The 141953-nt window shown below is 36.4% G+C and overlaps 4 protein-coding genes and 1 pseudogene across 4 annotated transcripts; all 5 read right to left on the bottom strand.

The window, feature by feature from the left end:
- Positions 1–970: 970 nt before the first annotated feature.
- Positions 971–1915, bottom strand: LOC127689980 (olfactory receptor 1537-like). Its single transcript, XM_052189551.1, has one exon. It carries the CDS (start codon positions 1913–1915, stop codon positions 971–973), a length of 945 nt encoding a protein of 314 aa, XP_052045511.1.
- Positions 1916–31653: 29738 nt separating this feature from the next.
- LOC127689978 (olfactory receptor 1537-like) lies at positions 31654–32598 on the bottom strand. Its single transcript, XM_052189550.1, has one exon. The coding sequence runs from the start codon at positions 32596–32598 to the stop codon at positions 31654–31656; it is 945 nt and encodes a 314-aa protein (XP_052045510.1).
- A 10943-nt stretch (positions 32599–43541) lies between these two features.
- On the bottom strand, positions 43542–44486 carry LOC127689977 (olfactory receptor 1537-like). Its single transcript, XM_052189549.1, has one exon. The coding sequence runs from the start codon at positions 44484–44486 to the stop codon at positions 43542–43544; it is 945 nt and encodes a 314-aa protein (XP_052045509.1).
- Positions 44487–71622: 27136 nt separating this feature from the next.
- On the bottom strand, positions 71623–72568 carry LOC127689976 (olfactory receptor 1537-like; annotated as a pseudogene).
- A 30325-nt stretch (positions 72569–102893) lies between these two features.
- On the bottom strand, positions 102894–103838 carry LOC127689975 (olfactory receptor 1537-like). Its single transcript, XM_052189548.1, has one exon. The coding sequence runs from the start codon at positions 103836–103838 to the stop codon at positions 102894–102896; it is 945 nt and encodes a 314-aa protein (XP_052045508.1).
- Positions 103839–141953: the final 38115 nt, after the last annotated feature.

Here is a 141953-nt window from a genome sequence, read left to right as displayed (position 1 = left end):
TCTAAACACAGAGTCATTTCTGTGTTTCTGTTGAGAATATGAAACCTAGAAGAGACTCTAATAGTGACAACTAACAAACTAGTATAATCTCTAATTGCATACTTAGTATCTATTGTGTCATCCACAGAAATGTAACTCTCTTTACATCAGATGAAGACAATTTCAGAACTCCATAACTGTCTAAATAGAGGCACAACTAATGGTGGCATAATGGCCACAATTCATCCATCTATAATACAACCTTCCTGCTTAAAGCTCAGAGAATATTTTGGAAAAGAATAAAAGAATATTTTAATAAGCAGAGTACAAAGAAGGCTGTGTTAGTCTTGTAATTTTGAAGCATGACAAGAAAGAGGGATTGTATACCTAAACAGTATAGTTATCTAAAAACAAAGCAAAAATGTTACCATATAAAATAACAATGTACAACAGAAAAATCACAGGGACTACATTACTAGATGGAGAAAGAACAAAATTAATGATAACTGAGAACAGTAACAGACCTCTTATGGATATGTATGAGTGAAAGGTAAAGAGGATATTAATTTCAAAGAGAGCAGGGGAATCATGGGAGTGTATTGTAGAGAGATGAGGGAAATGATGAAATTACAGCCATTACATATAAAGTTGTCTAAAATGAAATGAAAATTATCTTTTGTCACACTTAAAAATGTTTATCACTTTAAAAGTAGTTTTATGAAATGTGCAGTATATATCTATGATGGACTATCAAATATGGCCATAAATAGCCATGTCTTGTTTGCTACTTATTTACATTTCTGATTCTGAGAAGATATGAGATATTGGGTGCTTAACAGTTAAAGCTAAAATTTGCAATACTAAATCATAGGAAACATTCCTACCAACTGACTAATAACAATGTAAGTTAGAATAAAATATATATTATCAATTCAACATTGGTTTTTTTTAAACACTTCAGTGTAATAAATAATGATCACACAATTTCTGCTTACATAAATTCTTTTCTTTCAAGTATCTTCTTCAGTGCAACACTGACATCCTTATTCCTCAGGCTGTAGATCAAGGGGTTCAACATGGGTACAACAGTAGTGTAAAACACAGAGGACACTTTCCCTTGGTCCATCGAATTCACTGATGATGGCTGTAAGTACATGAATGCAACAGAACCATAGAAGATAGCAACAGCAGAGATGTGGGAACTGCAAGTTCTGAAGGCTTTGGACCTGCCTTCTGTGGATCGAATACGGAGGATGCTGGCAATGATGAAGACATAGGAAGTAATAACAGTCAGCATTGGGACACAAATATTCAGTGTGCCAAAAAATAGAATCAACATTTCATTCATATAGGTATTAGAGCATGCAAGATTCAAGAGGGGAAGAAGATCACAGAAATAGTGATTGATCACATCTAATTTACAGAACTGAATCCTAAACATGAAGCCCGTGTTTACTGATGCACAGAATAGAGAATACATATATACCCCTGAAATCAAAGAACAGTAAATCTGATAGGACATGGTTACATTGTAAAGCAATGGGTTTCCAATGGCAACATAGCGGTCATATGCCATTGCAGCTAATGTGTAACACTCTGCAGTTCCAAAACTGATGGCAAAGTAGAGCTGAGACAAGCATTCAGTGTAGGTGATGAGATTCTTCTCTGTCAGAAAGCTAGTCAGCATTTTAGGGGTTACAACTGTGGATTGACATAAGTCAATGAAGGACAGACTGCTGAGGAAATAGTACATGGGTGTGTGCAGGTATGAACTGAGCCCAATCACTATAATCATGCCCAGGTTCCCTGCCACAGTGAACAGATAGATGACTGTGAAGAGGACAAATAGGGGCAGCTGGAGTTCTGGCTTCTCTGAGAGCCCAGCCAAGAAGAACTCAGTCACTGTGCAGTGGTTTCCTGCTGCCATGTCCACCATTCTTATCCTGCAGGAGTAAAACAATCATAAGCCTGTTAGAGTGAGTTCACTACTCCTTCCCATGTATACAACATACTGTATAAGTGATTTCCACATTAGAATACCTTTGTCATATATGTAATTACCTTAAATAGATAATTTTAGATAAATAAAATTTCTCTTATTATTTTTAAAGATATAATTAAAAATTAAGATTGCATGTCTTATAAAATACTAATACTGAATTAATGCTTTAAAATTTATAGTCATTCCAAATGCAAAATCTCAAAATTAATATTTAGCCTGTGTATTCGTGAGCAAAATTGAAAGACTCTGTTGAGAAAATAAGATTTCCAAAAAACTAGTGAATGATTATCTAAAATCCAATGTCACTAGGGTATCTCCAGAGCTCTTATATTTAGACATTCAGGTTTTTAATGAAACGCAATGAAACATTATATAAAACATAATGTCTTCAAATATCTAATTTGAAAATGAATTGATATATGGAGTATTCCTTTATTAAATTCTGAACATATGATACTACTATGATAAGTACAATTTACATGGTGGCACTAGGAACAGGCGCTTGACTCATGTTGTGACACTAGGATTAAGTACTAGACACATGGTGCTACTTGGAAGGGGACTCTTCTGAATTATTGAATGGAACATTGTCAGTCAGTTGTGGTTGCTTAGAGTGGCCATAAAAAAAAGTGTCCATATTCACTCCCATTATTACCAATGACAATGTCTGCTAATGCAATATATTTTTATCATTTGCACTGTAAAAGAATAAGTATTGCTAGCATCTTATCTCTAAGAAATCTGTAATATGATTTTGTTTTTAGGTTATATTGACATTCTCTAACAGGGAAATCTGAATATTCCTACATGTTAAAATTATAGAAACAGACTCAACTTAGTTTTCCTTAACCATTTAGATGTTGAGAACTAAGAACTAATGCAATGCAGAAACACATTAACTAAGGAAATGTATAATTATTATCCTCTATTCTTTTGAACTGTGAACCAATATTTTAAAGGTAAATGCCTAACTGAATTAGACTTTAATCATTAGAAAATAAGATGTTGAAATGTTCTTAAAGTGAAAATATTTGTGTTGCTTAGATAACACGAAGCCTTAGAAAGTTCACTGATTTTAGACACTAACATAGAAAAGATTGTAGACAGCATTGAGTCAATTACTGGCAGCTTTGGAAAAATTCAATGTCAAGATTTCTTAGAAATTCACATTGAAATAAAGAAAAGTCAAAACATACCAGGATTCTAATCACTGAGTGAGAGTGACCAGAAAGACAGACAGTAGGAGCCATAAAATAATGTGGATATCTGTGAAAAAAACTCTGTTCTCACAATGGCCCAGTCACTGCAATCATGATTTCACAGCAGCAGTGGCTGCCTGCATGGCCCACATTATATTGGGAATGCAAATAATTCATCATGATTCAGTTTGATGGAGGCAAACCTGAAAATTACTCTCCCCACTGAGCTATATGACATTGTTCCCTTGTAGTAGTCAGTCATCCACCATCTTGGGTGAACCTCTTTTGGTGTGGCTGGCCAGTGAGATCTCATAAACCCAAGCAAAAACCACAGGCTCTTCTCATTACTATTGGTAATACTCTAGAGCTCAATGGTCTGACTTATTGCTGAAGGCATCCTGTACTTGAAACACAGAGCATGACAATATCAAGTTCCTTGACTTGGACTGCAAGTTTCATCCCTATTTACTAGCTTTCATGGTGGTGCATGTTACTTTGGACACTAGTGAAGGAAGAAACTTTTCAAAAATTTTATTTAAATCTAACACCTGTGACCTATATTAACATCTGGGGTGGAGACCTCCACAGTGGTTTCATGACATCTTGGGAATATTGAACTGTTTTCTCTCCATAAGTTTGAACTTATTCCTGACACAATTGTTAGAACAACTTAAACATTTTAGAAATAATATGAAAAATGTGTTAAAGATTATACTATCCCAAACGAACAGTGACTATTTTAAACCATTACATGTACATGCATGGTTGTTTATTTTTTAATTATATTGTTTATTTATTTATGTGCACAATAACATGATAAACAGTAACCTAAGTATTGAACAAAACACAGTAAAACCTGCACTAAAAGTTTTTATTATATTTTGCTTACTTTAATTTTTCAAATTTTAGTCATAGCTGTTTTCATTAACAAATATTTTCTTTTTGCTGTAATGATTTGTCTTATCCCTGTCTGTTAAATAATATATTCTGCATTTCAACTATTTGCTTATGTTCATTATATAAAACATTTCAACATAGTTTATAAAAATAATGAAAATAGAAATGCAATAAAATATGTACAAACTTGCAGAATATATTTAGAAGTCAATCAATTAAAAAGCAAACAATCCACATATACTGGGTCTTTCAAGTATCCCTGAGAGAAGTAAATATCTCCAGAAGAGCTCTTGTTTAAAACTCAATAGCTGTAATAAGTAGTTCCTATTTTATATCTAGTCTCACTGATTTTTAATAGCAATCAACTAACTGTTTTCTGTATTCAGTTACATAAAGCTGGTGTCAATAACTTGCCCATTAATATATCTGGAATTTATATTTATTGTAGATAGACTGGTAGCTTCTATAATGGTTGAAATATTCTTAAAATTATTTATTAATCTCTTAAAATGTATTTAACAACTTTAAGCTAACTTCTATGAATATAAATGACTTCTGGTAGCATGTGGAGGTCTTAAATACCTAATACCTAAAAAAGTAAGAGCAAAACTAAAAGTATGAAACATATTCAAATAAAAAGCCTTTACATTGAATAAAATCATTTTAAAACCACGCTTAAAAGACAGGATCCAGCAACTTTCTCCCCGTCCAAATATCCTCCTATATTTCTCTGTTTCTCTTAATCCCTATTAACCTCTAAATATTGCTGTATTACACAGGAAATTACTATGAACTAGTCACTACAGTAGTATAAACCAATGTGACATCTGCACTGCTTTAAAGAATCCAAAATGAAATCTGTCTTGCTAGCATCTATTAATAACCAGAGAACAAACTTGTGATATAATTTACAGACTAAATAAAACTAAGAGGAAGAGGCAATAAAAGTTGTAATTGAATTGATTATTATTTCTCTGAAAATTCATTTTTGTCCCCAATCGTTATGAGAATAAAATTTCAAAAACTGCCATACTTAAGTATAGCAGGTTCAACTAATGTACATTACCAAAAAACATTTTTAATTGGGCTATAAATTCTGCAGTATAGAACAGGATGTCTAATCTTGTAATTGAGATTAATTATGTGAATTACAATCATTAGAGAAAAATCATGGATGAAAAAATGTTTTACATAGTCTAAACCTACGAATAATTTTTTTGACTTAAATTTAACAGAGCATCACCCATTTTTTGTGGTAAGGAGTATATCTTGTGGCCAGTATGCCTCCAAGTTTTTCACCACATCATCCATACGAGAGAAAAATAATTTGAAATTATTACATATTATAAAAAAGTTCAATACCAAATCAGCGATTCATTACATAAAAATCAATGGATGTAAACAAGGACACATTTTTTACCTGTATATTGTTTTTAAATGACTGCTAATATACAACATATATACATTATTATAACTTATATGTAAAACTAAAGCTATACTTTTAATTAAGTGAAACAAATTCAGAGAATAAGTAAATGAATAATGCAGAAAATTTTATGAAAACATATCCTGGAATAGAGCAAATCATAATGTATTATTTTCGATTATCCTAATACATTATTACACAGTGATTTCTGAAAGATGTCCTATGTGGCTTGGAGCTGTTGAACTGATGAACCCCAGAAGGTGACAATGTTGCTTGATGATTGAACATCTAAGCCTCTTAATGCTGAGCATTTACCACAGCTGTATGCTCTCACAAGACCTTGCTAAGGCTTGCATTTCTTCTGTGTTCAATGAAATTAGGAAGCACTAATAAAAAGCTATTATACTAAAGTTCAGGCAGTGACATACACTGTGTATATTATAGCTAAGAAGAGGATATTGAAAAGATGAAACACAGATGGTAATGGATGCATGGAAAACATTTAAAGGTGATATAATTCAGGGTGCATGTTCTAAGACAGTTTGTGATGTTTGAAAGCATAAAAGGTACACTTTAGCAAACATACAGGAATACTATGTAAATTGCTTATTTTAAAAAGGGGAAGTGACTTATGTGATCACATGTACTATACTGCACCCTAAGTCGCTTTCGAAGATCTAGAGAAATGATTCCTTTCCCATTAATTTGTAAATCCACAAGTGCTCACTTTCTTGATCCTCCTAAATTCTTCACTCATACAACCCTCTCTCTCTGTGATGGACACACTTGGCTACTTAGTGGTCCTAAACTATATTAATTCAATTAATTCATTGTACACCTTTTAGAACTCTGTACGTTCTACTAGAAGGAGTGTCACTAAACACTCTTTGTTACCTGGTAAGTATGTATATCATTTTATATACTGTCTATATCTGTTGCTATTATTGTGTGATTCTTCAACTTCTTGAAATGGATTCATACTTCCACAATGTACTTAAGATGTTGTAATTTTTGAACCATCTCATTCTTTGTGAAATAAACTACGCTACTAGCCAGATGAATATTTGGACTTATTTCTCAGTCACCTCAGTAATACATGTCTGCCTCATTACTGTTTTTGTGGTTCTTTTAAGAATAAATGAATAATTAGAAAAAAGATTGAGAATATTCAGCTATTTCTTCCTGACTTCTGACAGTGATTGTTCCAGTCCTTATAGTCTAAATAAGAAGTGTGAATATGTAAGAATACGACATTACTTAACTTTTCCTGAAATGCTAAATATCAACTTTTAATTGCTGCATCAAACGGTATTAATTCTGGAATTGAGAGAAGCAGGATCCCAACATTGTACAGCTAATATTTAGAACTCAAGGCCTAGTTCTCAATTGCAACTGTACCTTTGTGTTTGCCCTGCATCACCATTCATTGTCTTCCAGAACTCACTTAGTTTCTTAGTTTGTGCCTCTTAATTTCAATTGCTCTGTCCTGAGTTTATTTTCTTCAAGAATCTATATCAGTATTCCCTAAAGACTACCGCTATTCTAAAAAAATATGCTAATGAGAAAAATTAGCAATTATCAACGTTAATTCCCAATTGTGGTATTACTTTTCAAATAATGTCCTGCCATGTATTAACTTTCAAGTATTAATAAATATTTTAATCTTAATAAAAATTTTCAAAAAAAGGAATAGAAGAGGTATTTCTAAATTTAACATAATATACAATGTAATAAAAATAGATTTTAAAAATGAAGGCTATTTAAAAATATACTTCACTAATATAAGAATCTGTTCATATTAAATAAGTTTTATCTTAGTAACAGTCAAGTGACAGATATGTAGTTGATGCAACAAGAAATCCATATATATGAATCATTATATGCCATCTTTTGTTTCCATTTATATTCAAGATTTAATTTTAGAATGTATACATGTTTATCCATCTGTAAATTACCTTGACCTATTTTAAATAATTTGTTCAATTAAAAAAACAGCAACCAGTATAAAAAATGCATTGTTCTAGATCATGTACCACAACACTTTGTGAGAACAGAAAGTTCTGCTTGGATATGTCACTCTCAATAATTTTGGCTAAAATGGAGAAGTACCAAACTAAAGAATCAACAGATAAAACATGGGAATACTGGATCAGACACAGGCTCAAAATATAAAATTGTCTATAACATAGACTTCAAATAACAGTAGAGTATCTGAAGTAATGTATTAAGGAAGGAAGGCAAATATCCAATAAAGATGGCCAGGAAAGGATTTTTCTGGATCATTTTCAAACTAATAATCACAGGAACCATTGTTTTAAGGCCAGTGTTTTTTCAAATACATTGACAGTATTGGCAAAGCTTTTTAAAATATGTTCTTACATTGATAATAGGCTAAAGAGATTTTTTTAATCAACTGTACAGTCAAAGAGATATTAAGTTGATGGGGTTTGCAAAAAAAAAAATAGGGAGGTTTTCTCCCCAACAGTTTCCTTTAACTCTATGATTTGTGACCAATTTTATGTAGAAAATAGTAATGGACAATAAAAAAAAATAAGTTATAGCAAAATATCTGAATAAATGATTAGATAATGACTAATTGGTTAAAATGAATAATAGCAATTGAAACAATAAATCAGTTGATGACTATATTCTAATAAATAAATCTTATATTACTCTAGTTTACATAAATTGTTTTTATTCTGGTCTTTCCTTCAAATTATTACTGACATCTGTATTCTTTAGGTTGTAGATCAAGAGTCTCAGCATGAGCACAGCAATGGCATCAACCATGAAGCAGATTTTTCCCTTGGTCTGTGGAGCTGACTGATGATGGTTGGAACTACATAAATGCATCAGTCTCAAAGAACACAGAAAGAGCAAAGGAGAAGGAGCACAGAGAGTGAAGGTTTTGGACTCACATTCAGTAAAATAAATAACGATCTTGGCACTGATGACATTAGATGTAAAAATAGCCAAGTCCAGGGCAATATTGTACCAAAACATTGAATCAAAAATTCTTAATATGACAATGTGAACTTAAGTGGGGAAGCATTGTGGGGGAAATGAGATTATAGAAATGATGGTTGATCACATCTATGTTACAGAACTGAACACTGATGATGAAATCTCTAGATACTGAAATACACAACCACCACAATAACATATACTGTTAAAATCAGGGAAATGTAAATCTGAAAGCTGCTGTGAGAATGTGGCCATATATATATATGCATAATATATGCATATATATATGGCCACATAAATGCAGTGTGTGTGTGTGTGTGTGTGTGTGTGTGTGTGTGTGTTTTACATAACATGTCATACTCTTCAATGCCAAACTATGGAAAAATTAGTTCAGATTCATGTATGACATGTATTGAGTATAAGAGATGGGGTTGTATTTTGTCAAATTTTTCACAAATATATTTTGGTTAATGATCATAGAATGGTCGAGATCCATGAAGTACAGATTGCTGTGGGAAAAGTACATGTGCACATAGGACCTTTACTGTATGAGTGTCATCTTGCCCAAATATTCCACCATAGTGAGCATATAGATTCTTGTAAAAAAAAGAGAGAGGTAGTTCAGTTTCTAGTTTCTCCAAGAATGCAGACAGGATGTACTCATGCCGTCTGCAGTTTATTTCTGTGTCATATCCTCTTTTAAAATTCTGAAGAGACAAATAAATATCAGCTACAGTGATGTTATTATTTTAAATTTAAAATAGAATTCTGCATTCATATGACTTTGATCTATGCATGATTTTAATCTCATTATGATTATTAATCCTACAAGCTACTTATGATTGTAATTTCATTATACTTATTAAAATTACAGAAACTTATGTGATCCATCTTTATTTATTTAATATTTAATCAACATTATTTTAAAAACAAATTCAGAATGCATGCTGTGTACAATACTGCCCATGAGCATTTCGATTTTTTTTGTGTGTTTGGCTTCCCAGGAAGCTCGCATCAACTCTGAGGACTACAACTAACATATTCTAAGATGCTATGGAATCTTCCAAGAGAAAAAAGTAATCAATAGTTCTGGCCAGTTACTGATCCTACAATTCTACACAATTGCAAGAATAGCAAAATGTTCTTAAGTACGCAGTAGTGGCACTGAAATTATGGTGGTAACCATATATTATGCAATTACACTTAAGACAAGCTCCATACCAAGTATGAGAGTATAAATCTAACCCACTACTCATGCCCCCTGAAGTCATAGCCCATAGATGAGAACTTACTACTGCCAATTTGCTCAGCTGCTGTAATTTTAAATGTATTTGAAATAGTTATTCTTGCACCTTCAGGTAGGATTACTTCTTCATTCTCATCACATAAGATTATTTTCTGAGCGGATGGACACCATTATGGAAAGTCACAACAGGGAAAAATCCAGTAAATTAGCAATGAGTTCTCCAGCCCCAAATCATGCATCTATAACGGGACATCTGCACCTGAGAACCAGGGAATATTACAAAATAAGCTTGGAATGACTATAATAAACAGAGGACCAAGAAAGATGCTGTGAGATAGCATCTTAGTCCGTGGTGATCTGATAGGATGCCTGGGATTATTTCAGTCTCATTGTATCTGTGGAGACCTGTTTTGTGACTGATTATAACGTCAGTTTTGGAGAAGGTACCATGAGGTGCTGAGAAGAAAGTATATTCTTTTGCTTTATTTATTTATTTATTTATTTATTTATTTATTTATTTATTTATTTATGGTTTTTCAAGACAGGGTTTTTCTGTGTAGCCCTGGCTGTTCTGGAACTCATTCTGTAGACCAGGCTGGCCTTGAACTCAGAAATCTGCCTGCCTCTGCCTCCCAAGTGCTGGGACTAAAGGCATGTGCCACCACCACCTGACTTCTTTTGTTTTATGATGAAATGTTCTATAGACATCTGTTAAATCCATTTGGCTCATAATTTCTGTTAGTTTAACTGTGTCTCTGCTTTGTTTCTGTTTCCATGATCTGTCCATTGATGAGAGTGGGGTGTTGAAGTCTCCCACTATTATTGTGTGAAGTGCAATGTGTGCTTTGAGCTTTAGTAATGTTTTATTGTTTTTATGAATGTCGGTGCTCTTACATTTGGGTCACAGGTGTTAATAATTGAGAGTTCAATTTGATAGATTTTTTCCTTTGATGAGTATGAAGTGTCTTCCTTATCTTTTAGATAACTTTAGTTTGAAAGTCAATTTTACTCAATATTAAAATTGTTACTCCAGCTTGTTGCTTAGGGCTATTTGCTGGGAAAAAAATTTCCAGCCTTTTAGTCCTTTTTTTTTATTCGATATATATACTGAATTAAAAAATGTGAATATATATATTCACATTTCAAATGATTTCCCCGTTCCTGGCTCCCTACTTCCTGAAAGTCCCATAAGCCCTCTTGCCTCCCCCTGTTCCCCCATCCAACCCTTCCCACTTCCCTATTCTGGTTTTGCCTTATACTGCTGCACAGAGCCTTTCCAGAACCAGAGGCCACTCCTCCATTCTTCTTGGACATTTGATATGTGGATTATATCTTGGATATTCCAAGTTTCTAGGCTAATATCTGCTTATCAGTGAGTGCACACCATGATTGATCTTTTGAAACTGGGTTACCTCAGTATGATATTCTCCAGCTCCATCCATTTGTCCAAGAATTTCATGAATTCAATGTTTCTAATGGTTGAATAGTACTCCACATTTTTATGTATCCATTCCTTCACTGAGGGACATCTGGGTTCTTTCCAGCTTCTGGCTATTATAAATAGGGCTGCTATGAACATAGTGGATTGTGTATCCTTATTACATACTGGGAAATCCTCTGGGTATATGCTCAGGACAAATCGGCAACCAACAAATTGGGAAAAGATCTTTACCAACCCTAAATCCGACAGAGGGCTAATATCCAATATATACAAAGAATTCAAGAAGTTAAACCCCCAAGAAAACCAAATAACCCTATTAAAATGGGGTACAGAGTTAAACTAAGAATTTTCACCTGAAGAACTTTGGATGGCTGAGAAGCATCTTAAAAAATGTTCAACATCATTAGTCATTAGGGAAATGCAAATCAAAACAACACTGAGATTTCACCTCACACCAGTCAGAATGGTTAAGATTAAAATCTTAGGAGACAGCAGTCTTGGCAAGGATGTGGAAAAAGAGGAACACTCTACTGCTGGTGGGGTTGGAAGCTGGTACAACCACTGTGGAAATCTGTCTGGCAGTTCCTCTGAAAACTGGGCACATCACTTCTGGAGGACCCTGTTATATGATTCTTGGGCATATACCCAGCCTTTTATTCTGAGGTAGTGTCTGTCTTTGTTACTGATATGTATTACATGTATGCAGCAAAATTCTAGTTCCTGCATAGATATCCAGTCTGTTAGTCTATGTCTTTTTATTGGAGATTTGAGTCCATTGATGTTAAGATATATTGAGGAATAGTGATTGTTGCTTTTTGTTCTTTTTGTTGTTAGAGTTGGAATTAAGTTTGTATGGGTATCTTCTTTCAGATTTGTTGAAGGAATATTACTTTTGCTTTTTCTAGGGCATAGCTTCCCATCTTGTGTTGGATTTTTTCATCTATTATCCTTCGTAGGTCTGTATTTCTGGAAAGATATTGTGTAAATTTGGTTTTGTCAGGTAATAGTTTTTGGTTTGTCCATCTAGGGGAATTGTGAGTTTGCTGGGTATAGTAGCCTGGACTGGCATTTGTGTTCTCTTAGGGTCTCTATGGCATTTCCCCAGGATCTTCAAGCTTTTATAATTTCTGGTGTAAAGTCCTGTGTAATTCTGATAGGTCTGTCTTTATATCTTATTTGACCTTTTTCCCTTACTTCTTTTAATATTCTTTCTTTATTTTGTGCATTTGGTGTTTCAACTATTATGTGATAGGAGGAATTTCTTTTGTGGTCCAATTTATTTGAAGTTCTGTAGGTTTCTTGTATGTTTATGGTTATCTCTTTCTTAAGGTTAGGGAATTTTTCTTCTATAACATTGTTGAAGACATTTACTTGCCCTTTAGGTTGGGAATCTTTATTCTCATTTATACCTGTTTCCCTTAGGTTTGGTCTTCTCATTATGTCATGGATTTCCTGTATATTTTGGGTTTAGAGCTTTTTGAATTTTCCATTTTCTTTGACTGTTATGTTGATGTTTTTATGTTATCTTTTACACCTGAGATTCTCTCTTCTATCTCTTGTATTCTGTTGGTGATGCTTGCATCTATAACTTCTGATCTCTTTCCTATGTTTTCTATCTCCAGGTTTGTCTCTTGTGATTTCTTTATTGTTCTTTTTTTATTTTTCTTTTCTTTTCTATTTATTTATTTATTTATTTATTTATTTATTTATTTATTCATTCATTCATTCATTCATTTATTTTTAGATCCTGGATGGTTTTGTTCAATTCCTTCCCCTGTTTGGTTGTATTTTCCTGTAATTCTTTTAGGGATTTTTGTGTTTCTTCCTTAACCTGTTTACCTGTATTCTCCTGTATTTCTTTAAGGGAGTTATTTATGTGCTTCTTAAAGTCCTCATTATGAGATGCGATTTTTAAATCAGTCTTGCTTTTCCAGTGTGCTGGGGTGTCTAGGGCTTGCTGTGGTGGGAGAATGAGGTCCTGATTATACAAAGTAGCCTTGGTTTCTGTTGTTTATGTTCTTGCCTTTGCCTCTAGCCACCTAGTTATTTCTGTTATCAGATGGTCTGACTGTCTCTGACTGTGACTTATCCCTCTTGCAAGCCTATGTGTCAGCACTCCTGGGAGACCAGTTCTCTCTGGGAGGAATTTGCCTGTGAAGAGCTGTGGCACAAGTTTGGTTCTGGGGTGCAAATAGAAACTGGAAGGACCCTTTCCCAGGTTGCTCCTTGGGTCCTGCCTCCTAATGGATCTGGATGGGTTTCTCTTGCACCAGGAATTTGAGCAGAAGTGGTGGTCCCACCTGTGCTCTCTACTGTTGTCAGCACTCCTGAAAAGACCAGCTGTCTCCTAGCAGGATTTGTGTACTGACAGTAAACATTTTTTAATTAAAAATTATTCTTTTTATTCATTTTTATTTCATTTTTGAGAATTTTATTTGTAAGATCTATAATTATATCATTTCCCCCATCTTGCTCTCACCATTCCCATAATCCTTCTCTTCTCTCAAAAGTTAATGGCTCTTTTTCTTTCATTCATACACACACATATGAAGTCTGATTCTGTTCTCAGTAATCTTTAATTTCCCTAAGAATGGGGTTCCTTTGATTTTCCTGTCTTATATTGGTAGTTCATTTTTGTCTCCTTTTTGGAAAATTATTGTTGAGGTTTACAATGCCTCTTTTGTGTCATGTGTAGAAATTAAAATACTACCACAGCCTTCCTTGTATTCTGGTTATTAGAATATTCCTTTAATATTTTCAAAAATGTTCCCTGAGCAGGGAGGTTGTATTGTAGTTGGATTAATTGTGTCTGTTAACCCAATAGCAGTTGTTCCCTCTATTTAGACAGTTATGGAGCTGTGCAATCGTCTTTATCAGCATTAAAAAAAAAGTTACATTTCATTGTACCAATACGATGCAGTTTTTATAACTATTGCTCTGTAGAACATCTTGACGTCAGGGAAGGTGACTTCCCAAGAAGTTCTTTTAAATCAATGGAAGAGAAGTGAAGACTCAGAAATGAACCCACATACCTATGGAACCTGAATCTTTGCCAAAGGAGCTAAAACCATCCAGTGGTAAAAAGAAAGCATTTTCAACAAATGGTGCTGGTTCAACTGGTGGTCAACATGTAGAAGAATGCATATTGATCCATTCTGATGTCCATGCACAAAGCTCAATTCCAAGTAGAACAAGGACCTCCATATAAAACTAAATACACTGACTCTAATAGGAAAAAGAGTTGGGAAAAGCCTCAAACACGTGGGCACAGGGGAAAATTTCCGGAACAGAACACCAATGACTTATGCTATAATATCAACAATCGACAAATAGGACCTCATGAAATTGCAAAGCTTCTGTAAGGTAAAGGACACTCTCAATAGGACAAAAGGACAACCAACAGATTGGGAAAAGATCATTACCTTACATCTGATAGAGGGCTTATATCCAATATATACAATTACTTTATGATATTCCAGGCAAATGAATGGAACATGAAAATATCATTCTGAGGGAGGTAACCCCTTCACAAAAGGACACACATGGTATGGACTCACCGATAAGTAAATATTAGCTCAAAAGTTTGGAATACCCAAGTTACAACTGATAGACCATATGAAGCTCAAGAATAAGGAAGACCAAAGTGTCAATGCATCTGTCCTTTCTTAGAAGGCGAAACAAAGTACAGGAACATATATGGAGGTAAAGTGTGGAGCAGATACTGAAGCAAAGGCCAGTCAGAGACTGATCCACCTGGGGATTCATCCCATATACAGTCACCAAATATAGACACTATTGTGGATAACAAGAAGTGCATGCTGACAGGAGGCTGATATGGCTGTATTCTAAGAGGCTCTGCTAGAGCCTCACAAATACATAGGTGGGTGCTTACAGCCAACCATTGAACTGAGCAGACAGTCCCCAATGGAGGACTTAGAGAGGGGACTGAAGGAGCTGAAGGGGTTTGTAACCCCATAGAAAGAACAACAATATCAACCTAACAAGAACCTGCCCCAGGGCTCCCAGGGATTAAACCATCAACCAAAAATTACACATGGAGGGACACATGGCTCCAGCCATATATGTAACAGAAGGTGGCCTTGTTGGGTATCCATGGGCAAAGAGGCTGTTGGGCTTGAGGAGGACTGATGTCCCAGTGTAGGGGAATGCCAGGGCTAGAAGTCTGGAGGAGGGTGGGTGGGTGGCAGAGAGGCAAGAGGAGTGTGGATAGGATAGGGTGTTCTGGTGGTAAGACCTGGAAAGAGGATAACATTTGAAAAGTATAACGGAAATATCAAGTAAGAGAAAGAAAAAGAGATTAAGAAAACAAAGTGTTACATTTCTGTGGAAGTCATGATAAATACTAGGTATGCATTGAGAGATTATATTGGTTTGTGTAGTTGTCTCTCTAACTTTCTCTTGTGGATTTCATATTCTCAACATAAACACATAGTTGGCTATGTTTGTAGAACCAGGCATGAATTTGCCATATTGATTGAGATTTTAGAACTCTTTAGTAGTTATTGGTTATTGTCCAAATCAAGTCCTTTGGACACAGACGAGAGTGAAATTGCAGGACATTATGGTACAAAATTTGTTTGTTTATTTATTTATTTACTTACTCATTTACATATGTATTTCCTTTCCTAGTTACTTATTTAACTCACCACACTGAATTCAAAAGCAGATGCCAGTTTACAATTCCATCTACAGTGAATAAGTGTTTGGTTCCATGGCCACATATCCTCTGCAGATTAGATATCTTTTGTATTCTTGATTATTCCTGCTGTGGTAATTTGAAATCTTAGAGTTTCATTTTTGGCTTGTTTATTGGTTTATTGATTTATTTTCCTAATTTGAAGTTTCTGTGAAAATAGGATGTTCCTAATAACATTCAGAAGTATAGTGGTATTCTTGCTCCTCTCTTAATTCTTTCAAAAAGACAGGCTCATATGTAAAAGTAACTTTTATGTGCTGGAAGTAATATTTGTATCTAAGGCTTACTGCCTCCATATTCTAACCTAGGCTTAGACCTGCAAGATTATAGATTCAGTACAATGATACCTATGCCTAGAAAATTTTGGTCTCTGAGACTTAAGACTAAATAAATTCATGCTTTCTAGATCCCAGAACTCTGGCTACTGGGTTTAACTAAGTTATCTGGCTAAAAACTCCTCTCCAAACTTACTAATTCAATCGGCCTTTTTTTCAGTGATTGAAATTTTTCTTCTTTTACTTCTGACTGAATTTTTACATTTGTCCTCAAACTATCTAGCAATCTATTATAATCTGGATACTTTTTAATAAGAGGCCAGTTCTGTCTTCACCTGTGTTTATCTTGTTATACTTTCAATCTGCATCTGTAAAACTCCTCTACTCAAATTGCCTTCTCTCTCTCTCTCTCTCTCTCTCTCTCTCTCTCTCTCCTCCCCTCCCCACCCCTTCCCCTCCCTCTCCCTTTTCCTCCCTCCCTCCCGTGTTTGTATGTGTGTGTGTGTGTGTGTGTGTGTATGTGTACGTGTGTGTGTGTGTGTGTGTGTGTGTGTGTACTATTCTCGCTTAAGTCACCTTCTTTCTTTCCTCTCAGGTCCTGAGAGAGTTGGTTGTATCCTATTCAGCCAATTCTTTCTCTGAGTTGTCACTTAATATGCCACTTAATTAGACATTGCTTTCCGAAATGGGTGCTTCTTTTTTCAAACTAGCTTAACTGTTTTAGATGAAAGGTGTGTAACACTAGTGTATCTTTTTTTATTCAATGTACAATGTACAATTCAATGTACAATGTACAATGGGTTCAACAACCCATGTTGTTGCCTGGAATCTCTCTACACACATAGACACTACTAAAAGTATATTTCCATTGAGATTCTGAATGAAGTAGCAGGAGAGTAAATATTGTTCATACCAAAGATGGTTGCAAATGAGACTTACTATAAGTTTTCAGCACTTCGATTCTATTAAGACTTGTGCATCTATAGTTATCCTGGGATGATTTTCTTCTGAGTATTTTTATCTTCTTGCATTTCCATGGATTTTTATGTTTCTTTTATCTCTCTATTTGGAGGTTCACCAATACTTTGAGTTAGAATTTCAGTACTAATTCCCAATAACAATAATAACAGGGCTTAATCCCGTGTCAAGTCTATAAGGTCTGACCAATTAGAGAGGTTATAAGAAATGGGGTCAGGTATCATTGCAGGATTTTATAAGGCAGTTTCACTTCACAATACTTTTTTTTACTGTGATGTTCTGTTTTCCTTTTTTTTTTTTATATATTTTTCCCACTACCCTGAAAATCACTTTGTAAATTTCTAATACTTATTGTATCTTGTCTATCTTTGAACATAGATTCTTACATCTCATAAGACTCCTCATCCCTGCATCTTGCAAAGTCAGCTTCTAATTTACCATTTGAACTGGAAGTAGTTCATCACCTTTACACTCACTCTCCTGCAAAATTTCCGGATAGAAAAATAATTGGAGTCTAATGATTATAAAATGAATGTCTTGTAGTTCAGTGGAATGATTATGTTCATCTGAGGCTTCAGCAGAATGTTTACTCTCCTTGTTTCCACTGCCATTCTGGTAATATGAGCACATATAATAATTGCACATTGTCTTCATATAGCAAGTCTTCTCTAGCCCACACATTCACCCTTTCATTTTGTCTCCAAAACCAGCTGCAAAGCTGTGAGAATCACCAGATGCTGTAGGTACAATGATCACAGCATTAAATATGAATACGGTACTTACCTTAGGAGCTAGGCAGAATTTATCCATCATGACAACAACACCCATGAGAATACAAATAAGAAATACTGTTTTGTTTTGTTTTTTGCTTTTGGGTTTTGTTTGTTTTTATTACAAGACATAGAATTCAGCATATTAAGCTGGCTCCATATATAGCTAAATTCATAATACTTGCTGATTTTACAGGAAAAATGTCTGGTAATGGTAAACTACTTTTTAATAGTTGTACCCCACATCATACATGTTTCTTCCTCTCCCAAAAGGAGGACACAGCGTCAGAACCAGAACTGATCATGTGGCTTTGTAAGGGACTGAACCTGCCTGCAGATTCTCAAAGAGGTTCCTGAGGGGTGGAGTGAGGACCTAGGGACAAGAGATGCGAGAAATGGAGACAAGACAGGATTCTAATCAAGTCTAGTTAATTGAGGGTTCACCTAGCTGTTATATGGTAAAGCATTTGGCAGCAAAAACAAAACAGGATGGGGTAAGCAACCACAAAAGAAAAACAACTTGACTTTTATAGAGAATCTAATCTAAAATATAAGTCAGAACACCATGTCTCATCAAGAGTCCAGGGTACAGTCAGCAGGAACAGTTTCAGACTGACCAGACCACTTCCTATGACTAATGCCCTCACCTTGACCCCACTCAGGTCTGATAAAGACATGTCTGACTCCAGCAATCTCCTACATGTCTCCCTTCTGTAAAATAAAATAAAAGCCAAAGGATGAGTGCCTGTCTTAGGTTCCTCTGTGCAAGTAACTTCAGGTCATGTTTACAATCATCTCTGAATAAACATCCAGCAAAGCTCAAAAATATGATGTCCGCTGTAAAACCGTTACCATGAGGGTTACCCATCATTGACTACACACCAGCTAAGGCTAGATGCTGATAATGAACTTATATAGGTTAGATTGAATGTGATCACTCTGTTGTTTTAGAAAGTTCATGAGCTTATTGAATAAAACTGGACCAAGGGACAATAGGATGAGCAGACCTAACAAGGGCCCAAGCAGAGAAGGTAGAAGAGTAGTCAACCACAGGAAAATGCCGAACCAAGTCTAAAACCATCCTGCATCCTTTTCCCTCAACTTCTTACAAGCCTCTAACACTTGTTAGTAAATGAAATACCTGAGATGGGATAGACAGTGTTGCTTCCTTTACAAGAATAGAGATTATGCATGAACACATAATGCTTATGTATCATTAGGATGCCAGAATCTTGTCCCCTTAGATACACAGTAATCAATTCTCCACCCTTAGCCTTCCAGTAGATGTGCCCAGACGTTTCACAACGCTAAGATGCACAATAAAAGGGATCACTAGAATCACAAGATTTTTCATCAGAATCATGAGCAGGACACATGTAAAAATGTCCCTGGGGTCATTGCGTCCAAGTGTCACCAACTGTCCAAGTAGCACAGTTAAACAAGCCCTTCCCAGAGAGAGTGATTTTTGAGACCAGGTTCCAGGAGTTGCTGTTCTTGTCACTAATGTAAGTTTTTCCCTCTCCATCTTCTATGATCCATGTCAGCTCCATTGGTTCATGCAGTGCAGGTATGCAGGCAGACTCCACAAACATCTGTATCAGGACCATAAGCATGATGCTCTTCATCTGAAACTCATAAAAATACTTTCTCAGGGACTCAGTTCTGGATCAATCATTAATTTGTTTCACCAATCTTTCTGGTAGTTATCTTGCAGAGTTAGCTTGATGATCAAAAATACAAGCAGATCCTCAACCCCATATGAGGACAGGGGTGAGTCCATTTCAAACTCCAGACAATGACAACTGGTCCTTCCGTATGACCTTTGCATATGTGGATTTGGAATCTGCATGCCAAAACTGATCCGCTGCAGATTTACCATCCCCATCCTCATTTAAAAAATTTAAAATGAAAAAATAATGGTGAAGTATGTTTTGAGATCTTTTTCGGTTGGACCATTCTCCCTCTTTTGATATAATAAAAAGACACTCTAGAATTCCATTGGCTCTTTCTACAATACCTTGGCCTTGTGGGTTATAGGATATGCCTGATTTTAAAGTAATCTGTAATTTACTACAAATGTTTCTTAAACTACAAGAGCAATAAACAGGTGCATTATCAGTTTTAATACAAGAAGATATACCTATTATGGAAAAACAATATAAGAGATGGGCTATGACATTATTCACTGCTTCTCCTATATGTAGGGAGGCTAAAACAAATCCACTAAAAGTATCTACACAAACACACACACACACACACACACACAGACAGACACACACATACACACACACACACACAGAGAGAGAGAGAGAGAGAGAGAGAGAGAGAGAGAGAGAGAGAGAGAATATTAATTGTCCAAATTGAGTAACATTCACTTGCCATAAAGCATTGAGTACTAATACTCGAGGGTTGACACCTAAATGAGGGACAGGAAACAATTTAGCACAATTTGTGCATAGTTTAACAATTTGACGACTCTGACCTCAAGTTAACCCAAATCAAAGCCATAATGTTCTAGAATTTAAATGATGTAATTTATGAGCTTCTTGAACTTCCTGTAAATTAACAAGGAAAGCATTTCTAGTGGCAGCATCAGCTTTGGCAATACCAAGATATAAGACACCTAGGAGATTAGGGTAGGCTTTAAGATGTTCCAAGAAAACGTTTTTGCTACATGCTCTAATAGCATCCACACACACACACACAAATATAGGAGCAGCTGGATTATCTGATTTAAAATTGCTTAAAGTCTCCAAAAAGGGAACAGAATGAACTACATAATGAGAATCAGAGTAGATATAAAGAGTGGTATCAGCAAACTGTCTCAATACCTCCTACACTGCATAAATCTCAGTTATTTGAGCAGAAGATGTAGGAACATCTAAAATAAGAGTATTATCTTTATAATGATATATAGCTTTACCATTAGCAGAGCCATCAGTAAATATTGTCAAAGCATTTTCCAAAGAAGAAAAAGAAGTGATAAGAGGAAATAAAAAGGAATACTCATTTGCAAACTGAATTAATTAATCTGGAGGGTAATGAATATCAATATCATCATTAAAATTAATACAAGATAACAACCATTGCTGATCATTAACTATAAGCCATTGTACTTGTTCTTTATTAAAGGGCACAATGATTTTTGCTGGTTCTTTACCAAAGTATTTTATATTCTCAGTTCTGTCCATAATAATAAGGTCAGCAACTGATAAACAATGAAGATAAATGACTCTCTAAGGTGAGGAAGCCATAATAAAGGTCCTTGCTGCTATAAAAGTCCTGTGGGTTAGATTTCTATCATGCAAATAATTAATATGATGAGAAAATCATAATTAACATATTTGACTCCTTGATTTTGAACAGCTTGATTTACTAACTCTAAAGCCTGCTTAGCTTCTGTAGTCAGGGTTCTAAGAGATAAAGGATCAGAATCACCTTTTAAAATGTCAAATAAAGACTGTAACTGTCCTGCCCATAATTTTAAGTAAGGTCTCGACCAATTAATGTCTCCTAACAACTTTTGAAAGTCATTTCGATGATGTAAAGGCCCAGTTATAATCTTAATTTCAAAAGAAAGTATATTTTGGGGAAAAAGCTGAAAGCCTAAATATGAATAAGATATTATAATTGAATTTTATCTTGAGTGACTACTAACCTAAATTCGACTAAATAAACTTTCAGGTCCTTAAAACATGTTCATATATCATCATAATTAGGATGAGCTAGCAATATGTCATGCATATAATGAATTATATATGCATCTATTCCTTTTGTCATGAACTGATTGACTAGCAGCAGCAACAAATTTTTGACAGAGGGTGAGACTGTTAGCCATCCCTTGAAGCAATACTTTCCATTGAAATCTATGCATAGGTTCTTTAAAATTTATAGCAGGTTAAGAAAAGGCAAATCTCTTCTTATGCTCTCCAATGAGAGGAATAGTAAAGAAGCAATCTTTTAAATCTATAATGATTTTGTGAAAATTTTCAGGAACTGCAACAAGTGTGGGTAACCTAGCTGCAAAGCACCCATGAGAACCATGTTGCCATTCACAGCTCTGAGATCCTGAAGCAATCTTCATTTACCAGACATTTTCTTAATGACAAAATTTGGTGTATTCTATGAGGGAATTACTGACTTCAAGGTGACCTGCTGCCACTTATTCCTGCACTAACATATGAACAACTTCTAGTTTCTCTTTAGTTAGGGGCCACTGATCAATCCACACTGCATTCTAACTTTTCCAGGTAATAGGATTGGCATGGAGTACAGGAATGTCAGTGATCCCTAGAATGAATATCTAAGTCCTTTGGTATCAATTTGACTTGAGGAGAAAAAAAATGGGCTCAGTAATCCCTATCTGGTCCTTGCTAAGTCCTTTTCTAGGAACAATTCCTGTTTTAAGCATCTGAGCTATAACTACATCATTGAGACTTTTCATAATACCCAGTTGAGATAAAAGTGCTCTTTCCCAAAGATTAATTGGCACTTCATTCAGCAGTTGAATACATCCCTGATTTCTGTCAGCATCCCTCCATACTAATAACTCTGCACTCTGATGAGGATTTTGATTCTGACCAATATCTTTAAGGTGAGTAATAGTCAGTGTTAAAGGCCCAGAAGGGGGCCATTTAGATCTCTTTATTACTGTAACATCAGCTCCAGTGTCAATGAGCCAAGAAAATCTTTTCCCATTAATCTTGATATTTAATAAATGCTTTTCCAATACAATTTGCATAACCCAATAAATATCTGAGGATCCAAATCCTCCACAGCCTCAAGTGGGATTAGCATGTTTATGTTCTGAGGGTAGTAATAACAGTAATAACTGTGCAAACCCCTGACTAGCATTAATGGTTATTGTGTCTTTAGTAACAGTGGCCATAATTTTAATTTCCCCTTTATAGTCTTGGTCAATGACTCCAGGAAGTACCTGCAATCCCTTCATGTGGAGCTACTTCTACCTAAAAAGGCAAAAAAAAAATCTTCTTTTAAAGGGTCAAAGACTCCTGTAGACAAAGCCTGAGGGCCCATTTCTGGGGTTAGTACTGTGTAGGAGGAGGCACAGAGGTCCAATCCTGTGCTTCCTCGTGTTGCCCTTTAGAGGCCACAAATGGATTCTTGTTCAGAGTGGTCACCCATTATTAGCCTGCATGTTATGTTTAGTTGTTTGTTTTTACATGCACCACAATATTCCAATTTTCAAAGAAGAAAATCATCCCCACTCAAGACAACCTTAGCCAAAGAATAACAATCTCGAGGTGTGAGCCATTCAGCTGTGTTACTCTCTAAAAGGGACATATTGAGAAACTGCAGTATTTAATTCCTTTATGAATTTAAAATTGACTCCATAAACCTCTCGGAATGCTGTGCCATCTGACTGAAGAGTCTCCACAACAGGGAAGACTAGCTGATTCTGATGTCTATTCTTAGCAGTTTGACTCCAGTAGTCTCCTACAAGGGACATATTATATTCAATATAGAATAATATATATAATTAATGTTTTGTGTAGATATACTAATTGGAATATTGCTTATGTATGTTGCAGAATGTTTTTGTAGGCTTATGTAGATAAACTTTTAGTCATATCACTTAATAAAATGAAGTAAAGCTTTTCTCATAATGAATGATAATAGGCATAAAATACTCTATAAAATTGTTACCATTGTACTGCTTATATATACACAAAAACTGTTAAGAAGTATTTGCAGGAGTATACAAGTCATCTTGTTATTTTCTTATTAAAGTAAGCAAAGAAAGATAGCATGAAAATATGAACATAAACATTACATTCATTCTGAAGTAGTGTATTGTGACACAGAATATAAACAAGTGACACTAAGGAAGGAGTAGCATTCTAAAGAAACAACAAATTATATATAGGAGTTTTGAAATACTACTATAAAAAACAAATAGTTCATCAAATGTTTTAATAATTCACAATATAATTCAGATTCCTCCCTAAGGACTATTATTATTAACAGTGAGGTTTATGATTTGGTTTTGGTGCTATATATGGCTTTCATCTTGTGAGGTGGACCTTAAGTCCAGTAAGTAAGTGGGTGCTTTTTTCTGACATATTCATGCTGTTATTGAACCAAAGAATATATCAGTCTAGTTTAGTCATTATTGTTGTTATTGTATCTTACAGAGTTCACAACAAGATAAAATGTTACAGCATGCACAAGATTTTTGCAAACTCACCCTAGGTTTATCTCTACATGGTATATTAATTCTTAACATCAACCAGCTGGGATGTAGCGATAAGTGGCTTTGGGAGGAAAAAGAGAAATAGTTCACCCTGAGAAAGAGGATAATGTTTGAATAGAAATTCTTATCTCTTCCAATCTGAGACTCCCCAACTCTGCGTTCGCATCTGATTTCAAAAGAAACATATCGGTATTTATTTGTCTATACTCACTTTCATTTTAGGATCTATATGCATATATTTTCACGGCTTCTGTGTAACTTGCTCTTTATCTCAGTAGTATAGCAAAAAATAAATTTCTATATTTATTTGTTTTAGGTTAAGCCATGGTGGTTTATAGTCATTTTGAAGTTGTTGACTACTCATGAAGTATTTTTAGTGAATTATGAAATGCACTGTGCATCCTTTTTAGTGTAAGAATTATTACATGATTTATAACCATACACATATAAGTAATATATAGCAAAATGTAAATTTAAACTTAGATGGTAATGAAATTTATAAGCATGTTAAAATAGTGTACAACGATAAAGGTTAAAGAAAGAATATAAATAACGATGATGGTTCTTTTAAGGTACTTTTCTATAAAAGCCACGTTTTTGCGTGGAACAGTTTTTTCAACTCCAAGTGGATCAACAACTTCCACATAAAGCCAGATATGCTGAATCTAGTAGAAGAGAAAGTGGAAAAGAGACTGGACACATTGGACAAAGGGAAAGTTTCCAGAAAAGAACACCAATGTGAGGCAGGCTCAAAGATTAGCAACTGAAAAATGGGATCTCATAAAACTGAAAAGCTTCTATAAGGCAAAGGACACTGTCAAAAGGACAAAATAGCAACCTACATCTTTGGAAAAGATCTTTACCACCCCTACACCTGATAGAGTGCGTCAATCTATGTCTGCTCTGATGCTGAAGTTTGACTGCACTTACCACAAGCTGCTGCTTGTCAGGGCTGGTTGGGGCCATGAGGTGGAGATCACAATCTAATATGGTAAAAACCTGCCACTGCTTCAGGGGCTTTCTGGCCAGATGAGATTGGGGCCATGGAGTTTTCTGACTCTTGGATATCCAGGTGCCACTGCTAGTAGCTGAAGTGCAGAGAATAAAGTAGGGGCTCCACTGGCTGGGGGGACAGCCTCTAGCCAGGTCTGAGGACAGTCATGAATGCATGCTCTGGCTGATTCTAGTTGGTGATTTTTGACAGGGCCTAACAGGGGCTGACAGGGATTTCTTTCTTGTCAGTTCTTCTTGAGGCAGTAGAGAGGGAAGAGCTTCCAAGGATGGTAAGAGTGCCTTAATTGATATTTAAGGTTTCTTTATGATAATAATAGTTTACTTTTCTAAGTCTAAGTTACTTTGCTACTATAGGTGACCTGTGTTTCTGTGTTTCTCTGAGGCTAGAAACTGACATCTCTGGCACATAGCACCTCATCCTATAACAGAAGGAGATTAAGTAAACGATTAATTGATAGATCCTTTTCTCTTTTGTCCAGATGCCTCTTGCTTCTTGGGCTAGGGGGAAGGTTAGAGCAATAAACTTCTATTGATCCAGGAGATGAGAATAACACAGGATAAGCTTTTACATATGCATAAATTCACATAAATTCATATACATTTCAATTCAAATCAGTTGGGCTCAGCTTGCACACATTCTCACAATTACATACTTACACACACATCCATACTTACATATGTATTTGTCCCAAAAGACCAAGCACCAGTGCAGAAAGAACTCACTCATTTTGGATGAAAAGTGAGCTCTAATATTTATTGCATAGAGAAAGAATAAGCTTATACACTTTTAATGCTAAATGAATTAAACCCAAGTCTGTAAGAAGAAATGTTTGTTCTCTTTCATGAGACTAAGTCTTTCTTATTATGAAAAGACCTGGTCTGTCCCATGGTAAGGAGAAGCCTGCCTGCTCCTTCTGCTCTCTGCAGATTCTTCTTTCCCTCTGATTTCTGCACATTGCTCTCTTATTTTTTTCTTTTCTTTATGCTGCCTATAGTTTCAAGGTATTTTCATTCTGCATTCTTCTCCATCTAATCTTACTCTCTCCTCCTACTTTGATATCATGTTAATGCTCTTACTCTCAATGCCTTTTCTCCCAAGCTCTGCCTATACTTCTAAGTTCTTGAGTTCAGTTCTGTCTAAAAAGTGTTCTTTCTAAAAATTTCTCCTTAGCTCACTAATGACACCTCTTTATCCCCAGCACTTATATATCTTTCAGAATACATGATTCTATGTTAAAGAGTTCATCACAAATTTATACAAATTCAGATCATAAATCAAATAAGTTTACAACAGTGAATATTTGCATGCATATCCATAGGAGTAAATACCTGGTTCAACATTAATCATCTGTCATAGTTCCACAGGTTCATTCAAAGTTAAGAAACATAACTAAGTTTTTAGTGAAATTATGTAAAGATATCTTCTTTCCTAGTGCCTATAATAAATCATTAATTCCCTTTTATGACCTTTGATTTTACAACCTCATGGAATCTGCTCTGAGTAGTAGAAAGTCTGGTTACTATCTAGAAGCAATTAACTGGAACATGGGAGACTGGCCGTGTTCTCATTGCAGGTTCAACTATCATGCAACCCCATAGGAAGAACAACAGCATCAAATTAGACACCTCAGAGATCCCAGGGACTAAACCACCAACCAAAGAGTACACACGGAGGGACTCATAGCTCCAGCTGCTTTTGTAGTAGAGGATGGCATTGTCTGGCATCAATGGGAGTAGAGGCCTTTGATTCTGTGAAGGCTCAATTCCCCAGAATAGGGGAATATCAGGGCTATGATGTGGGATTGAATGGGTCGGTGGGTAGGTGGGTGGGGCACACCTTCAGAGAAGCAGGGAATTAGGATGAGACAAGTGGGTTCCAGAGGGGAAACTAGGAAAGGGGAATAACATTTGAAATGTAAACACAAAAAATATCCAATAAAAATATGTCATCAAAAAGAGTAAATGTATAAAAATCTAGAAAGAAAGAAAGAAAGAAAGAAAGAAAGAAAGAAAGAAAGAAAGAAAGAAAGAAAGAAAGAAAGAAAGAAAGAAAAGAAGGAAGAAAGGAAGAAAGAAAAGAAGGAAGAAAGGAAGGAAGGAAGGAAGGAAGAAGTGTCCCCTAATAGCAATTTCACTATAAATGACCTTACTAAATACTGATATAATTTGAGGAATTCTTATAGGATCAACATTAAGAATTAAGAAATTTTTCTCAGTGTGTTTATCAAGAAATGTATTATTTTTTCTTTTAGTTAATTTTATATCCAGCCACTTTGCTGAAGTTGTTTAACTGTTATAGGAGTTTGATCATGGACTTTTTGGGTTCGCTTATGTATACTATAATATCAACTGCAAATAGTGATATCTTGGTTTCATCTTTTCCAATTTGTATGCATTTTATCTCCTTTTTGTTGCCTAATTGCTCAGTCTAGAATTTTGAGTACTATATTGTATAGATAGGGTGAGATGTGGACAGCCTTGCCTTATCCCTGATTTTAGTGGGATTGCTTCAAGTTTCTCTCCATTTAGTTTGATGTTGGATATTGAATTGCTGTTTATTGCTTTTATTAGTTAGGTTTGCATGAATTTATTGAAATTTGTTTCATTGATATTCATAAGTGAGATTGGTCTGAAGTTCTCTTTTTTGGTTGGGTCCTTGTGTGTAGTTTAGGTATCGGAGTAATTGTGGCTTCGTAGGACGAGTTAGGTAGTGTTCCTTCTCTTTCAATTTTTTGGAGTAGTATGAGGAAAATTGGTAACAGATCTTCTTTGAAAGTCTGGGAGAATTCTAAACTAAATCCTTCTGGTCCTGGGCTTTTTTGAGTTGGGAGATTTTTAGTGATGTTTATGTCTTGTGCGACTTGGGTCTCTTTATTTAGTTTACCTGCTCCTAATTTAACTTTTATATGTGGTATCTGACTTAAAAATCATCCATTTTATGTAGATTTTTCAGTTTAGTTGAGTATAGGTTTTTATAGTAGGATTTGATGATTTTTTTAATTTTTCTCCATTTCTGTTTTTATGTCTCCCTTTTTCATTTCTGATTTTGTTAATTTAGATACTATGTCATAGCCTTTTTCATTAGATTTGCTTGGGTTTATCTACCTTATTGATTCTCTCAAAGAACCAGCTTCTGATTTTGTTGATTCTTTGTATTACTTATTTATTTCTATTTGGTTGATTTTGGTCCTGAATTAGGCTATTTCCTGCCTTCTACTCTCTTGGGTAAGTTTGCTTCTTTTTGATCTAGAGCTTTCAAATGTGCTGTTAAATTGTTAGTATAAGATCTCTCCAGTTTCTTTACCAGGGCACTTAGTGCTATGAACTTTCCTCTTAGCAATGCTTCCATTATGTGCCATAAGTTTGGATATGATGTATCAATATTTTCATTAAATTTCAGAAAGTCTTTAGTTTCTTTCCCTGACCAAGTTATTATTGAGTAAAGGGTTGTTCCGTTTCCATGTGTATGTGGGCTTTCTGTAGTTTTTACTGTTGTTGAAGACCAGCCTTAGCCCATGGTGCACTGATAAGATGCATGGTATTATTTCATTCTTCTTGTATTGGTTGAGGGTTAGTTGGGTTTTTTGTTTGTTTGTTTGTTTGTTTTTATTCTTTCTTTTTTATTTCTATTTTTTTATTTTCAATATTCTTTGTTTACATTCAAAATGATTTTCCCTTTCCTGGTTACCCCCTCCCCATAAGTTCCCTAAACTCTCTTCCCTCTGCCCATTCTCCTATCATCCCCCTCCTACTTCTCTGTCCTGGTATTCCCCTACAATGCTGGAACAAGCATTTCAAGACCAGGGACCTCTCTTTCCTCCTTCTTGGGAGTCATTTGATATGTGATTTGTGTCCTGGGTATTCAGAGTTTCTGAGCTAATATCAATTTATCAGTGATTGTATTCCATGTGTGTTCTTTTGTGATTGGGTTACCTCACTTAGAATGATATTTTCCAGATCCAACCATTTGCCTAATAATTCATTAATTCATTGATTTTAATTGCTGAGTAGTATTCCATTGTGTAAATATACCACATTTTCTGTATCCATTCTTCCATTCAGAGACATCTGGGTTCTTTCCAGCTTCTGGCTATTATAAATAGGGCTGCTATGAACATAGTGGAGCATATGACCTTATTGCATGCCAGGGGATCCTCTGGGTATATGCCCAGAAGTGGTGTTGCAGGGTCCTCCGGAAGTGTTATGCCCAGTTTTCTGAGGAACAGCCAAACTAATTTCCAGAGTGGTTGTACCAGCTTGCATTCCCACCAGCAGTGGAGGAGTGTTCTTCTTTCTCCACATCTTCACCAACACCTTAGTAGCCTTCCTATACACAAAGGATAAGCAGGCTGAGAAAGAAATTAGGGAAACTACACCATTCACAATAGCCACAAACAAAATAAAGTATCTTGCTGTAACTCTAACCAAACAAGGGAAAGATCTGTATGACAAGAACTTCAGATCTCTGAAGAAGGAAATCAAAGAAGGCCTCAGAAAATGGAAAAGCCTTCCATGCTCATGGATTGGCAGGATGAATATAGTAAAAATGGCCATCTTGCCAAAAGCAATCTACAGATTCAATGCAATCCCCATCAAACTCCCAACTCCGTTCTTCATAGAGTTAGAAAGAGCAATTCTCAAGTTCATCTGAAATAACAAGAAACCCAGGATAGTTAAAAGTATTCTCAAAAGTAAAAGAACTTCTGGGGGAATCAGTATCCTGGACCTCAAGCAGTACTGCAGAGCAATAGTGTTAAAAACTGCATGATACTGGTACAATAACAGCCAGGTAGATCAGTTTCAATAGGATTGAAGACTCAGAAATGAACTCACACACCTATGGTCACGTGATCTTTGACAAAGGAGCTGAAACAATTCAGTGGAAAAAAGATAGCCTTTTCAACAATTGGTGCTGGCTCAACTGGAGGTCATCTTAAAGAAGAATACAAATTGAACCATACCTATATCCTTGTACTAAGCTCAACTCCAAGTGGATCAAGGACCTCCACATAAAACCAGACACACTGAAACTAATAGAAAAGAAACTGGGGAAGATCCTTTAGGACATGGGCACAGGGGAAAAGTTCCTGAATAAAACACCAATAGCTTATGCTCTATGATCAAGAATCAGCAAATGGGACCTCATAAAATTGCAAAGTTTTTGTAAGGCAAAGGACACTGTCAAGTGGACAAAATGGCAACCAACAAATTGGGAAAGGATCTTTACCAACCCTACATCCAACAGAGGGCTAATACCCAACATATACAAAAAAGTCAAGAAGTTAGACTCCAGAGAACCAAATAACCCTATTAGAAAATGGGATTCAGAGCTAAGCAAAGAATTTTCACCTGAAGAACTTTGGATGGCTGAGAAGCACTTTAAAAAAAGGTTGAGGGTTGTTTTGTGACCAGTTTTATGGTTCATTTTGAGAAGGTACCATAAGGTGCTGAGAAGGTGTATTCTTTGGTTTTACGGTGAAATGTTGTGTAAATATCTGTTAAATCCATTTTGTCCATAACCTCTCTTAGTTTCACTATGTCTCTGTTTAGTTGCTGTTTCAATGACCTGGCCATTGGTGAGAGTTGGGTGTTGAAGTCTCCCACTCTTATTGTGTGGAGTTCAATGTGTGTTTTGATCTTTAGTAAAGTTTTTTTTTATAAATATGGGTTCTCTTGCATTTAGGGCATAGATGTTCAGAATTGAGACTTTCTCTAGGTGGATTTTCCTCTTGATGACTGTGAAGTGTCCTTCTTCATCATTCTTGACAACTTTTGGTTGAAAGTCTGTTTTATTCGATTTTACGGTGACAACTCCTGCTTGTTTCCTAGTACCATTTTCTTGGAAGTCTTTTTCCAAGTCCATTTACTCTGAGATAGCGTCTAAATGTCCCTTTATCATCCTGTGACTTCTGAATAGTAGGCTAAAAGTTAGAGCAGAGCAAGTCCTGCTGAGATAGCACAAAGGCTATTTACTTAATCCTTTGCTGTTTGAAGAGGAGGTTCTAAGTGCCAGAAACTGCAGTTTCTGATCTCAATGGATCACAGAAGTGAGTTTAGCTACAGTATAGCAACTAAGACTTAGATAAGAAAACTAATTATACAGCAACCCTTACATCTCATAAAATATAGTCATACCCTCAGAAAATGCTCTTCCCCTTCCACTGCCTGAAGAAGTACCCATAAGCAAGAAGACACCCACTGGAGCCAGCTCTTGCAGTTTATCATTTAAAAGTGATTTGTATGAAATATGCAGAATATATATATGCACATATATTCATATGTGTGTGTGTGTGTGTTTGTGTGTGTCTATGACTATTAACTATGGGCATGAAAATCCATGTCTTCCTTACCTTATTGTTTCTTTGTATTGCTGATTCTGAGAAGCATATGAGATATTAGGTTCTTAAAACTAAGGTTGAAATTTGTTATAGTAAAACATCTAAAGTAAAGTAGGATAAAATAGATATTATCAATCTAATATATGTGTTTTAAATACTTTGTTCTAATAAATAATCTTCACATGATTTCTGCTTACATGAATTTCTTTCTTTCAAGTATTTTCTTCAATGCAATACTAACATCCTTATTCCTCAGGCTGTAGATCAAGGGGTTCAGCATGGGTACAACAGTAGTATAAAACACAGAGGACACTTTCCCTTCGTCCATAGAATTCACAGAGGATGGTTGTAGGTACATGAATGCTAAAGATCCAAAGAAGACAGCAACAGCCAAGATGTGGGAACTGCAAGTACTGAAGGCTTTGGACCTACCCTCAGTGGATCGAATGCCAAGAATGCTAGCAATGATGAAGATGTAGGAAGTAATAACAATCATCACTGGGACAAAGATATTCAACGTACCAAAAAATAGAATCAACATTTCATTAATATAGGTATTAGAGCATGCAAGCTGAAAGAGGGGAAGAATATCACAATAATAGTGGTTAATCACATCTAATTTGAAGAACTGAATCCTAAACATGAAGCCTATGTTTACTGATGCACAGAACACAGCAAAAATATACACCCCTGAAATCAGAGAACAGTAAATCTGATAGGACATAGTTGTACTGTAAAGCAATGGGTTACAGATGGCAACATAACGGTCATATGCCATCACAGCTAATGTGTAACACTCTCCAGTTCCAAAAATGATAGCAAAGTAGAACTGAGCCAAGCATTGATGGTAGGTGATGAGGTTCTTCTCTGTCAGAAAGTTCACCAGCATTTTAGGGGTAACAACTGTGGATTGACATAAGTCAATGAAGGACAGACTGCTGAGGAAAAAGTACATGGGTGTGTGCAGGTTGGAACTGAGCCCTATCAATATGATCATGCCCAGGTTCCCTGCCACAGTGATCAGATAGATTCCAAGGAAGAGGAGGAAGAGGGGAAGCTGAAGTTCTGGCTTCTCTGAGAGCCCAGCCAAGAAGAACTCAGTCACTGTGCAGTGGTTTCCTACTGCCATGTCCTCCATTCTGATCCTGTAGAAGTGAAACAGTCACAAGCCTCCTTAAGTGACTTTATTATGTAGCATGCAATAAAGCAAACAGACAAACAAAATAGAACAAACAAAAAACCACAGGCTTTCTCTGGCTAGGTGCCAGCAATGGTGGCCTTGCTCAGCCCTCATGACTAGTTCCAAGCAGCTGTCTGGCCCAGGTTTCTGCAGCTGACTTGCTTTGCCAACCAAACCAGATTTTCCTGAAAACCCCTGGAGAAAATATATCCAGGTCCTCATGCCATCCTCCCCCCATGCCTGGTCTGCAGAATACCAATGACCTCTTTTTTTCTAGCTCAGCTAAATTTAGCCCTGTGAAAGGAAACACTAGAGGTTTTTATATTTATACCAGCCAGATTTGTAAGTAAATCTCCAATTCTAATGTGTCCGTGCAAAGAACACACAACTCAGTTCATATACCTAGAAAATATACTCTTAGATTGGGCAGATATACCACTACCCTACTCTATTGCACAGCTATAAGATCCATAACTACTTGCTGCTCCTCCAGACCATGTGTGTCTTCTCCATCTTCTACCTCTTCTTCCTCTATATCTTCTTCTCCCTCTGTCCTCCATTTCGTTTTCTCTTCTTTCTCTCCTTTGTCTAATACTTTCAGCCATGCTTTTCCCTTCTACTCCTCAACCACAGACTCTAGCCTTTATTTAATCCTGTTAAATTGGGTAGCAGGTTGACACAGAATCACCTGAGTACATGATCTACTCCTATTTGGGGCAGAATTAGCATCAAAATACAAACAGCAACAAGGTAATCCACAACACTATTATAATTTTCCATGTATGCAACATGCCTATAGAATTATTTCTGCTTTAGTATACCTTTTTCATGTATTCAATTACCTTAACTAGATCATCTTAGATAAATAAAATTTATCTCCTATTCTTATTTATAAAGATATAGCTAGAAGTTAAAATTGCACTTCACATGAAATACTATCACTGAATTCAAGTTTTAAAATATTTCATCATTATATAGCAAGATCTCAAAATTAAGATTTAGAGTGTGTAATAGTGAGCAAAATTATAAGACTGTGATGAGGAAGCAAAACCAGTCAAAGAGTAGCCAAATTTTATTATCCTAGGGGATCTACAGAGCTTTTTTTTTTTTAAACATTCCCTTTTTTTTTCTAATTCCTAACTTATGTAAAGACTTTATATACCCAAATGTGAAAATTGATTTTCATCTCCAGGAACCATTGCATTATGTTCTGCAAACAGATGTCTAGTTTTTAACCCTAGTAGTACCATGTAACTAGAGCTTAAGTCTAGAAGCATCATGTGCCCAGTACTTAATTATAGTAACACCATGTTTACAGTTTTTAATGCACTATAAAGCATAAATCAGTAATACTTAAATCTTAACATTCTAAAAATCTGATATATTATTTTTGTGTTGTTAGGTTATATTAACTTTCTCTCAAATAGAAAAAAAGGGCATTTCTATATATTAAAATTACATAAACAGACTCAGCTCACTTCTTCCTTTTCCATTTATATTTTATGAACTAAGAAGGGTTGCAGTGCAGAAATACATTAATTAGAGGAAAATATAGCTATTATTCTCCTTCTTATTGAATTGTGAATTAATTGCACACACAAAAGAAATTTCAAACTGAATTAGAGTTTAGTCACTAAAATGTAAAAATGTAAGATGTTTTTGAAAGAAACATTTAACCCTTGCATAGATAAAACATAAATATCAAGAAAGTTCATAAATTTGAGTAGACAGAGTATGATAGAAAAACTTGAAGACAGCATTGAATAAACTATAGGCAGCTCTGGAAGAGTTCAACTTAAAAATTATTTAGAAACTCTAACACAAATAAAAACAATACAAACATATACCTGGACATGGCACAGCACAGCACAGCAGATGCTTAGGGCTCACAGTGATTGTGACAGCATGCACAGGAACAGTGTAAGTCAAAGCCATATCATATGCCAGCATAGAAAGGTGAGTTCCACACAGAGTGTTCACTCCAGCTGAGGATCTATTGGCACTCTATGATTGCTGAGAGAAGGCGAATCAATTTTCTCTCAAACTGGAATACCAGAGAAGTTGACTATGTAAAAGAGGAAAATCATATATCCATGAATATATGAAAAGAACAAATTGCCTATTGTGGGAAAATGTAACCACAGGACACAGAGCTACATGGGAAGGGAAGGAGGTGGACCCAGGAAGAGTTGGGGAAGAAGAGTTAATATGATCAAAGCATGTGTATGAAAGAAGGAGATAAGTAAAGTGTTTTAAAGCTTAAAGGGATGAAAATGAGGAGACACGCCCACAATGGTTTAATAAACCTGCTATAGGACTTAATTTAAAATGCCCTATATATTTGCAATAGTGATACAATGAACACAACAATGTTTAAAGTAAAATGAGAGTGTTAAAGAAAACTAAACCTTATAGATCAGATACTTACAAGGTCAGTATGGGATAAATATGTATACAAGCATAGACTTATTTTGATTTCAAAGAAATCAAAATGAGACACCTTCATGCAAGTACATAAGAATGAGTTTTGTAAAGTTGTGGCAATATCATATGTAGATGAGGAGTATCTAGACTTATCACAGAGAATGCATTAGTGGAGTAAAATGTAAAACCTTGAAAATTTGTAAAACTGGCTTGAACTCAATTATAACTAAGAGGTCAAAATGATGAATAATGGTTTAACCAGCAGGCCTCTTAGCATTCCTGATTTACCATAGCTGTAATCTCGTCCAAGGTGTGCTGAGGCTTCTAGTTCTATTGTGTTCCATGAAGTTAGGAAGCACTAACAGAACTGTTATGTTAAGCTTCAGGCTGTGAAATTCACTGTGAACATTCTAGGTAAGGAAAGAACATTGGCAAGATGAAACACAGAAAGTGACTGAAGTGTGGAAAATATTGAAAGGTGATATAATTGTCATGCAAGTAACATGTTGGAAAAAAGTTTTTGATGTTTGAAAGCATAAAATTACAGTCTAACAATCATACAAAAATATTATACCTGCTGCTTATTTTTAAAATTGAAAAAGTTACTGATTAGAGAACATGGGCTATATTGTACCCAGTCTGTGAATAATTCACTATCAAATGCCTAGAGAAACAATTTCTTTCCAGTTTATTTGTAGAACTGCAACTGTTCACTTTCTTGTTCCTCATAAATTCTTCATTCATAAAACCCTCTTGTGATGGACACATTTGACTACTTACAGTTCCTAAAATATATTAATTCACTGTCCAGATTTTAGATGCTTTTTAGTCTACTTGAAAGACTGTCACTAAATACTGTTTTGTTTTTTGTTTTTTGTTTTTTTTTTTTTAATTATCTGGCAAGTACATATATCCTTTTAGGTTCTGTATGAAACTGTTGCTGACAGGGTGTGATCCTCCAAAATCTTTAAATGTATTCACCCTTTCTACAATGTTCTTAGGATGCTGCAAATTCTGAATCCTGCAATTCCTTGTGAAATAAAGTACACTACTAACCAGATCACTAGTTATTTCTCAGTCTCATCAGTAATTCATGATGATGATATCATTACATGATAATGTCTGCCTCATTACTGTTTTTAGGGTTCTTTTAAGAATAAAGAAATAATTAGAAGAATGATTGAGGATATTCAGTTACTTCTACATGATTTCTGACAGTGATTGTTCCAGTTCTACAGTCCTAAATAACACATTTGAGACAAACATACTATGTTACTTTTCTTGAAATTCTAAATATTAAGTTTAAATAGCTGCTTGCCAATAGTACCAATCCTGGAATTGGGAGAAGCAAGCATTCTACAGTAAGTATTTTTAGGAGACAAACTTTGTCCTCAATGGCTACATTACCTTGGAGCCTGGTTTGCATCTCCAGTCATCTTCCACCAGGAATATGTGCCTCTGCAGATTCAATTTCAAATACAGAGTCAACTGAGCAGTTGTGAAGCTCTATCCTGATTTTAAGTACTCCAGATGCTGTGTGTCAGGAAATTAACTTTCCCCAAGGACTCTTGTTTTTTCTAAAGATATGCTAATGAGAAAATAAGCAATTATCAGTGCTATGTCCCAATTGTCAAGTTATTTTTCAAATAATTACATATCATGTCTAAACTTTCAGATCCTAATAAAAGTTTTGAAAAGTTGTATGAAATGCTTACTCTGATCCAGCAGGTGTGAGTGGATGTGAGATTCTACATATTTCTTTTTTTTAAAGAAGTAATAATTTATTTTTCAGTATAATATAAGCTTATGAAACATAACCATAGGGAAGTAATATAAATGGAAGTTTGTGGCAGTCACATGAGAAATTGCCCAAAAGGGGAGGGGGGGTTATAGATAAATATATCACAAAGAAGAAATTTTATAAAGACCAGAAAACTGAATGCTTATAAACACATAAAAGACATATTTCCAATTTTGCAATATACTTCCATAAAATGTGCACAACATGTGATGAATTATTACAGTTTACCTCATTTTTAGTCACACTTTCCAAGATTGTATCATTCTTTACCTTTGGGGGAAAATTTAATGGAATACAAACCTCCACTTTTTTTATTGATATATTTTTTATTTACATTTCAAATGATTTCCCCTTTTCTGGGTCCCCACTCCCCGCAAGTCCATTAAGCCCTCTTCCCTCCCCCTGTTCCTCCATCTACCACTTTCCGATTCCTTGTTCTGGAATTCCCCTATACTCTTGCACTGAGTCTTTCCAGAACCAGGGGCCACTCCTCCATTCTGTTTGGACATCATTTAATATGTGGATTATGTCTTGGGTATTCAAAGTTTCTAGGCTAATATCCACTTATCAGTGAGTGCATACCATGATTGATCTTTTGAGACTGGGTTACCTCACTTAGTATGATGTTCTCCAGCTCCATCCATTTGTCTAAGAATTTCATGAATTCATTGTTTCTAATGGCTGAATAGTTCTCTATTGTGTAAATATACCACATTTTTTGTATCCATTCCTCCGTTGAAGGACACCTGGGTTCTTTCCAGCTTCTGGCTACTACAAATAGGGCTGCTATGAACATAGTGGAGCATGTGTCCTTATTGCATGCTGAAGAATCCTCTGGATATATGCCCAGGAGTGGTATAACCGGGTCCTAAGGAAGTGTCATGCCCAGTTTTCTGAGGAACTGCCAGACTGATTTCCAAAGTGGTTGCACCATCTTGCAATCTCACCAGCAGTGGAGGAGTGTTCCTCTTTCTCCACATCCTAGAAACCTTTGCCCGCACAACAGAGAGAGACCCCAGTGGTTTCACCAGTTTCTCCAAGTATCAAAATTGCCTTGCTTCCTTCCCAATTTAAGAGAACAATAAATGGTCAAAATGAAAAGGATGGGTGTACCATTGTGACTAGAGAATTAGGTTTGTTCTATCAGGACTAAATAGTTAGAAAACAGAAAAATCTAAAATCTGAAACTATTAAAATGATTTGTAAGACTAAAGTAAGGGTCTTAAATTCTCACCAATTTACTTTGCTTTCTATTCTTTTTTCTTCTGTAAACTTTAAAAAGAGTAAACATGGAAGTTAGTACAGAGCATATAACACAAATAAAACTTTATGACATTCAAAAATACAGCATTTTAATAATCTAATGGAATTCAAAATATCTTTGATGCTAATTTTCGTAGAAAAGAATTACAAGAAATAGGCATACATTCACAGGATAGGTTGTTTGTGGGGGGGGTCAGGAAATGAACCTTTATCATGTTTCAGTTGTGGACAGCTTTTATTATTATTATTATTATTATTATTATTAATCATTCCACTCATTTACATCTTAATTGATATCCCACTTCCCTGTTACCCTTCCTCCAATCCCCTATCCCACATCTGCCCTCCCCCTCTCCTTTGTCTGTATGAGGGTGCCCCACCCATACTCTCATGCCCCACCCATACTCTCATGCCCCACCACCTATGCTGGGGCATCAAACCTCCCCAGGGACCAAGGATCCCCATTCCCACTGCTGTCAGGCAAGGCCATCCTCTACTACATATTTAACTGGAGCTCCTCCAGTCCTTTTGCCAGTGCCTGCACCAGGTTCTCTGAGCTCAGTCTGATGGTTGGTTCCAAGCACCCACATCTGCATTGGTCAATTGCTGGCTGGAAAAACCACCTAAGGACTCTCCACACCAGGTTTCTGTCAGCAAGCACCTCTTGACCATGGCAACAGTGTTGGGATTGGTGTCTAAAGACATAAACGATCTCCAGGTGGGGCAGTCCCCAGTTGGCCCTTCCTTCAGTCTCTATTCCAGTTTTTTGTCCCTATTTTTCCCTTGGACAGGAACATTTCTGGGTTAAAAACATTGTGATGGGTGGGTGGCACCATCCCTCTACTGGGGCCATGCCTATCTAACTGGAGATCATCTCAACAAGTTCTATCTCCCCCATCTCTGCACATTTTGTTGTCATCTCATTAGGTTCTGGGAGCCTCATGCTTCCCTGGAGTCTAGGATTCTCCAGTGGCTATCCTCAGTTCCTCATTGCCCCTGCTACCTATTTTTGTTGCATTTCCTGACACCTTGCACATTTCTCACATCTCTAGTTTCTTATTTTGCCCCTTATTTTCTTCTACCCTTCTAGGTTCCCCTCTCCCTCCACCTCCCACAACCATCCTCTTCTCCCCTCAATGCAAGACTGAAGCATTCTCACCCTGGTCTTTTTTCCTTCTAAGCTCCATATGGTCTGTGGGTTGTATCATGGGCATTGTGAGCTTTTGGGCTAATATCCACTTATCAGTGAATATGTACCATGTGTGTTCTTTGGTGTCTGGGTTATTTCACCAAGGATGATATTTTCTAGTTCCATCAATTGGTCTGCATATTTCATGAAGTCACTGTTTTTAAAGCCAAATAGTACTCCACTGTGTAAATGTATCACATTTTCTTTATCCATTCTTCTGTTGAGGACATCTGGGTTGTTCCCAGATTCTGACTATTATAAATAAGGCTGCTATGAACATAGTGGATCATGTGTCCTTGTTATATGTTGGAGCACTTTTTGGGGTATAATGACTAGTAGTCGTATAACTGGGTCTTCAGGTAAACCTATTTCTAATTTTCTCAAAAAATGCTGGAATTGCCGGGATCCAGCCTTGACACAGGGTCGGGATTCTCAACTGGAAGCAAGGATATCTGGAAAGTGAATAATAAATATACACAGACTACTTTTTGGGTACAAGCTGACAGGCAATTTTTCAAGGCTTCAAGTTTCTCTTCTCTCTCACTCTCTGCTCTCTTTCTCTCTTGCTCATTCACTCGCAGCTAAAGGCTGCATACACTCACTGCATTCTCCTGCATACTCTGCTTTTCTCCTGTGCGCTTTTCTTTTCATGCACTCTCTCGCCCATACACACTTCTTTGTGTTCCGCTTTCACTCACAAACTCACTCTTCACAAACATCTCACACACACACACACCACATGCACTCTCCTTTCTCTCACACACCTGCTCTTCAGACACACCTCACATTCTCTCTTCACTCACTCTTCACAAGCTCTTCTCATGCTCACTCGCCTTCTTCTTGCCCCAGTCTTTTATTAATACTCCAAAAGCAGATAAAAAAGACATTGTATATCGTTGCCAAATCAAATTCAAACGAATAACCAAGTCCCACAAAAAAATCTAGAATTACAATTGTTCCCCAAAGTTTCAAGCTTCCCAATTCCCAGGTCTATAGCCAAAATAATAATAATTGCAAGTTTATCATTATTTAAACTTTAACTATTATACCTCAGAACTCAGAGCTCTGAAGCAAGCTACTTGCATTTACTTGTGAAGCTCTAATGATAAATGACATGGACAAAGCTGACAGGCAGTGACCAGAAAGAATCAAGTTAACCCTTAACTCCACAGTTACCCTAGTTTTCTGCTTCTACACATTGCACACAATGACTGTCTTAAGAGTCCCAGTGTTTTGACTTAGTTTTACTACTCTAAGATTTAACAGATTCTATACTTGCTTGTCCAGGAACCAGTCTCAAATGTTGTGTAGAACTTATTTCATAACATTACTAGTTTTTTCTTTCTTTGGGGTTCCAATGTTGGCTCTAATTCATTTTCTAATAATTTTGTCAAACTTTCTTTGCAAGTCAAACATTAATCTGGAACTACCATTGTGCAGTTATTGCATTGTTTCTAAGATGAGAACACATGGCATTCACCTGGGCCATTAGAACTGTGCTGTGCTGTGCTGTGCCCATGCCTCAATTTTTAATTGTTTAAGAATTATTACATTAGGGAAGATCTACTTTCACAGAATTCACCAGTACAGAAGGAGAAGAAAGTAAGAAAGTCAGATATAATAGAATAATTATGCACACCAAGGCCAACTGAAAAACAGTCATACACAAATGAAATCTATACAGCCATTTTCGAGGGCAAAGGTTAGGAGAAATGGGAAGAACTGTTGAGAGCTGCCATGGGCTACTGAAGATGTCTCCATCCAGGCCTACTGCAGGCAGTCCCTTATTTCAGATAATGGGTCCCCTGAAGGGATTTGTGTCCTGCTTCTCAGAGTCCCAAACACCATCCTTTTCTACAAGGAGCTGTGGGCTTCTGAGATGTCTCCATCCTGGACTATTGCAGGCAGTTCCTGTCATTGTTTGCTGTCCCCAGCACAGAATAATTTCCAAAGTGGTTTTAACAGCTTGCTGTCTCACCAGCAATGGAGGAGTGTTTCTCTTTCTCTACATCCTGGCTAACATCTGCTGTCATCTGAGTTTCTGATTTTATCCATTCTAATTGGTGTAAAGTGGTATCTCAGCGTTTTTGTTTTTTTGTTTGTTTGGTTTTTTTGATTTGCATTTCCCTGTTGACTAAGAATATTGAACATTTCTTTTTTTATTAGATATTTGGTTTAGTTACATTTCAAATGGCATCCAGTTTACGAGATGCCCCTCTAAAAACGCCCTATCCCATCCTCCCTCCCCCTGCTCACCCTCCACCCCATTTCCTGAATTACATTCCCCTATTATGAGGAATTGAACCTTCAAATGACCAATGGCCTCTTCTCCCATTGATGTCTGAAAGGGTCATCTTCTGCTACATATGTAGCTGGAGCCATGGGTCCCTTCATGTGTACTCTTTTGTTGGTGGTTTATTCCCTGAGCTCTCTGGGGGTACTGGTTGGTACATATTAGTGTTCCTTCTGCACAGTTACAAACCTCTTCAGCTCCTGAGGTCCTTTCTCTAGCTGCTCCATTGGGGATCCTATGCTCATTCTATTGGCTGGCTGTGAGCCATGGGTATTTTGAACTACTTTCTGATAAGGATCAAAGTATTCCCATTTTGGCCTTTGTTCTACTTGAGTTTCATGTGGTCTGTGAGTTGTGTCTAGGGTATTCTGAGCTTTGGGGCTAATATCCACTTATCAGGGAATGCATACCTTGTGTGTTCTTGTTCTTTTGTGATTGAGTTACCTCACTCAGGATGATATTTTCTAGCTCCATCCATTTACCTAAAAATTTCCTGAATTCATTGTTTTTAATAGCTGAGTAGTATTACATTGTATAAATGTACCACATCTTCCACATCTGGGTTATTTCCAGCATCTGTCTATTATAAATAAGGCTGCTATGAATATAGTGGAGCATGTGTCCTTATTATACATTGGAGAATCATCTGGGTATATGCCCAGGAGTGATACAGTGGGTCATCAGGTAGTGCTATGTCCAATTTTCTGAGGAAATGCCAGACAGATTTCCAGAGACCACCAGAGTAGTTTTACCAGCTTGCAATCTCACCATCAATGGAGGAGTGATCCTTTTTCTCAACATCCTCTCCAGCACTTACTGTCCCCCCCCCCCCCAGTTTCTGCTCTTGGCCATTCTGACTGGCTTCAGGTGGAATCTCAGGGTTATTCTGGTTTACATTTCCCTGTTAATTAAGGATATTGTATGTTGAACATTTCTTTAGATGTTTTTCAGTCATCTGGTATTCCTCAGGTGAGAATTCCTTACTTATCTCTGGACTCCATTTTTTTTGTTTTATTTTTTGTTGTTGTTGTTGTTTTTTGTTTTTTGAGACAGGGTTTCTCTGTGTAATTCTGGCTGTCCTAGAACTCACTCTGTAGAATAGGGTGGCCTCGAACTCAGAAATCCACCTGCCTCTGCCTACCAAGTTCTGGGATTAAAGGCATGTATCACCACCACATGTCTAGACTCCATTTTTTAATAGGGTTATTTGGTTCTCTGGAATCTAACTTCTTGAGTTCTTTGTATATATTAAATATTAGCCCTCTATTTGATGTAGGATAGGTAAAGATCTTTTCCCAATCTGTTGGTTGCCATTTTGTCCTATTGACAGTGTACTTTGCCTTACAGAACCTTTGCAATTTTATGAGGTCCCATTTATCAATTCTTGATCTTAGAGCATAAGCTATAGTTATTCTATTCAGGAAAATTTCCCCTGTGCCCATGTGCTCCAGGAACTTCCCAACTTTCTCTTCTATTAGATTCAGTGTATCTGGTTTTATGTGGAGGTCCTTTATACATTTGGCCTTGAGCTTTATACAAGGAGAAGAGAATCGATCAATTTGTGTCCTTCTAGATGTTGCCTGCCAGTTGACTCAGCACCATTTGTTGAAAATGCTGTCTTGTTTCCACTGAATGATTTTACCTCATTGGTCAAAGATCAAGAGACCATAAGTGTGAGGGTTCATATCTGGGTCTTCAATTCTATTTCATTGATCTATCTGCCTGTCACTGTACAAATACCATGCAGTTTTTATCACTGTTGGTCTGTAGTGTAGCTTAAGTTCAGGGATGGTGATTCTGCCAGAAGTTCTATTGTTGAGAGTAATTGATCCTAGCAAATATGGAATAATAATGACAGGTAGAGTCAAATAAATATTTCTATGTATTTATAATTACTTTGCTATGAAAAATAATCTTCATATGATTTCTCCTTACATGAAATTTTTTCTTTCAATTATTTTCTTCAGTGCAACACTGACATCCTTATTCCTTAGGCTGTAGATCAAGGGGTTCAGCATGGGTACAACAGTAGTATAAAACACAGAGAACACTTTCCCTTGGTTCATCGAACTCACTGATGATGGCTGTAAGTACATGAATGCAGCAGAACCATAGAAGATAGCAACAGCAGAGATGGGGGAACTGCAAGTACTGAAGGCTTTGGATCTGCCATCAGTGGATTGAATACGGAGGATGCTTGCCATAATGGAGATGTAGGAAGTAATAATGGTCAGGATTGGAACAAAGATGTTCACTGTACCCAAAAATAAAATCAGTATTTCATTGATATGGGTATTGGAAGATACAAGTTTCAAGAGAGGAAGAAGATCACAGAAATAGTGGTTAATCACATCAAATTTGCAGAACTGGACTCTAAACATGAAGCCAATGTGTAAGGATACACAGAACACAGCAAAAATATATACCCCTGAAACAAGAGAATAGTACAACTGACAGGACATGACTACATTGTAAAGCAAGGGGTTACAGATGGCAACATAGCGATCATATGCCATTACAGCTAATGTGTAGCACTCTGCAATACCAAAAGTGATGAAGAAGTAGAGCTGAGTCATGCATCTAGGGAAGGAGATGAGGTTCTTCTCTTTCACAAAGCTCACCAGCATTTTAGGGGTAACCACAGTGGATTGACAGAAGTCAATGAAGGACAGACTGCTGAGGAAAAAGTACATGGGTGTGTGCAAGTGTGAACTGAGCCCAATCAATGTGATCATGCCCAGGTTCCCTGCTACAGTAATGAGATAGATTCCTATGAAGAGGAAGAAGAGGGGAAGCTGAAGTTCTTGCTTCTCTGAAAGCCCAGCCAAGAAGAACTCAGACACCATGCAATGGTTTCGATTGGCCATGTCCTCCATTCAGATCTAAAGGAGAAAAAGGTTTGTAAGCCAATTAAAAGGTAAAAGTTTATTTTTCTTTTACATGTACAAAAGTCCCCATGTAAATTATTTCCGCTTTATTATTTATTTATTATTTGCCCTCAATATAATTACCTTAAGTGAATTAACTTATATACATTGTATTTATATACAATTAACTTTTTATTATTAATCTTAAAAATATATTTAAAATTAAAAATGTATTTCATATAAAATACTAACACTGAATTAAAGCTTTAAAAATTCATCAGTTCAAAACTATGCCTCAAATTCAAGATGTAGAGTGGCATTAGTGTGAAAAGAATGTACCACTGTGTTAATGAAGTAAGTTTTCCCTCATAGTTGAATAATAAAATACTGAATTATTATCCAAAATCTAATTTCAAATGGCGTCTCCAGAGCCCTGCTTTTAGACATTGCCATTTCTCTAATCATTGCATTACATAAAGTCTTTAAATAACCAAGAATGAAAATTAATTGACCTCTGTAGCAGCCATTGCTTTAAATACTTAAAACTTGGTGCTACTAAGATTAAGTAGTGAATACTTGGTACTACTGGCAGGGGATTCTGTTTTGGGAACAATTTCTGGAAGAGAATCAGTCAGTAATAGTTAACTAAGAAACCCATAAAGAGACAAAGTGCCCATATTCACTACTATTACATACCAGTAAAACTGATAGCTAATACAATGTATTTTTAAAATTTTTACAGCGTAAAGAATTAAATATTACTGACATATTATCACTCAAAATATCTGCAGTATAATTTTTCATTATAAGTTCATATTAACAACTTCTGAAGTGAAAAATAGGGTTTTTCTACATATTAAAATTAGAGAGACTCAACTCAGTTCTTCCTTTTCCATTTATATGCTGTGAAATAAGAAGGATTGCAATGCAGAAAACCAATAACTAGGGGAAAATATAATTACTGTCTTCTATCCTTTTAAACTGTCACTCAGTTATTGATTTTGTACACAAGGTATATTCCTAAATGAATTAGAATTTTGTCATTATAATGTAAGAAGTTACTTTCTTCCACTCTACACCTCTACTCAGAGAATATGGGCTTTCCCTCTCTAACACCGCACAGCCTTCCTGTGTTTCAAGGGACCAGGGACACAGCTGAGACCTCTGCTCAGTACCCAAGGCATCTGAAACACCACAGAGCAGTAAGTGGATCTATCCCCTCTGCCATAGCCCATTCAATCATCCTTTAGATATGCACTTCCTCTGGGGCAGATCTGCTGCCCATCTTCTCTCCTACACCCTACAGCATCCCTGTCTCCAAGGAGGTCTGCCATAACTTGGGACACAGGTATGCCCCTGCCCTAATACCCATGCAAACTGGGACCTTCATAGAGCCCAGCAGCTATGGGATCTATCCCCTCTCCAGGAACCCATCTTCCTTCTGATCTGTACCTTCACCCTGTTCAGATCAGTGTGACTGCCCCTCTTCCACACCACATAGACTGCCTGTCTCACAGGAGGTCAGCCTTAACCAGGGTCACAGGAGAAACCCTTGACCCAATAATCACACCAGCTTGGACCCTGTCATCTCACAGAGCCCAGAAGAGTTGAGATGTACCCTGACTTATGTGAGCCCCATAGTCCTTCTAGTATGTACCCCCATCCGGAACTGAGGAAGATCCTACCCTTGAGCCCCAAAATTTGATTGTCCCCTGGGATGTTCACCCTAACCAGGGATACAGGATGTCTGTCCTAATCATCAACATAGGAGTACTGCTCTAACCAGGGACACATGAGGCCTGCTCTAATGAGGGACATAAGAGCCCCACCCCCACCATAAACAGCATTTCCTGCCTCCTAGGAGGCCTGACCCAACCCAGACCACAAAGCTCTCCTGCCTCCAAACAGAGAGGCTTTAGTAACAGACTTCCAGGACAATTAACACCAGAGGTAACCATATAGCAAGAGGCAAGCACAAAACATAAGCAACAGAAACAATGTAATCTAGCACCATTAGAACCCACTTTTCTCACCATGCAATGCCCAGATACCCTAACATACCTGAAGAGTAATATTCTCACCTAAAATCCCATTTCATGAAGCTAATAGAAGCCTTTTAAGGAGGATATAAATAACTCCCTTAGAGGAATACAGGAAGCACAGGCAAACAGGTAGAAGCACTTAAAGAGGTAATGAATAAATCCCTTAAAGGAATATTGAAAAACAAAATCAAGTAGGTGAAAGAAATGAGCAAAACAGTCAATGACCTAAAACTGGAAACAGAAGAATAAAGAAATTACAAACCATGGAGAGAGAAAACCTAAGACAAAGATCAGGAGCTTCAAACGCAAGCAACACCAACAGAATACAAGAGATAGAAGAAAAAAATCTCTGGCATAAAAGATACCATAGAAGATATTGAAACATCAGTCAAAGAAAACACAAAGTATAATAACCCAAAACACACAGGAAATCCAGGAAACAACAAAAAGGTCAAAACCAAGAAAAATATGGATAGAAGAGGGTGGAGATTCCCAGTCAAAAATCCAGAAAACACGTGCAACAAAATCATCCAAGAAAACTTCCCTAACCTAAAGAAAGAAATGACCAAAATGAAGAAGTCTATAAAATACCTAATAGATTAGACAAAAAAAAATATCCTTCCATCACATAATAATCAAAACACTAAATTCACAGAACAAAGAAGGAATAGTAAAGGTTGTAAAGGAAAAAGGCTGACCTATCAGAATTACACCAAACTTCTTAACAGAGATTCCAAATGTAAATAAAAAATATATCGAATAAAAATAAAAATATGAATATATTATATCTTCATAAAAAAAAAGCCAGAAGAGCCAGGACAGATGCCATGTGGACCCTGAGAGAACAGAAATCCTAGCCTAGGCTACTTTACCCAGCAAAATACTCAATCACGATCAATGGAGAAACCAAGATATTCCATGACAAAACCAAAATAACATCGTTCTATTAACCCAGTCCTACACAGGATACTAGAAGGAAAACAACAACACAAGAAGGGTAACTACACCCAAGAAAACACAAGAAATTAATCATCTCACAACAAACACAAAAGAAGAGAACTACACACACATAATACCATGTCCAACAACAATAATACCAGGAAATAGCAATCACTGCTCTTTAAGAGCTCTCAACATCAGTGATCTCAATTCCCCAATAAGAAGACAAAAGCTAACAGATTGCACAGATAAACAGGATCAAAAATTTTGCTGCATACAAGACACATATGTCAGTGACCAGGACATATACTACCTCAGAGAAAAAGGCTGAAAAAAAATCCAATCAAATGCTTCTAAGAAACAAACTTGAGTAAGTATTATAATATCCAATATATTATTTTTTCAACTGAAAGATAACAAAAGAGATGGGGAAGGACAATTCATACTCATCAAAGGAAAAATCTACGAAGAAGATCTCCTAGTTCTATACACCTATGTCCCAAATGCAAAAGATGCACACATTATAAAAGAAACTTTATTAAAGCTCAAAACATAACTGACCCTCACATAATGATAGTGGGATATTTCAACATCCCACTCTTACCAAAGGACAGATCATGGAAACTGAAATTACATAGAAACAGATTGAAACTAACAGAAGTTATGAATCAAATGGATTTATGAGACGCCTTCAGGACATTTTACTCTAAAAAACGGTATATATATATATATATACCTTCTTCTCAACACCTCATGGAACCTGTTCCAAAATGGACAATAAAATCAGACACAAAACAAGCGTAAACACATACAAGATCATTAAAATAATTTCATGCATTCTCTCCCACAGACAGACTGGACTTCAATACTACACAAACAAGAGAACGTCCACATAATCATGGAAACTGAATAACTCTCTACTCAATGACAAATTGATCAGGGAATAAATAACCAACAAAATTAAAGATTTTCCAGAATTCAATGAAAATTAAGGTAGAACATAACCAAACTTATGGGACACAATGAAAACGGTGCTAAGAGGAAAATTCATAGTACTAAGTGCCTTCATAAAGAAATTTGAGAGGTCCTACACTAGCAAATTAACCACACATCTGAAACGTCTAGAAGAAAAAAAAAAAAGGAAACATACCCAAGAGGAGTAGAATGGAAGAAATAATCAAACTCAGGTCTGAATACAACCAATTAGAAACAAAGAGAACTGTACAAAGAATCAAGAAAATTAAGAGCTGGTTCCTTGAGAAAAACAAGAAGATAGATAAACCCTTACTCAAATTGACTAAAGAAAACAGAGACATGATCCATATTAACAAAATCAGAAAGGAAAAGGGAGACCTAACAAAAGAAGCTCTAGAAATTAAAAAAATTATCAGATGTTACTGCAAAAGACAGTACTCAACAAAAGTGGAAAATGTAAATAAAGTAGATAATTGTTTAGACAGATACCATTTATCTAAGTTAAATCAAGATCATGTAAACCATCTAAACACCCCTGTAACCACTAAGGAAATGGAAGAAATCATTCAAAACCTCCCAACCATAAAAAAAGGCCAGTGCCAGATATTTTTATTTCAAAATTCTACCACATGTTCAAAGAAGAGCTAATACCAAGATTCCTTAAACTATTTCATAAAATAGAACCATAAGAAAATCTATCTAATTTATTGTATGAAGCCACAATTACTTAATACTTAAAACACACAAAGGCACACAAAGTAAGTATGTCAAACGAAATATTCTTATGAATATCAATGCAGAAATACTCAATAAAATTGTTACAAACCAAATCCGAGAATATATCAACACCATCATTCCCCATGATCTAGTATGCTTAATCCCAGGCATGCAGAGATGTTTCAATATATGAAAATCCATCAACATAATCCACCATATAAACAAACTCAAAAAATCATATGATTACCTTTAATATTCTGTAAATTCCTTTGAAAAATTACAACTTGCCTTCATGCTAATGAGATTAGGAATTTATGGCACACACTTAAATGTAATTAAAGCAGTATATAGCAAACCAACAGCCAGCATCAAATTAAATGGAGAGAATCTACAAGCAATTCCCTGAAAATCAGGGACAAGAAAAGACTGCCCCACTCTCTCCCTATTGTATAGTACTCAATATAGTACTCAAAGTTCTAGATAGGGATATTAGACAACAAAGAACGTCAAAGGGGATACAGATTAGGAAGGAATAACATGGTATAAATAGTATACATAAAGGATACCAAAAATTCTACCATAGAACTCTTACAGCTGAGAAACAACTTCAGCAATGTGGCTAGATTTCAAATTGACTCAGACAAATCATTAGGCTTCCTTGATACAAATGATAAATGAGATGAAAAATAAATAATGGAAACAAACCCTTCTCAATAGCCACAATTAATATGAAATATCTTAGTCTAACTCTAAGCAGGCGAGTAAAGGTCTGTATATCAAAGACCACAGAAGATGGTAAAGTCTCCCAAGCTAATGCAATGGCAAGATTAGCATAGTAAATATTGTTTTCTTATCAAAAGCAATCTACAGATTTTTTATACAAATACACACCAAACACAAACACACAAACACATGGATTAATATCACCCTCATCATCTTCTGTCCAATTTTCTTTATTACAATCCATCCTATCTACAAGTGTCTTTTCAGCATTGATGAATTTTTGATTTGTTTTCTGACCAATTTACTTTAATTATGAATTATTCATTCATTATTAAAGCTTTAGTAAGAAAGGACCCAAATAATCTGTTGCATTTTTTTGGATACAATATAATTCTAGTTAATATTTATTAATGAAGAAATTAGTCAGTCAATAACATATAATTCAAAAGCATGGTATTATTGGAATAGCCATGAAGTACACTTCTCAAATCAGGTTGAGCTTGCACAGGAATTATGTATATTGTTACAATCACTGTCAGTTCATATGTGCAGCTCTCCCCTTATGACTGGATGACATCGATCCCTTATATTCATCCACCATCTTGGTTTAATAGGTTTCCTCTTTTGAAGTTGTTGGCTAGAGAGATTCCATCAGCCCCTGCAAAAGTCACAGATTCTTCTCATTACCATTGGTTATACACCATAGCTCAATGGTATGACCTTGTTGCTGAGGGAACCCTGTATTTGAATCATAGAACATAAACTTATGAAGATATCTGGCTTGGCCTTGAACATTCATCTCTATTAACTAGCTTTCACAATGCTGAAAGCTACTATGAACACTACTGGAGGAAACAGCTGCTCAAAAAATTTTTTTCATAGGTGAACCTGTAAGCTATATTAACATCTGGAGTAGAAGACATTCTCATTGTTACAGTGATGTCATGAATATCATGAGGATATTGAAGCATTTTCCCTCTACAAAATAAAACACACCTGACATTACTATCAAACCAAAGACATGTTGCATTTTAAATATTTTAAGAATATTATCAAAGCATATTAAAGACTATCCCAGTATTGCAAGTATGTATTGTGTTTATTTATTTTTTTTATTTCATTGCTTACTTATTCCTGGGTGTACAATAACTTTGTAAATGCTTTTATTGTTTTGGTTTTGTTGTTGTTGTTGCTGTTTGAGACAAGGTTTCTCTGTGTAGCCCTGGCTGTCCCAGAACTCACACTGTAGACTAGGCTGGCCTCAAACTCAGAAATCCACCTGCCTCTGCCTCCCAAGTGCTGGGACCACAGGCGTGCGCCACCCCGCCAGATGCAAATGCTTTTATAACAACTATTGAGCACAGCACAGTTATCCATGCACTAAAAATACTTATGTTGTTCTTACCTTAGTTTTTTTCAATATACTATAACATATTTTCTTTTTGCTCCTGTAGCATTTTAAGCCTGCTTTTTCACCTGTTAATACCCCATTACTGGCTTTGTGTTTGTTAGTCCTGAAAATTCAAACAATATATTCTATATTTATACTTCATTATTGTGTGTCCTTACATTAAAAATTATTTCAATGGTATCAATAAAATTAAAAAATGAAATAGTAATGACATAAAATATCAAATGTCCAACAAATATCCGAAAGTCATTCTAATAAAATTACAAACAATGCACATATACTGAGTCTTTCATGTAGCCCTAATGGAAGTTGAAGAAAAGTTTAATGAGAGAACAGTATATGATAGCAGCATGTTCAGTATGGTATCCATAAGCCTCAAAACTTATGGATAGGTTTTTCATAATCCAATCAGTAGATCTCATATATAAAGTCATAGCCTTTAAAATACCAGTGAAGTACTTGAAGCAACTGTTTTCTCTTTTAGGTCATTTCAGAATTTACAGTAAAAATCAGTAGAGCTGGGTGCTAAATAAAAATACATCTTAAATTATTAGAAATAATAGAATTAGAAAAAAATATATATGGCTCGATACAAAGCTTTCTTCTTTAAGTCTTTATATAATATGCACATACACTATTAGGGAGGTTTTAATTTCCTTTTTAATATACTCTATTATTGCTATTATTATGTGTTTTTTATATGAAGTATGTGTGCAGATGTGTATGGTGTATTGTCATCCATATTATAATGCAAGTTGTTAAGTTTGGACAGCATGTTTTCTTCTTCTAACTTGCAGGATCAGAGGCTAAATCTCAGGTTATCAAAATTGTTTTGCAAGAGCATTTACCCTTGTAGTGATCTTGTCTGCCGAATTAGTGCATTAATTTCTAAGATAGTAATGTATGCTTTTCACTCAGATGTAAACCACATATTAATATGATTTATATATTAATTTATTTGCTAACATTCTGATTCTTATAGGTCATATAAGATGGCTACAACACTGATAAAATTTTCCAGTACAAAAATATAAACATGCTTATGAACAAAAGCAAAAAATATTGCATTTTGGGTTTCAGTCTTAATCTTATCATCAAGAGAAAACAATCTCTGAAAAATAGCACCTCTTTAATCTCTCTCCCTTCTCAACATCAACCCAATAGCTATAAGTAATTCATATTCAATATGCAGGCAAGCTAACTTTTAATATTATATCACCTGTCCACATTCTATACTTAGTTATCATAAGCCAGTACTATTCTTTAATTGTTCATTATTGTATTTGGAAGTTATCTTTAATTGTAAATAGGCAGGTAGCTTATACAAACATTAAATATTCTTAAGATTATTTATTCACCCCTAAAAATTTATTTAATATAGAACTCTTAACTCTATGTCAAATTTCATGAATATAAATCTTTTCTGGTAGCATGTGGAGATCTGAACCATATAAAAATAGCAATAAAAATTGTAAAACCATAAAAATATTGAATGAGTTATGCACACGGGATCTATTATGTTGAGTAAACTTATTTTAATACCATGCTTCAAAGACAGAATTGGGCAACTTTTTCCACATGCCCACATTTTATTCCTCCCAATTCTTTTGTTGTCTCTTACTCCCATTCTCTTTCTAAATATTGCTGAATTACAACGGAAATAACTCTGACTTTTGGTCACTGCAGCAGTATAAATTAAGGTGACATCTGCTCTGCTTAAAGGAAGTCACAACCTAAATCTTCCCTATTAGCATATATTAATTAGAGTTGGATTCTAAATTTGAGATAACATTTACAGACAAAATAAAATTAGGAGAAAGATGCATTACAAGTTGTAACTGAATTGGTTATTATTACATAGTCATGGGCTTACACTAAATACAGAAATATACCAATATTCACATTATTGATGCATAATAAACAAAAATTTGACTAAATTCATAACCATAAAATCAATACTATCCAATATATTAAATACTCAAAGTTTTGATTTTAACATTTTAGTATTTTTGCCATTCATAAACATGTTTTGTTATGCAATTATTACAGTATCTACAGATTTAAAATTTTTCTCTGAGAATTCATGTGGTTCTCCAATAATTATCATAATAAAATAAAAATTTGAAATATGTTATATACAAGCGTAGTTGTTCAAATTATGTATGAAACTAAAATTTAGTTCAGTGGTCTATTTCTATAAAATAAAAGGGAAGGTCTAATCTTGATACTGAGATTAATTACATCAATTATAGTCATAATTGTAGGAATCACCATTAAGAGGTTGTTATACCATCTAATAATATGAAAGTATTTTCCTTTTTAAATTAAATTGAATGAGAGATCACACATATCTCATGGCGAGGAGTATATCATATAGCCAGCATGCCTTCAAATTACTAAAACCTCATTCATAAAAGAAAAAGGTAATTTGAACTCATTACATAATAAAATAAAGGTAAACTACCAAATGAGTTCTAATGATTTGTTACATATAAAATAGGTGAAAATAAATTAAACATGTCATATTAACCACTATATTGTATTTAAATGACAAAATCCTATGTGTGTGTTTCCAATTCATATGTAAAAATATAGATAAGTATTCAATAAATGAACCAGTAAAATTCATAGAATAAGTGAAAATGATTAGAAATGCATAACTGGTCATGGAAATGAAATCTTAAAATGCATCAAGTTATACTATATTATTTTAGATTATCCTAATACATTATTTCACAGTGATTGTTGAAAGATCTCTGATGTGGCTTCTCAACTCAGTAGCTATTGAAATGGAATATAGCCAAGATGTCACAACGATGACTGATAGTTAAACCAATAAGCCTGTTACTGCTCACCATTTACCACAGTTTTACTCTCTCCCAAGGCCTTGCTAAGGCTTCTGTTTCTTCTGTGTTCTGTGAAATTAGGAAGCACTAATATAAAGCTATTATACTAAAGTTCAGCAGTGACATTCTCTGTGGATGTTCTAGCCAAGAAAAGATATTGGCAACATGAAGCACAGATGTTGACAGGGGTGATATATTTACTATGCAGCAAATATGTTGTAAGATAGTTTGTGATGTTTGGAAGCATAAACTATGCAAACAATAATTATATACAAACACTAATAATGATATATTGTTATTTGAAAAAGGGAAAATTATTTATTTGTGTTCATAGGCTGACTATACTGCATAAATGTGATGATAATTTATACTTATAAACCTAGAGAAGCAAGTCCCTTAAATTTAATTGTAAAGCCACCACTGTCAACTGTTGAGTTTGGTCTTTTGCTGTGTATTGTAATGCTAAGTGTAGGCCCTTAAGACCTGGTTTGCCTTGGAAAGAGGGTCCGCACATAGACCCAATTGAAGCTATGTGACCTTTCTCCAGAGTTTCTTTGATTGGTAAATAAAGATGTCAACAGGCAATACCTAGCCAGAAGAGACATAAGCAGGGTTTAGGATTCCTAAGCTTGAGGTCAAAGGAGACCACAAGTTGGAGAGAATGGAGGATAAAGCTGCAATGGGGTAAGAAGCTTAAAATAGTGACCATGTGGGTTGGATAACTGGAATTAATAGCAGACCAGATGAAACATGGCAATTTTTTTATTAGAATTATTGGCAAATAGACATAATAGCATTGAAGATAAATATCTGCCCAGCTCTCATGCTGATTTAGGCTTGTTATAAATGTAAAAGGTTTGTTTTGCACATGTGAATGTGTGTGTGTGTGTGTGTGTGTGTGTGTGTGTGTGTGTGTGTTATCTGGGAACTAAATGGCTTAAGGCAGGTAAGAAAACCTCAGATATGGATGAACAATTTCTTCAACAGTCCACTCACTTGATCCTGTTAAATTCTTCATGCATACAATCTCTCCCTTTGTGATATAGATAATCGTCTGCTTACAATACCTAGAGTATATTATAGTTGTTTGACATCAACATTTTAGAAGGCTCTTCCTTCTATTTGAAAGAAAATCACTATGCACTTTTTCTTTGCTATCTGGTAAATATATAATTCCTTCTATATCTCATTTAAAAGTATTGCTGACATGATATGGTTCTCCAAAATCTTGTAAAGGATTTATATTTTCTACGTTTTAAATTCTGAACCTCATGTTTCCATGGTGAAAAAAATATACTACTGGCCAGATTACCTTTTGGACACATTTGCCAGTCTCCTCTGTCTGACACATTACATGTTTTTATTTTACTTTTAAGAGTAAAGGAGTAATTACATGAAGGAATGGGAATATTGAACCTGTTTGCTTGACTTCTTACAGTTATTGCTCCAGTCCTTACAGTCGAAAATAAAAAGTATGATAATGTGAGAAATACACCCTACCTTATTTCTCCTGAAATGTTCAATATAAAATTTTACTTGCTACTTGTCAAGGGCATTAATACTGGGGAGAAACAGGCACCAAGCATTCTGCAGTTAGCATTTAAAATACAAGACCTAGTCCTAGTCATCAATACCTGCAGTACCTTTGAGCCTGGTCTGAATTTGAGGTTACCTTCTCCCAGGACTTGTCTAGTCTATGTCTCTGCAGCTTCAATTTTCATACCCACAGTAAACTAAGCTCTGCAAAATGAAATGCACAGTAAAATGAAGCTCTGCCCTGAGTTTAACTTCTCCAAGAACTGTGTGCTGCAAAACAAATATTCCCTATGTGCATTCATTAATCTAGAAATGTTCTAATGAGAAAAGTAAACCATTATCTGTGCTAATTTCCCAATTGCCAAAATAGTCTACAAATGATTTCCTGTAACTTCTAAACTTTTAACTCCTAAAAAATATTTTGTATGTAGATCACTGAAGAGCTGTGTTAAAATGATCCAGCCTGTATTGCTGGGTGTGAGATTCTGTAGACTTCAGCAACATTTGGATGCCATAAGAGACAAATCCCACAGTGAGGTAACCAGGTTTTAAAGAAACCATGACTTTTCTGATGAGTTATATGATATTTTAAGTTTAACATTATTTAAATATCAAGCCTATTGACAGGATTATTATTAAGTTTCCCCAAGAACAAAAACTGCCTTGATTTCTTCTTCATTTAAGGAACCAGGAAACAAAAGAAATGTCTAAATGAGATAAGGGCACCATTGTAACAATAGGAGGAAATGAGTTATTTTAAGATTAAATATGTCAAAACCAGAATAATCTAAATTCTTAAACTATTATGGTAGTATGTAAGACTAATGTGTCTTCTATTCAAACCAGTTTAATATGCCTTAAATAATTCATTCCTTATCTTTTCTTCTATAAACATTAAAGATAATAAATAATAAAATTAATGGAGATCATATAAAATATAATTAAAACACATAGATTATAATAAATCTATGTTAATGATCTATAGAATTCAAAATATCTTTGAGGATAATTTTCATAGAAAAGAGTTATAGAAAATAGGTATGCATTCACAAATTGTTGCACTAGTGTGCTTACTTAAAGTGAATACTAACTTAGGTGAGATGTGGAAGATTTGGAAATTTTCAGAAATCCATTTACATAATTTGATGTAGATCATAGTAAAATATTTGAAAGTTAGCAAATAATAGTTTATTTAATGTACAGTAGCTATCTTCAAGTGTTCTATAAATCCTCTTTTTAATATATGTTAGGCTCTTGCTGTATATTTTCATTATGTATTTATTTTTATTAATACACATTTATTTTTGTACACACACACACACATATATATATATATACATATATATATATATATATGTATATTATATTCCCATAATATGATTTTTTCATGAAAATTTGATGCTTCAAATACATTTGCTATTAGTATTGGTCAATTTTGTCATTTTATTGAACTGATAGACCTGAAAAATTGTATGAGACCAAAAATTAGTAAAATATAATGGATAGTTTCTACTTCTATACTTGGTATATTCTAATTGTATAAGTAATAAGGGTAATTCTGAGTTATCAGGTAAAATTCAGCAGTCTCTATATGCAAAAGAACTCTTTCTACATATAAATAATCAGTGATTATGCTAAGAATATCAGGGTAATCTAATAATGCCATAAGGATTGCATATTGAACTGAGGTATATTGACTCTTGTGCAACTTGCTTATTTTATCTGATTTATACCATGTCATTACCATATTGTTTGAATCCTTATAGAACGTTGATGCCTCTGTATTTGGTGTTCTTTTTATAATATGTGGAAGAATCTAAACTGTATATGTTTGCTTTTCAGATATTTTTTGTTAGTCTAGCCCAATTAATTACTACAATCTCTTTTCAAATCTTTATTGATCACCTATAATGGCATAAACTCAGTATTTATAAGAGATACTACAATTTCATCAGGATCTTTTCCTGAAAATTGGTGAAATCTTATTCTACCTTTTATAATGGACTCAGAAACCTTTTTATATATGTTTTCAACTTTTTTTTTTTTTTACTTTGTGAGCTAAGAAAATCCACATCTTCTCTTTACATAATGAATCTAGTAGAAGAATGATTTGAAGGGAAAAATGACCAAAATACAAGCAAGTTTAGGATCAATTTGATCCACATATCTATCTTTCAATCTTTGTTCTACAAGAGTTATTTATTTTTCTGCTTCCATTGTTAGACATCTTGGACTATTTAAATTAGAATCTCTTGTAATGTTTGAAACAAATTATACAACTCATACATACTTAATGCAATTGTAGGCCTTAGACAGTTAATATTTAAGTGTTCTCAATTGATATAGATCTATACCTTTTGCAGTCTAATACTTTGTTGATTGATTTTGTAACCCAAATAACTAAGTGAATCTCCTCTACTTATTTTTTATTGGGGGGGGGGTCACTCCATAAACCCCACATGGCAGAACTTTTTATGTTACCTTAAACACATTCTTTCAAACATCTTTGTCAGAATCAGCCAACAGAATGTCATCCATATAATGATAAATGTTAGACTGAGTGAATTGCTTATGAATAATTTGTAATGTTTGTTTCAGAAAACACTGACTTTAATTTGGACTCTTTAACATTATCTCTAGAAGTACATTCTAGTGGTATCTCTTTAGTGGATGACTATTCAAAGTAGTTACTTAATACCAACCTTTCCCTATCCTGCTCATGCAAGGGTGAAAGAGCAATCTTTCGAGACAATTGCTATTATTGGTCATGATCTCTGTAACAAAGACAGGAAAGGAAGTCCATGCTGTAAAGTACCCATTGATTGAATTACTTTGTTAATTTATCACCCTCCATTTTCCCAATTTTATTTCTATTAGCAAATGCAGGGGGCTTCTAGAAACTTGTAGACTCTTCTGTATGTTGAGCCTCCTGATGTTCCTTTACCAGTTGATCAAGTGGTTGCAATTTTTTCTTTGTTAAGAGGAACTGCTCTTGCCATACAGGTCTGGTTGATAACCATTTTAGGAGCAAGGTTTTTTGTATGTCATCAGTGGCTTCTTTTATAAATTTGGACATTCAAACCGTGTGATGCCATTTTTGGATCATAGGCACTGCTTACAATATTTCAGTCATCCATATTAATACTTTTTCCAGGAATATCTACATATCACACATAATTTTCCCCATTTGCTTTACCTGGAATTTAAGGAATATTAATTTGCATATGTCATAGTTGTAAAAGATTCCTTCCCATAAATGTATGGGTTTGTAAGCCATGTAAGCTTTCAACTTCCCCTTTTTTCCTTCTTGTCTGACACAGTTAATCCATTGGACAATTGTCTTATTCAAAATTACTATTTATTAATTATTTATTAATTCATTGATTATTATTAATTGTGATAATTTACCAATTCCTATAAACTGTATGTAAAACTTCTGAAATAGCTAATCCAAATTCCAATACTTTTGGCAAAATATACTAGCATCAGCTCCTGTTTCTATCAATTATTCTATGTCAACACCATTCATTTGCACCATTAAGTTGGGTCTCTGATCATTAATTACTGTTTGCCAAAATACACGTAATTCAATATTTCCAAAAGCTATTGACCTTTCAACTGGAGTGGCCTTGTGCTTGATTTAAGGAAACAACAAGAGTTGAGCAAATTTATCCCCTGCATCAAGTTGCATCTCCTTCATCACATGTGACATTTTTCCATGTATCCCTATGTACTATACTGTGATGCAGAATAAATCTTTGAAAAGTTAAGATACTTCTTCCCAGATTATTCCCACTGTTCCTGAGGGCAAAGAACTATACACACCAGTGGTTAACTCGCAGCAGTCAATTTCTGGTGATAGGGTAAGAGGCATAACTGTGTCCAGATCAAAAGCTTCATCCACTTCTGTAGCATATATAGAATCATAAATAGTTATTTGTTAAATTTCTTGCCTGCTTGGTACTTTGTGGCTACTCAAAGGGAGCAACATTTTGTTAATTATGGGGCCTCAAGCTGACAGTAACCTGCTGATTTCCCAAGGGCCAAAGTTTACCTCCTTTGTCACTCTTGGATCAGCAATCCATTATCCAATGTTTTTTCCTTACACAGTGACTAAAATACATAGGGAAACTTTGTAGTTCCTAGCAGTCAGAACCTATTTGTTTTTTCCTATGAACACAATATTCTCTAGATTCAATATATATGCTATATTGATCTCTAAAACTTCTAGCCATGCAATTTCTTGTAAATATGAAAATTCGCGACAATTCAAGCATTGGGAATTTTGATTTCTATGAATACTAGCTATGTTTTGCCCCATGATATTAGCAGGATTCTTGTGGAAACCAATGCCACTTGTCTCTCTTATCTATTCATCTGTTGGGACTCCTTGTACTTTCAAGGATCTGATTTATCTATTACACTCAGTATTCTCATTTTCAAATGCCAATATTTCCATCAATGACTGTCAGTTTTAAGGGTCTGATGTGGCTCTATGTACACCTGAACTCAATCAATGTAGGATATCAGTGAAAGTTTCTGTACACCCCTGTATTACTTTCAAAATGCAGTAGATATTTTCCCTGGCTCCTCAATTATACCCCAGGTTCTTAAACCTGAATCATAACACTATTCAAGTATGACATCTTCAGATTGGATTATTCTTGTAAATCAGAGTGTCTTTCACTGAGGAGTTTATCTTTAATAGCATTTATCTCCTCACTATATTCTGTTGTTCTATTTTTGTGGCTTCATGCATCCATCATGATAACCATTGTAATTTTTGTCCAGCTAACTTTGAACAGCTAACCCTTCCAATATTGTGGGATAACCCTATTATCCATATTCCATGTTTTTAACATTTCTTTAGTTAATGGAGAATGCAAGCCATACAATACTGAGACCTATTTAAAATACTTTAGATCTAGCATCTCTACCAGATACTAGGTCCATTCATTATAGATAAGACCACAATCTTTAGCAGGCATGTGTTACACAAAGAATGGGAAGACTGAAGATGCTTGTGTAGACACAAACAAATCCTCTGGTGGTGCACTCAGCTGAACAATATATCATCTCCTGTTCTTCCTGGATTTTAGTTTCACAGAGGTGCTCTGCATACCTAGCAGTGAAAGAATGTGGAGCAGTGTGGAGTGGTAGTTTATATTCCAGTGTATTTTGTTTCCCTTTTGTTTATCATGCCTGAACCCTGTGGTTCTTCTCCCACTGGCTCTATTTCTTCTGAAGCATTTCTGTCTCTAGTCAAAAACTTTCTAAGTGCTTAGCCATCTCTGCAATATTCTCTAACATAATAGAATTGTCATCTTTTCCCAATATTTTTTCAAAAGAGTATACAAGAAAACCACAAAAGAAAACCAAAATACCCTCCACCCTGGGAATATGACAGGAGACCACCCAGCAGGCATAGCTGCTATTTTGATGACTTCTTTAAAAAACATTGCTAACCTCTGAAGCAGAATTACCCATTGTGCCTAAGTCACTTTGATTGATACCTGTAGGCTTAGATTTTTTTCAAAACCTATTTTAATGTGGTTTCTCAAATATTTTCACCCACACCCCCTATATACCATCTAATGATGGTAAATAGGACAGGGGACTATGACCCACCTTATAATTACTTTGTTGGAATGGTCCTAATTTTTATTTGTCAGAATACCATCAGTTCACTTCAGCAGTGTTAGGATATCAAGAGTTTAGTTCAAAAGAGTCACCAAACATGAATCAGCAAGAGTGGCATGATCTAGTAGAAACCACCAGGCCTCTCCCCAATTGGCTTGAATCAAGCAACTAGTACCAGCTGCAATGCCAGGAGTTATCTGCTTTGCCGCTCTCAAGTAAGTAAAGATCAGTACAGATGTAATATCAAGGGAGAATTGCAAGCCCCAGGTCACTATATGTTGAGTCCCACTTACACACTCTATAAACATCACATGTCCCCTCATGGGTCTTTCCTCAGCAAAAGATCTCACCAGAAGTACCTAAAGAAATGTTCAATGTCATTAGTCATCAAGGAAATGCAAATAAAAAGTCTCTGAGATTCTACTTTATACCCATCAAAATGGCTAAGATATAAAATTCAAGGGCAAAAACATTCTGGTAGGATTGTAGAGCATGGGGAACACCCCTCCACTTCTCGTGGGAATGCAAATTTGCACAACTACTTTGGAAATCAATCTGTTCGTTTCCCAGAAAATAGAAATAGCTATACCTCAAGACTCAGCTTTATCACTTCTGGGCATATAACCAAAAGATATTCCACCATCCCAAAGGACACTTGTTCAACTATGTTCATAGCAGCTTTATTCACAATAGCCAGAAATTGGACACAACACAAATGTTCCTCAACTAAAGAATGGAAAAATAAAATATGGTTAATTTACACAATGGAATATTAATGAACCATTAAAAACAAGGACATGGATTTTCAGGCAAATGTGTGGAACTGGAAAATATCCTGAGTGAGATAACCAGGACCTTAAAGGACATACATGATATGTACTAACTTATAAGTGAATATAAGCCATAAAGTACAAGATAACCATGTCATAATCAAGAGACTCAAAGAAGTCAAAAAAAGAGTGCCACGGAGATTAAATCTTTCTCAGAAAGGAAAACAAAACAGATATTGGAGGTCTGGGAACTGGGTGTGAGAAGGGATAGGGAGGAGAATGAGGTAGGAGGCCTTAGATTATGGACAGCAGTATCTGGATGAGGCAATCTCTAGGACATACCAGTGAGCAGGAATGGGGACAGCACCTCCTGGTTGGGTTATAGGGTGACTCTAGCTGAGACTCCTATAACTGGGGAATCTGGATTCAGAATCAGCTAGCTCTCTTAGCCAGGTAAGACTTCCAATAGGAAAATAAGGACAGCAGTAAACAACCCACAAAGTCTTTGACCAAATATATGCTCTGACCACAAGATATTCAGGGACAAAGATAGATCAGAGATGGAGGGAATGTCCAACCAATTAATGTCCTAAACTGAGAACCACCTCATGGGCACTAAACAATCCCAGGCACTACTAATGATATTCTGTTATGCTTGCAGACAGGAACTTAGCATAACTGTCTTTTGAGAGGCTCCACTCAGCAATCAATGGAAAGAGATGTAGAGACTCAGAGCCAAACATTAGATGGAGTGCAGTGAGTCTTATTGAAGTGTTGAAAGAAGGATAGAGAGACCAAGAAATAAGAGAGAATCCATAGGGGAAAAAGGATTAGTCGACCTGGACCCATGGAGTTTCAAAGAGACTAGATCTCCAACCAAATAATTAACACAGGTTAGAGCTATGCCCCCTGCACTTATTTAATAGAAGACCATATTGGACTTCAACAAAAGGAGCAGAAACTTTTCCTGAATCTGTTCCTAGCTTGCCTGCCTGTGGATCTCATTCAACTAAATGGACTGGATTTTCTGGCCTTGGTTGGAGAGGATACATCTAGTCCTACAGCATTTTGAAGTGGGTAGGGAAGGAGAGTTTGGCTGTTACCTAGAGGATGACTGTCTTTCTCAAAGGAGAAGGGATTGGAAGAGCCAGAGTGGTTGTATGTGAGGAGGTACTGGGATTAGAGGATGTACTGGGATTAGAAGAGGAACTGATACTGAGATGTAAAGTAAGTAAAAAAAGATTGGGGACTTCAGGATCAGATGTGGGGAGAGACAGGAGAGATGGCCAGATGGCCATGAGAATGAATGAAAATCTGCAGCTGACTTGGATGGGGGATGGGCACATATAGGACACATCAGAGACTTGGGAGAGAGAACACTCCCAAGAATCAATGGGACTGACATTACCTGAGACTCACAGCAGTGAGAATATAGATCCTGAAGCAGCCACCTCCTGTAGCCAGGGAAAAACTCTAGTGGAATGATAGGGACATCAACACACTCACAAAACTTTGATCCCAAATTTATTTTCTCTACAAGAAATGCATGGACTGGGGGATGGAACAGAGACAGAAAGAATGACTAAATAATAACCTTCCCAACTTGAGACTTATTCCATGGGCAAGCATCAATCCATGACACTATTAATGATACTCTGTTATATTTGAAGAAAGGAGTCTAGTATGACTGCTCTTTGAGAGGATCTATTCTGCACAATGACTCAGAAAGATGCAGACACCCACAGCCAAACACTGGATGGATAATGGGGATGCTATTTTTTAAGTTATTTTATTTATTTACATTCCAAATGTTGCCTCACTTCTCGGGCCCCTCCCTGAAAATTATTCACTGCATCATCAACCCTTTTGCCTCTGAGAGGGTGCTCTCCTACCTACCCACCCTTCTAGTCCACCCACCCACCTCCACCTCACCATTGCATTGCATTTCACTGGGGCATCAAGTCTCAACAGGATTAGGAAAATCCTCTCCACCTGAGCCCAGACTAAACACTCCTCTGCTACATACATACTGAGGGCAATGGAACAGCTCATGTATGCTAATTGGTTGGTGTCCAGTCTCTGGTAGCTCTGAGGGTTCCCGGGTCAGTTGATGCTGCTGTTCTTCCTATGCAGTAGCTATCCCCTTCAGTTCTTTCAGTCTTTCCCCTAACTCTTCCATAGTTGTCCCCAAACTCAGAACAATGGTTGTCTGTAAGTGCCTGCATCTGTCTCAGTCAGCTGCTGGTACTGCTTCTTAGTATACATCCTAATTGCAGCTTTCCCTCTGGGTATTCCACTTCTGCAATCATTCCCCACCCCACCCGCTATGAAGTTAGCTTATCATTGGATAGCCTTTCCTTCAGTCTCTGCTTCATTTTTGTACCTGAATTTCTTTTTTGCTAGGAATGATTCTGGGTTAAATTGTGATATGTCTAGCTATAAATTGAGCCAACTAAAATGTTGAGTTTTATGACACTGTAATAAAAAAATACAAGCAAACAACAACAACAACAAAAATCCAACATCTCCGATAAGTATTTCTCATGGGTAATATAGTCATGATGGATAAATTCTGACTAGCACAGAAAGTTAAGGACCATGCTCAGCTTTATTGCTATGATGATTGTGACTACAGGAGAATGTGATTCACAAGCCTTTGAAACTGCTTTATTACCATCATTAGAAAGTGAATATGTAGCTAGAGAAAACAGAACATTAAGATATTAAAATCCAGAATGGCAATGAAAATGAACATGAGAATTCCATTGAGAACTGAACTGCAAGGCATGAGATTTGTATTCACTGAACTTCATTGTTTTCATATCAGTATCTTTTGTAAGGTACTGACTTTAAAGATGAAGGAATGCTTACAGCAAGATGGAGGGAAGAGGTCTCCTGCTAAGAAGGAACAATCTGTATCCAAAGATAGTAAGCATTAGAAATTTACAAAGGGACTGAAAGATCAGTCAGAAAATATGAAGAAACTAATAAACAGAATTGAGAAATTTGTCACAGACCAAAGAAGTATTTTAGGGGGAAACTGCTTTAGAAAATCTCTGAGTCCTACCTGATCACATTCTTTTTTTTTTCTTTTTTTAATTAGGTATATTCTTTATTTACATTTCAAATGTTGTCCCCTTTCCTGGTTTCCCCCTCCCCCGAAAATCCCATAAGCCATCTTCCCTTACCCAATCAACCACCTGCCCCCACTTCCCTGTCCTGGTATTCCTATACACTACAGCATCAAGTCTTTCCAAGACCAAGGGCCTCTCCTCCCTTTGGTGTCTAACAAGACCATCTTCTGTTGCAGATCTGTTTATAGCCATAAGTAACTCCATTGTACTCTTTGGCTGATGGTTTTGTCCTTGGGAGCTCTGGGAGTACTGAGTGACTCATTGTTGTTCCTCCTATGGCACTGTAAACCCTCCCAGCTCCTTGGGTCCTTTCTCTAGCTCCCCCATTGGGGAATCCATGCTCAGTTCAATAGCTGGCTGAGAGTGTTCTCCTCTGTATTTGTCATGTACTAGGAGAGCTTCCAGGTGACAGCTATATCCAGTTCTGGTCAGCCAGCACTTGTGGGCATCCACAAAACTGTCTGGATTTTGTACCTGTATATAGGATGGATCCCTGGGGCAGGGAGGGGGGGGGGCGTCTCTGGATGGTCTTTCTCTCAGACTCTGCTCAACCTTTTGTCTTTTTATCTCCTTCTGTGGGTATTTTCCCCCTTTCTATAAAGGACCCAAGGATCCATACTTTGTTCTTCCTCCTTCTTGGGCATCATTTGGTATGTAAACTGGGTCTTGGGTATTCAAAGCTTCTAAGCTAATATCCACTTACCAGTGAGTGCAAACCATGAGTGTTCTTCTGTGATTGGGTTATCTCACTCAGGATGAGATTCTCCAGTACCATCCATTTGAATAAGAATTTCATGAATTCATTGTTTTTAATGGCTGAATAGTATTTTGTTATGTATGAAGCCACAATTACACTGATACCAAAACCACACAAAGATCCAACAAAGAAAGAGAACTTCAGACCTATTTCCCTTATGAATGTCAATGCAAAAATACTCAATAAAATTCTTGCCAAGAGAATCCAAGGACACATCAAAACCATCATTCACTTGTCAAGTAGGCTTCATCCCAGGAATGCCGAGATGGTTCAATTATACTGAAATACATCAATGCAATCCACTACATAAACAAACTCAAAGAAAAAAAAACATATGGTCATTTCATTAGATGCTGAAAAAACATTTGACAAAATTCAGCATATTTTCATGTTAAAAGTCGTGGAAAGATCATGAATCCAAGGCCCATATGTAAATATAGTAAAAGCAATATACAGCAAACTGGTAGCCAACATCAAACTAAATGGAGAGAAACTTGAAGCGATCCCACTTAAAGCAAGCATTAGACAAGGCTGTCCTCTCTCTCCCTATCTATTCAATATAGTACTTGAAGTACTAGAGCAATTAGAGAACAAAAGGAGATCAAAGGGATACAAATTGGGAAGGAAGAAGTCAAGATATCATGATTTGCAGATGATATGACCCCAAAAAACCTCCACCAGAGAACTCCTACAGCTGATTACATTCTTTTCATACTTTCTATTTGGTCAGACATTGTACACCTGACACAAATACTGAGGGTTGTTACAGATATAATCATTGTGAATAGCTACTGAAATGTTGTCCCAGGGTGTTCCTGAAGCTCCAAGGTGAGTCAGTAAATAAACACAATGATCTGTAAAATGCAAGAAGAGAAAAAAATCTGGGATAAAATATTTTCAGGACAGCTATACTTATACAAGTTACAATTGAAATGAAGTACTGGGAACTAAGAATGTGTCTCACTTGCCACTATCTTTGTGAATAATATTTAATGAATAATATTTAATATTAGCTACTATACTCAGAATCATAATGAAAACATACTTTTTTGCAGCACATAACAGTGTAGAGGGATTCCAGTCTAGCAACATGGCTACATTGACTAGAATACAGAGAAGCCATTAGTAGAGTCTTTTAATCCCAAACCATAACAGAAATGTCAGATTATAAAAGGAAGTATCCAGTTTAGAAAGTTATGTCCAATTGAGTGGCTTATTAAGTAAAGAATTTGACACAGGTTTTATAAAACAAAGTTTTTGACTTGTGCCCAAGTCTCACAACAATAGGTGGGAAAGAGAGATGACTTAAGAGAGAACAGCAAGGGGTATGGGGGCAGGCAGGGAGAAAGATATTCTTTCCAGCAGAGTTTTACAGAGACTGGTTAAGGAGAAAATAAGACAAACACAGATGAAGTTAGAGCTAGCCAGAGAAGAAGGAGCTAGAAGATTATGACAGGTGGCTAGAGTGTGCAAGGCCAAATGGGGCAATTCAATCAGAAGTGAGAAAAGCCTCCATGTGTATGTATGCTTTGTGCTGTTTTTGTTGCTATTGAAGACCACTCTTACTCCATAGTGATCTTATAGGAGACATGGGATTAGTTTGACCTTGTTATATCTGTTGAGTTCTGTTTTGTGACAAATTATATGGTCAATTTTGGAGAAGGTACCATGAGGTGCTGAGAAGAATGTATATTCTTTTGATTTAGGATGAAATGTCCTGTAGTTATCTATTATATCCATTTGCTCCAAAACTTCTGTTAGTTTCACTTTGTCTGAATTAGTCTGTTTGGGGAGGAGTTTTCAGCTAAACACCAGAGTTAAGTCATCCAGGCGGAGTTTAGAAAAAGCTAGAAATGGTGATCTTTTTCAGCAGTAAGTCTCAGAGTCTGAAAATATTATAGGTTTAGTTACAATGTTACAGAGATTAGAAGTTTCTAGGACTAGGCCTATGAGAGCAGAGGAGGCAGAAAGTCCTAGGTACAATTACATCAGGCAACTAAATGTTACTTTTACATATTTCATACATTTCAATAAACACATTTTTATTGAAAGATGTAACTGAGGAACAAGAACAACAATCCCCTCCAGAATGCAATCAGGAATATCCAATTTTAGTCAAACTATCAAATTCAAAAAAACACAAACAAACAAAAACAAGCAAAAGTAAAATAACAAAGAAACAACAACAACAAAAACAAGCATAAAAGAAAAATGCAACTTTCTGATTTCTTCTGTCATTAGTCTGAATATAATACAGAACAGAAAAGACAGAATGCTCAAGAAAATATGAGGAAATGATAACTAACCTTCATTCATTGTTGATGGGATTGCAAACTATTGTAGCTAGTTTTGAAATCCATGTGGTAAGTTATGTGAGCTAATGAGAGAGTAACTAAGTAAGTGCATAAGGAAGTAGCTAAGTTAGCAAAATAAATAAATAAATAAATAAATAAATAAATAAATCATCTATCATATGTCTCTGAAATTTTGACATTCTAAACCACACTTTACACTTCAACCATGTTCATTGCACTGCTATTCACCATAGCTAAGTAATGGACATGACCTAAATAACCTACAAATGATAAACTGATAGTGAAAACATAGTAGAATTCTATTTAGATGTGAAGAAAAATAAGATTTTGAGTTTTTCATGTAAATAAGTGAAACTATTAAATACTGATTATGGTCACACAGAGACAGAAAGATAAACAACACCTGGTCTCCTTACTACATAAAATAGAAAAAGAAAAAGGTATGGTAGCAGTGGACATCTACTGTAGATACCGGGATAACAGGGTACAGGTGCTATGGAGAGGAAAAAGAAATATTTGGGGGCACTTTGGAAACAGGAATGGGAAGTTAATGTAGAAAGAGGAGTAGGGGAGAGGTTAGAGGGATGAATATCAATAATAATGCTTAAAAATCCATCTGAAAATATATAATTCTATTTTTACTTGAACACACACACAAACCCAAACACACATGTACCCAAATATTATACGCTATTGTTATTGCCCTTAGTTGCTTCCCAGAAACTGAAAGCAACAAAAAATATCAGATGATTTTGATACAGAGCTCATATGAATGAAACTGGATTTGATATAGAATTCTTCTCCACAGGAACTAGATTTCCTAACAACAAATAGTGAAAAGGATGTAAAACAAGTATTATATCCAGTCGCAAAATCCATGAAACTCAATAATAAGCAGCAAACCAAGAAATAGCTGAAGTTACAAAAGTGCCTGTTACATCACAACAGGAAACAATGGCTATCAAATTATTCTTAAGGTAGACTCAGTAGGGGAATTTATTGCCCAGTTCTATAAACATAGTCAACTATGAGTTTCTGCTAAGAATGTGGAACCTAGAGGCAAATCTAACAGTGTCACCTATACAAAATAGTATGATTTCTAACTGCAGACATAGTTCTTATTGAGTCATCCACAGATAACTGTACCTCTTTTTTATATCAGATGTGTACAATCACAGAACTCCATAACTGGTCTAAATAGATGGAATAACTGATTGTGGGGTGAAGATCCACAACTCCTCCATCTACCGTATTACCTTCCTGCTTAAAAAGAGGGAACATTTTTCCTTCAATTCATTCTTCTACTGGATTCATTATATAAAGAGAAGATGTGGATTTTCTTAGCTCACAAAGTAAAAAAAAAAATGAAAACATATATAAAAAGGTTTCTGAGTTCATTATAAAAGGTAGAAAATTAAGTATTCTGATAATCAGAGCAAAATGAAATCTGTGGAAGTAATATGTCTTCAATGGATGGCAGAAAAGTGAGACTGAATATCTTAAAAATGTAGTCTCCTCAAAAAGAGCCAAACAAAATAAAAAACAAAACAAAACAAAATGCCATATACATAAGGATGTAGTTAGGGGAAATCTCAGGGACCCTATTCCTAGATGGAGAAATAGGGACATTAATGATTGCTGAAAAGAGAGTCATTCTTCCTATGGATATATATGAATGAAAAGAAAACAGGCCATTATTGAAAGAAAGCAGGGTATTCATGGGAGTGGAAGGAGGGAAATGAGAAAAATGATGTAATCTTAGGGTTGTTTTGATTTGCATTTCCCTAATGACTAACGAAGTTGAGCATTTCTTAAGATGCTTCTCCGCCATCCGAAGTTCTTCAGGTGAGAATTCTTTGTTTAACTCTGTACCCCATTTTTTAATAGGGTTGTTCGGTTTTCTGGAGTCTAACTTCTTGAGTTCTTTATATATATTGGATATTAGCCCTCTATCTGATGTAGGATTGGTGAAGATCTTTTCCCAATTTGTTGGTTGCCGATCTGTCCTCTTGATGGTGTCCTTTGCCTTACAGAAACTCTGTAACCTTATGAGGTCCCATTTGTCAATTCTTGCTCTTAGAGCATAGGCTATTGGTGTTCTGTTCAGAAACTTTCTCCCTGTACCGATGTCCTCAAGGGTCTTCCCCAGTTTCTTTTCTATTAGCTTCAGAGTGTCTGGCTTTATGTGGAGGTCCTTGATCCATTTGGATTTGAGCTTAGTACAAGGAGACAAGGATGGATCAATTCGCATTCTTCTGCATGCTGACCTCCAGTTGAACCAGCACCATTTGTTGAAAAGGCTATCTTTTTTCCATTGGATGTTTTCAGCCCCTTTGTCAAGGATCAAGTGGCCATAGGTGTGTGGGTTCATTTCTGGATCTTCAATCCTGTTCCATTGATCCTCCTGCCTGTCACTGTACCAATACCATGCAGTTTTTAACACTATTGCTCTGTAGTATTGCTTGAGGTCAGGGATACTGATTCCCCCAGATTTTCTTTTGTTGCTGAGAATAGTTTTAGCTATCCTGGGTTTTTTGTTGTTCCAGATGAATTTGATAATTGCTCTTTCTAACTCTGTGAAGAATTGAGTTGGGATTTTGATGGGTATTGCATTGAATCTGTATATTGCTTTTGGCAAAATGGCCATTTTAACTATATTGATTCTACCGATCCATGAGCATGGGAGGTTTTCCCATTTTTTGAGGTCTTCTTCCATTTCCTTCTTCAGAGTCTTGAAGTTCTTGTCATACAGATCTTTCACATGTTTTGTAAGAGTCACCCCAAGATACTTTATACAGTTTGTGGCTATTGTGACAGGGGTCATTTCCCTAATTTCTTTCTCAGCCTGCTTATCCTTTGAGTATAGGAAGGCCACTGATTTGCTTGAGTTGATTTTATAACCTGCCACTTTGCTGAAGTTGTTTATTAGCTGTAGGAGCTCTCTAGTGGAGTTTTTTGGGTCACTTAGGTAGAGAAAAATGATGTAATTACAACACTAACATATGGAATTCTCAAAAATGAACTGAGAATGAAAAAAATATCATTTTATTGTAATTAAGAATGAGATTTATCAATTTAAATTCATGTTGGCAAATGTGAAGAAAAATTTGTATACCATGATGTGCTGGGCATAATGATCCATTTTTTCCTTACTAATTGTTTACATTATTGATTCTTAGAAACATATGATATATTAGGTACTTGAAACTTAAAGATGAAATTTGTAATAGTAAAAGTTATCAAAGAGTCCTAGCAAATGATTAATAATAATGACAGGTAAGGTATCAAGTCAATCGATGTGCTCTAGATAACTTTCCTCTAAAAAATATTTTTCATGTACTCAAATGAATTTTTTTCTTTCAAGTATTTTCTTTAGTGCAACTGTAACATCCTTATTCCTCAGGCTATAAATAAATGGGTTTAGCATAGGTACAAGTGTAGTATAAAACACAGAGGACACTTTCCCTTGGTCCATAGAACTCACTGATGATGGCTGTAAGTACATGAATGCAGCAGAACCATAGAAGACAGCAACAGCAGAGATGTGGGAACTGCAGGTGCTGAAGGCTTTGGACCTGCCCTCAGTGGAGTGAATACGGAGGATGCTGGTGATGATGAAGATGTAGGAAGTGATAACAGTCAGCATTGGGACACAGATGTTCAGTGTCCCAAAAAATAGAATCAATATTTCATTGATATAGGTATTAGAGCATGCAAGCTTCAAGAGGGGAAGAAGATCACAGAAATAGTGGTTGATCACATCCAATTTGCAGAACTTAATCCTATTCATGAAGCCTGTGTTTACAGATGCACAGAGCACAGCAAAAATATACACCCCTGAAATCAGGGAAGTATAAATCTGGTAGGACATAGCAGCATTGTAAAGCAAGGGGTTACAGATGGCAACATGGCGATCATATGCCATTGCAGCTAATGTGTAGCTCTCTACAAGGCCAAAAGTGATGAAGAAAAAGAGCTGAGTCATGCATCCAGAGTGGGAGATGATGTTGTTTCTCTGTGAGAAAGCTCACAAGCATTTTAGGAATAATAACCATGGACTGACAGAAATCAGTAAAGGACAGACTGCTGAGAAAATAGTACATGGGTGTTTGCAGGTTAGAACTGAGCCCAATCAGTATGATCATGCCCAGGTTCCCAGAAACAGTGATAAGATAGATTCCAAGGAAGAGGAGGAAGAGTGGGAGCTGGAGTTCTGGCTTCTCTGAGAGCCCAGGCAAGAAGAACTCAGTCACTGTGCATTGGTTTCCTGCTGTCATGTCCTCCATTCTGATCCTGAAGGAGTAAAAGTATAGTAAAGCTGTTAGTGTGAAACTTTTATTCTTTCCTATGTACACAAAGTCCCTATTTTAATCTTAGAGCTCTTTTGCCTTCTATTTAATTGCATTAACTATATAATTTTGATAAATAAAATTTCTATTACTATAATTTTTAAACATATAATTAAAAATTAGGAATGAACTTCATAGAAATCATTATCATTGTATTACAGTTTTCAAAAATTTTGTGATTTCAAAGCAATGTCTCTAATTTGGGATACAAAGTGGGTATTATATAAAAAAAGTAGTGACCTGTGTTGATAAAGCAAGCCTTCCCTAAAAGATAGTGAATAATTTATCTAGAACCATATTTGACTAAGAGATCTCCAGGATTCTTCTTTTTAGATATTCCCATTTTTCTAATTCTTTAGATACACAGAGTCTTTAAATATCCAAATGTGAAATTAGGATATTAGGTAGTGGACACCTGGTACTTCTGGAAAGGGGATTCTGGTTGGGGAAACAGTTCTTGAGAGGCACAGAGACATAAGTAGTGCTTACATAGAAAATCCTTGAAGACAAAATACCCATATTAACTCCCATTATTTATCCATGACAATGTTAGATAATAAAATGGATTTTTATTATTTGCTTTTTACTGAGTATATTCTTTATTTACATTTCAAATGTTATCTCCTTTCCCGTTCCCCTCACCCCTACTAATATGCTATCTCATCCCTTCTACTCCTACTTCTATGAGGGTGTTCACCCACCCACTCCTGCCTCCTCTCTCTCACATTTCCCTACACTGGTGCATTGAGCCTTCACTGAACCTAGGGTCTCTCCTCTCATTTATGCCTAACAAGACCATCCTCTGCTTCATATGCAGCTGGAACTATGGGTCCCTCCATGTGTACTCCTTGATTGGAGGTTTAGTCCCTGGGGGTATGATTGGTTGATATTGTTCTTCTTCCTATGGGGTTTCAACCCATTCAACTCCTTTGATCCTTTCTCTAACTCCCCCATTGAGGAGTCCATGCTCAGTCCAATAGTTGGCTAGAAATATCTGCCTCCATATGTGTCAGAGTTTGGCAAAGTCTCTCAGGAGACAGCTATATCAGGTTCCTGTCAGCATGTATTTCTTGGCATCTCATAGTGTCTGTGTGGTGACTGCATATGGGATGGATCCCCACGTGGGGCATTCTCTGCATGGCCTTTCCTTCAGCCTATGCTCCACACTTTATCTCAGTATTTGCTCCCATTAGTATTTTGTCTCAGTATTTGCTCCCATTAGTATTTTGTCTCAGTATTTGCTCCCATTAGTATTTTGTACTAAGAAGGACCCAAGCACCCACCCTATGGTCTTCCTTCTTGAGCTTTATGTGGTCTGTGAATTATATCTTGGATATGCAGAGCTTTTGGGCTAATATCCACTTATCACTGAGTGCATACCATGTGTGTTTTTTTTGTGATTGGGTTACCTCACTCAGGATGACATTTTCTAGTTCCATCCATTTGCCCAAGGATTTCATTAAGTCATTGATTTAATAACTGAGTGGTACTCCATAAAGGGCTAATATCCAATATATACAAAGAACCCAAGAAGTTAGACTACAGAGAACAAAATAACCCTATTTACAAAGGAGTCCAGTACTAAACAGAATTTTCAAGTGAGGAAACTCAATGGCTGAGAAACACCGAAAGAAATGTTCAGCATCCTTAGTTATCAGGGGAATGCAAATCAAAAAAGCCTTGAGATTTCACCCTACACCAGTCAGAATGGCCAAGATCAAAAACTCAGGTGACTGCAAATATTGTAGAGGATATGGAGAAAGAGGAACACTCCTCTGTTGCTGGTGTGATTGCAAGCTGGTAAACCCACTCTGGAAATCGGTTCCTCAGAAAATTGACATAGTACTACCTGAGTACCCAGCTGTAACAATCCTCGGCATATACCCAGAAGATGCTCCTACATGTAATAAGTACACATGCTCCACTATGTTCATTGCAGCCTTATTTATAATAGTCAGAAACAAGAAAGAACCCAGATGTCATTCAACAGAGGAATAAATACAGAAAATGTGGTACATTTACTCAATAGAGTACTATGCAGGTATTAAACACAATGAATTCATGAAATTCTCAGGCAAATTGATGGAACTAGAAAATATCATCCTGAGTGAACTATTTTAATTATTTAGAGTGTAAGGAAATAACTATTGATAGAATCTAATCACTCAGACAAGCCTGAAACATATTTTTTGTGTTGTTAGTTCATATTGATATTCTCACTAATGAAAAAAAATTTGTTTCCACATATTAAAATTAGAGAAACAGTCAGAGGGAGTTCTCTTTCCATTTTAATGTTGTGAACTAAGAGCAATTGTAGTGTATAATGAATTAGGGGAAATGAATTATTATCCTCTATCCTACTGAACTGTGAACCAATTAATCATTTTATACACAAATTAAGTTCCTAACTAAAACAGAACTTAGTCATTAAGATATAAAAATACTGAAATGCAAAAGCAGAACAGGATGAGGTATGGGAGTAGGAACAGGAGTGAAGGCCAGAAGGCCAAGAGAATAAATGGAAATAAAAAGTAACGGTGGGTAGGAGGTGGAGAGACCCTCTAGCAAGTACCGGACACAAAAGTTGAGAGACACTAAGGACTCAATTGGGGTGACATTAGCCAAAATGTCCCCACATTGAGGAAGGAAAACACAAAGAATCCACCCCCAATAAATAGTGCCTCAAACACTAAACCACAGTCAAAATTTCTGACACAGAAATTGTTCCTGTCTAAAAGGACTGTAGGGATAAAAATGGAGAAGAGACTAAAGGAAAGGCTAGCCCAACCTGGGATCCATCTCATTGGAGGACACCAAGGACTGACTCTATTGCTGATGCAATGATGGTCTTTCAGATTGGAGACCAGTCTGGCAGTCCCCTGAGTGGCCCTATCAGCAGCTGACTAAGAAAAATATCAGATACTTACACCTAACCATTGAACTGACATAGGAAACCCCTATGGTTGAATTAGTGGAAGGAATAAAGAAGCAGAAGTGGAGAGCAACCCCATAAGAAGACCATCAGTCTTAATTTACCCAGATCCCAGAGAGCTTTCAGAGACTGAGTCATCAACTAGGAGCATCCATGTGCCAGGCCAAAGACCTTGGCACGAATATAGAAGAGGTCTGCTTAGTGAGGCCTTAATGGGAAAACATGAACTTAATCATTAAGAGATTGAGGCCCAAGGGAAGGGAAAGGCCTGGTGGGGTGGGATAGGGGGACACAATTTCACAGGCAAGGAGGAAGAGAAATGGGATGATGAACTGTGAGAAAGGGGACTGAGAGGGCATTTAATGATTGGAATGTAAATATATAAAATAATAAAAATTGAAAAGGTAAACTATTTATTGCATAAATATATATATGTATATATATGTAAAGCTCACTGATTTAAATAGAGTAAGATAAAGGGTCTTGACACAACACTTAGAGGAAATTATTGGCATCTTTCACACACATAAAGAAAAGTCAAAACATACAATTATTTTAATCATAAAATGAGAGGGGCAAGAAGAACTGTAGGAACCATAAAATAATGTGATGTTCTATGAAAAATTCGGCTCTTCCAATGACCCAGCAAATGCAATCATGAGTTGATAGGGCAGTTGATGCCTCAATGGCCCACATTAAAATGAGCCTGTTAATAATATACCATGATTTGGGAGGAGAGGTTCAGACATGATATTTCCTCTTCCCACTGAGCTTAGGCTACTAAATGGGCAGACATTGTATTCAAATGTATTCTTACTAATAAGATTCCCATACGCCAGTGTATAGTTCTAAACTTAAGGTGATGCAGATGACATAGTTAAAGTAAATGATTCATAAACAAAACAAAAAAATGTCAAAAATGTTGGAAAGAAACATGCAGGGACAAGGAATTTTAATAGGGAAGACTAGACAGAGGGTGATGAGCATTATACTAATCAGAACATGTGTGTGTGTGTGTGTGTGTGTGTGTGTGTGCTTGTGTATCTGTGTGTGTTTTGTATGTTTGTGTGTGTATGTGTGTATGTGTGTATGTGTGTGCATACATGCATGCCTGTGTGTGTATATATGTCTGGGTCTGTGTATTTTTGTATTTCCATGTGTATCTGTTACTACATAAAACATTGTTAAAAACTTGGGTAAACACAAATGTTAATGAGAACATTATCTAAATTTAAAACTACAGCCCTTTTCCAATGGCTCTGGAATCACTGTGAAGAGGTTTGTGAAGCATGTGAGATACAGAGGTAGTTTATGACTACAGGAAAGCAGTGTATCTGGGTAGAACAAAGCAGTTGTTGTTAACAGTCACAATGACTGTGGCAAAATGTACAAGATCTATGTAAGCCAAAGTACACCAAGTGCCAGCATGGAATGGGGAGTTCACCCCAGCTAAGGATCCACTGGCAATCTACACCTGCTGAGAGAGGGTATATCAGTTTCTTTCAAAATGCAGTACCAGACAAGTTGACCATATGAGGGAGGGAAACCATATATCCATGAATATATGGAAGGGACAAATTGGCTGTGCTGGAAAAAAGACAATAACCATAGGACACAAAGGAGCATAGAAAGGGAAGGAGCATAGACCTGAGATTGAGAGCAAATATGATCAAATCATGTTTATAAAACTGGCAAAGAGTTTATAAAATTAATTTAAATCTTAAGGGGGATAAAAATGATGTGACAAACCCACAGTGTTTAAATATATCTGCCAAAGGATTTAATATGAGATGGCAAAAGTATTTGTATAAGTGATACTATAAGCAGAATGTTCTAAAGTAAAATAAATATATTAATGAAAACTAACATTATAAATAAGATACCTACAATGTCATTATGTGAAGAGTATTTATATGAGCATATGTGCTTTAAGATAAAGTACCATACTATTCTGCTATTAAAAATGAGGACATTCTGAGTTATAGTAGGCAAATGAATAGAAGTAGAAAATATGACCCTGAGTGTGCTAACTCTAGTCCAAAAGGGAATACATGGTATGTAATCACTTTTAAATGGATATTAGCAGAAAAAGCACAGAATACCCATGATACAACCCACAGACCATTAGAAGCTTAACAAGAGGGAAGCTCCAAATGAGGATGTTTCAATCCCAATTATAAGGGGGAATAAAATAATCCAGAGAAGCAGAGGGAAGGAGGGATCTGAATAGGAGAGGGAATAGAAAGGAGAAAACAAGAGCAGGATCAGGTATGGTGTGTGTGTGGGGGGGGGGGGGAAGAGCCCTAAAAAATTGTAGAAAAATGTAATAATAGGAGAACTTACCATAGCAGTGTTTGGTAATACTCTATATTGTAAAAAATTTCAAGCCTGACAAACTTATGGATAGGTTTGCCATAATCCAACTAATAGATGTCACATATAAAGTCAAAGCATTTAAGACACAAACACAGTACCTAAAGCAACTTGATCTATTTTGGGTTATTTCAGAATTTACAGTAACAATCAGTGCAGCCTGGTATTAAGAAATATGTATCTTAAAAGATTACAAATAATGAGATCAAGAAAATCTTGAAGTATATTGCTCAATACCAAGTTTTCTTCTTGAATATATAACACCACACACACACACACACACACACACACACACACACACACACACTTAACCCATTATAAGATGCTTATATTTCCTTTTAAAAATACTTTTAAAATAATAAATAATATTGTTATTATTTGTTCCCTTATCTGAAGCATGAGTGTACAGGTTTATGGTATGGTGTGCTGCATATCACAGAGACAAAAGATAATTTTGGACAGCATGTTTACTCCTTCCACAATGTAGGTTTGGAGGACAGAAGTCAGATCACCAGGATTGTGTGACAAGAACATGTAGCCTTTTAGTCATCTTGTCTGCCCAGTTAGAATCTCAACTTCTAAGAGAGTAATGTATGTAGTTACTTTTCATTTAGATGTAAAATATATATTAATATAAAAAATACATATTAACTAATGTCCTAATATTGTTATACTTAAAATTCAAAGAAGATGAGAACACCATTAATAAAATTTTCCAATGCAAAAATCTTAACATTTTTTAATGAAGAAAAGCAAAAACATTTTTTTGGTTTCAGTCTTAGTTTTATCACCAAGAGAGAACTGAATCTCTGCAAGATAGCTCCTGTTTAATCTGTGGCTCGTCCAAGATCACCACCAAAGATGTAAATAAGTAGTTGTTATACTGTCTCTAGGCACACTGACTTTTTATACTATATCAACTGTTCAAAGTATATTCTTGGTTTCATTAAATCCATGCTATTATTTCATTATTCATTAATATATTTGGAAGTATATTAGTATGTTTGTTTTATTGTAGATAGACTGGTAGCTTATCTAGCCATTAAAATATTCTTAAAATTATTTATCTTCTAAAATTTATTTATTATAGGGCTTTTAATTCGACCACAATATTCATGAATAGGAATATCTTGTGGTAGCATGTAGAGATCTGAACTGCAGAAAATAATAAGAATAATAATGTAAAACATTAGAAATATCAAATGAGTTGTGCACTTGGGAGCTATTTAAGTAAAATCATCCCAATATTATGCTTCACAAAACAATTTTCGCCAACTTTCTCCCCCTTCCCCATTTCCTCCCTCCTTGCTCTCTCTATGTCTCCTACTCTCCATATCTCTCTAAATGTTGCTAAATTGAAGACATGCACTCTGACTTAAAGAATCTATAATGTAAATCTGCCTTACTAGCATGCATTCATTACAACTTGGTTCTAAATATGTGACACAACATATATTACAGATAAAACAAAAGTAGCAAGCCAAGGGAATATACGTAGTAATTGAATTGATTATTATTGCATACTCACGGTCTTACACTAAATACAGAGGTGTACCAATATTTACAGTAATGTTACATTATAAACAAAAATTTGAGTAAATTCACAACCACACAATTTTGAGTGTCATCAATACTACTCAATGTGTTGAATATTCAAATATTTCAATCAAATATTTTTATATTTTTATATTTCATAATAATGTTTTTGTTAATCCAATTATTCCAATATATATTCCAATAGAGGTTTTATATCATTCTCTGTCAAAATATCTTATGGTCCATAATGATTATCAGAATAAAATAAAACTATGAAACATGTTCTACTAGGGTATGATTTTTTAAAACTATGTACCTAAACAAAACCTAGTTCAATAGGCTATAAATTTTTCATGCATATTTATGTGATGGACATATTTAAGTTATCTGTTGTATACATATTAGAATAGTGTTCATTCTAGTTGAAAGAGTGTTACTAGGCACTTTTTCTCTGTCATTTGGTAAATACACATGATTTGCCAAAATCTTGCAATAGATTTATCCTTTGTACTATATGCTCAGAATGTTGTAAGTTGTCAACCTCATTCTTGCTTGGGAAATATACTCCACTTCTAGTTAGATGTGCAGTTAGATTTCTTTGCCTTTGTCCACAGAACTACATGTCTGCTACATTACCAACTGTTATGGTACTTTTAAGAATATGGGAACAACTAAATGAATGAATGGGAATATTCAGCCACTTCTGCCTGCATTGTTAGAATAACTGTTCTAGACTGTAGAGTTTTAAATGACAAGTATGAATATGTGACACAAACTTGCTCACTTTACCTTTCCTGAAACTATCAATAACAAGTTGTATTTGCTGCTTCCTGGAATTTGGATAAGCATGCACCAGAATTCTACAGTCATATTGAGAAGACATGGCTTAGTGCTCAGTGGCAACAGTACTTTTGAATCTGGTACGCATCTCAAGTCATCTTCTTCTAGGGCTCACCTAGTTTGTGCCTCTGCAGATTTAATTTCACAGTCACCGTCAGTTGAGCAGTTGTGAGCTATGTCCTGAGTTTAAATTCTTCAGCTACTCTCTGTCAGGAAATAAACATTCCCTAAGGATATTCAATAGTCTAGAAATATGTTAATGATGAAAATAAGCAATTATTTTTTGCTAGCTCCCCAATTGCCAAATTATTCTTTAAAGTGATTCCTAGACGTCCATTGCTAAATTTTCAGCTCCAAATAAAGGCTTTGACTATATGGACTACTGAAAAGTTGTGTTAAAATTGTTCACTGTGACTCTGCAGTTGTGGGTGGGTAGGAGAGTCTGTATATTTCTTAGGAGCCACTGATTGGCACAACAGACAGAAATTCTAGTGATGTAACCAGATTTTGGAAGAGCAGTGCCTTTCCTGATGAGTTATATGATATTGTTATATGTTTATCATTATTTAAATAATAAATCTGTGCACATGAATATTATTAACAGATTTTCCAAGAATCAAAACTCTCTTGCATTGCTCTTATTTGAGAAACCAGGAAAAAAAGTAGAATGGTCTAAATGAAAATGATGGAGGAACCACTGAGACTGCAGAAGCAGTTGAGTTGTTCTATGACTAAATAGTTAGAAACAACAACAATCTTAATTGTTAAACTATCTAAAGTTTTTTTTTTTAAGACTAAAGCAACTGTCTTCTATTCCAACCAATTTCATTTGCTTTTTTGTAATTAATTCCTTATTTTTCTTCTGCAAGCTTTATAGATTGTATATACTCAGATTAATCGAGAGCATGTAATACACAATTAAATTTTTTTTCCATTCAGCCCAATGCAACACTAATGTTCTAAAGGAATACAGAATATATTTTATGCTAATTTTCATAGAAAAAATTTATAGGACCTGGCCAGCTTTCACAGAATAGTTATTGTAGTATGCTAACTGAGTGAAAATAATAACTCACATAAGATATGAAAACCTTTGAAAATTTCCAAAAAAGTTTCATATATTATGTGAATTAGAGTGAAAAAAATTGAACTTTAGCAAATGATAGTTTATTAAACCTATAGAACCAATTTTCATGTATTCCACATAATATTAATGTTTGCCTCATGTTTTTTTTTATTCGATATAATTTATTTACATTTCAAATGATTTCCCCTTTTCTAGCCCCCCCACTCCCCGAAAGTCCCGCAAACCCCCTTCTCTTCCCCTGTCCTCCCACCCACCCCTTCCCACTTCCCCGTTCTGGTTTTGCTGAATACTGTTTCACTGAGTCTTTCCAGAACAAGGGGCCACTCCTCCGTTCTTCTTGTACCTCATTTGATGTGTAGATTATGTTTTGGGTAATCCAGTTTTCTAGGTTAATATCCACTTATTAGTGAGTGCATACCATGATTCACCTTTTGAGTCTGGGTTACCTCACTTAGTATGATATTCTCTAGCTCCATCCATTTGCCTAAGAATTTCATAAATTCATTGTTTCTAATGGCTGAATAGTACTCCATTGTGTAGATATACCACATTTTTTGCATCCACTCTTCTGTTGAGGGATACCTGGGTTCTTTCCAGCATCTGGCAATTACAAATAGGGCTGCTATGAACATAGTAGAACATGTATCCTTATTACATGGTGGGGAGTCTTCTGGGTATATGCCCAGGAGTGGTATAGCAGGATCTTCTGGAAGTAAGGTACCCATTTTCGGAGGAACCGCCAGACTGATTTCCAGAGTGGTTGTACCAATTTGCAACCCCACCAGCAGTGGAGGAGTGTTCCTCTTTCTCCACACCCTCTCCAACACCTGCTGTCTCCTGAATTTTTAATCTTAGCCATTCTGACTGGTGTAAGATGAAATCTTAGGGTTGTTTTGATTTACATTTCCCTAATGACTAATGAAGTTGAGCATTTTTTAAGATGTTTCTCCGCCATCCGAAGTTCTTCAGGTGAGAATTCTTTGTTTAACTCTGTACCCCATTTTTTAATAGGGTTGTTTGGTTTTCTGGAGTCTAACTTCTTGAGTTCTTTATATATATTGGATATTAGCCCTCTATCTGATGTAGGATTGGTGAAGATCTTTTCCCAATGTGTTGGTTGCCGATTTGTCCTCTTGATGGTGTCCTTTGCCTTACAGAAACTTTGTAATTTTATGAGGTCCCATTTGTCAATTCTTGCTCTTAGAGCATACGCTATTGGTGTTCTGTTCAGAAACTTTCGCCCTGTACCGATGTCCTCAAGGGTCTTCCCCAATTTCTTTTCTATTAGCTTCAGAGTGTCTGGCTTTATGTGGAGGTCCTTGATCCATTTGGATTTGAGCTTAGTACAAGGAGACAAGGATGGATCAATTCGCATTCTTCTGCATGCTGACCTCCAGTTGAACCAGCACCATTTGTTGAAAAGGCTATCTTTTTTCCATTGGATGTTTTCAGCCTCTTTGTCGAGGATCAAGTGGCCATAGGTGTGTGGGTTCATTTCTGGATCTTCAATCCTGTTCCATTGATCCTCCTGCCTGTCACTGTACCAATACCATGCAGTTTTTAACACTATTGCTCTGTAGTATTGCTTGAGGTCAGGGATACTGATTCCCCCAGATTTCCTTTTGTTGCTGAGAATAGTTTTAGCTATCCTGGGTTTTTTGTTGTTCCAGATGAATTTGATAATTGCTCTTTCTAACTCTGTGAAGAAGTGAGTTGGGATTTTGATGGGTATTGCATTGAATCTGTATAGTGCTTTAGGCAAAATGGCCATTTTAACTATATTGATTCTACCGATCCATGAGCATGGGAGGTTTTCCCATTTTTTGAGGTCTTAATTTGTGTACTTGTATACACATATGTGTTTATTATATTTTATAAATTTACACATTATTGGATTTGTGTTTTATTTCCATTTATGCACAATAGGCTAATAGTAGATTTTCCTTAAGCTCAGATTCATGGAAATTATGAATATTAAGGATTATACTAAGACAGTGAAGTCCAAACTTATACTGGGCTCAATATGGCATAAAAAAATATTCAAGTTTTCCAGAGTTCTATAGGAGGACAACTCTATACAGCTCTAACTAAATCATTTATTCATCTTCATTTCACTTTATTCCTAGACAGATTCAATATGAAATATGTAAAAACTTGTGAATGACCATAACTAATTGGACAATAATCAGAATGTTTATCCAGCCTATCAAAGATAAATGAATGGATAAATAAATGAATATGAAAAAGCAGCTCTATTGTCTAGTCAGGTTATTGTGATTAATAATATTGTATTTTCCATTTCTTCTCCTTAACTATAGTCTATTTTACATATATATATATATATGTATACATGTATATGTATATACATGCAAATAGATGATCGATAGATAGATGCATAGATAGATAAATAGATGATAGATAAGTAGACAGTAGACAGAGATAGATATGATAGACATACACACAGACATAGAGAGATATCTGACTCTGTGTTCTTTATTTATAAAAGACCTTTAGATTTCTCTAGATATTGTGTGATACTTCTTCTTCTGCAAATTATACTAGTTTGACGGAAAACCTTTATTTTTTTAATACATTGAGTTTTTCTATATAACACATTATGGGAAAACCATAATCCTTAGAAAAAATAATTTAGAGTAAAATGCAGACACTTACTTTAAAATAAAATGTCTTTTTAATCACAATGTCTCCTTTGTAGTGTAGTTGAGTATATTAAAAAAAGAAAGCTGACATGTATTGTACAGACCCATAAAGGGGTGTCATGTCACATGGTAGGAACTAGACATTTATCGAGTTGAACTTCTTCTCCCAGCCTTTGTTGAGCAGGGATTCCTGTTCTATTCAGGATCCTGCTCCACCTAGGGTGGAGCCCTCAGAGTGAAGGTGAAGTTAATTGTTCCTCCAGGTCTACAAATTCGTGAATTAAGCAGGTGACCTGCCCAGCTGCCTGAGCAGTGGAGCCAATGCCCAGAGAACAGCCAGATATTAGAATGGCTACTCCGGCTCGTTTTTATCAATAATTGAATTATGTCAAATATTCATCACTGTGATACTTAGGAATACATATGTATAAACAAATTCACTTATGCATGCAGTAACAATTAGTGAAAATTATGTCATCGATTTAAAGGCTAGTATGGAAGAGTTGGTGGAGGAGTTTGGAGAAAGAAAAGGGAAAAGAGGAGAGTTTTAATTAAAATGAAAGTCAAAAATCATAAAAAATAAGAATAAATTAGTTTCATATTGATAGAAGTATCAATGACTCTTAATGTTTCAAAGAATTTTTTAGAATATCAATATGTACTGAAATCAAAGCAGAATTAAAAGTGTAAGCACACAACTTTCTATAGGTGGTCAGCACACAAAGATAAATGAAGAATGCCTGCTGTTCAGAATGTTAGGCAAGTAGCACATATGGATAGATTAATGTTTGGGGAGTTTCTGATGGAATCCAGCTATTATGTTATTAGTCCATAATTGTGAGGGTGGGACTGTCAATAAATCTGTGATAGAGAATCACAAAAATTTAAAAGCTATACACCTACATGCATTAAGAACAGTTATCGAAAAAGAGGTCAGAAGAAGGAAGATCAAATTTGGGGTGCTTTGGTTCCTCTGAGAAAGGGAACAAAATACTCACAGGAGCAATTATGGAGACAAATTATAGAGCAGAGACTGAAGGAAAAGTCACCCTGTCCTACCTGGAGATTCATCCCATAAACAGTCACCAAACCCCAACACTACTATAGATGACAAGAAGTGCAAACAGAAAGGAGCCTGTTATGGTTGTCTCCGGAGGGGCCCTGCCAGAGCCTTAAACATACATAGGCAGATGCTAGCACAACCATTGTACTGAAATGTGGTCCCCAATGGAGGAGTTGGAGGGCAGAATGGAGGAGCTGAAGGAGTTTTCAGCCCCATGGGAAGAGCAATGTTGTCAGCCACCCAGATTCCCAAGGACTCCCAGGGACTAAACCATCAACCAAAAGGTACACATGGTTTCAGCCAAAAGACATTCCTCTGCCACTCTGCATCATTGTGACTACAGGCACAGGCGATTTTTAAGCCTCTAAAACTGATTTATGGAAAGATTTGGGGAGGGGATATTTGTATTAGAGAAAAGAAGAATTCCATATGAAGATCTTGTTCCGCACTTATTGTGTATTCTCATAATATTAGAATGGCAACAGGAGCAGAGAGAATAATTATTCTCTTCATTATTCTGAACTTTAAAAGAACAGAATTCAATTTAGAATTTAACCACAAGACATTCCTTCTACATCCATTTGACTTTAGTTTTTCCTGCACTTTATTTTATAAGAGGCAGTTAGATGCCAGTTTAGATGCTAGATTAAAAGCTGCCTTTGTAAGATGCAAGAAAGAGGAGTCTTGGTGAGAAGGAACAATCTGTATCCAAAGATAGACAAAAGACAATAGCATTAGAAATTTATATACTACAGGATAGTGAAAATACATGAAAAACAAAAATAAAGCAAAACAACAAAACAAAAAGATGTTGTGGGGGGAAAAGTACTTCAAGATGTAACTACTTTTGAAAAAAGTCATAAATGAGCACATTTCTAAAACTGTTTACTTGGTTAGTCCTTATAGACCTGACACAAGGCCTGAAGGCTGTTACTGTTATTATCATTGTGAATAGCTATTGAAACTCAGTATCATTGTGAACAATACTGAAATATAGGATGTTGCTACATCTCCAAATTGAGACATAAAAGAAAGAGAAGGATCCATGAAAATGCACAAAAATAAATGTACCCAGGTCATTATCTTCCCAGGGGCGCTAAGGTACAAAAGAAACAATAGAAGTGAAGTACTAAAAACTAAGAATAATTGTCATTTGGCACTATCTTTTTGATGAGAAATAATTACTGTTAGCTACTATATTCAGTATCACAAGAAAAATATACTGAGAGTATCTGAGTGTAGACAGATTCCAATCTGGTAACATATCTACATTGGCTGAAATGCAGATATACCTATAGCCCTCATTGTTAATCAAAACAACAACAAAAAATAACACAACAACAACAAAAACAAAAAACATGAAAATAAAGCTAGTTTGTCGAAGGAAGCACCTATTTTGGAAAGTGATACCTTCTTGAGTGGCAGACAAAGTGATAAATCAGAGGAACATTTATGAAAATAGGATATGTACATTTCTGACAAGAGCAAAGAGAAACATGAGATGGCATAAGAGGAAACAGCACACAGAGAGAGACAGAGAGACAGAGACACAGAGAGAGAGAGAGTGAAAGAGAGAGAGAGAGAGAGAGAGAGAGAGAGAGAGAGAGAGAGAGAGAGAGAGAGAGGGAGAGGGAGAGGGAGAGGGAGAGGGAGAGAGAGAGAGGGTTTTACAGAAGCAAGTTGATGAGAGAGTTTTACTGAGAGGGTTTTACAGAAGCAAGTTGATGAGAGAACAAGCTAGACACAGGTAAGCTAGCCAGATAATGAGAAGAAACCAGAAATTTAGATAAGATTGTTAAAGGTAATTTGAGGCCAAGTAGAGCAATTCAGTCAGATTTGAGAGAAGCCAGGTTGAATGAATCAGGGTGGAGAGTTTTGAGCCAGATACCTGAGTTAAACCAGCCACCCAGAGGTCAGAAAGATGGAAAGTGTGAGGTTATTCAGCAGTAAGTCTCATAGGATGAAAAACATTCCAGTCTTAGATAAGATGTTACAGAGGTTACAATCTTCCAGCACATCAGATCAAGTCAATAATAATAACAATAATAATAATAATAATAATAATAATAATAATAAGCATTAGAGACAATAATTAACATTCATAAAGTTATATTTACATATGAACAAGTTTATTGAAAGGTTTAACTGGGGAATAACATGCAGCTCATGCTGAATGTGATTCAAAACATCATATTTTGGCCAAACCATCAAAATAGAAAAGAAACAAATAAATAAACAAGTGATAAAAATGCACTGTTCAGATTTCAAACTACCATAGTCAGATGTGGGGAAATGATAACTAACCCTCAATCACTATTGACTGGATTGCAAACTGTATGGCTACTTTTGAAGTCTGTGTGGTGAGTTTTACCTAAGTAACATGCAAAAGATATATATGTATAATCTACCATATGAACTTGCAATTCTACTCTTGGACTATGACCAAAGGGCTTGACATTATATACCACAGTTTACTGTTCAGCCATGTTTGCTGCACATCTATTCACAATAGCTAAGAAATGGAAATGACCTAAATGACCTAAAATTGATGAAATAATAGTGGAGTTTTATTTAGTTATAAATAAAAATCAAATTTTGAAATATTCATGTAAATAGATGGAATTAGAAAATATTGATTGAGGTAACTCAGAGCCAGTAATAAAACCAACACACGATCTCCTTAGTGCATGAACAAATTAAAGAAAAAGGGGTGGTTATGGTGGGTGTCTCCAGTAGAGAGAGAAATAGCAAGCTACAGTTTGTATGAACAGTAAAATAAAAATACTAGTAGAGACTTCACCTGGGGAGGAGATGGGAAATCAATGTAGAAAGAGGAGAAGGGAAGAGAACAAGAGATAAAATAGCAGCAATTACATTTGAAAATCAATCAGAATTCATATAATTCTATGTTTACCTAAAAGCACACACACAAAGGCACACACACACACACACACACACCACCCAAAACATTACATGCTATTGCTGTTGCTCTTAGTTGTGCCCCCATTTACTAAAAGTAAATCTCTATTGCTGAAGACACTGCAATATTCTGACACAGAACTTGGATTAATAAAGCTGTATTTGAATAGAGGACTATTTGCTGGGGACTAGCTTTCATAACATGGACAAATGAAATCCAAGTTGTCTAGGGAGGAAAAACTTAAATAGTTGTATCCAGCTGTGACACCATGAATCAAAATAATAACCAGCAAGTCAAGTAATACCTAAGGTGCAATTGTGCTAGTTAAATTACAACAGTAAAAAAATAAGCACTAAATTGTTCTTAGGGCCCACTCAACAGGGGAAATCCATGTCTGATTTTATAAACATAGTCATCTATGAGTTTCTGATGAGATTATAAAACCTAAAGCAGAAACTAATAGTGACAGCTACACAAACTGGTATAATACCTAATTGCATATTTAGTACTCATTGAGTCACCCACAAATAAATGTAACTCTGTTTACATCCGAAACTAATAGTGACAGCTATACAAACTGGTGTAATATTTAACTACATACTTAATACTTATTGAGTCACCCACAGATAAATGTAACTCTTTTTATATCAAGTAGAGACAATTACAGAACTCCGTAATTGATCTAAATAGATTGAACAATTGATGGTGGGGTAACAGCCTCTCTCATCCATGAATAATACAACCTATTTCTTAAAGCTTATGTAACATTTGAGAAGAAAAGAAAAGAATATTCTAGCAACTAGAGAACAAGTAGGCCTATGGTTATACTGTGTTTTCTGTGTATGACAGAGAAGTGGCATTGTACATCTTAATAATATAGTTACCTAAACAAGAAACAAAAATGATTTCATATGATATACCAATGTAAAAGAGGGAAATCTAATGCACTCATTCCTGAGTAACTAATGATTGCTGAGACCTGAATCTCTCTTCCTGTGGATATATATGAAGAAAAGGAAAAAGTTATTATTTGAGAGAGAGCAGGGAGATCATATGAGAAAGGCTACTGAGAGATGAGGGAAATGATGTGACTACAACACTAACATATGAAGTTCTCAAAACAGAATTAAAAATGAATAACATATATCATTTGTGTTGTAATTAAGAATAATGTTTATAATTTTAAAAGGATATTTATCAAACATGAAGAATATATAACATGACTGGCAATCAGCTATGGGCATAAATATCAATGTCATCCTTACCATTTGCCCACACTGTTGATTCTGAGAAATATATAATATATTAGGTGCATTAAATTTAAGGTTGACATTTTTAACAGTAAAAAATTGTCAAAGTGTCAGAGCAAATGAGTAATAGTAATGACAGGTGGGGTAAAACAATCGGTATCAATTCAATCTATATGTCTTTGAACAATTTTGCTCTAATTTGTTGTTAGTCTATTCCAAGTCATTGCTATAAGCTCTTTTCCAATCTTCATTGATCTCCCAAAATGGGATAACCTCAGCATTTATAAGAGGTACTACAATTTTAGCTGGATCTTTTCCTGAAAATTGGTAAAATCTTATTCTACCTTTTATAATTAACTTAGAAATCTTTTCTAATCATGTCTTCAATTTTTTACTTTGTTTATGAACTAAGAAAATCCATGTCCTCTCTTTACATAATGAACCCAGTAGGAGAATTAATTGAAGGCAAAAGTGACCCAAATGCAAGCAAGTTTAGGATCAGTTTGATCCCATAGCACCTTTCAGTCTTCAAGAGTCATTTTTTTCTGCTTCAGTTGTTAGACATCTTGGGCTGTTTAAATTTGAATATCTTGTAATGTTTGAAACAAATTACACAACTCATATACTTAGTGCAATTGTAGGCTTTAGTCAGTTAATATCTCCAATTCATTTTTGAAAATCCTTAAGTGTTCTCAATTGGTATGAATCTATAACTTTGGTGGCTTAATATTTTGTTGATTGATTTTTTTAACCCAAATAACTAAAAGAATCTCCTTTTCATATTTTTTTTTGTGGAGCACTATGTAAACCCAACTAGGAAGAAGTTTTTATGTTACCTTAAACATATTCTTCAAAACATCTTTGTCAGAATCAGTCAACAGAATGTCATCCATATAATGATAAATGTTAGACTGAGTGAATTGCTTAGGAATAATTGGTAATGTTTGTTTCAGAAAACACTGACTTCAATTTGGACTCTTTAACATTATCTCTGGAAGTACCTTCCAGTGTCATATCTTTAGCAGATGACTATTATTCAAAGTCGGTACTAAATAGTAACTTCTCCCTATGCTCATGAAAGGGTACTGTGAAAGAGTAATCTTTCAAGGCAATTGTTATTCTAGGCTATGATCTCAGTAACAGAGACAGTAAAGAAATTCCAAAGTGTAAAGTACCCATCGGCTGAATTACTTAGTTAATTGCTCTTCAATCTGCTATCACCCTCCATTTTCCTTATTTATTTTTATAATAAACACAGGGGAGTTCCAGTGGCTTGCAGATTCTTCTGTATGTTGAGCTTCCTTATGTTCCTTTGCCAGTTATTCAAGTGGCTACAATTTTTCCTTAGATAAGGGCCACTGGTCTTTCCATACGGGTCTCTTTAAAAACCATTTTAGGAGCAAGGCTGTTGGTATGTCAGCAGTGGAATGCTTTATAATGCTTTTAAATTTAAACCCTAAGATGCCTGTTTTGGGATCATTGGACCTGCTTACGATTTTTCACAGTCATCCATATCAATAATTTTCCCAGGAACATCTAGCACATCACACAGAATTTCCCCATTTATTTTACCTGGAATTGCAGTAATATTAATTTGCATACCGCATTGTTGTAAAAGATCCTTCCCATAAATTTATAGGTGTGTCAGCCATGTAAGCTTTCAACTTCTCCATTTACTCTTCTTGTCTGACACAGTTAATCCATTAGACAATTGTCTTATTCATGATACTTTACCAATTCCTATAAACTGTATGTAAACCTTCTAAAGTAGGCAATCTGAATTCCAATACTTTTGGCAAAATATACTAGCATCAGCTCCTGTATCTATCAAATATTCTATGTCAAGACCATTCATTTGCACCATTAGGTTGGATCTCTGATCATTAACCACTCTTTGCCAGAATATACATATTCCAGTTTCCCAAAAGCTCTTGGCCTTTCTACTAGTGTGGCCTTGCCCTTGATGTAAGAAAACAACAGCAGTTGAGCAATGTTATTCCCTTCATCAGTTTGCATCTTCTTTCTCACATATGTCATTTTCCGTGCTATCTCTATCTACTATACAATGATGTACAATATATCCTTGAAAAGTTAACATACTTCTTCCCAGATTATTCCCACCATTTCTGAGGGCAAAGGACTAATCACACCATTGATTAACTTGTAAGAGTAAACTTCTGGTGATAGGGCAATGTACAGAGCCATATTGGGGCAGTCTTGCACTTGGTCAGAGTTTGACTTTGGTCAAGGTTAACTTCTCCCAGTTAGCCAGGATCCTGCTCCACCTAGGGTGGAGTGCACGTAGTAAAGGTTAAGTTCATTGTTCTTCCTGGTATAGGGATTCCTGAATTAAACAGGTGACCCACCCAGCTGCCGGAGCAGTCAAGACGAAGACCTCCAAGAGAAGCTAGACAACTTCCACCGGAACTCAGCCTGGAGTCTGGGGGGAGGGTTTGCCCAAACTGTTAAAAGGTCCGGCGCCATTAAAGTTTACGGCTTTGATCAGTGAACATTGACTTAGCCGTACGTTCTTTTCGCCGCTCTTCCCTATGACCCCAAAATTCTCTCAACAGGTAACCCAGTTTACATGTAGCTGCTGGCGGCTACATAGTGGCGCCTGAACGTGGGAAGACCTGGCACGAGAGAATTTCTTGAGGTAGCCCTATCCAGCGAAGCTTCGCAGAAAAAGGTGAAAATTAATGGTGTCCGCACGGTAAGCAACATAGAGGGCAAAACTAGCGCTAGTGAATTCGTGTCTATGGTTGTGAGTGCAGGAATGGATACAGTTTTTCAAGCATACTGCGTGGACCCAGCGCAGGACTGCTTGGGTTGATAAGATAGGGAAATATGGGGAAGGAATTTGGTAGGCATTTGCCCAAAGCTCGTAAGAGCTGATTTCGGCGAAAAGAAAGGGGTTTTTAAAAATAGGCATATGTCCACAGCTTCTAAGAGCTGTTTAAAGAGGAAAATGGATGCAATTGCTTAACAAGCACGCTTAACTTTCTGTGTATCTTTCCGTGTTTGTCCCGGTGCACCGACTGTCTGTCTATGTGTATGTTTATGTCCTCTCTGTGTCTTTGTGTGAATGACTGTTTCATGTTAAAAAGAAAAAATTGGTAAAGATTACATCTGCTGGTAACCTTTTGAGCTAGCCACAGTTTGTGTGGGGATTGATTCAAAGCCACGCTGCAGCAGCGTAGCTCACTCACCCAAGAGGCAAGCATGGCTGGGGAAAAAGCCGCTCTTAAAGCCCAGAAACCTCGAGATTTGGGAAGACTTTGGTTTGGCTTGTGAAATTCATGTAGTCGCTTTATACTTGTTTTTAATTGGTTTTAATGATATAAGGCTTTACATTTCTTGACTAAAGAGTTATAAATTAATTGGTTATTATGTAAAAGGTATAGTGTTATTAAGAAAAGGTTAGTTTAAAAACTGGTGATTCAGTGTTAGAGCTATCTTAACTAACTACACGTGGCCTAACGCCACTCATGCTTTGTTCTTGTTTATAATTGGATTTAAAGGTATATTTTGCATGTCTTGACTATAGAGTATTGGCTTAAGTCACTGCAAATGATTTAAAAGGTATAATGTTATTAACAAAAGTTAGGTTAAGGCTGGTAGTTTAGGGTAGTCGCCATTTTGAACACGTGGCATGATGGTTAAGGCTGGTAGTTTAGGGTAGTCGCCATTTTGAACACCACGTGGCATGACGCAATCCAGGAAATACAGGCCTTTGGGACGCTCCTAAATTGGCATGGTGTTTCATGTGAATCTTGGCCTGGAGATTAGACTTAATGAAGATTAAGATTTAAAATATTGTCTCTTTAATAAGTTACACTGTTATACACTTGAACATAAGAACTGGCATACAAACCTTGTGCTGTAAATATGTGTTTGCCATTAATTTTAAAGAAAATAGATTGTTTAAAATTGAGATTTGCTTCCAAAATTACAATTGTGCTCTAATATTGCAAGAAAACATTGAGTTACAATAAAAATCAGTGTGTCTTTGGCTACAGTTTTCAGTTTGCAGGCTCGTAATTGTTAACATTTTGTAATTAAGATAATTTTAAGAGTGATACTGCTGTCTCCAAAATTAAAAAGGAGATCTCAGTGAAAATGTATTTGATATCAAGCAGGTTCCTTTGACCGTGGAATTACAGGTTTCTTTTGTTTAATCCTCAACTTCCTTGTAGGTTTGGTTGTGGTCTTAGATAAAAGGCTCAGATTAGAAGATATTTACATTTGAGGAATCTCATACAAAGTCCTTGCCAAGGACTCAAGGTGGATCCTAGGGCAGATAAAAAAATTTACATTTGAGTTAATGCAAAGCTTAGAGCTGCCTCAGGGGAAGCTAGTGAGGAAGTTTTGAGAAATTGTTTCCGCCTTACAGGCCCCACCTAGGGAGTGTTTGGCTTTAAAAAAAAAAAAAAAAAAAAAAAAAAAAAAAAAGGTTTTTGACTTATCCAGGTGTGGGTTAAAATGCAGTTCAAATCTATGAAAGGTCAAGGAGGCTATAAAAGCATTAACATTTGGCCTGTCTACTCCCTATAAAATTATTGTAAATTTAAAGGGTTGGTTTTTTGCTTTACATTCTGATAGTTATAAAAGCATTTGCTTCTAATTTTAAAGAAACAACAAAACAATGTCATTAGAAAGTTTTTGCCTCAAGGAATGGCTAACAGCCTTACGTCCTGTGAGGAAAAAGTGTTTTGTCTCTGTTTCAATACTAGAAGTTAAGATCTTAAAATTTTCAGTGTATAATGTTCATAGAATGTTTGTTACAGGCCCTTGCTCCTATAGACTTTTAGAATTTTTAGGTAAATGGCTTTCAAAGGTTGTTAGGATATATTAATTGGCTTTATCTTATTTACCTCATTTTAAGCTTGCCACAGAAGGTCTTAAACCTCTGTTTTCAAGGTAGGAAACATTTGTTCCTTGCTTCAAGCAACAATCAAATTTATTATTAATGGTTGGTCTATTACATGGCAAGCATTTTTAGGCAAAATTAATAATTGTTATCCAAAAGATAATTTGTACTATCAGATCACATGTTTATTCCTTTAAGTTTCTCCCTGCTTCAACACAGATACCTGAATTGGGTGCTATAGCAGCTATTTTTAAGATGTTAAAGGTCAAGCTTTTAATAATAGTAGATATACATAGCTCATGGTTTTATAATTGCTTAAAATTGGTCCATTTTTAATACTGCTAATTCTTAATTTCTACAGTTTATACAAATGTGATTCAAATTTCTAAGAACAAAGGATATGTTCTCTAAATGACTGTCCTTTAGGTATTTGAAATAATTTTATATTTTGTGCACATCAAATTGTAAAGATTTGTTCTTGATGTCCTCAATTTCTACCTCTACCACGTAATGGTGTTAATCCTAGAGGACTTAGTTATTACAGATAAATGATATTCATATTTCTAATTTAAAAGATAAAAAAAATATGTACATGTGACTAATGATTCATTTTTAGGCTGTCTAGTTGCAACTGCTCTAACAGAAAAAGCAACTATATTTTATATAATTACATAGTTATTGCCTATGTTATGGGTTATACTTTGTGTTCCAACTTAAATTAATAAAACAATATCTTCTTGGAAGAAAGAAGAGAGGGGAAATCGTGTCCCTGTACATATAATTTAAATTATGCTTACATGTTTTTAAGAAAATTTTAAAATTTTAAAATTTAGATGCCAAGAAACTCCTTGCTAAATGTATATGACATCTTGTAATTAGACATATTGATGTCTAGGTGAAATGAAGGAATTCACTTACTAACATATGCCATGATCCTGATTTAATATTGGGGGAGAAGGCATGTCCTCTGTTTTTTCCACAGAATGCTGCAGAAGATATGCTGACTGTGTGCTTGCTGAATGCCCAGACCATGGTAACATAAGAGCTATATTGGATATATGTTCTTGACTTACCTCAATTGTTAAATGTCCCAGGTTAGATAAATTGCCTAGCTTCAAGCTTTTAGACTTTGTGGGACAGAACATGGAGACTGTTATGCTAGCTTAGGAAAAATTAATTAGAAGAGTTAAAATGACTCTTCTCCTTATTGTGCTCAGCTGACTCAACCATAGACTGGTCTAGAAATAATTCCAATTTTGAAGATTCCAATTTTGAAGATGGCTAACAATCTTCAGCCAGCTGTGTTAATTTAACATATAGTCTCCACTTTTCCTGAGAAGTAACAGCATATCTCTTGATTCACAAGGCTACCTCTCCCACCTCAGAGGCCAAGCTTTGGATCCTTAAAGTTGTTAATTTACAACTGAATTGGATACTTCTGGGACAAGTTAATCCTATTCCACCTTTAACTCTTGACCTTGTCTGTTAAGCAGACTGGCTGTCTCCACCCAGGCTCACCTGGATGGAGAGATTACATGTCTGTTAAAGACACTTGCAGACCCCCCTGGCTTCAAAACTTACACAAGTGGATCTCCAAAGAGGGAGCCACATAGAACTCAGATCTATGTGTGTTTGTTTTTGAACAAACATGGGTACCAGCGAGACGTGCGAGGCAAAGCACTGCATGGGGAGGTGAATTTCTGCTTCTGAGTCCCCAGGAAGTACACCTAATTGCATAGGGGTTAACGTCGAGAGGCTGTCCTTAAAATAATAAGGGAGCCTATTACCCCTCCTCTGAAAAAGACGTTATACAATATTTAAGAGGAATTACGGTCAATGCTTCCCCTCCTGGTTAAGGCCCGCCTTCTTATGAAGGATATTTATCCACTTGTTTTCTACCTCCTCGTGTTCAAATTAATAAAAAAAGGGAGGACATGTACAGAGCCATATTGGGGCAGTCTTGCACTTGGTCAGAGTTTGACTTTGGTCAAGGTTAACTTCTCCCAGTTAGCCAGGATCCTGCTCCACCTAGGGTGGAGTGCACGTAGTAAAGGTTAAGTTCATTGTTCTTCCTGGTATAGGGATTCCTGAATTAAACAGGTGACCCACCCAGCTGCCGGAGCAGTCAAGACGAAGACCTCCAAGAGAAGCTAGACAACTTCCACCGGAACTCAGCCTGGAGTCTGGGGGGAGGGTTTGCCCAAACTGTTAAAAGGTCCGGCGCCATTAAAGTTTACGGCTTTGATCAGTGAACATTGACTTAGCCGTACTTTCTTTTCGCCGCTCTTCCCTATGACCCCAAAATTCTCTCAACAGGTAACCCAGTTTACATGTAGCTGCTGGCGGCTACAGGGCAAAGGCATAAGCCTGTCAAGAGCTTCACTCGCTTTAGGATATATAAGATCATAAATAATTTTGATTTTCTTGTCTGGTTGGTACTTTGTGGCTGCCCAAAGGGAGGTGACTCACATTGTTTATTATGGGGCCTCAAGCTGATAGCCCCTCTATCTTCATTTCCCAAGGGCAAGAGTTTACCTCCTATGTCACTCTTGGATCAGCAATCCATTATCCAATGTTTTTCTCTTTACACAGTGGAAACAATACCTGGGAAACCTTTGTGGTTCCTAATAGCCAGAACCTGCTTGTTTTCTTCTTTGAACACAATATTTTCTAGATTCAATATATCTACTATATTGAACTCTGAAACTTCTATACTTACAATTTTTGGAAATAAACAAATTTACTACAATTCAAGCATTGAGAATTTTGATTTCTATGACTTCTATCTATGACTTGCCCATGATATTAGCATGATGCTCCTGAAAACTAATACCAGTTTTCTCTGCTATCTATTTCTCTATTGGGGCTCCTTGTGGTTTCAATGATTTGATTTCTCTGTTATGTTCAGTATTCTCATTTTCAAGGGCCAATATTTCTATCAATAACTGTCTGGTTTCAGGGTCTGATGTGGCTCTATGTACAGCTTAACTCAATCTCTGTAAGATATCAGTGAAAGTTTCCACAGGTCCCGGTATTACATTCACAAATGCTGTAGATATTTTTCTCTGGGTCCTTAATCATATCCCAGGTTCTTAGAGCTGCAACACAACATTATTCAAGTGTGACATCTTCAGATTGGATTGTTCTCATAAATTAGAGTATCTTTCACTGAGGATTTAAACTTTAATAGCGTTTATCACCTCACTTTTCTGATGTTATATTTTTGTGGCTTCGTGCATCCACCATGATAACTATTGTAATTGTTGTCCAGATAATTTTTGAACAGCTAGCACTTTTGATCTTGGGGAATAACCATGTTCTCCATATCCCATGTTTTTTGTAAATTTCTTTGATGAATGGAGAATGAAGCCATATAATAGTTCAGCCTATTTAAAATACTTTAGATCTAGGATCTCTACCAGACACTAGGTCCAGTCATTATAGTTTAGACCAGGATCATTAGCAGGCATGTGTTGCACAAAGAATGGGAAAGCTGAAGATACTTCTGTACACACCAATAAATCCTCTGTTGGTGCACTCACCTGAACACTATTGGTTCTAACTTTACCATCTCCTGCTTTTCCTGTCTCCTAGTTTCACAAAGGTGTGCTGTGTACCTAGCAGTGAGAGTGTATGGAGTGGTAGTATGGAGTGGTATGGAAAGTGTACAGAGTGGTAGTTTACCTTGCAGACTTCTTTGTTTCCCCTTTTGTTTATCATGTCTGAACCTTGTTGTTCTCCCACTAGCTCTATTTCTTCCCAAGCAATTCTACCTCTAGTCAAAAACTTTTAAGTGCTTGGCCAACTCTGCAATATTCTCTAACATAAGAGAATTCTCATCTTTTCCCAATTTTTTCAAAAGAATATACATGAAAACCACAAAAGAAAACCAAAATATTCCCCCACCCTGGGAACATGGCGTGAGACCACCCAGCATGTCTAGTTTCTATTTTGCCAACCTCTTTAAAGAACATTACTAACCTCTGAAGCAGAATTGCCCATTATGCCTAAGCTACTTTGGTTTCCATCTATAGATTTAGATTTTTCAAAACCTATTTTAATAAGGGTTCACAAATGTTTTAACCCTGTCTAGCCCACTTTCCAAAGGTAGTGGAGAAAAGATAGTAAATAGGAGAAGGGGCTATGGCTTGCTTACAATTACTTCTTTGGGATGATTCCAATTTTCATTTGTCAGGATACCAGCAGTCCACTTCAGTAGTGTTAGGATACCAAGAGTCTAGTTCAAAACTGTCACCAAACATGAATCAGCAAGAGTGATACAATGTAGTAGAAACTAGCAGGCATCTCTCCAATAGGCTTGAGTCAAGGGGACCAGCCAGTACCAGCTGCAATGCCTTGCCTCTTTCAAGTAAACAAAAATCAGTGAAAATGTGAGATCAAGGGAAAGTTGCAAGGCCCTGTCACTGTCTGTTGAGCCCCACTTATATTCTCTGCAAACATCACATGTCCTCTCATGGGTCTTTTCTCAGCAAAATATCTCAGCAGAGAATCTTGAATGTCCAAGAAGCACCTAAAGAAATATTCAATATTTCTTTCAATATTTCAATATTGAATTTTCATGATGAATAATAATATTATTATGGATAATAATAATATCATGGGAATGCAAATAAAAAGATTCTGTGATCCCTCCCTATGCCCATGAAAATGTCTAAGATATAAATTCAAGGTCCAAAACTTTCTGGTAAGATTGTAGCACATGGGGAATACTCCTCCACTGCTTCTGGTAATGCAAACTTGAATGGCAACTCTAGAAATCCATCTGTTGGTTTCTCAGAAAACAGGAATAGCTCTATCACTCCTGAGTATATACACAAAAGATGTTCCACTATCTCAAAAGGACACTTGCTCAACTGTGTTCATAACTGCTTTAATTCACAATGGACACAACTCAAATATGCCTCAACTAAAGAATGGAAAAATAAAATATGGTTCATTTACACAATGGAATACTACTGAACCATTAAAAACAAGGACAACAGAATTTCCAGGCAAATGGTTGGAAATAGAAAATATCATACTGAGTGAGATGACTCAGGGTATGTACTTAGTTATAAGTGAATATAAACCATAAAGTACAAGATAACCTTGTCATAATCAATAGACTCAAAGAAACCAATTAACAAGAAGTGCCAAGTAGATTGAGACTTTCTCAGAGGGGAAACAAAACAGATATTGAAGGCATAGGATCTAGGTGTGAGAGGAGATGGCAAGAGAAATGAGGTAGGGTGTATGAGATTACAGACAGGAATGTCTGGGTGAGGCAATCTCTAGGACATACCATTTACCAGGAATAGGGGCAGCCCTAGTAGGAATATGGGGTGACTCTAGCTGAGATTTCAAGTACTGATGAATCTGGATTCAGAAGTGGCTAGCTCTCTTAACCAGGTAAGTCTCCAACTAGAGAAATAAGGACAGCAGCAATCCTTCCGTATTTGACCCAATATGTGTCCATACCACAAGATGTTCAGGGCCAAAGATAGAACAGAGATGGAGGGGATGTCCAACCAATGAATGGCCCAAGTTGAGAACCATCTCATGGACACTAAATAATCCCTGGCACTACTAATGATACTCTGATATGCTTGCAGGCAGGAATTTAGCATAACTATCTTCTGAAAGGCTCCACCCAGCAGCTGATAGACAGCGATGTAGAGACTAACAGCCAAAAATTAGATGGAACTCAGAAAATCTTATGGAAGAGTTGAAAGAAGGATAGAAAGACCAAAAGAGAAGAGAGAATCCACTGGAGAAAAAAAAAGAGTCAAACTGGAACCATGGAGGATCAAAGAGACTGAATCACCAACCAAATAATTAACAAAAGTTAGAACTATGCCCACCGCTGCATATATTTAGTAGAAGACCAGCTTGGTCTTCAATAAAAGGAGCAGCTGCTTTTCCTGAATCTGTTGCTTGCTTGCTTGCTTGTAGATCTCATTCACCTAAATGGACTAGAATTTCTGGCCTAATTTGGGGAGGATATGTCTATTCATGCAGCATTTTGATGTGAGTAGAGAAGGAGGGGGTGGCTTTTACCTAGAGGATGATGGTCCCTTCTCAAAGGAGAAGGGAAGGAAGAGTCAGGGAGGTTGTATGTTAGGAGGTTCTGGGATTAGTGGATAATTAGAGATAACAGGATGTAAAGTACATAGAAATAAAAGAATGTGGGAATCAGGATCAGATGTGGGGAGAGACTGGAGAAATGGCCAGATGGCCTTGAGAATGAATGGAAATCTACAGCTGTCTTGGGTGGAGGATGAGGACATCTCAAGGACAGAGCAGAGACTCAGGAGCGGGAACACTCCCAAGAATCAATGGGGGTGACATTAGCTGAGACTCACAACAGTGAGAATATAGATAGTGAAGCAGCCACCTTCTTAGCCAAAACGAAACCATAGTGGATTGATAGAGACACCAACACACTTACAAAACTTTTGACCCAAGATTTATCTTTCTACAAGAAAGGCATGGACAGGGGGATGGAACAGAGACTGAAAGAATGAACAAGCAATAACATGCACATCTTGAGACCTATCCCATGGGCAAGCACCAATCAATGATACGATTAATGATACTCTGTTATGTTTGCAGAAAGGAGCCTAGAATGGCTGTCCTTTGAGAGGATCTGTCTTGCACCTGACTAAGAAAGATGCAGGCACCCACAGACAAACACTGGATGGAGCATGGGGACTCTATTTTTAAGCTATTTTATTTATTTACATTCCAGATCTTGCCCCACTTTTTGGTCCCCTCCTGAAAAATTATTTGTCCCATTGCCAAAACCTTTTGCCTCTGAGAGAGTCCTCTCCTATCCTTCTAGCCCACCTCCCCACCCCTGCCTCACCAATAGAACCTCCTTTCCTGGGTCATCCAGTCTCTACAGGATTAGGAGCACCCTCTCCACCTGAGTTCTCTGCTAGTATACATATATCAGGGACCATGGAGCAGCTCATGAAAGTTGTTTGGTTGGTGTTCAAACTCTGGGAGTTCTGAGGGTTCCCTGCTTAGCTGACACTGCTGTTCTTCCTATGTAGTAGCTATCCCCTTCAGCTCCATCAATCTTTCCCCTAACTCTTCCATCGTGGTCCCCAAACTGAAAACAATGTTTGGCTGTAAGTATCTGCCTGTGTCTCGGTCTACCACAGGTAGAGCAGCCTAATTGCTGCTCTCCCATTGGGTATTCTACTTCTGCAATTGTGTCCCACCCAACTCCCTATGAAGTTAGTTTATCACTTTACAGCCTTTCCTTCAATCTTGCTCCATTTTTGTCCCTGAATTTCATTTAGACAGGAACGATTCTGGGTCTAGCTATAAATGGAGCCAACTAAAATGTTGAATTTTATGACACAGTAATCGAAAAAAATACAAGCAAGCAACAACAAAAAATCCCCCCCTCTATAAGTATTTCTCATGGGTATTATAGTCATGATGGATAGATTCTGACTAGCACAGAAATTTAAGGATCATGTTCAGCTTTATTGCTATGATGATTGTGACTACAGAAGCATGTGATTCACAAGCCTCTGAAACTGCTCTGTTAGCATCATTAGAAGGTGAATATGTGGCTAGAGAAAACAGCAAGTCTACATTAAGGTCTTAAAATCAGAGTGGCAATGAAAGTGAACAGGAGAATTCCATTGAGAACTGAATTGCAAGGCATGAGATTTGTATTCACTGAACGTCATTTTTTTCATGTCAGTATATTTTGTAAGGTACTGATTTTAAAGATAATGGAATTCTTACACCTAATATTGTTGAGGAGAAGCAGCTTTTGCAAGATGGAGGGAAGAGATTTCCTGCTAAGAATGAACAAAATAGTATGATTTCTAAGTGCATTCATAGTTCTTATTGAGTCATCCACAGATAACTGCAACTCTTTTTATATCAGATGTGCACACTTACAGAACTCCATAACTGGTCTAAATAGATGGAATAACTGATTGTGGGGTGAAGAGCCACAACTCCTCCATCTACCATACTACCCTCGTGCTTAAAAGATAGGGAACATTTTGGAAGAAAATGAAATTTTCTAATAACCAGAGTACAATGAAGTCTGTGGAAATAATGTGTCTTTAATGCATGGCAGAAAAGTGAAACTGAACATCTTAAAAATATAGTCTCCTCAAAAGAGCCTAACAAAATCAAAATCAAAAACAAAACAAAATACCACATATCAATGTCATTGGGGGGAATCTCAGAGACTCCATTCCTAGATGGAGAAATAGGAACATTATGGATTGCTGAGAAGAGATGGGTATGTATGAATGAAAGAAAATCAGTCCATTAACTTAAAAAAGAGCAGGGTGTTTGTGGGTGTGGCTCGAGGGAGATGAGAACAATGATGTAATTACAGCACTTGTATATGAAATTCTCAAAAGTGAACTGAGAATGAATAATATAATATCATTTTGTTGTAAGAATGATATTTATCAATTAAAATTAATGTTTACAAATGTGAAAAAAAATTTATGTACCATGATGGGCTTTCAACTATGGGCATAAGGATCCATGTTTTTCTTACTAATTGTTTACATTGTTGATTCTTTGAGAAAAATGATGTATTAGGTAATTGAATTTAAAGCTGAAAGTTTTATAGTAAAAGTTATCAAAGAGCCCTAGAAAATTAGTAATAATAATGACAAGAAAGGTTAAATAAATAGTATCAAATCAATTGATGTGCTCTAGATAACTTTCCTCTGAGAAATATTCTTTATGTGAATATTTTTCTTTCAAGTAGTTTCTTCACTGCAACTATAACATCCTTATTCCTCAGGCTGTAGATCAAGGGATTCAGCATGGGTACAACAGTAGTATAAAATACAGAGGACACTTTTCCTTGGTCCATCACACTCACTGATGATGGCTGTAAGTATGTGAATGCAGCAGAACCATAGAAGAGAGCAACAGCAGCGATGTGGGAACTGCAGGTGCTGAAGGCTTTGGACCTGCCCTCAATGGAGCGAATGCGGAGGATGCTGGTGATAATGAAAATGTAGGAAGTAATAACAGTCAGCATTGGGACAGAGATATTCACTGTACCAAAAGATAGAATCAGCATTTCATTGACATAGATATTAGAACATGCAAGCTTCAACAGGGGAATAAAATCACAGAAATAGTGGTCGATCACATCTAATTTGCAGAACTTAATCCTATTCATGAAGCCTGTGTTTACAGATGCACAGAGCACAGCAAAAATATATACCCCTGAAATAAGGGAAGTATAAATCTGAGAGGACATAGTAGCATTGTAAAGCAAGGGGTTACAGATGGCAACATAGCGATCATATGCCATTGCAGCTAATGTGTAGCACTCTGCAATACCAAAAGTGATGAAGAAGTAGAGCTGAGCCATGCATCCAAGGTAGGAGATGAGGTTCTTGTCTGTCAGAAAGCTAATGAGCATTTTAGGAATAACAACTGTGGACTGACAGAAGTCAATGAAGGACAGATTGCTGAGGAAATAGTACATGGGTGTGTGCAAGTGGGAACTGAGCCCAATCAGTGTGATCATGCCCAGGTTCCCAGACACAGTGATCAGATAGATTCCAAGGAAGAGGAGGAAGAGTGGGAGCTGGAGTTCTGGATTCTCTGAGAGCCCAGACAAGAAGAACTCAGTCACTGTACAGTGGTTTCCTGCTGTCATGTCCTCCATTCTAATCCTGAAGGAGTAAAAGTATAGTAAAGGTGTTAGGGTGAATTTTTTATTCTTTCCTATGTACATAATGTCCCTATGTAAATTATCTGTCTTAGCACTCCTTTGCCCTGCATATAATTGCCTTAACTATATCTGTTTTTATAAACACAATTTATATTGCTATTATTTTTAAATATATACTTAAAAATTAGGAATGAATTTCATAGGAAATATGATCACTGTATTATAGTTTTCAAAAACTTTGTGATTTTTAAAACAATGTTTGCAATTTGGCATATAAAATGGCTATTAATATATAAACATGCCTCCCTGTGTTGATGAAGCACATTGAATAATTTATCCAGAATCTTTTTTGACTAAGAGATCTCCAGGATTCTTCTGTTTAGATATTCCCATTTTTCTAATTCTTGAGATACACAGAGTCTTTAAATATACAAATGTGAAATTTGGATATTAGGCAGTGGACACCTGGTCCTACTGGAAAGGGGATTCTGGTAGAGGAAGTAATTCTTGAGAGGAACAGAGTCTTCAGTAGCCTTGAAAACAAAATACCCATATTCTCACCCATTACTTATCAATGACACTGTTAACTAATACAATGTATTTTTATTATTTATTTTGGATTGGATATGTTCTTTATTTACATTTCAAATGTTATCTCCTTTCCTCATCTTCCCCCACCCATGGAAACTACCTATTTCATCTCCTTTCCCCTTGTGTCTATGAGGTTGCTCCCCCACCCTGCCACCAACACCTGGCTCCTCTCCCTCACATTCCCCTACACTGGGGCATTGATCCTTCATAGGAACAAGGTTCTCTCCTCCCATTGATGCCTGACAAGATCATCCTCTGCTACATATGCAGCTGGAGCTATGGGTCCCTCCATGTGTACTCCTTGGTTGGTGGTTTAGTCCTTGGGAGCTCTGGGGGGGGGGGAGGTCTGGTTGGTTGCTATTGTTATTCTTCATATGGGGTTGCAAACCCCTTCGGCTCCTTCAGTCCTTTCTCTAATTCCTCCATTAAGGACCCCATGCTCAGTCCAATGGTTGACTAAGAGCACCCACCACTATACTTGTCAGGCTCTAGCAGAGTCTCTCAGGAGACTGCTATATCAGGTTCCTATCAGTATGTACTTCTTGCCATCTACAATAGTGTCTGTGTTTGGTGACTGTTTATGGATCCCAATGTAGGGCATTATCTGGTTGGTTTTTCTTCAGTCTCTGCTCCACACGTTGTCTCTGTATTTGCTCACATGAGTATTTTGTTCAAAGAAGGACCCAAGCACTCACATTTTTGTCTTCCTTTTTTTTTTTTAAATTATGTTTTTTTATTATTCGATATAATTTATTTACATTTCAAATTATTTCCCCTTTTCTAGCCCCCCCACTCCCCGAAAGTCCCGCAAGCCCCCTTCTCTTCCCCTGTCCTCCCACCCACCCCTTCCCACTTCCCCGTTCTGGTTTTGCTGAATACTGTTTCACTGAGTCTTTCCAGAACCAGGGGCCACTCCTCCTTTCTTCTTGTACCTCATTTGATGTGTGGATTATGTTTTGGGTATTCCAGTTTTCTAGGTTAATATCCACTTATTAGTGAGTACATACCATGATTCACCTTTTGAGTCTGGGTTACCTCACTTAGTATGATATTCTCTAGCTCCATCCATTTGCCTAAGAATTTCATGAATTCATTGTTTCTAATGGCTGAATAGTACTCCATTGTGTAGATATACCACATTTTTTGCATCCACTCTTCTGTTGAGGGATACCTGGGTTCTTTCCAGCATCTGGCAATTACAAATAGGGCTGCTATGAACATAGTAGAACATGTATCCTTATTACATGGTGGGGAATCCTCTGGGTATATGCCCAGGAGTGGTATAGCAGGATCTTCTGGAAGTAAGGTGCCCAGTTTTCGGAGGAACCGCCAGACTGATTTCCAGAGTGGTTGTACCAATTTGCAACCCCACCAGCAGTGGAGGAGTGTTCCTCTTTCTCCACACCCTCTCCAACACCTGCTGTCTCCTGAATTTTTAATCTTAGCCATTCTGACTGGTATAAGATGAAATCTTAGGGTTGTTTTGATTTGCATTTCCCTAATGACTAATGAAGTTGAGCATTTTTTAAGATGCTTCTCCGCCATCCGAAGTTCTTCAGGTGAGAATTCTTTGTTTAACTCTGTACCCCATTTTTTAATAGGGTTGTTTGGTTTTCTGGAGTCTAACTTCTTGAGTTCTTTATATATATTGGATATTAGCCCTCTATCTGATGTAGGATTGGTGAAGATCTTTTCCCAATTTGTTGGTTGCCGATTTGTCCTCTTGATGGTGTCCTTTGCCTTACAGAAACTTTGTAATTTTATGAGGTCCCATTTGTCAATTCTTGCTCTTAGAGCATACGCTATTGGTGTTCTGTTCAGAAACTTTCTCCCTGTACCGATGTCCTCAAGGGTCTTCCCCAGTTTCTTTTCTATTAGCTTCAGAGTGTCTGGCTTTATGTGGAGGTCCTTGATCCATTTGGATTTGAGCTTAGTACAAGGAGACAAGGATGGATCAATTCGCATTCTTCTGCATGCTGACCTCCAGTTGAACCAGCACCATTTGTTGAAAAGGCTATCTTTTTTTCCATTGGATGTTTTCAGCCTCTTTGTCGAGGATCAAGTGGCCATAGGTGTGTGGGTTCATTTCTGGATCTTCAATCCTGTTCCATTGATCCTCCTGCCTGTCACTGTACCAATACCATGCAGTTTTTAACACTATTGCTCTGTAGTATTGCTTGAGGTCAGGGATACTGATTCCCCCAGATTTCCTTTTGTTGCTGAGAATAGTTTTAGCTATCCTGGGTTTTTTGTTGTTCCAGATGAATTTGATAATTGCTCTTTCTAACTCTGTGAAGAATTGAGTTGGGATTTTGATGGGTATTGCATTGAATCTGTATAGTGCTTTAGGCAAAATGGCCATTTTAACTATATTGATTCTACCGATCCATGAGCATGGGAGGTTTTCCCATTTTTTGAGGTCTTCTTCCATTTCCTTCTTCAGAGTCTTGAAGTTCTTGTCATACAGATCTTTCACATGTTTGGTAAGAGTCACCCCAAGATACTTTATACTGTTTGTGGCTATTGTGAAGGGGGTCATTTCCCTAATTTCTTTCTCAGCCTGCTTATCCTTTGAGTATAGGAAGGCCACTGATTTGCTTGAGTTGACTTTATAACCTGCCACTTTGCTGAAGTTGTTTATCAGCTGTAGGAGCTCTCTAGTGGAGTTCTTTGGGTCACTTAGGTAGACGATCATGTCGTCTGCAAATAATGATAGTTTGACTTCTTCCTTTCCAATTTGTATCCCTTTGACCTCCTTATGTTGTCGAATTGCCAGAGCTAGTACCTCAAGTACAATATTGAAAAGATAAGGAGAAAGGGGGCAGCCTTGTCTGGTCCCTGATTTCAGTGGGATTGCTTCAAGTTTCTCTCCATTTAGTTTGATGCTGGCTACCGGTTTGCTGTATATTGCTTTTACTATGTTTAGGTATGGGCCTTGAATTCCTGTTCTCTCCAAGACTTTAAGCATGAAGGGATGCTGAATTTTGTCAAATGCTTTTTCAGCATCCAATGAAATGACCATGTGGTTTTGTTCTTTGAGTTTGTTTATGTAGTGGATTGTATTGATGGATTTCCGTATATTGAACCAACCCTGCATTCCCGGGATAAAGCCTACTTGATCATGGTGGATGATCGTTTTGATGTGTTCTTGGATTTGGTTGGCAAGAATTTTATTGAGTATTTTTGCATCGATGTTCATAAGGGAAATTGGTCTGAAGTTCTCTTTCTTTGTTGGATCTTTGTGTGGCTTTGGTATCAGCGTAATTGTGGCTTCGTAGAAGGAATTGGGTAGTGTTCCTTCTGTTTCTATTTTGTGGAATAGTTTGAAAAGTATTGGTGTTAACTCTTCTTTGAAGGTCTGGTAGAATTCTGCACTGAAGCCATCTGGTCCTGTGCTTTTTTTGGTTGGAAGACTTTCTATGACTCCTTCTATTTCTTTAGGCATTATGGGACTGTTTAGATGGTCTAGTTGGTCCTGATTTAATTTTGGTATTTGGTATCTGTCAAGGAAATTGTCCATTTCCTCCAGATTCTCCAGTTGTGTTGAGTATAGGCTCTTGTAGTAGGATCTGATGATTTTTTGGATTTCCTCAGTTTCCGTTGTTATATCTCCCTTTTCATTTCTAAGTTTGTTAATTTGGATACTTTCTCTGTGCCCTTTGGTCATTCTGGCTAAGGGTTTATCTATCTTGTTGATTTTCTCAAAGAACCAGCTCCTGGTATTGTTGATTTTTTGTATGGTTCTCTTTGTTTCTACTTGATTGATTTCGGCCCTGAGTTTGATGATTTCCTGCCTTCTACTCCTCCTGGGCGAAACAGCTTCTTTTTGTTCCAGGGCTTTCAGGTGTGTCATTAAGCTGGTAATGTATGCTCTCTCCATTTTCTTTTTGGAGGCACTCAGGGCTATGAGTTTTCCTCTTAGCACTGCTTTCATTGTGTCCCATAGATTTAGGTATGTTGTGTTTTCATTTTCATTGTGTTCTAAAAAGTCTTTAATTTCTTTCTTTATTTCTTCCTTGACCAAGGTATCATTGAGTAGAGTATTGTTCAGTTTCCACGTGTATGTGGGCTTTCTGTTGTTTCTGTTGCTATTGAAGACCACTTTTACTCCATAGTGATCAGATAGGAGGCATGGGATTAGTTCGATCTTCTTATATTTGTTGAGGTCTATCTTGTGACCAATTATATGGTCGATTTTGGAGAAGGTACCATGAGGTGCTGAGAAAAAGGTATATTCTTTTGTTTTAGGATAGAATGTTCTATATATATCTGTTAAATCTAATTGGTCCAAAGCTTCAATTCGTTTCATTGTGTCCCTGTTTAGTTTCTGTTTTCCTGATCGGTCCATTGAGGAAAGTGCAGTGTTGAAGTCACCCACAATTATTGTGTTAGGTGCAATGTGTGCTTTTAGTTTTAATAAAGTTTCTTTTACGAAAGAGGGTGCCCTTGCATTTGGGGCATAGATGTTCAGGATTGACAGTTCTTCTTTTTGTATTTTTCCTTTGACCAGCAAGAAGTGTCCCTCAGGGTCTCTTTTGATGACTTTGGGTTGAAAGTCAATTTTATCTGATATTAAAATGGCTACTCCAGCTTGTTTCCTGAGACCATTTGCTTGTAAAATTGTCTTCCAGCCTTTTACTCTAAGGTAGTGTTTGTCTTTGACCCTGAGGTGTGTTTCCTGTAAGCAGCAAAATGTAGGGTCCTGTTTTCGTATCCATTCAGTTAGTCTGTGTCTTTTTATTGGGGCATTAAGTCCATTGATGTTAAGAGATATTAAGGAATAGTGATTGTTACTTCCTATCATTTTTGACGTTATTTTTTAAATTTGAATGCTTAACTTCTTTTGGGTTTGATGAAAGGTTACTATCTTGCTTTTTCCAGGGTGAAGTTTCCCTCCTTGTATCGGTGTTGTCCTCCTATTATCCTTTTTAGGGCCGGGTTTGTGGATAGATATTGAGTAAACTTGGTTTTGTCATGAAATATCTTAGTTTCTCCATCTATGGTGATTGAGAGTTTTGCTGGATATAGTAGTTTTGGTTGGCATTTGTGTTCTCTTAGAGTCTGCATGAGATCTGCCCAGGACCTTCTAGCCTTCATAGTCTCAGGTGAAAAGTCTGCTGTGATTCTGATAGGTCTTCCTTTATATGTTACTTGGCCTTTTTCTCTTACTGCCTTTAGTATTCTTTCTTTGTTTAGAACATTTGGTGTTTTGATTATTATGTGACGGGAAGTATTTCTGTTCTGGTCCAGTCTGTTTGGAGTTCTGTAGGCTTCCTGTATATTCATGGGCATCTCTCTCTTTAGGTTAGGGAAGTTTTCTTCCATAATTTTATTGAAGATATTTGCTGGCCCTTTAAGTTGTAAATCTTCACTCTCATCTATGCCTATAATCCTTAGGTTTGGTCTTCTCATTGTGTCCTGGATTTCCTGGATATTTTGGGTTACAAGCTTTTTGCATTTTGCATTTTCTTTAACTGTTGAGTCCATGGTTTCTATGGAATCTTCAGCATCTGAGATTCTTTCTTCTATCTCTTGTATTCTGTTGTTGATATTTGTATCTCTGTCCCCTGATTTCTTCCCAAGGCTTTCTATCTCCAAAGTTGTCTCCCTTTGAGTTTTCTTAGCTGTTTCTACTTCTGATTTTAGATCCTGGATGGTTTTGCTTAGCTCCTTCACTTGCATGTTTGTGTTTTCCTGTAATTCTTTAAGAGATTTTTGTGTTTCCTCTTTCATGAGCTCAGCCTGTTGACCAAAGTTCTCCTGTATTTCTTTAAGAGATTTTTGTGTTTCGTCTTTCATGACCTCAGCCTGTTGACCAAAGTTCTCCTGTATTTCTTTAAGTGTTTTTTGCATTTCCTCCTTGTTGGCTTTTGTATTCTCCTGGATTTCTTTCAATGATTTTTGTGTTTCCCTTGCAAGGGCTTCTAACTTTTGATCCATTTTCTCCTGAATTTCTTTATGTATGACCTTCATGTGTTCCTGTACCAGCATCATGACCAGTGATTTTAAATCCAAATCTTGTTTTACTGGTGTGATGGGGTATCCAGGACATGTTGGTAGAGGAGAATTGGGTTCAGATGTTGCCATATTGCCTTGATTTCTGTTAGTGACGTTCCTGCATTTGCCTTTTGCCATCTAGATCTCACTGGTGTTAGTTTATCTTGTCAGTGCTGGACTCACCAGTGCAAGCTGCCCCTTCCCAGTTGGCCTCTGGTGCACAGCTTACCTCCTGCACTGCTTGTAGACAGTGTGCTGCTGCCCAGGCTGTTCAGATCCCAAAGCAGGCACCCGAAGGCTCCCGCTGGGGCCCGCTGAATTCACTGGAGCACACTGACTTCTCCCAGCTGGCCGCCCGGAAACCCAGCTAGCCACTTGCAGGACTTGGAGATGTAATGCTGCCGCCCAGACTGATCTGGATCCAGAAGCGGAGAGAGTAGAGCTAAGGGCTTCTGCCTGAGGCCTTGCCCCAGATTGTGTCTGTGGAGCAGATGGAGCCCGTGTGCACTCCCAGGGAGTGCCGACGGTGTATGCTACTGTGACCTCCCCTGTGTTCCGCTCACTCCGCTGGGCAGCCGATCTGCCAAGCGGGCTGTTGCACACAAGGTTAGCCTGGCCGCCCAGTCCCTGAGTCCAGGCAAAAGCCTGGGAGGCCAAGGTCCGAGCAAAGTTCCCCTAGGGCTATGACTGTTAATTGGGTTTGCCAGGTGACTAGGATGGCGGGCGTGCGCGCCCGCGCTCCCTGAAAGCGCCGGGAGAGTCTGCTTTGCTAACAATCACCTGGGCGGGTTGACTCACAGATGGCCCACCAAGCCGCCCAGTTCTTGGGGTCAGACCTGTGCCTTTTGGGGCCTGGACCCCCGCTTTGTTAGCCTTAGGCTATGCCTGTTACAGGTCTGCCCGCCTGAGCTCTCTGTCGTCCTGCAGGCAAAATGGCGGCGGCGCGCTTGCAGGCCTGGGCAAAAAACCTCCTGGTTGGGTTGGCACCCCGATGGCCCCCCGACCCGCCCACGGCCTGGGTGCAGGCCAACGCCTGTCGGGCTCAGACCACCGCGGTGTTGGCCTTGGATTATGTTTGTGTACCTCAGTCTGTCCGATTCCTGGAGTACAGAACCAAGATGGATGCTCCTCTCCTGACTGGTGGGAGGCCGAGTTCTGAAGTGGCCTCCGTGCAGGAAAGGCGCCGCACAACTGCAGCTGCTTGCTGCCCGGCTGGTCAGCGAAGGTCAGTGGTCGTGGGCGCAGGGCCTAACTGGTCCCTGTGACGCCTTGGTTCCACTGCTGATGGCCCTTCACCTGGAGCAGCCACTGCTGCCGCCGCCGCCGCCGCCGCCGCCACCGCCGCCGATCTCGTCTTCCTTCTTTTTGAGCTTTATGTGGTCTGTGAATTATATCTTGGGTATTCAGAGATTTTGGGCTAATATCCACTTAAGAGTGAGTGCATACCATGTGTCTTCTTTTGTGATTGGGTTACCTCACTCAGGATGACATTTTCTAGTTCCATCCATTTGCCTAAAAATTTCATGAAATCGTTGTTTTTAATAGCTGTGTGGTACTGCACGGAGGGCTAATATCCAAAATATAGGAAGAAGTCAAGAATTTAGAGACCAGAAAATTAAATAGCCCTATTAAAAATGGGGTACAGAGCTAAACATAGAATTCTCAAATGAAGAATATGGCTGAGAATCAGCATCCTTAGGTATCAGGGAAATGCAAATCAAAACAAACCTGAAATTCCACCTCAGACCAGTCAGAATGGCTAAGATCAAAAGCTCAGGTGACAGCAGAGGCTGGCAAGGATGCGGAGAAAGAGGAACACTCTTTCATTGCTGGTAGGATTTCAAGCTGGTACCACCAATCTGGAAACTAGTCTGGTGGTTCCTCAGAAAATTGGACATAGTACTACCTGAGGACCTAGCTATATCACTCCTAGACACATACACAGAAGCTGCGCCAGTATGTAATAAGGACACATGCTCGATTATGTTCATAGGAGCCTTATATATAATAAACAAAAACTGAAAAGAACCCAGATATCCCTCAACAGAAGAATGTATACAGAAAATTTGATGCATTTGCACAATAGAGTACTACTCAGGTATTAAAAACAAGGACTTCATGAAATTCTTAGCCAAATGAGTGGAGCTAGAAAATATCATCCTGAGTGAAGTATTTTTATTATTTACAGTATAAGGAAATAAATATTACTAAAATCTTATCACTCAGATGAGCCTGCAACATATTTTTGCATTGTTAGTTCCTATTGATATTCTCACTAATGGAAAATTTATATTTCCAAAAGACAGAAGGCAGTTCTTCTCTTTCCATTTAAATGTTATGAACTAAGAACAATTGCAGTACAGAAATGCATTATTAGGGAAAATGCAATTATTATTCTCTATCCTATTGAACTGTGAATGAATTAACCATTTTGTACACAATTTAAATTTGTAACTAAATTAGAGTTTAGTCATTAAGATATAAAAATATTGAAATGTAAAAGCAGAACAGGATCACGTATGGGAGAAGGGAACAGGAGAGAAGGCCAGAGGGCCAAGAGAATGAATGGAGATAAACAGCCTCAGGAGGTATTAGGTGGAGGGACCCTCTAGAAAGTACCAGAAACCCAGAAGGTGAGAGACTCTAAGGACTCAGTTGGGTTGGCATTAACCAAAGTGCCCAACATTGGGGAGGGGAAACTTAAAGAGTCCACCTCCAATAAATAGGGTCTCAAGCAAAGGGACAGGATTACTAACCCACATTCAAAATTTCTGACACAGAACTGTTCTTGTCTAAAAGAACTACAGGGACAAAAATGGAGAAGAGGCTGAAGTAAAAGTGGCCAATGGCTAGCTTAACCTGGGATCCATCTCATAGGACAGCACCAAGGCCTAACACTATTACTGATTCTATGATGTGTTTACAGACTGGATCCTGGCATGGCAGTCCTCTGAGAAGCCCTACCAGCAGCTGACTGAGAGAAAAGCTGATACTTACACCCAACCAATGAACTGAAGCAGGGCACCCCTATGGTTGAATTAGGGGAAGGATTAAGGAAGCTGAAGGGGAGAGAAATCTCATCAGTCTTAACTTACCCAGATCGCAGGGAGCTCCTAGAGACTGAGTCACCAACTAGGAACATACATGGGCCAGTCCAAGGACACTGGCATAAATATAGCAGAGATCTGCCGAGTCAGGCCTTAGTGGGAGAAGATACACTTAATCATTGAGAGATCTGAGGACTGAGGGAAGGGGGGGGGGATCTTGTGAGTCATGGAGAGGATACCATCTCAGAGGCAAGAGGGAGGAGGAAAAATGGAAAGAGGATCTGTGGGAGTGAGGACTAAGAGGGTGTTTAATGATTGGAATGTAAATATACAAAATAATAAAAATTGAAGAAAAGTGAACTATATATTTCATAGTTAACAACATATATATTAAGAAAGTTCACTGGTTTAAGTAGACAGAGTAAGACAAACGGTTTTTCAGACAACACTTAAAGGAAACTATTGGGATCTCTCAAACACATAAAGAAAAGTCAAAGCATACAATTATTTTAATCATAAAATGAGAGGGGCAAGAAGGACTCTAGAAACCATAAAATAATAAGTTCCATGAAAAACTCTGTTTTTTCAATGAGCCAGAAAATGCAACCATGATTTCTGAGAGCAGTTGATGCCTCAGTGGCCCACATTAAACTGAGCCAGTTAGTAATGCATCATGATTTCGGGGGAGAGGTGCAGACACAATATTTTCTCTTCCCACTGATATTAGGCTACTAAATGCATAGACATTGAATTCAATTTTATTCTTACTAATAAGATTCACATACTCCAATGTATAGTTCTAAACTTAAGGTGACACAGATGATATACCTAAAGTAAATGATTCAGAAACAAAACAAACATGTCACAAATGCTGGAAAGAAGCATGTAAGGACAAGGGATTGTAATAGGAAGACTAGACAGTGGATGATGAGCATGATACTAATCAGAATGTGTGTGTGTGTGTGTGTGTGTGTGTGTGTGTGTGTGTGTGTGTGTTTGTATATGCATATGCATGCATGCCTGTGTGTGTATGTCTGTGTGTGTGTCTGTGTGTTTTTGTGTTTCCATGTGTACCTGTTGCTACATAAAACATTGTTAAAAACTTGGATAAAGGCAAATGTTAGTGAGGATATCATCTAAACTTAAAACTACCACTGTCTCTAACAACTCTAAAATCACCGCAAAGAGAGGGAGAAAGCATGTGAGAATCAGAGGTAGTTGTTGATTACTACAAGAAAACAATATATCTGGGTACAGCAGAGCAGTTCTTGTTAACAGTCATAATGATTGCGGCAGAATGCACAGGATCTATGCAAGCTGAAGCACACCAATTGACAGCATGGAGCAGGGAGTTCTCCCAGCTAAGGATGCACTGGCCATCTACACCTGCTGAGAGAGGGCATATCAGTTTCTCTCAAAGTGAAGTACCAGACAAGTTAACCATTTGACAGAGTGAAACCATATATCCATGAATATATGGAAGGGACAAATTGGCTGTGTTGAAAAAAAGGACAATAGCAACAGGACACAAAGGAGCATAGAAAGGGAAGGAGCATTGACCTGAGATTGAGAGCATATATGATCAAAACATGTTTGTGAAACTGGCAAAGAGTTTATAAAATTAATTTAAATCTCAAGAGGGATAAAATGAGGTGATAAGCACAACATTTAAATCCATCTGCCAACGGATTTAATAGGAAATGACAAAAGTATTTGTATAAGTAATACCATAAGCACAATGTTATAAAGAAAAATAAATATATTAATGAAAAATAACATTATAAATAAGATACCTACAATGTCATTATGTGAAGAGTAAGTATTTATATGAGCATATGTGGTTTAAGATTAAGTACCATATTATTCTGCTATTAAAAATGAGAACATCCTGAGTTATTGCAAGCAAATGGATGGAACTATAAAATATGATCCTGAGTGTCATAACTCAGATCCAAAAGGAAATACATGGTATGCACTCACTTATAAGTGGATATTGGCATAAAAAGCAGAATACCCATGATACAGCCCACAGACAGAAGTCTAACAAGAGAAATGCTCCAAGTGAGGATGTTTCAATCCCAATTAGAAGGGGGAAGAAAATAATCAAGAGAAGCAGAGGAAAGGAGGGATGTGAAAAGGAGAAGGGATGGGAAGGGGAAAACAAGAGCAGGATCAGGTATGGAGTGTGTATGTGGGAGGAGAACAAGAGAGAAGCCCAGAGGGCCAAGAGAATGAATGGAAATATGCAACTTCTAGGGGTGGAGAATCAGGGGAACCTCTAGAAAATCCCAGAACCTGGGATGGTTGTGATAGGCTCTCAGGACACAATGTGAGTGATTTGATTTGAAATACTCAACATTGAGAATAGAGAACCTGAAGAGACCCCTCTGGTAAATAGATAAGATACCCAGTGAAGGGATGAGTCACCAATTCACCTTGAAATTTTTAACTTAGAATTGAGCTTAATAGTGCAGAGACTGAAGGAAAGGCTGTTTAGTAACTGGACCAACTTGGGATGCATCCCATGAGTGGTCAGCAAATCCTCACACTATAATTAATACCATGTTGTGTTTGCAGACCAGACACTAACATAGATGTTTTCTGAGAGATTCTACCAGCAGCTGACTGAGACCATTTCAGATACTTAAAGCTATCCATTGGACTGAGTTTGTAAGAGACCCCTTTGGAAGAGTTAGGTACAGGATTTGAGGAGTTGAAGAACATGGCTACCCCACAGGTAGACCAACAATGTCCACTAACCTAGATCTCTAAGACTTCCCAGAGACTAAGCCACCAACAAAAGCATACACAGGATAGTCTGAGGTGCCCTGCACATATGTAGCAAAGGACTGCCTTGTCTGGACTGAGGCGGAGAGGATGCACCTAATCCTGCAGACACTTGATGCCCCAGGTAAGGGGCATGTGTAGATTGAGGGGAGAAGGGGGAACCATTTCAGAGGCAAACAGGAGGAAGAATGTACTAAAGACCTCTGGTAAGAGGAGGGGGTAATATTTAGAATGAAAATAAATAAAAGAATTAATGAAAAGATTAATCACCAATGAAATCAAAATGAGATATCTTTATATAAGTATATCATAATGGACATTGAAAAGTTGTGGTAATACCACATGTGGATGAAGAGTAGCTAGATGCACCACACATCATGTGTTTGTGAGGAAATGTAAAAGCTTGAGACTTTGAAAACAAGCTTAATATCATATTTTAAATATGAACACATATCTTCTATGCACTTCAGTCATATGTTTCTCAGGCTTGACCCATGATAAATGACAACAGTTTTCTGCAAAAAGAATTGTGAAAATATGTTTTAGAAGCTTTATTCATTGATTATTAAAGCTTTAGTATGAAACAGCCCAGATATTCAATTGTACATTTTATATAGAATGAATTCTAGTTAGCATTTGTAAAGTAACTAAGCACTCATGCATGCAACCGCATATATTTCTAAAGCGTGCTATTATTAGAATAGCCATAAAGTACATTGTTTAGTCTTGGTGAACATATACAGGAGTTATGTATATTGCAATAATTACTGGGAGTTCATATGTGCAATTGTCCCTGTGTCTGGTTGACATTGTTTCCCTTTATGTACCATATTGGGTAAATGGGTTACTTCTTTTAGAGCGGTTGGCCAGTGAGATCCCATCAATTTCCTCAAAAATCATGAGCTCTTCTTATTACTATTGGTTACACTCCAGAGCTCAATTATATGATCTTGTTGAAGAAAACATACTGTAGTTGAAAAAAGAGCATAAAAATATCATATCTGGCTTGTCCTGAAAGTTTCATCATTAATGGCTACCTTTCCCAGTGCTGGAAGATACTAAGGACATTACTGGAGCAAAGAAACACTAAACAATCTTATCCAGCTGTGTAATGTTTGAGCTATATTAAAATCTGAAATATAAGCCATTCTAATTTGAACAATGGTGTCATGAATATAATGGAGTTATTGAAACATTTTTTGCTTCATAAAATAAAATCTATACCTGACACTATTGTCCGACCAAAGACCTATTGCTTTATGAACATTTTAAAAAATAATATCAAAGCATGTCAGGAATTATACTATTCTAAAATAGACACTGATTATTTTAAAACATTTATATTTTGGTTGTTACTATTTTAATTATATTGTTTAATTATTCATATGCATGGTAACATTGTGGGTGCTGTTTTAATACATGTTATGTGAAGTACAAGAACAACTGAAATAAAAATCGTGATTATTTTTCTTACTTTAATGTGTCAAAATTGAGTCATACCTTTTCTTATTAAATTATGACCTATTTTTTAGCTGCTATACAGTTCTAAGCCTGCTTTGTCTTATGTAAGTTCCTCACCAAAACCTTATATTTGCTATATTTGTATGTCAAACAATGTATTATTTATTCTTATTTTATTATTATGTTGCTTTTAATTTCATATTTCAATGGGATTTTAAAAATTAAAACAGTGAAATGAAAATGGCATAAAATATGAAAAAGTTACCAGCAAATATTCAGAAGTCAATCTAATAACATGGAAACAATCCTCATATACTGAGTGTTTCAAGTAGCCCTAAGAAAAAATGTAATAATAAGAGAACTTACTATAGGAGTGTTTTCTAATACTCTGTATTGTAAAACAAACAAACAAAAATCATCAAGCCTGACAGACTTATGGATAGGTTTGTCATAATACAACTAGTAGATGTCACATATAAAGTCACAGCATTTAAGACACAAACACCGTTCCTAAAGCAAGGTTTGTCTATTCTGGATCCTTTCAGAATTTAAAAATAATAATCAGTATAGTCCAGCATTAAGAGATATGTATCTTAAAAGATTACAAATAATCAAATAAAAAATCTTGAAGTATATAAGGTTTCTTCTTGAATCTCTTTCTTTATAACACACACACACACACACACACACACGCACACGCACACACACACACACACACACACACACACATACACACACACACCATTGGCATATACTTACATTTCCTTTTAAAAATACTTTTAAAATAATAAAATATTGTTGTTATTATGTGTTTCTTTACATGAACCTTGAGTGCACAGCTTTATGGTAAGGGTTACTGCATATTACAGAGACAAAAATAATCTTGAACATCATATTTACTCCTACCACAATGCAGGTTTGGAGGATAGAAGTCAGATCACAAGGACTGTGTGGCAAGAGCATTTACCCTCTGAGTCATCTTGCCTGCCCAGTTAGTATATTAATTTCTAAAAGAGTAATGTATATAGTTGCTTTCCATTCAGATGTAAAATACATATTAATATAAAGTACATATTAACTAATGTTCTAATGTTGTTATACTTAAGATCACATAAGATGATGACAGCACTAACAAAATTTTCCAATGCAAAAATGTAAAGATTCTTTTATGAAGCAAAGCAAAAACATTTTCTGGTTTCAGTTCCAGTCCTATCAGCAAGAGCAAACTTAATCTCTGCAAGATAGCTCCTGTTTAATCTGTGGCTCTTCTAAGATCACCACCAAGCTGTAAAAAAGTAGTTGTTGTTCTGTTTCTAGGCTCATCGACTTTTAATACTATATCAACTGTCCAAATTATACACTTAGTTACATTAAGCCCATGCTATTATTTCATTGTCCATTAGTATATTTGGAAGTGTATTAGTATATTTGTTTTATTATAGATAGGCTGGTAGCATATACAGTCATGAAAATATTCTTAAAATTATTTATCCATCTGTTAAAAATTATTTAATATAGAGCTCTTAATCCTAAGAGAAATTTCATGAATAGGAATCTATTGCATATAGAGATCTGAACCACAGAAAATACTAAGAATGATATTGAAAAGCCTTAGAAATTTCAAATGTGTAGTCTACTTGGGAGTCATTAGATTGAGTAAAATCATTCCAATATGCTTCATAGACAGTCTCTGCCAACTTTCTCCCCATCCCCATTTCCTCCTTCCTTGCTCTCTCTGTGTCTCTTACTTTCCATTTCTCTTTAAATGCTGCTGAATAACAAAGGAAATAAAATGAACTTAGGTCACTGCAGAAATCAAAATTGAAGTGACATCTACTCTTCCTCACAGAATCTACAACCTAATGTATTAAATACAGAAGTGTACCAATATTTGCAGTAATTTTGCATAATAAACAAAAATTTGTGTAAATTCACAACCATAAAATTTTGAGTGTCATCAATGTGATTCACTGTGTTCAATATTCAAAGATTTCATGCAAATATTTTTATATTTTATAACAATGTTTTGCTAATTCAAATTGATTCCACTGTCTATAGAGTTTATACTTTCTCTGAAAATGCATTTGGTTGTCAAAATGTCTTATGTTCCACAATGGTTATCAGAATAAAAGAACTCCAAAAATGTTCTACTTAAGCATGTGTGTTTCAAATTATGTACCTAATCACATTCTAATTTGGTAAGCTATAAATTTTTCATGTATACAACCCCTCCTGTGAAGGGCACATTTGATTACTTACAGTTCCTAAACTATATTAAAGTTATCTATTGTCTAAATTTTAAAATGCTGTTCACACTAGTTGAAAAAGTGTCACTTAGCACTTTTTCCTCTGTCATGTGGTAAATATATATTTCCTTTTATACCCCATCTAAAACTATAGCTGGCTGAAATAGTTCCCGTGAATTTTGCACTACATTTATACTTTGTAATATGTGTTCTGAATGTTGTAAGTTATGAACCTCATACTGCTTTGGGAAATACACTCCACTACTAAATAGATGACTAGTTGAATTTATCTGCCTATCTCCTCAGTAATACATGTCTGCTACATTACAGATTTTTATGGTACTTTTAAGAATATGGAGATAATTAAATGAATGAATGTAGATATTCAGTTATTTCTGTCTGAGTTCTGAGAGTGATTATTCTAGGCCTTATAGTTTTAAATAATTGTCAGTATGTGACACAAACTTGGTCATTTTACCTCTTCTGAAATTCTCAATATCAAGTTGTATTTGCCACTTACAAATGGGATTATTACTCGAATTTGGAGAATCATGCACCCAGAATTCTACAGTTTGTATTGAGAAGACAAGGCCTAGTGCTCAATGGCAACAATACTTTTTGAACCTGGTCTGCATCACAAGTCATCTTCCAGGACTCACCTAGTTTGTGCCTCTGCAGATTCAATTTCACACTCAAAGTCACCTGAGCATTTGTGAAGCTCTGTCCTAAGTTTAACTTCTTCAGCTACTCTGTCAGGAAATAAACATTCCCTAAGGGCTTTCATTATTCTAGAAATATGCTAATGAGAAAAATAAGCAAGTATCAGTGCTAATTCCCCAACTGCCTAGTTACTCTTTAAATGGATTTCTGAATTTTGATTCCTAAACTTTTAACTCCTAATGAAGATTTTTTATTTAAATTTTAAAATTTAAAACTGATCCAAATTCTTTTTTTATTCGATATACTCTATTTACATTTCAAATGATTTTCCCTTTCCTGGCTCCCCCCTCCCCGAAACTCCCATAAGTCCTCTTCCCTCCCCCTGTACCCCCATCCACCCCTTCCCACTTCCCTGTTCTGGTATTCCCCGACATTGTTTCACTGAGCCTTTCCAGAACCAGGAGCCACTCCTTCCTTCTTCTTGGACATCATTTGATATGTGGATTGTGTCTTGGGTATTCCAAGCTTCTAGGGTAATATCTGCTTATCAGTGAGTGCATACCATGACTGTTCTTTTGAGACTGGGTTACCTCACTTAGGATAATGTTCTCCAGTTCCATCCATTTGTCTAAGAGTTTCATGAATTCGTTGTTTCTAATGGCTGAATAGTACTCCATCAACATCATTAGTCATTAAGGAAATTCAAACCAAAACAACCATGAGATTTCACCTCACACCAGTCAGAATGGCTAAGATTAAAAACTCAGGAGATAGCAGGTGTTGGCAAGGATGTAGACAAAGAGGAACACTCATGCACTGCTGGTAGGATTGCAAGCTGGTACAACCACTCTGGAAATCAGTCTGGTGGTTCCTCAGAAAACTGGGCATGACACTTCCAGAGGACCCCACTATACAAATACTAGTCATATACCCAGAGCATTCCCCAGCATGTAATAAGGATACATACTTCACTATGTTTATAGCAGTCCTATTTATAATAGTCAGAAGCGGGAAAGAACCTAATAAAGTTTTGAGTATATAGATTGACAGGCAGGAGTTGGGGATAGTGGATTTAAGGAGGGGAAAAGGGGAAGGGAGATAACATTTGAAATGTAAATAAATAAAATAATCAATCAAAAAATAAATTTAAAAAAATGTTTACTCTGACCCAGCAGGTGTGTGTGGGTATGAGATTCAGTACATTTCCTAGGAGCCACTGGTTAACACAACAAAGACTCTAGTGATGTAACCACATTTCAGAGGAACAATGTTGTTTTTCTGATGAGTTATTTGGTATTTGTTATAAGTTTATCATTATTTAAATAATAAATGTATACATATGAATTTATTAACTGATTCTCCAAAAATGAAAACTCCCTTGCATTGTTGCTTATTTAAGAAACCAGGAAGAAAAGTAGAATGGTCTAGATGAATGTAATGGTGGACCCATTGAGACTATGGAAGTAGCTGAGTTATTTTATGTCTAAATAGGTATAAACAAGAAGACTCTAAACTGTAAAATCATCAAAATGTTTTTAAGACTCAAGACTAAATGTCTTCTATTCTAACCAATTTCATTTGCTTTTTGTAATTAATCCCTTTTCTTCTATAAGCAATATAGATTGTATATACTCAAATTAATAGAGAGCACATAACACATGATTAAAACTTTATTACATTCAGCCCAATACAATACTTTAAAGTTCTAAAGAAGTAAAAAATATATTTGATGCTAATTTTCATTGAAAAGATTTATAGGAAGCAGGCATTCTTTCAAAGGATAGTTATACTAGTGGATTAACTTAATGAAAATAGTAAGTTACATGAGATATGAAAATTTGTTGGAATTTTGAAAAAAGTATGATATTGTATAAATTGCATTGAAAAATTGAACATTAGCAAAAGATAGTTTATTGAATGTATAGTGGCTATTTTCCTGTGTTCTACATAATATTAATGTGTGTTTGTCTTGTGTTTTACATGTTACTGATTTATTTTTATTATTATTATACATTAATTTGTATACTTGTATACATATATATATATTACATTTTTTAAATTTATGTATTATTGGATTTGAGTTTCATTTTCATCTATTCACAACAAGTTAACAGTAAATTTTCCTTAATCTCAGATGATTCATGATTAAGGAAATCATGATTACTAAGAATATAATACTAAGAATATAATGAGACAGTTAGGTCCAACCTTATGCAGTGTTCAATATGACATAGCAAAATATTAGAGTCTCCTAGAGTTCTACAGGCTGACAACTCTATAGATCTCTAGCTTAATCATTTATTCCTCTTCAGTTCATTTGATTCCTAGACAGACTCAATATAAAATATGCAAAAGGTTGTAAATAACCATAATAGACTAATTGGAGAATAATCAGAATATTTAGCCACCTCTACTGTCTAGTCAGGTTATTGTGGTTAATAATAGTGTGTGGTGTGTGTGTGTGTGTGTGTGTGTGTGTGTGTAGTGCAGATATAAATATGTAAATAGATAGATGATAGCTAGGTAGACAGATAAAGATGATAGATATAGACATAGATTTAGATATCTGGTGCTATATTCTTTATTCATAACAGACCTTTAGATTTCTCCAAATATTGATACTTTTCCCTCTGCAAACTGTAAACTATGCTAGTTTGACTGAAAATTTTAATTTGGTTTTATTACATTGAGTTTTTGACATAACATATTATGGGAAAAACATAATCCTTAGAAAAATATTAATTTAGAGAAAAACGTAGATACTTAATTTAAAATAAAATACCTTTCAATCAGAATGCTTTCTTTGTAGTAGAGTATATTTTTAAAAAAACCTTATATGTATGAGAGAAATTTCACAGTTTTCACACCTAGATAAAAAGCTAAAGGTAGCCATGTCTGACAGGACAAGCAGCTCCAGGTACCCAGATATCCTGAGTTTAAGAACTCTGGGGAGGCAGACCACTGAGCTGTGGGCCGCTGCCTGTGCCCAGGACTTGGGCAGATCTGCGCTTCTTCTTGGTACCAGCCAGGCATGCATCCTGTGCCCTGCAAGGTAGTTGGTGCTTGGAGGTACCCCCTGTTGCCGTCTTCGCTCAGGGTCAGACAGGACAAGTAGCCCCAATATCCCGAGTCTAAGATCTCTGGGGACGCAGAGCACTGAATTGCAGGCTGCTGCCTGCACCCAGGAACTGAGCAGATCTGCGGTTTGTCTGTGTGCCAGTCAGGTGTGGGTCCTGTGCCCTGTGGAGTAGTTGGTGTTTGGAGGAGTTCCCTGCTGCCATCTTTGCTCCCAGTCTGACAGGGCAAGCAGCCGCAGGTACCAAGATATCCAGAGTTTAAGATATATGGGGACACAGACCATAGAACTGCAGGCTGCTGCCTGTGCCCAGGACCTGGGCAGATGGGCGGTTCATCTGTGTGCCAGCCAGGCGTGGGTCCTGTGCCCTGCAGGGTGACTGCAGGACCCCCGCCTCCATGTTCACTCACTGACAAAGCAGATGGGCAGCACCAGGTTCGTGTCACAGAGACAATCAGAATATAAGATTGTTTGGGGCAGAACATATGAGGGCTCCAACAGCATCCAAGAGGAGGGCAGCATATGAGTAATCTGTGCCAGGAAAAACCCAGTTATCCAGAAATAGCCTTAAAGGCTCACAAGAGGTTCAAGCACCAGACAGTGACAACAGGACCAACTAACGCCAGAGATAACCAGATGGCAAAAGGCAAACAAAGGAATGCTACCAACAGAAATCAAGGCAATATGGCAGCATCCGAACCCAATTCTCCAACAACAGCAAGTCTGTATACCCCAACACATCAGAAAAACAAAATTTGGATTTAAAATCACTGGTCATGATGCTGTTAGAGGTACACAAGAAGGAAATAAATAAATCTCTTAAAGAAATACAGGAAAAAAATGGATAAAAAGATAGAAGCCCTTAAAAGAGAAACTCAAAAAATCATTTAAAGAAATTCAGGATAATATGGGTCAAAAGATAGAAGACAATAAAGAGGAAATGCAAAAATCGCTTAAAGAAATACAGGAACACTTGGGTCAACAGGCAGAAGTCATGAAACAAGAAATATAAATCTCTTAAAGAATTACAGGAAAACACAAACAAGCAAGTGAAGGAACTGAGCAAAACCACCCAGGATCTAAAGACAGAAGTAGAAACAACTAAGAAATCACAAAGGGAGATAACTTTGGAGATAGAAAACCTTGGAAAGAAATCAGGGGCCATAGATGCAAATATCAACAGCAGAATACAAGAGATAGAAGAAAGAATCTCAGATGCTGAAGATACCATAGAATCCATGGACTCAACTGTCAAGAAAATGCAAAATGCAAAAAGTTTGTAACCCAAAACATACAGGAAATCCAGGACACAATGAGAAGACCAAACTGAAGGATTATAGACATAGATGAGAGTGAAGATTTACAACTTAAAGGGCCAGCAATTATCTTCACCAAAATTATGGAAGATAACTTCCCTAACCTAAAGAGAGAGATGCCCATGAATATCCAAGAAGCCTACAGAACTCTAAACAGACTGGACCAGAACAGAAATACCTCCTGTCACATACTAATCAAAACTCCAAATGTACTAAACAAAGAAAGAATATTAAAGGCAGTAAGAGAAAAAGGCCAAGTAATATATAAAGAAAGACCTATCAGAATTACACCAGACTTCTCATCAGAGACCATGAAAGCTAGAAGATCCTGGGCAGATCTCATGCAGACTCTAAGAGAACACAAATGACAGTCAAAACTACTATACCCAGAAAAACTCTCAATCACCACAGATGGAGAAACCAAGATATTCCATGACAAACCAAATTCACACAATTTGGTTTTGTCACAGAATAAATTTACACAATTAACCCTATTTAAAAATGGGGTTCTGAACTAAACAAAGAATTTTCACCTGAAGAACTTCAGGTGGCTGAGAAGCATCTTAAGCAATGCTCATCATCATTAGTCATTAGTCATTAGTCATTAGGGAAATGCAAATCAAAACCATCCTGAGATGTCATCTCACACCAGTCAGAAAGGCTAAGGTTAAAAACTCAGGAGACAGCAGGTGTTGTCGAGGATATGGACAAAGGGGAACACTCCTCCACTGCTGGTGGAATTGCAAGCTGGAACAACCACTCTGGAAATCAGTCTGGCACTTTTGGTGGATACTGCTATACCACTCCTGGGTGTATTCCCAGAGGATTCCCTGGCAAGCAATAAGGACACATGCTCCACTATGTTCATAAAGCCTTATTTATAATAGTCAGAAGCTGGAAAGAAATGTTCAACATCATTAGTGATTAAGGAAATGCAAATCAAAACAACCCTGAGATTTCACCTCACACCTCTCAGAATGGCTAAGATTAAAAACTGGATATCAGTCTGGTGGTTCCTCAGAAAACTGGGCATGACACTTTCAGAGGACCCTGCTATACCACTCCTGGCCATATACCCAGAAGATTCCCCAACATGCAATAAGGACACATGCTCTACTTTGTTTATAGTAGCCTTATTTATAATAGCCAGAAGCTGGAAAGAACCCAGATGTCCCTCAATGGAGGAATGGATACAGAAAATGTGGTATATTTATACAATGGAATACTACACAGCAATTAAAAACAATGAATTCATGATTTTTTTTGGCAAATGGTTGGAACTGGAAAATATCATCCTAAGTGAGGTAATTCAATCACAAAATATACACATGGAATGCAATCTCTGATAAGTGCATATTTATTAGCCCAGAAGCTCTGAATACTCAAGACACAATTAGCACATCAAATGATTCCCATGAAGAAGGAAGGAGAGGGCCCTGGTCCTGGAAAGGTTTGATCCAGTATTTTAGGGGAGTACCAAGACAGAGAAATGGGAGGGGGTGATTGGGGAATGGATGGAGAGAAGAGGGCTTATGGGACATATAGGGAACCGGGAAAGGGGAATGCATTTGGAATGTAAACAAAGAAAATAGAAAATAAAAAAAAAAGAAAGAAAGAAAAGGGAGATATAGAATTTGGAGGATATCTTGTGAAGATATGGGGATGATTTATTGCAATTTTCTGTATTTCGATAGAGATGGACTGGAATGCTTTTCAAATGATGGGATGTTTTCAAATGTTTTAGGAGGAAAATTGGGTATTGGACCAATGTGGTATTATATAATATGAAAGACTTCTGGTTTCTCTTTGGAAAATAAGTGTGCAACTTAAGCCAGTCACATAAAGAGCCCTAGGTAACAAAAAAAAAGAAAACAAAAGAAAAAAAGGTTAAAGGTAACTGGCAGTGGTGGAACACACCTTTAATCCCAGCACTTGGGTAGGGGGTTTCTGAGTTCAAGGCCAGCCTGGTCTATAGAGTGAGTTCCAGGACAGCCAGTGCTACACAGAGAAACCCTGTCTCAAAAAGCCTATACACACACACACACACACACACACACACACACACATATATATATATATATATATATATATGTATATATATATATATGTATATATAAAGCTAAAGGTAATTAATGACTAATTAATTGACTGCTGAGACATGGAGAATCATGCTTCTCCAGAGATGATCCACCTGCTAGCTTATCATAAATGCATTTTTATTAATTTATTGTTTTTATTGGATATCATCTACATTTACATTTCCAATGGTAAAACCTTTCCCCCTCTTCAATAACCCCAACCCCTCCCCTTCCTCCGTTCCCCTGCCTCCATGTATATGCCTCTCCACTCAACACACTCCCTCCTCATCCCCCTCGGTTTTCCTTTGTTGGGACCTCTGTTGAGCCTTTACCTGACCAAGGAACATTCCTCCCACTGATGCCCAACAAGGCCTTTCTCTGCCACATTTTTGGCTGGAACCAGGTGTGCCCCTTGGTTGATGGTTCAGTCCCCCTGAGACTTGGGGCATCTGCGTGGTCGAAATCATTGTTCTTCCCATGGGGCTCTAAACCCCTTCAGTTCCTCTGGATCCTCCAGCTCTTCCATTGGGGACCCCATGCCCAGTCCAATAATTGGCAGTTAGCATTTGCCTCTGTATTTGTATGGCTTTGGCAGGGCCCTTCCAGTGACAACCATGGCATACTTCTTTTGGTATACACTTATTGTCATCCATAGTAGTGTCAGGGTTTGTTGAATGTTTATAGGATGAATCCCCAGGTAGGGCAGTCTCTGGGTGGCCTTTACTTCAGTCTCTGCTCCACATATAGTCTCCCTTATTGCTCCTGTAACTATTTTGTTACCTTTCTTAGAGGAACCGCAGCACCCTCACTTAAGTCCTCCTTCTTCTTGAGCTTGGTAAATTGTAACTTGTTTATTTTGAGCTTTTGGTTGTACCAGTCAATATTTTCTTATCCAATAGGATAAAAGTGACATGATCTTAACACATAATATATTGAATGGGATTGTGAATGTTATAAGGAACTATATAGGACTGTATCATCTCAATATTTACCTTAATGTGTAAAGTTTTAAGAAAAAGAGGAATGTTTTCACCAAAATGATACTCAAAAATCATGAAAATAAGAATTAATTAGTTTCAGACTATTAAAAGTAGTAATGACTGTTAGTGTTTCAAATAATTTTTTAGGATATTAATATGGACTGAAATCAAGACAAAATTAAAAGTATAAGCATACACAGATAAATTGGTTGCATGACCTTCAGAATTTTAGGCAAGCAATACATATAGATAGACTTATGTTTGGGGAGTTTCTATTGGAATATAGCTATTATGTTATTGGTCCATAATTGTGATGATGGTATTGTCAATAAAGCTGTGTTAAAGAATTATAAAAATATAGAAGCCATATATGTATATGCATATAAGAACTGTTGGAAAAAAGAGGTTATAGATTTGAAAAAGATCAAGGAGAGATATATGAAGGCTCTTAAAGGAGAAAATGAAAAACTAGTGCAGTGAGAATGCCTAAGATCAAAATCTCCAGTGACTGGACTCGCTGGTGAGGGTGCAGAGAAAGAGGAACACTCCTCCATAACTGGTGGAATTGCAAACTGGTATAAGCACTCTGGAAATCAACCTGGCTTTTCCCAAGAAAATTTGGTATAGTTCTACCTAAAGATCTAGCTACACCACTTCTGGGCATAAACCCAAAAGATGTTCCAATGTATCACAATGACAAGTACTCCATTATGTCCATAATATCCAAAAATAAAATAACATTTTGAAATATTAAGAGGGAAACTTTTTTCTGAGTCCCAGGTATTATATGACATGACATTAACAAAAGTATGGTAAACAGAACGTCAGTCATTGCTTACATTCTTCCTTTAAATTTACTTTTATCACTGTATATTATTTTAGCGTGCATATAAATTCATGCCAGGAGATTGGGCGGTGGCAGCAGCAACAGCAGCAGCGGCTGGTCCAGAGGAAGGGCCATCAGCAGTGGAACCAAGCTGACAGGGTCCAGGCAGACCCTGTGCCCACGACCACTGACCATCGCTGGCCAGCCAGGCTGCAAGCAGTGGCTGAATTAAGGTGCCTTTCACCACAGAGAAGCCACTTCAGAACTCTGCCTCCTGCCAGTTAGTTACAAAAGACTGGCTTCCATCTTGGTTCTCAGATGCCAGAGAGATCAGACAGACTGAGGTACGCAAATACAACTCGAGACCAACATCGCGGGGGTCTAAGCCTGACTGGCGTTGGCCTGCATCCAGGCCCTGGGCTGGTCAGGGGGCCACCGGTGTGCAAACCCAGCCAGGAGGTTGTTTGCCCGGGCCTGCGCGCATGCATGCAGGCGCCACCACCATTTTGCCTTCGGCAAGCCAGAGAGTCCTAGCAGGCAAAGCCAGCTAACAGGCTAGCCCGAGGCTGACATAGCTGGGGTCTAAGACAGTCAGGCCCTAAACTGCCCGCAGGCCCTGGGCTCCTTGGTGGGCCATCTGTGTGCTGACCCGGCCAGGAGGTTGTTAGCCCAGCAGACTCTCCCAGCACTCTCACGGAGCTCGTGCATGCTGCCATCCTGGCAACCTAACAGACCCAATTAACACTAATAGCTGAGGGGAACTTTGCTCAGACATTGGCCTGCCAGGCTTTTGCCTAGACTCAGGGCCTGAGCAGTGAGGCTAGCCTTGTGTGCACCAACCCAGTTGGGAGTTCCCCTGGCCAGCAGAGTGATCAGCACACAGAAAAGGTCCCTGAAGCATGCACCCTCAGCACTCCCTGAAGGAGCAAACGGGCACCATCTGGTTCACAGACACAATCTGGGGCAAAGCACACTAGGGCTGCAAGGGCACCCAAGAGGAGGACAGCACATCAGCAATATGCAACAGGGGAAACCCTGTCATCCAGTGTTGCAGAAATAGCCCTAGAGCCTCTCAGGAGGCTGAAACACCAGCCAGAGACTAGAACAACTAGCTCCAGAGAACAAGATGGCAAACACAGGAACGCTACTAGCAGAAATCTAGGCAATATGGCAGCATATGAACCAAACTCTCCAACATCAGTAAGTCCTGGTTATGTCAACACACCAGAGAAACAAGATTTGGATTTAAAATTACTGTTCATGATGCTGTTAGAAGAACACAAAAAGGACATAAATGAATCTCTTAAAGAAATGCAGGGGAACATGAATAAGCTAGAAACCCGTATAATGGAAACACAAAAATCACTTAAAGAAATGCAGGAGAATAAGGCCCAAAAGATAGAAGCCAATAAAGAAGAAAGGCAAAAAAAAAAAAAAAAACCTTAAAGAAATGCAGGAGAACTTGAGTCAACAGGCAGAAGTCATGAAAGAGGAAACACAAAAGTCTCATAAAGAATTACAGGAAAACACAAACAAACAAATGATGGAACTGAGCAAAACCATCCTGGATCTAAAAACAGAAGTAGAAACAACTAAGAAATCACAAAGGGAGACAACTTTGGAGATAGAAAACCTTGAGAAGAAATCAGGGGCCATAGATGCAAATATAAACAACAGAATACAAGAGATGGAAGAAAGAATCTCAGATGCTGAAGATACCATAGAAACCATTGACTCAACTGTCAAAGAAAATGCAAAATGCAAAAAGCTTGTATCCCAGACAATCCAGGAAATCCAGGAGACAATGAGAAGACCAAACCTAAGGATTATAGGTATAGATGAGAGTGAAGATTTACAACTGAAAGGGCCAGCAAATATCTTCAACAAAATTATGAAAGAAAACTTTCCCAACTTAAAGAGAGAGATGCCTATGAATATACAAGAAGCCTACAGAACTCCAAACAGACTGGACCTGAGCAGAAATACCTCCCATCACATAATAATCAAAACTCCAAATGCACTAAACAAAGAAAGAATATTAAAGGCGGTAAGAGAAAAAGGCCAAGTAACATATAAAGGAAGACCTATCAGAATCACACCAGACTTCTCACCAGAGACCATGAAAGCTAGAAGATCCTGGGCAGTTCTCATGCAGACATTAAGAGAACACAAATGTCAGCCAAGACTACTATACCCAGCAAAACTCTCATTCACCATAGATGGAGAAACCAAGATATTCCATGACAAAACCAAATTTACACAATATATTTCCACAAACCCAGCTCTGCAAAGAATAATAGGAGGAAAGCTCCAATACAAGGAGGGAAACTACACCGTGGAAAAAGCAAGATAGTTACCTTCCTTCATCAAACCCAAAAGAAGATAACCACTCAAATATAAAAAGAAAATAAAAAATGACAGGAAGTAATAATCACTATTCCTTAATATCTCTTAACATCAATGATCTCAATTCCCCAATAAAAAGACATAGACTAACAGACTGGATAAGGAAACAGGGCCCTACAATTTGCTGCATACAAGAGACACACCTCAGTGTCAAAGATAAAAACTACCTTAGAGTAAAAGGTTAGAAGACAATCTTACAAGCCAATGGTCACAGGAATGAGCAGGATTGGCCATTCTAATATCAGATAAAATTGACGTTCAACCTAAAGTTATCAAAAAAGACATATAAGGACACTTCGTGCAGGTCAAAGGAAAAATCAAAATAGAAGAACTTTAAATTCTGAACATCTATGTGCCAAATGCAAGGGCATCCTCATTCGTAAAAGAAACTTTACTAAAGCTCAAAGCACACATTGCACCTAACACAATAATTGTGGGGTACTTCAACACTCCAATCTCCTCAATGGACCAATCTGGAAAACAGAAACTAAACAGGAACACAGTAAAGCTAATTGAAGCTTTGGACCAATAGGATTTGACTGATATTTATCGAACATTTCACCCTACAGCAAAAGAATATACCTTTTTCTCAGCACCTCACGGTACCTTCTCCAAAATTGACCATATAATTGGACACAAGGCAGACCTCAACAAATATAAGATGATCAAAATAATACCATGCCTCCTATCAGATCACTATGGTGTAAGAGTGGTTTACAATAGCAACAAAAAAATTAAATAAATAAATAAAACAACAGAAAGCCCACATACACATGGAGGCTGAATAATACTATACTCAATGACACCTTGGCCAAAGAAGAAATAAAGAAAGAAATTAGAGACTTTTTAGAATTTAATGAAAATGAAGGCACAACATACCCAAATCTTTGGGACACAATGAAAGCAGTGCTAAGAGGAAAACTCATAGCCATGACTGCCTCCAAAAAGAAAATGGAGAGAGCATACACTAGCAGCTTAACGACACACCTGAAAGTCCTGGAACAAAAAGAAGCCAATTCACCCAGGAGGAGTAGAAGACAGGAAATCATCAAACTCAGGGCTGAAATCAATCAATTGGAAACAAAGAGAACCATACAAAGAATCAACGAATCCAGGAGCTGGTTCTTTGAGAAAATCAACAAGATAGATAAACCCTTAGCCAGACTGACCAAAGGGCACAGAGAAAGTATCCAAATTAACAAACTTAGAAATGGAAAGGGGGATATAACAAGAGAAACTGAGGAAATCCAAAAAATCATCAGATCCTACTACAAGAGCCTATACTCAACACAACTGGAGAATCTTGAGGAAATGGACAATTTCCTTGACAGATACCAAATACCAAAATCAAATCAGGACCAAATAGATCATCTAAACAGTCCCGTAACCCCTAAAGAAATAGAAGGAGTCATAGAAAGTCTTCCAACCAAAAAAAGCACAGGGCCAGATGGTTTCAGTGCAGAATTCTATCAGACCTTCAAAGAAGACCTAACACCAATACTCTTCAAACTATTTCACAAAATAGAAACAGAAGGAACACTACCCAATTCCTTCTACGAAGCCACAGTTACGCTGATACCAAAACCACACAAAGATCCAACAAAGAAAGAGAACTTCAGATCAATTTCCCTTATGAAAATCGATACAAAAATACTCAATAAAATTCTTGCCAACCGAATCCAAGAACACATCAAAACGATCATCCACCACCAGGATCAAGTAGGCCTTATCCCAGGGATGCAGGGTTGGTTCAATATATGGAAATCCATCAATACAATCCACTACATAAACAAACTCAAAGAAAAAACCACATGGTCATTCCATTGGATGCTGAAAAAGCATTTGACAAAATTCAGCATCCTTTCATGCTTAAAGTCTTGGAAAGAACAGGAAAACAAGGCCCATACCTAAACATAGTCAAAGCAATATACGGCAAACCGGTAGCCAGCATCAAACTAAATGGAGAGAAACTTGAAACAATCCCAGTAAAATCAGGGACTAGACAGGGCTGCCCCCTTTCTCCTTATCTTTTCAATATTGTACTTGAGGTACTAGCTCAGGCAATTCGACAATATAAGGGATACAAATTGGAAAGGAAGAAGTCAAACTTCCTTATTTGCAGATGGACATGATAGTCTACCTAAGTGACCCAAAAACTCCACTAGAGAACTCCTACAGCTGGTAAACAACTTCAGCAAAGTGGCAGGTTATAAAATCAACTCAAGCAAATCAGTGACCTTCCTGTACTCAGAGGATAAGCAGGCTGAGAAAGAAATTAGGGAAATGACCCCCTTCACAATAGCCACAAACAGTATAAAGTACCTTGGGGTGACTCTTACCAAACATGTGAAAGATCTCTATGACAAGAAATTCAAGACTCTGAAGAAGGAAATAGAAGAAGACCTCAAAAAATGGAAAAACCTCCCATGGTCATGGATCAGCAGGATCAATATAGTTAAAATGGCCATTTTGCCAAAAGCAATATACAGATTCAATGCAATACCCATCAAAATCCCCACTCAATTCTTCACAAAGTTAGAAAGAGCAATTCTCAAATTCATCTGGAAAAAAATTAGCAAAACTATTCTCAGCAACAAAGAAATTCTGGGGGAATCAGTATCCCTGACCTCAAGCAATACTACAGAGCAATAATGTTAAAAACTGCATGGTATTGGTACAGGAACAGGCAGGCTGATCAATGGAACAGGATTGAAGATCCAGAAATGAACCCACACACCTATGGCCACTTGATCCTCGACAAATGGGCTGAAAACATCCAATGGAAAAAAGATAGCCTTTTCAACAAATGGTGCTGGTTCAACTGGAGGTCAGCATGCAGAAGAATGCGAATTGATTCATCCTTTTCTCCTTGTACTAAGCTCAAATCCAAATGGATCAAGGACCTCCACATAAAGCCAGACACTCTGAAGCTAATAGAAAAGAAACTGGGGAAGACCCTTGAGGACATTGGTACAGGGAGAAAGTTTCTGAACAGAACACCAATAGCGTATGCTCTAAGATCAAGAATTGACAAATGGGACCTCATAAGGTTACAGAGTTTCTGTAAGGCAAAGGACACCATCAATAGGACAAATCGGCAACCAACAAATTGGGAAAAGATCTTCACCAATCCTACCTCAAATAGAGGGCTAATATCCAATATATATAAAGAAATCAAGAAGTTAGACTCCAGAAAACCAAACAACCCTATTAAAAAATGGGGGTACAGAGTTAAACAAAGAATTCTCACCTGAAGAACTTCGGATGGCGGAGAAGCATCTTAAAATATGCTCAACTTCATTAGTCATTAGGGAAATGCAAATCAAAACAACCCTGAGATTTCACCTTACACCAGTCAGAATGGCTAAGATTAGAAATTCAGGAGACAGCAGATGTTGGCGAGGATGTGCAGAAAGAGGAACACTCCTCCACTGCTGGTGGGGTTGCAAATTGGTACAACCACTCTGGAAATCAGTCTGGCAGTTCCTCTGAAAACTGGGGACCTCACTTCCAGAAGATCCTGCTATACCACTCCTGGGCATATACCCAGAAGTTTCCCCAGTATGTAATAAGGATACATGTTCCACTATGTTCATAGCAGCCCTATTTATAATTGTCAGAAGCTGTAAAGAAAACAGGTATCCCTCAACAGAAGAGTGGATGCAAAAAATGTGGTATATATACACAATGGAGTACTATTCAGCCATTAGAAACAATGAATTCATGAAATTATTAGGCAAATGGATGGAGCTGGAGAACTTCATACTAAGTGAGGTAACACAGACTCAAAAGATGAATCATGGTATGCACTCACTAATAAGTGGATACTAACTTAGAAAACTGTAATATCCAAAACATAATCCACACATCAAATGAGGTACAAGAAAAACGGAGAAGTCACCCCTTGTCTGGAAAGACTCATTGAAGCAGTATAGGGCAAAACCAGAACGGGGATGTGGGAAGGGGTGGGTGGGAGGACAGGGGGAGAGAAGGGGGATTATGGGACTTTTGGGGAGTGGGGGGCTAGAAAAGGGGAAATCATTTGAAATGTAAATAAAAAATATATCGAATAAAATAAAATTAAATTAAAAAAATAAAAAATTAAAATACTGGAAAAAAATTAATTTCATGCCATTAATGTGTTATATTTACTTTTAGTAATGTATTGGTTATGTATTGATTATTATAAATAATATATTTTTTCATTAAATTTAATAAATTACAATTACATAATGCATTGCATAAGTTAATTAAAAATATTCATCAAGTATATCAACAGCTTCAAAATATCTGTAAAGCATCACAGCTTGACCTAGAATAAGTAAGCATTGAAGTATTTTTCTTGATACTCTACTGAGTTAAAAATCAAGGTGTATGGGGAAGTTGTGGACCTAGAATGAAAGTGGATCTTGAGAAGTAATTACTCCTACACTTCAGTCAAAATCATATATAAGACACAACAGGGAATTTTTCAGTGGAAAGAGATAAGAACTTCTACTCAAATATAACCCTCTTTGTCTTCAGTCAAAATCATATATAAGACACAACAGGGAATTTTTCAGTGGAAAGAGGTAAGAACTTCTACTCAAATATAACCCTCTTTGTCATGGTAGAGTATTTCCCCTTCCTCTCACTTCCTTCTAACTTGGAATATATGACATGGAACAAACACAACTTATGTTCTAAGTCACTAATTTTTATTGTTAATAAAACTGATACTCAAAGCCACTTGTTGCTTCCTCAAAGTTAGTTGATATTAAGATTTTAAATACTGTGCTGAGAAAATAAATGTCTGGTTAGTAAGAGCAGAGATAATGACTCCCTGCTAGAATTTCATCCATCATGTTTAACTAGTAAAATCTATAACCAAAAGTTTCATTTTCTCTTCAGATTCTCCATTCTGCAATGTAATCAAGTGGTAGTATTCTAGCTTCTCTTTAAAACAAAAACTTAATCAAGATATATGAGACATTGTCTAGAAATTAAAGCACTGGATTTTCTGAAAAAAAATATATATTGGGTATTATCTAAAGTAAATTCTGGTAAAAAATGTAATAACACGAGAAACAGTTAATATATAGTATTTTAACTTCTTGACATTTATTGACATCTACCACATATTCTCAGGTAGTATGACAGAATCAAAATTTTCTTTTGAGGGAAGAGGGCTTATGGGACTTTTGGGGAGTGGGGAGCCAGAAAAGGGGAACTCATTTGAAATGTAAATAAAAAATATATCGAATAAATAAAAAATAAATAAATAAATAAATCGTTCAGTTTTATTGGGCTTGCACATAAATTATGCATATTGTCACACTGTGAGTTCATATACACAGCTGTCTCACACACACATACATACACACACATACACACACACACACACACACACACACACACTCGCTTCAATGACATTGTTCCCTTTATTCATCCACCGTCTTTTGTGAATGGGTTCCCTCTTTTGGAGTGGCCAGTGATATCTCATCAAATTCTGCAGAAATTACAGTCTCTTCTCAAAACTGTAGGTTAAATTTTTGAGTTGAATGGAATGACCTTTTTATAAAGGCTCCTTGTTCTTGAACTACAGAGCGTGGAGCTATTAACATACCTGGCGGGCCCTGGAAGATTCATCACTAATGGCTAGCTTTTATGAAGGTAAAAGGTACTATGAGCACTACTCAAGGAAAGAACTTCACAACAATCTTATGTGCCTATGAACCATGTGAGCTATGTTAACATATGAACTGGAAGACATTCCCATTGGTACAATGGTATCATAAACATCATGAAACTATTGAAATAGCTCTCTACAGAATGAACCCTATACCTGACATTATTGTCAGACAAAGGGCCTGTTGGTTTTAAAACATTTTGAAATTTTATCTAAACATGTTAAATATTATGTACGGATATGTATACATGTATGTGTGTATATATATGTGTATATACATATATATATATATAGAGAGAGAGAGAGGGGGGGTTATTTTTAATTATATTTTGTAGTTAATTATGTGCACAATGACTTTTTGAATGGTATTCTAATACCTATTAAACAAATCAAAAATGCCTGCATTAAAAATTGTGAACTTTTTCTTACTTTAATTTTTAAACTTGAGTTATACTTTTTCTCATTAAGTTATGGCACATTTTCTTTTTGTTGCTGTAGAAATTTAAGCCTATTTTGTCATGTGTAAGTGCATCACCACAACTTTTTATTTGCTTAATATTTGGATGTCATACATAGTATTCTATATTTCTATTTTATTATTACATGTCCTTATATTAAATCATAATAGAATATCTAAAACTAAAAAATAAAATAAAATAGTATAAAATATGAATAGTTAGCAAGAATTGTCCAGAAGCCAAACAAATAAAATCCACACAATACTCATATGCTGGGTCTTTCAAGTAGTACTGAGAGAATTGAGGAAAAGTTTGATGAGAGAAGAACTCACAGTAGCAGCATTTTAAAATGTTCAATATGGTAAAGATATCAAGCCTCACTAACCTGTGGTAGGTTTGTCATAATCCAATTATTGGATTTCAGATATAAAGTCATAGCATTTAATACATCAGTATACTATTTAAAGTAACATTTTTCTATGTTCATTTCAGAATTTACAGATAAAAACAGTATAGGCAATTTTTTAAAAATATGCAACTTAAATATTAACAGTAGTGAAATCAAGAAATTCTAGCTGTGTACAAGACTCAATACAAAGCTTTCTTCTGGCATCTCACTATATTTGACATTCTCATACACTATTGTCAAGTGCTTTAATTTACTTTTTAATATACAGTATTAATTATTATTATCACTATTATTACATTATGTTTTTTGAAGTATTGTGAACAGGTGTATGATATATTGTGGTGAACATTAAAGAAGAGGACTATAAATCTGGGTGGCAGGCTTAATCCTTCCACAGTGCAGGTCTGGAAGATTGAACTCAAGTAATCAGAATTATATACCAAATCTATTTACCTTCTGAATCTACTTCTCTGACTAGTCAGAGCTTCAATTTCTAAAAGAGTAATATATATAGTTGCTTTTCACTCACATATTAATATGAAGTGTGAATTAATTCATTTAGTAATACTCTTATCATTGTAAGCCACACAAGTCACAAAAAACATTTTCAGTAGAAAAATATATACATGTCTATGAAGAAAACTAAAATGTAGTGCATTTTCTGGGTTTAGTCTTAGAATCATCACAAAGAGAGAACTGAATCTCTACAAAACAGTTCCTGTTTAACCTCTAGCTCTTTTCAAGATTACTTCCACAGCTGTAAAATGTAATTCCTATTCTAGTCCTAGGAACTGAGTTTTAATATTATATCAACTGTCTATGTTCTATACTCAGTTACATGAAGCCAGTGCTATTACTTCCTTACTCATCATTATATTTGGAAGCTATTTTTTATTGAAGATATTATGGTAACTTATACAACCCTTACATTTTTTAAAATTATTCATATACCTCTTATAATTTATTTAATATGGAGCTCTTGATGCTATGCCAAATTTTATGAATAGAAATCTCTCCTGGTAGAATGTGTAGATCTGAACCACCTAAAATTAAGAAAAATAATATAAAATTATAAAAAATGCCAAAAGAGTTGTGCACTTGGGAGCCATTAGGTTGAGGAAAATCATTCTAATACCATGCATCAAAGACATTTTCTGGAAACTTTATTCACCTGCTCCCATTTTCTTGATTCAAGGTTTCTCTGTGTCTCATACTCTGTACATTTTGCTAAATATTGCTGAATTTTAAATAAATGTGGCTTTAGGACATTGAAGTAGTACAAACTAAAATGACATCTACTCTACTTTAAAGAATTCACAAGCTAAATCTGCCATATTAGCATATATTAATTAGAACAGGGCTATAAATATGAGAAAAAGGAGCTAAAATAAAACTAGAAGAAAGAAGAAAACAAGAAAGTTGTAGTTGAATTGATTATTGCTTACTCATGGGATAACACTAAATTTAAAATTGTGCTTGCCAGGCAGTGGTGGCACATGCCTTTAATTCCAGCACTCAGGAGGCAGAGAAAGGCAGATTTCTGAGTTCAAGACAAGCCTGTTTCACTGAGTAAGTTCCAGGACAACCAAGGCTATACAGAGAAATCCTGTCTTCAAAAAAACCACATAAATAAATAAATAAATAAATAAATAAATAAATAAATAAATACTTATATTCATATTGTTGTATAATAGGTAAAAATTTAAGTAAATTTACAATAACATTTTGAGTGTTGTCAATATTACTGCATTCAACATCCAAATGTTTGATTCTAATATTTTTAATTTTTATCATTCATAAAAATGTTTTTGATATTCGTTTTCCAATATCAATTGCTTTAACGTTTTTGCTGAGAAATGAATTTTTTTCTCCAATGATTATAAGTTTAAACTAAAGATATAAACTATGCTATACTTTAGCAGAAAGCAGTAGGTCTAATCATGCAATTGACTACTTGAATTATAATCATCATAGTAGGAATCACAGATTATGAGTTTCATACATTCTAACAATATAAAAGATTTCTTATTTGACATAAATTGAACAGGAAATCATGCATTTATCCTGGTAAGCAGTATATTTTGCGGCCAGTATGACTTCAAAGTTACTGCAACCTAATCATATAAGACAAAAATAATTCAAATTCATTCAATACTAAAATAAAATTAAAATACTAAATCAGTTTCAATGATTTATTATATATAAAAAATGAAAAAAGTTAAACAACAAAGTTATTAAATTGGTTTTTAAATGATAATTAATATAAGATATATGAAACATCTTATTCATATGTAAAACTAAAGATAAGCTTTTAATTAAAAAAACAATAAAATGAGAAAATGAAGGGCAAATATAGAACTTTTCATTAAAAACAAATCTTAGAGTGCAGGAAATTGTACTATATTATTTTAGATTATCCTAATACATTATTACACAGATATTTCTGAAAGATCTCTGATGGGTCTTCTTAGCTCAGGAGATTTTGAACTGGAACATAGCCAAGAGGTCACAATGATACCTGATAGTTGAACCAATAAGCCTATAGTGATCACTATTTACCATAGCTGCACCTTCTCTGAGGGCATTGTTAAGGCTTTCATTTCTTCTGTGTTTCATGAAGTTTCGAAGATCTAATGTAAAGCAGTTATGTAAAAGGTCTGGTTATGGTATTCACTGTGGATGTTTAGCTAAGTAAAGGACATTGGCAAGATGAAAGAGAGAAGTTGACAAATGCTTGGAAAACATTTAAAAGTGATATAATTAGTATGCAGCTTACATTTTTTAAGACACATTGTGATGTTTGAAACCATAAAATATAAATTTTAATAATCATAGTATAATATGTCAGTTCGCTCTTGTAAGGAGGGAAAAAATCTTTTATTCAAGCTGATGGAATACACTGTGGCCTAAATCTGATAATAATTCACATTTACAGACCTATAAAAACAATTCCCTATCATTTATTTGTAAAATCATGTCTGTCCACCTAGTTGATCTACTAAATTTCTCAAGCACACAAATCCCTCATTCTATGATGGACACATTTCGTTACTTAAAGTTGCTAGATTATATTAGTTATTCATTGTATACGTTTTAGAATGGTGTTCATTCATCTAGAGAGTATCACTAAGAAGTTTTTCTTTGTTTTCTGGTAAATGTACATTTCTTTTTATATCCTATCTAAAACTATGACAGACATAGTGCCATTCTCCAAAAATCTTGTAATAGATTCATCCTTTCTACAACATGCCCAGGATGTTGTAATTTCTGAACTTTATACTTCCTTGGGAAATAAACTAGCCAGATGATTAGTAGCATGTATTTTCCAGTCTCCTCAGTAACAAATGACTGCCAAATTACAGGTGCTTATGGTACTTTTAATAATACCGGATAAGATGAATGAATGGAGGTTATACAGATAGTTCTACCTGACTTCTGACTATGATAGCTTTAGACATTATAGTTCTAAATGACAAGTGTAAGAATGTGAGACAAACACATTACCTTAACTCTCCTGGAGTACTCAATATCAAGCTTTATTTGCTGCTTGCCAATGGTACTAATCCTGGAATTGTGACAAACAGGCAGCCAGCATTGAACGGTTAGTATTTAGAAGTCAAGGCCTAGTCCTCAATGACAACAGTACCTTTGAGTCAGGTCTGCATCTCAAGTCATCTTCTTCCAGAAATCACCTAGTTTGTAACTCCGCAGTTTCAATTTCATACCCATAGTCATCTGAGCAGTTGTCCTGAGTTTAGTTATTTCAGATATTGTACTTCATGAAATAAACATTCCCTAAGGACGTTCATTATTCGAGAAGCCTGCTTCTGAGAAAAATAAGCAATTATCAGTGATAATTCCCCAATTGTAAATTTAGTCTTCAAATGATTTCTTATAATTTCTAAACTTTCAATACCTAATAAAGAGTTTAAGTATGTGAATCACTGAAGAATTGTATTTTAATGCTTACTATGCTCCAGCAGGTGTTCGTGGGTTTGAGATACAGTACATTTCTTAGTTGCTTCTGGTTGACACAACAAAGTCCACAATGATGTAATGTTTTAGATTGGCAAAAGAAAAAGAGAAGGAGGAGGAGTAAGAGG

Source organism: Apodemus sylvaticus, chromosome 7 (genome assembly GCF_947179515.1).
Source record: "Apodemus sylvaticus chromosome 7, mApoSyl1.1, whole genome shotgun sequence".
Taxonomy (NCBI): domain Eukaryota; kingdom Metazoa; phylum Chordata; class Mammalia; order Rodentia; family Muridae; genus Apodemus; species Apodemus sylvaticus.
The sequence above is the reverse complement of the archived record's forward strand: the minus strand, read 5'-3'. Positions and strand labels throughout refer to the sequence as shown.

Coding starts and splice junctions, on each gene's coding strand:
- LOC127689980 (XM_052189551.1), bottom strand. CDS start 1,915: ATGGTGGACATGGCAGCAGGAAACCACTGCACAGTGACTGAGTTCTTC.
- LOC127689977 (XM_052189549.1), bottom strand. CDS start 44,486: ATGGAGGACATGGCCAATCGAAACCATTGCATGGTGTCTGAGTTCTTC.
- LOC127689978 (XM_052189550.1), bottom strand. CDS start 32,598: ATGGAGGACATGGCAGTAGGAAACCACTGCACAGTGACTGAGTTCTTC.
- LOC127689975 (XM_052189548.1), bottom strand. CDS start 103,838: ATGGAGGACATGACAGCAGGAAACCACTGTACAGTGACTGAGTTCTTC.